The sequence below is a fragment of the Triturus cristatus genome, chromosome 4_1, assembly GCF_964204655.1.
Source record: "Triturus cristatus chromosome 4_1, aTriCri1.1, whole genome shotgun sequence".
In the NCBI taxonomy this organism is placed as follows: Eukaryota; Metazoa; Chordata; class Amphibia; order Caudata; family Salamandridae; genus Triturus; species Triturus cristatus.
The window spans coordinates 55145778-55289956 of NC_140585.1; the positions used below are offsets into that span (position 1 = coordinate 55145778).

The window sequence follows — 144179 nt, forward strand, 5'->3', positions numbered from 1 at the left end:
AGGAGACGACAGGTCTCACCTCAGATTCCGCAGTCAGACCTGGAGGGTAGCTGTTGGCTCCTGTCTTTAGCGCGTGATGTCTTCATCCTCCCGGGACCTTTGCTGAAGGGCGGCTGATGACCATCTCTCGTCGCGGGGATACTCTCTCTCACTGGCATCCCTGAGGCCTTTGCCCCTGAGTCACCACGGCTGGCATTGACCAGTGTCCGTGTAACCCCAAAGGTGGGTGTTCCGAATGGTCCAGCCTGCTCACTTCTGCAGATTCCGGGTGTGCTGAAGGCATCGTCAAACAGATGGTCTTTTCTCCGTGCCACGGGTGTTCTTCAGGACTTGCGCACTGTGTTCTGACGCTTGTCACCTTCCTTGTCTTTGAGGTGTGAGTAGTCTTGCCACACTCTTCTCTCCTTCCTCTATTTCTTTCTCCGTGAGGGTGTCATGTCACTCTGACTTCTTCTCCTTCTTCTTGCAGTGGCAACCGTGCCACTCAGATCTTTCTTTCTTTCCCCTTTTCCTTTAAGTGGCAGACGTGCCACTCTGATGTCATCTTCCTTCTTTTCTTGTAGTGGCAAACGTGCCACTCAGATATCTTCTTCCCTTCACGACCCACTCTGGACCATTTCTGTTCTCCTCTTGGTCTGGCCAGGCTTCTCCATGCAGCGCGCGCACTCTGCACGTGTTCCCCCTGGTCTTGTCCTCGTCCGAGAACACTCTCTTCATCTTCCTCAGCATTCCGAGTTAGGGTCGTGACCTTCTCTTCATCTTCTCCTTTTCACCAGTTACTTTGGTTGAAGTTCGTGTGGCCATACTCATGGTCCGCTTCGTTCTTCTCCTTTTCACCAGTTACTTCGGTTCTTCTTGAGCTTCTTGGACCACTTGACGGTCCGCGCTGCCGATCACTGGCAGGATATCTTCGGTCTCGTCGTCAGACCTCTTGCTTTGTAGCTTCACTGACCCGTGCGTCGGTCACCTCCTTGTGCGACTCCTGGCGAGTCGGCTTCTGTGGTGCGACCATTTGGCTGGTCGGCTTGACCTTTGTGGTGCGACCATTTGGCTGGTCGGCTTGACCTTTGTGGTGCGACCGTTTGGCAGGTCGGCTTCACCTTTGTGGTGCGACCGTTTGGCAGGTCGGCTTGGCCTTTGTGCTGCGACCATTTGGCTGGTCGGCTTCACGAGGTGTGTCACGTCGTGTGACTACCTGTGTCCGCTGCCTTGTCAGGCGCTGGTGCGTGCTACTCTTCGTACCGTCGTGGTACATCTTCAATGTAGCGTTGCTCCTTGTACCATGATCTCTTGATGTGGTGGCTTCTTGGCGCCACTGGGTGTACCTCTGCATCCTTGCCCGCCAGTGTCGGATACTTGCTGCGCCCATCCTCTTCAGTGGGGTCCTCTCCTGTGGGCGTTACAGTGTACCTCCCGCGTCCAGTGTACATCTGCACTGAGTCCTTTAGTTCTCTCGAGGGTTCGCTCCACTTGATGCGGCGACAGCGCAGTCCTCGCTGGGGTGGATGTGGCTTGACACCATTTCCTTTTCTTCCTCCTTGTCGCTGCGGGATGGCGCTGCATCCCTGTGGCACACTGTCTCTTCTCCCTTGCGCTTCTGTCTCTTTCCTGCGCTTCTGGCGCATTCCGGCGTGCCTCCGTCGCATTCCCATGCGCTCACCATCGCGCACCCGTCGGACCTTGCGGTACGTGCCTTGCTGCCTCTTCTTCCTTGTGCTGCGATCCGTCGGTCTCCTGTGGCTGCTGGACTTCCTTGGCTTGCTGCAGGCTTGTTTGTTTCTCTGTTGCTGCAGTACTACCAGTGGCCACTAGATGGCAGTGTTGCTTTCCTCCATGCAGCAGCACCCTTCTTGGCTGCCAGAACTTTCTGCTGAGTTGTCTTCCTTGTTGCAGGCTTCGGTGGAGCACAGAAGGGCTGGAGCTACCAGCAGAGCAGTGGAGTGCAGGCCAGCAGGTAAGTCTTTTTACTTGTATTTATTGAGAGGCGGGGGCACAGGCATTGTCAGGGAGCTGCTCTGGATGAGGCATCACTCGTGAATTGGGCATAGTTTATTCCTCGTTATGGATGGCGGCTGGGGCTCGGTTTGCACTACATGTGCTACAGTTGCTGCAGGAAAGTGGGGGCTCTGTAGCTCTTTTCAGGGCGGCGCTGGCACCATTCCATTGTTTCAACGCTTCCCGCCCCCTGCAGCAGGCCTTCGCTCATCACGGGCCGAGCGTAGGGGGGGTGTTGCCGGTGCTGCTCTACTCGGCCACATCAGTGACTTCCCCTCCTCTCTACCTGCAGGCCCTTTCGGTTCGCGGGCTGCACTGGGGGTTCTGACGCCTCTTGATCGGCCGCCTGCGCTCTAATTTGGTCTCCCGCAGCCTCATCCGGCTTGCTTGCCACGCGGGGAGACGGGGTCACTCTGTGATGCGGCGTCTGAGGGTGGGCTCCTCTTTCACGCCGGTGCCGCTTCTTTCTTCGGCCACGGGCCGGGCACTTCCTTCTCTTTTCCCCGACACCCCGCTGCAGCAGCCTCTTTCCATACGCTGCGCGGCGGGGGGAGGGGCTGACAGGCCTTTCCTAACTGCGGGTGGGCTCCTCTTTTACTTTCGCCTTCTGTCCGCCCCTGCAGCAGGTCACATAGCTTCACAGACCGCGCGGGGGGGTGCTGCTTGTGCCGCTTCTGTTTTTTACGTCGCGGGTGGGCTCCGCTATCACCTTCTGTTCGTCCCGCCCCCGCAGCAGGTCACATAGCTTCACGGACCGCGTGGGGGGGGGGGCTGCTGGTGCCGCTTCGCTATCGCGGCGGGGTAGGCTCCCGTCCGCTTCAATTAGTCCGGCGCTCCGCTTGGTTCAGTCCGCCCCTTCCCGCTCTCAGTACACGGTACACGCCGCGCGGGGTGGGGTGTGTTCATGCTGCCCCCCGGGGCTGCTTGGCAAACCAGGGCTCACCTTATGCCCGGCTGGGCTTCTCACGCGGGTGGGCTCCGCTTTTACTTTCAGTTGGCGGGCCTCCTTCTTTCCGCGGGTGGGCACCGCGTGTTACACGCCTCTTGCGGGGGTCGCAGCCGATGCGGGTGGACTCCGCTCGGCTTGCTCTTCTCCTCCTTCACCGGGAATCACAGCGGCAGGCTCCCGGTCCCTACGGGACATGCTGCGGGCCTCGCCTAGCCCTGCAGGCTTTTCGGCGCGTTGCGCCTAAATGCAGAGGGGGGGTCCTCACCGGGGGTAGTCCTCTCCCCCTCATTGATGTTCGGTGCGCAGATCGGGGGCTGCACACGCGGGGTAGATTACCCGCCTCGTCGCCAATGTGATGTTGGGGCCCTAGGCCCTCATGCTGGGAATGACGGACACAGGACACATGCTTAGATAGAGGGTTAACTGGCCACGAGCACGCGCGCTCGGCCCTTTTATTAGCCTAGTCACCTGACCCAGTGACGTAGGTGGTGGGTGGGTTTAAAGTGTATGATTTACACATGTGAACACTAGAACGTGTCCATGCTACGACACTACATCCTTTTCTGATTGGGCTTACCTGGTTGCTACAGACGTGCCCCGACTTACCCTCGCTGGGTGAGTCCCTCAGACCTTGCTGGTCTGCACCGCAGTATTTTCTCTGAATGGCAGTGACTTGCCGTTGCCAAGGCTTGTTGGGTCCATTCTGGTCGCCGACACCGCAGCACTCGACAGACTTCGTTGGACAGCTCGAATCCGGCTCGTGGACTTCGTCGACACCTCCTGGACCTCGTGGCTGAAGAGTCAAGACACCCATCAGCTCACCTGAAGCACCCATCTGTGGGCATTGGTCCATCCTGCCCTCAGTCACTGGCAAGTGACCCAGACGCTGTCCGCTCCGCTTTCAGGTTCCTTACATCCTAGATCCAGGCTTGGATCTCTCCGGACACTTCTCTTCAAGGCAGCAGCAGTTCTTTGCAGGCTCCCATTGAAATCGACAACGCGACCCGACACCAAAAGACACCTATGCACCCGGCTTCCCTGGGTGAGGTAACTCGAGTACTCCGGTGCTCACGTCGGTGCTAGCCCTAGAACTACCCAAGTCGCAAAGGATTTGGTCCTGACTCGATTAGAAGTGTCCCTAATCTTTAAATTTCCAACCGCGACATTGCCCATAGAAGATAACGGGAACCCGCGGTTGTGTTTACACACTGCATACCGTCCCTGTGGGTCCCCTGTGTCACTACCTTGGGTGGTTCCTTGGGGTCCCAGCGATTCTAGAGGCAATAGACCTAGTGTCTATTCCAGTCGTGGTTCTTATACCACTTTTTTGGTATATGGTTTGGTACGCCCCTAGGGCCCAAACGTGTATTTGTGCTATTACTGATGATTGTTATCTTGTAACTTAAGTACTTCAAACTCTAGTCTCATAAAGAGACTAGAGGGGTGTGTGTTAACCTAAATACATATATTTTAAATATATACCTGGTGTGGTTGTCCTTTCATTTGATCATTCAAGAGATTATAGACTGGTAAAACAAGCTGCTTTACATTCCTTCAAGACTTAGCCTGAAGGCTGCTCTCCATAGCTACCTCTAGGATAGCTTTCAATAAAGGTTGTCTTTAACCTTTGCGCTTAATCTCTATTCAAATTTACTTTCACGTTTTCCTGAGCAACAGAGACCGCGCACCACCCTACCATGGATGACATTGAAATCAACAAAGAGAGCAGGACAGAGACTTTCATGTACACGCTCGAAGAAACACAACGTATCTACGCACTTTTTGAGGACACCACAGGAACCAGCTCTAATACAACTTCTGTTCAATCCAATATAAAACAGTTATTATACACATCCAAAAGAGCCATAAACCAACGTCTACATGCCAGCACCCTCATCAGGTACCACAAGGTTCAAAGGATCCCTAGAGGTTTACGCATCGCATTAAAATCAACCTTATGCAAGAATAATCCCAGATTTACAATACGTTGGGAAGCCATCCTCAACAAATGTTCGCTAGATTTAATACTCTTAATTGTGGAAGAACTATCCAAATTACTTGAAGAACTAACCAAAGAGATTGATGACTTGAGACAAGATATCTCCACGAACATGTCCGACACAGATTGGAATACTACACTCGCGGATATCAATAAACAACTTGATGCATACACCAATGAAATCACTGAGAGAAAAACCAGAAAATTTAAACGTGATACAGTGGACTACAAACTGGGAGAGGTCTACACTTGGGCTGATGTATATGCCACAAGAAGACAACAACGCAAACAAACAGGCCGTACGTTTGATGCAGATGCTACATCTTCAGATGAATCTTCTACCAACACTCGGCCCTCTACTAGCACAGCTACCAAAACATCCACTGAAACCCAAGAATCAACAGATACATTACAAACAACTCGTGATGAACCAACAACCACTGACAACAGACAACATTTTTTAGGATCAGGTTCAAAACCACCAGGAGATCCAGGAGGAAAATCAACGTTCAAAACCATAGCCAAAAGTACACGCAGTCAGAGAACTTAGTTATCAACATCTCCAGCCATACTCTCACACAGTTTCAAACACAAACCTTACAAAAAGGCACTTCATTCGTACCGACTTACCACTCCAACCAGTTTGAAACAGAAATCAGCCTTTTTAAATTCATGAGATCGTTGAGACTGAAACATTTTTTTCACAACATCTTAAAAACACCTGATACTCCTCGTGACAACACTTTACTTGGCCTAAGAAACAAAAGCACATTTATGGCCCCATCTAGCCATAAAGCACTAGATGCCTTTGAAACGATCGTGAAAAAAGATCTTAACAACATCACTTATCATACCAAAAGCAGTTTTGCCAACCTGACACGCAAAGAATACGATACTTTAAAACATCTTGCAAACAAACCTGAAATTACCTTCAGAGAAGCTGATAAAGGGGGAGCCCTGGTAATTATGGATTCTACTTTCTACCTAGACAGTGTCAATGAACATGTTCAAAACTCCGACATCTACATGCCCATAACATCAGATCCTACCAACGAATTCACTAATATTCTCAGAACCATCATCAATACTGCTCATGAAAAAGGCACCATCAAAGACGAGGATAGAAAATATCTTATCAAAGAACATCCGGCCATCCCATATATATACATGCTACCTAAGATCCATAAACACGCCACCAAACCTCCATTCAGACCCATCGTTTCTACAGTCAACTCAATCCATGAACCAGTGGGAGGATACTTGGACAGACACTTACAACCATTGGTACAATCCATGTCAACCTACATTAAGGATACTACCGACTTTCTTAATATCTTGGAGTCAACACAAAATCAAATCACCCCCAACATCATTCTAGCTACCATTGATGTAAAGGCATTATATACCTCAATTCCTCATGATCAAGGTCTCGAGGCAATCGAATCCTTTCTACTTCTAACAGACAAACCCAACGATCTGAAAATATTTCTCATGGAATTGATACACTTTACACTTTATCACAGTTACTTTGAATGGTCTGGAACATACTACATGCAATGCTCGGGCACATCCATGGGTAATTGTGCCGCGCCCACTTACGCCAACCTCTACATGTATCGTTTTGAACTTGATCATATCTTAAGTAAACAAGATTGGACAAACAACCTGATCCTTTACAAAAGATACATCGATGATATTTTCATCATTTGGAAAGGACCTGTTACTTTACTTAATCATCTAATCGACACACTGAATGCAGTGGATCATCGAATAGAATTCACCCACACCATCAGCCAAAATTCAGTTACCTTTCTAGATACTTTGGTTACCAACATTGGAGATCAACTCACTACACAAGTTTACACCAAACCAACTGATCGCAACAACTTATTACACTATGACAGTTTTCATCAACCATCCTTAAAAAAACACCTACCGTATTCTCAACTGTTACGATTGAAAAGAATTGCCAGTTCCAAGGACCTTTATGAAGCCAGTAAAGTTGCCTGCATTGACAAATTCAAAAAACGCAATTATCCATCCACCATACTGGAGAGTGCCATCACCAAAGCTAACACCCCTACGCGCCAGGACTTGCTTCAACCAAAGACGCAAGCCAAACAAGAAACCAGATCGGTATTTATCTCCAAATTTTCTACAAGAAGTCATCAAATTAAAAAAAACGTTTTAAAGGTATTGGCCAATACTAAGTAACGAACCTGATTTTCAGCACATTTTTGATTCACCGCCCAGATTTGCCTACCAAAGATCCCGCAATCTGAAACAACTGCTGTCTACATCTTCAAATCAGACTACCACGGTTTACAAAGGCACTATTCCCTGCTCAAATTGTGGAAATTGCAACTCCATCATTAAAGGTAACAAGATCTCACATCCTCATAAAGGCTTTCCTATCAACTTGCTGGTTACAGCCACATGTAACAGTCAAAACGTAATTTACCTACTCAAATGCCCTTGTGGGCTTGTGTACGTTGGCAAGACAGAGAGAAAAATACGAATTCGACTCAACGAACACAAGAGTAACATACGTACCCATCATGCCAAATCTCCTATTGCCAACCATTTTGATTTACTACAACACAACATCTGCCAACTACGCTTTTTGATTTTGGAACAGGTTCCCATCATAAAAGGATGCAACAATACACAACATTTACTACAACGTGAAGCTTTTTGGATCAACAAACTAGACTCTATTCATCCCAAAGGACTTAATGAACGCTATGATCTGGGTTGTTTTTTGTAATGTTCTTTGATTCTTAAATATATTTCAATGTTCCGACTAACACGCTAGTATTCCATGTTTAGGAGCCCTACTCCTTGTCACCTGTGATCCCATAACCTTCTGCTTCCTGATGTTTCACACTTCTCGTACAGAAAAACACCACAAACTCTGTTAGTTTCATTCACTATTTTACTGCGACCGTCTTTTCTACACACAGGCTTTGTTCTTTTCATATATTACACCAACATAGACTGTTCAGTATTTTCCGCTTCCAGATTCCCGTTTCTCTCTCTCTCTGCTAACTCTTTTTTTTTCTCCCTCACTCTCACCACTATTCTCGATTATTTTTTTACCATTTTAACAAACGTGAACTTTTTTACATCTTCTCCTTTTTTACGTTCACACCCCATTCTCACACATTTGCCTTGGTTGGCATTACATTCTGTTCTCTGACCCCTCACTCACCCCAATGTTTTTTTAGTTTACCACTTTGTTTCAGGTTTCCCGTTTGCACCATTTTTGACCATCTCAATACACACGCATCTTCTGATGCTTCTCACCAGGCTTTTACCTTTCACTTTTGATTGGTCGTTTACCTATCTCTGACGCCACTAACATAGACACACCTGTAACCCACTGACCTCCTGTAGACTCCGATTCATCTAATTGGTTCTACCGTCTCTCGACGCATTTACACGCTCCCTATACGTTCGCAGGTATACCCTCTAGACACACCATGTCATTGGCCAGTTTTGGCTTTCTGACACTTTGATTCGTGGCGATAAGCACGTGACAGAGTATAAATACCACTTACGTCACGCAGTAGATTCACCCGCCAAACGCCCACAGCTTATGAACACCGAGTAACGAATCTAAAGCTTGTATCACGTAAGTGTTTTTGTATTTTACCCCGTATCCCATACATGGGTTTTAACTCATTTCCCGTTCGCGTTTCCTGCTTACCTATGCACTTGTGACTTTGTTATCCGTTCATCCACCTTCCCTCACACTCACTATTTCAACGGTTTATGTACTCGTTCGTAGACCTACATCCCGCACGTATCTTTAAATCCACCGTGCACTGACGCACAACGGTTTCCTTGGGTTTCCCTCTTTTCTCACACATCTTTTCGTATTTTTGAATACCTTCTTTATTTTTTATTTTACGATATCACATATGCAAACTAGATACATGATTCTTTTCACAAACGGCACCTTTTCTTCACCACCAGCATCATCATCCTGTCAGGATCCGACCATGGCCGCGCCTCCCAAAATAACCCGACGAACTACAATACCCAGGAGCCCCTGAGGCTCACAGGATATAGGGAGTGCGGGCGCACCGGAAGTTGCGCGTAATTTTGAAACCAGGACTGAACACTTCCTCGGCGAGTTGCGGAGGAGTGAGGAATCAGAGCGCCGTTGGGGTTGCGGACGGAGTAGAAGCTCCGAAGGAAGACGCGAGCGGACACGGAGAGGGCAGTACGTGAGTACGTGTGGCACTGGTGGCGTGTCCGTCGAGTACTGAAGAGTTGCCGCGCAACTCCTAAAAGTAATAGGCATCAACCGGCAGGTGAGCAAACCGCGGTTGGGGGCCCCGTTGCCTATAGTTGTCAGAGCGGGAGCTGTTACACATCGAGGAAGGAATGTGCACCGTCTCTGTTCTCTGAGTAGCAAGAGCAAGTAACCTTACGGAACCGTTATTAGGGATACCGTTTTAGAGACTTTTGGGGGAATTCATTCGTGACTTTAGGGAGACAGCCTGGGAGAGCTTTCACATCTCCAGTGGATTTTGTGTTTATATTCTTTTGGGAGCGGGACTGTTCTTCCCCCTCGAACCAGCTGCTTATGTAAGGGAATGCTAGGGTAAACATGGTAGCGCTGAGCGTGATGGTAACGTGAAGCGTGTGACTTCCGTTTGTCTTCTTTTGTTTTACTAGGTTCAAGGAGAGCCTTAGGCGGACCAGCTGTGTTCAGAGGTTGTGGCTTTTTGGTTGATACAGGTATATTCGAATACTAGTGAGACCTTATTGAGAGTAGCCATTCTTGCTGTGTATTGTCATTGTCTGTTTTGTCATTTCAGATCCTTTTATCCACTGCTGTCCCTTCCCTTCCTTTCCCCCGCCTGATCTTTCGCACACCCAGTTCCCCTTCGTGGTTGGGTGTGGGTCATATCTGGAGGTGGACCATTTTCTGCTGCGACCAAATCCTGCGAAGCTGGGCTTGACACATCCTGTCTTTATTAATCAGTTCATTCACTTTGAACACATCCATGTAAATTTTATTTACTGTTGTTCATCATTGATATGTACCATATTGTACCATATTGACTAAAGCTGCTTTCCTGTATCCTCTAATTTCAGTGCTGGCCCTGACGAAGGGCCACATTGGCCCGAAATGCATTGGGCTACATGGGCTATATCGAGTTATGACATTTAATATACTCGTTGTGATATGGAAATATTATGAAAACCTCGTCCTCGTAAGGACTCATTGAATGGATTTACTTGAATAAAAATTTCTTCGAATTACGGAACTTATCCTCGCTTGATTAATTTCTCCGTCGGAGTGCAATTCGAGTGACACGCTCTTGGCTAGAACGTGCTTTCTACTGTCTTTAACCTATCACCATAAGGGGTTGTTTGGACTGATACAAGGTGCCCACTAGAACTAGTGGACAGCATATATCTGGCCACCTTCTCACAGTATCCCTGAGACTTTGGTAAGGAGGCAACCTCACAACAAACCCTTGGAGTAGTATTCTGCAAGATGATAAAAGTTCTTTATAAGTTCCTTCTCCTTTCATTGGCAATGAAATGCAGGCCAACCCAGCAAACAGCACACTGGCAGAGGGGCAGTCCAAAATCCTGCAGCTTCCTTGGTTCTTCTCCTTGGCAAAAGGTTTGTCTTGTTCCCAGAAGTGATCTAAAGTCTTGAGGTCTGGGTCCCCATATTTATACTCACATTCTCTTTGTTCTCTGAAGGCAGAGAGGCCTCTGCCTAGTCCAAACTAGTTCTGGTCAGTCCTGGAGCACTTTGTTGACAAGACACCCTCTTTCCTTTCTCAGTGTAGGCCAGGGACATCAGACACAAAACAGGAGGTGGAGCCAGCATTGTGGAGGGAAGGCACAGCCCTATACAGGTCCCAGATGCAACTCCTCCCTCCCATCTAGATGCAGATCTCTCTATTCAGCACTGTGCTGACTCACCCTGTCTCCTGGAATCCCCCAGCCCATGTCACTCAAACTCCAGATAAGGAATACACAACCTAGCTGAGGCAGGATTGGATAGTTATGCAAGAAACAACCTACTTTCTAAAAAGTGGTACTTTCAAACACAGAATGTTAAAACCAACTTCACTAAAAGATATATTTTATCATTCTGAGTTCAGGCATACTAAACTAAATTTCTACCTAGTTTCCGAGTCAGTTAGGATTATAAGATGTAATAATCAAACTGCCCATTCTGGCCTATGGGGAACAGGTAGAATTGCAATAGTGAAAAACGAACATGGCTGTAATTCACTATTTGGACATGCCCCACAAACCAGGGCATGTCGTACCTTAAACTTAGAATGCACCCTGCCCTTGAGCCAACCTTGGGGGTGTCGGACATGAAGAAAGGGAAGGTTTAGGGACTGGCAAGTGGGTGCCCTTGCCAAGTCGACATGGCAGTCACAGACTGTGCACAGGCTCTGCAATGGCATTTAACATAGGGAGGACTTGCACTGTGGCACCGAATAGCAGTGGCACAGTGACAAAAAGCATCTAACCAGCAAAAATATATCAAAAAAAGAGGAGGCAATCAGTAAAAAATGGAAGGGAGGCTCACGCCAATGGTACCAGGTCTAACAGTAAGTAAGATAAGAAGTTCAGCCCCACGAGGAGCAGCATCCTTGCCGCTCAGCCCAAACACTCCAACTGTCTCTCTGTCACCCACACCAGGCACTCATGCATTCCACTACCTCATGAAGCATTCCAACAATCCACACACACCACATCTATAGTGGCTGAGCAGCAGGGAACAGGGAACTAAGTGAAAGGATGCATAATGAGGATACAAGTCATAACACACCTCCTTACAGCAGCCATGGAGCTGAGAGGCACACAGCAGTCAGAGGCAGATTTGTTACATTCTGCACTGAAGCAGGCTGACTGACTCTGACACACTGGGCTCTAGCGCCATAAACAGAAGTATCTCTCATTCTTCCTTTGTTGCATCACAGACAACATGACACAGCACATTGGAGATGTGGAATGCACAGGTCTCACTGCATTCTCCTCTGGCTGTGTTCCTGGACGGCCTTCTTACTTTTTCTTCTTTTCTTCGTATCTCCCTTACAAAGCACTGTATGAACATCTCTCGGAGAGTTACTCCGCAACTCTCCAAGTCAGTCAGTGCTCCTCTAGATGTGTTGGGGAGCACTCCATTCCTCAGTCAACAGTGTGAATAGGAGTAGGCCCAGAAAGAATTATAATTACACAAGCGGAGTTAGCGGAAATCAGAAACTCCGTGCTACGCGTGTAACGTGGAGTTCCTGGTAGATTCCACCATCTGGCGAGTAGCAGAATTATAATTCCATTCGCATGTACAAGACTTGTGTTGGAGTGTGCTGGCAAGTGCAATGAGATTTGCTGGTGCGGCTTCCGCTTGCACGGAGCCTACCCGTGCCACTTTTGTGATGCTGGCGAGTGCCTGCTGCTGCTTCTCGAGCAGATTCTATTCTCTAGAAGTAGCTAAATCAACTTAAAAATATGTTTTGAGTGACTATTCTACTCCAATGGACCATTCAGGTTGGTTTTTAGAACTTCCTGTTCCTGTCCAGCAGTAATTTGTCCATCTCTTGGTCACTTTTCATTTGGATTTTAAGGTGAAGGATCACTCTCTTTGTCTACAATTTCTTGTGCATATATATCATTGGATTTTGAAGGACTTTGTTTTTGCGATATCACAAATAAGTCCAAAAACGTTAGTATGAGGTGTTGTTTGATTGATAGAGGGCATTCACCAGTATTTATTTGTACTTTTATTCATTTTTAGGTCTTGCCTGGCATAGGCTGCGTGCATGTGCAGTCTCGCTGGCGAGATTTAATGAGATGTGGTATTTTCTGTAAGGGGCTGTGGGAGCCGGCCTCGTGGCGTGGTCCTGTTTCCCCGCGCTAAGCCGCACGAGGTCCCATGCACATCGGGACTCCTCCATTTTGGATTGCACGTCACTCCACGTGACCACCTGTGTGACCCTGCTCTACCCGGCCTCGGTCCCAGCGAGGCCCGATATCGAGACGCCAACCCCTGGCCCGGGGGATACCACGTGAGCCCTTCCCACTCCCGGCGGAGGGCAGTATCGATGGGACCCCCAACCGTCTCTCCACACCTAGGTGTGATCGCCCCACAGCTCTCTGGGGCCTGGCGCCTCTCCTGCTGGGCGTCTGGCCGCTCCCTACCCGGCCTCTCCGCCCCCTCCGGGCGCAAGGGTCCGGACATCAAGGGGCTCCCGTCCTATATCTGGGGCGACCCGACAACAGGGCAGTAGTTGTATCCTGGAGTCCAGAGCCCTGCTGATCGGATCGCGGCTGACCCTACGGAAGAAGACTCACCCTGAACCACCACTTGAGCCCTGCTGACGACGTCGCGGCTCCACCGTGCTTAAAGACCTTCACGAACCTTTGGGGCCCTGCTGACGCTGTCGCGGCCCGACCTTGTTGAACCTTACCACCAGAGCCCTGCTGACTGTGTCGCGGCTCGACCTGAGCGGAACGACCATCCGAGCCCTGCAGACGCTGTCGCGGCTCCCCACGTCCGAGCCGCTCTGAGACCAGCATCCAAGGTCTGGCGCAGAGCCCTCCCGTACCTGCTTGGTACTAAGACTGTCCCGCTACCCTATCCTCCTAACGAACATTGAGACTCTGAAGGATCCCTCGATCCCTCTGTAACTATTGAACGTATTACTGCCGATAAAGAATCTAATCTCGCAACTGCTATTGAGTCCTGTGTGGTGGTGTTACTGGGCCTAGTACGATCATAGGAGAGAGCTCTCCCCGAGGAGGCTTCTCAGCGGCCCTCGGCTATAACATTGCGGTAGGAAGGTGCCCGGAATAGTCTCCCCGACTACCCGGTGGGCCTCCCTCCAACAGGGGCATTAAGCCCCGCCCCTCTTTTCCAGTGGCTGGCATCACCGTTTATGCTAAACGGTGGCCAGCCATTGGAAAAGAGGGGTCAGTGACGTATTTGCTTGGCTTCCTGAGCCGTCCCTTTTGGACGGCCCCGCCTGGTTTGCGTTCGTTACTAAAGGTTTCTTATCTTTATGGGGCCAAACACATGGCCCCATAAAGACAAGAAACCTTTTGGCAGGCGAGGCCGTCCAAGTGGGACGGCAGATGAAGCTGAGCAAAATACGTCATCAGTCACGAGAAGGTAGATTTCTGATGAACTGAAGTCTGCTACAGTTTAGCGATTGTTGTAACTAAATCCAGAGAGTGGCCTCTGCGCGGTGCTGATTCCCTTCATGCGAGTTGTAAATAACACGAAGACGCTGGTAATTGACAATCAGTGATCTGACAGAGCCACCATGAGAATGGAACTGGGAGTCCCTTTACCCTGGGTATGGGCGGCTCGCTTTAATCCGGAGTGGTACCGTGCACACACCAGCACAATGCACAACGGTGCACCCGAGCTGTCGGGCACACACACTGGGCTAGGCTAGCTCGATGCAGCTCTTCCTGACAACACGTGCCACGCAAGGAGGGACCATTCGGTAAACAGTAAAGTGGTCAGTGCTTTTGCAGTACTCCATAGCCAGACTGCGAAGTCGGGCCTTGTATGATTTTTAGATATATTCAATAGATTCGGCGTGGCTTACTGTACCTGAAGAGGAGGGGATACATGCAAAAATTTAGTATAAAACCATAGCTTTTTCAGTGAATGACTACATATATGTATTTATATAAAAGCTCCTCTCACGGAGGTCTCTATAAATACATCCAGTAATAAATGCCTGGCCTTCTCTGGATCCAGGGAACAAGCTGAACCGGATTTTGAACGACTCCTCTGGAGCATTCCTCGGCCCTCTCCCTCCCCTCCTTACGGCCCGGTACCACACACAGACTCCCATTGTCACCTCTCTCCTATGTCATTTACAGCTTCGGTCCTTTTCTATTAGACATTTTTGGGAGGGCTTTGGCGTGTGGGGGGAATGAATGAGATAGTGGTTATTTTGGAAAAGACCACCCACTAATCCCAAGCATTTCCTGCCGTTCATGCCCCCCACCCCCTTAGTTTCACCTCCACCCTTGCCCGTGCCATTAAATGGGCACTTTGTTTGCCAATCAGGGAGACAGAGGAGCAGGAAATTACGTGGTCAGTTTAAAAATGCCCCTACCCACCTCTTGCGTGTTTTTTTTCAGCACAGGAGCAATTCATGTGGCAGTGCGGTCCTGAGGTAACCTCGCTCTTGTCCTTCCTCTGGAGGAAGGGGCCGCTACAAATAAGGAGGGTAGGTGGTGCTAATCTCGCACTACAGCCTCCTCCCTCTTACTACAGCACTCCGCCCAACCACCGCTCAGATATTCCAAGCAGTATTGTCTGTGCCTGGGCACTCCGAGCCGGAGTGCTTCTGGGCAGCGCCTGATGCTCCTGCGCTGAGGAGTTGCGCCCGCTGCTCACCCGCTGGCTGCCCAAGTTTCCAGGGTGGCAGGAAGGAGTGCGGGCAGAGGCTGAACTCTTTGAACGTCGGGAGACGCCTGCGTGGACCGCCGACCTAAGTTTGGGGAGCAGAGGGAGGTGAAGAGAAAGAAGATGTTAACAGACTTGGCACTGCTGGGCACTGCCTGGCACAGCCTTCTTGTGCATGGCAGGACACCATGTCTGTGAAGCTTCCTGCCTCACCGTGGAGAGAAGGTCTGCGGGGATGCCATTCCGTGGGGCAGCTCTGGTGACTGTTTACTCCTGAGGAGGGTGGGGCACTGCAGTTCTCACCGGGGCTTCCCCGGGGATCACTATCAATGTTTGACCAGAATATGAGCGATGGGGTGTCCGAGGAGGACAGGAGTCCGCTGTGCGGATCTGGGGGTGAAGGACTGTGCTCGGAGCCCCCACCACCACCAGGGCTGAACTGGAGTGCGCCTTGCACGGTCACCGTGGGCTGAAGGAACTGCCAGGAAGCTCCAAGGAGGGAGGAGGAGTAGGAGGGCAGCACCGGGACATGGACGAGATCCCGACTGGGGGGGATTCTGACTACTGCCGCCGGATCCTAGTCAGAGGTAAGGTGCACGTGTGCTACCGCATCCTACCTCAGGAGTAAATACACCCTCCTCTAGAAAACTTCACTACGGAACCCTCAAGTCCTGACAGCTCGCACGGGCGTTTGTGGGCGCAGGGGCACTGACCGCTCGCACGGGCGTGTGTGGAGGCTGGAGACCTGACAGCACTGTCCCGCACCCTTGGGTCAGCATCAGAAGCGGAGGTCTGCAGAGACCAGGCAGCCCTTTCATGACGGACTGTTGGAGATGGAACATGTGGCTTGGCTTCCCTGGGACACCTGCAGCCTACTGCAGCCTAGGGGTCCGATGGGGGGTGGGGGCGGGGGGAGGGGTCCTAGGTGCTTTCTCCGTGCAGGCAGCAGATGAGCGGCTGCATTTCTGTGCCATTTTAGCAGCGCTGAGTAGCCCCACAGCCTCATTCCAGGTCAGAAACAAGCATTTGCAATGCAATAGGTCTCGCATTTACGCGAGTTTGAGCTATTGACATTGTAAATGACTATGCCTTTTATTTAGGTTTATCCATTATCATTTGCAATGTCAATATCTCAAACTCGCGTAAATGCAAGACCTATTGCATTGCACATGCTTGTTTAAATTTGACTGTGGTTATGGTGGGTCACTTTGAGTTGCAGTAGGGGTCTAGTTATTTCTTAGGCATTTCATTTTTATCTTTTGTAGGCAGAAAGGTTGCTTAGATAAGTATATTTTCTCCATGTTACTTACTTTTGCACTATTAATTAATTATACTATGTGGCCTAGTCTGAGCACCGGCCATCCCACCAGTACAATTCATTGGGTATATGAAACAACGGTTTCTGTGGTATATGTTACTAAATATCATTTAGCCCGGAGATGTCATTGGATTAAATTAAAAATGTGGGTTTTACTTTGCTTTTTTAATGTATTTCACGTTTTGTTCTGCAAAGAGTGTATTTTGGTGGGGTAATAATATTTGATGCCATGGGAAGATGTGTGTTGTTGTAAAAATGTTATAGCTCATTTAATCTTGATTTTTGGCATTGCTGAATTAATGCTGTGTTCTCTGGGTTACCATGCCTTCTTTGTCTGGCCAATGTGTGTGTGTGTGTGTTTGCTATAGGCCACCATTTGTCTTTGTTCTCCGTGCTGTGTGGCCGGTGACCATTTTTTTTAAGCCAGCTAGTGTGCTTTTGCCATAGGCATGCATGTGTTCTTTGTTGTGTACACCATGCCTCCTTGCTTGTAGTTGTTGTTTGATCATGTGGCCGGGGGCCATTTTATATAGACAGCCAGTACTTTGGCCATAGGCCTCAATGTTTCTTTGTTGTGTCCACCATTCCTCCTTGATTGTAGTTGTTGTTTGACCATGTGGCCTGTAGCTATTTTGTGTAGCCAGCCAGTGTGCTTTTGCCATAGGTCTGCATGTGCTCTCCAGCATGCCTACTTGCCTTTAGCTGTTGTTTAACCATGTGGCCAGTGGCCATTTTGTGTAGTCAACCAATGTGCTTTTGCCAAAGGTCTAGATATGTTCTATGTTGTGTCCACCATGCCTCCTTGCTTGTAGTTGTTGTTTGACTATGTGCCTGGCAACCATTTTGTATAGCCAGCCAGTATGCTGTTGGCGTAGGCCTGCATGCGTTCTTTGCTGTCCATGCCTTCTTGCTTGCAATTGTTGTTTGACCATGTGGCCATTTTGTGTGGCTAGACAGTGTTCTTTTGCTATAGGCCAGCATGTGTTCTTTGTTGTGTCCACCATGCCTCCTTGCTTGTTGTTGTTAGGTCGGGGCGTAGCTCGCGGAACTCTGCGAAGTTACAAAAAACTCTGCGAACTACGCGAGTGGCGGAGTGCAGTGCGAACTGCAGTTTGTGCTGGTATTCCTTCCACTCGGGTAGAAATTCTACCCGAGCGGCAGCGCACGCTCGCAAACTTACTGTACGCAATCGCGAACTTACCGTTCGCGAGCGGCAAAAAGACTCAGCAGCACATCGCGAAGCGGAGTATTCTGCACTCCGTGAGCTCCGCGGAGTGCATAAAACTCCACAAACGAAGCAAAGTTCACCGCCCAGGCCAAGTTATTTGACCATGTGGTCGGTGGCCATTTTGTGTAGCCAGCTGTGTGCTTTTACCATAGGCCTACATGCATTCTTTGTTGTCCATGCCTCCTTGTTTGTAGTTGTTGTTTTACCATCTGACCGGTTGCCATTTTGTGTATGTTGTATACACAAGCGTGGCCTTCTTATGTCGTGCTCGTGCTCATGCTCATCGGTGCACCGCTTGTAATGGTTTAAGGTTGACACGGGTGTGAAACTACTGTTCGCGCTCGTGTCCACCTTTTACATAATGCGGTGGGAGGTTGGCATTGTGGGAGGGCGCGTGGGTGCATCTTTACTATGGAAGAGAGGGGAGATATAAGTGGGTGTGAACGACGGTTGTCATTTCTCCAACTGGACTTACCTCTGTTAACTTGCTGAATAAAGATTTCCACCTACAATTCCTGAACCATCTTTCATTTGAAGCTAATGAGCCTTTGCTACAGGGTAGCCAGCCAGTGTACCTTTGCCATAGGCCTGCAAGTGTTCTTTGTTGCGTCCACATGCTTGTAGTAGTTTTTCGACCATGTGGCCGGCAGCCATTTTGTGTAGCCAGCTAGTGTGTGTTTTATCCAGTTTTCAAAGCCCTTTTCTATGGTGATTGATAGAAGAGGGCTATGCCATTCTTTTTTTATTCTTTTTTGTAAACTTTTTTTTCCATGAAATCACTTAGTTTAACATGCTTGCCTGCTTGCCATAGGCGCCTGCCACACCTCAGCATTCAGCATAACATTTTTAAGGATTGTCATTAATCATTTTCCCCTGGACACCCTCCCTGCCATAGGCTTACACCAGCATTCATTTTTTAAGGATTATTCAATTTTCCCCTGCACTCCCCTGCCTGTCACAGGTGTCTCCCCTTAGATGCACATAAAGCAAACAGTTACATCTGTATGTTGATATCTATTGAAATATTATATATGGTGAAAGTGTGGTTTGACTATCGAATGGAAAGGATACACTATTGTTGTTCATTATTTCTGAGAAGATAACTTCACTAAATTATATTGTCTGTACTATGAATAATCAGATTGCAAAAATGCCAAGTTGCACTAAATGTTTTTCTTGCTTTTAGCCTGATGCATAACAGATAACAGCCACTTTACCTCCAGCACAAATTGACTTGACCGCAACACGTGAGACATTCTCTCTTCTGCTTGTGCAGCAAAGTGCAAACTGACAGAGCTTGAAGACAGCCCCAAAGAAAGGTGCTGCCTAAAAAGGGTCCCAGGCGGAAGAGAAAAACACTTTGCCTGTGCCACCACTGGCGTGACGACAAACACCTTTTCAGGAAATGTGGTGTGGCACTCCCACATCAATGCCACCACCCAACCTAAGCCCAAGGCCATGTCTCCCAGCGAGGCAACCACTGCCATCATGGCGACAAGCACTGCGTCTGAATTGGATTTGTCTCAGCCGTAAATTAGTACCCAGTCGTTGCAGGAAACTTAGCAAAGTGAACAACAGGAGAGGCAGCCAGCTATACATCTTTCTGAAGTACGAGGAGAACAGGAGGTTGAGCTTCCTGCTGAGCTTGATGTACCTCTTCTTGAACCATTGGATTTCTGATCTCCGGCAAAAAAAAAGAAAAGGTACTCCATCATCTTCTCCAAATTCCAAGCACCCCCTCTGATGATCTGGACATGGATTGGACCCTGGCTGAATCCAAGACCCGCCATGAGTGACAAGGGAAAAATAAAGTTCCTGAAAGCCTTAGAATAATGGATGGGGATGAGGAGGAAGAGCCAGTCATAGTCATGGAAGCTGGCTCAGAGGACACCTACATTACCCCTCCAATTCAACCTACTCCGATGGATGTGGCAATGGTTCCACCACAACGGCCAGCTTCCATATTTGTAAGGAGACCGCTGAGACCTGCATCCACCACTACCTTAAAGTAATCACTGCAGAGGAGCAATCAACTTTTCTTTAATACATAATCAAATATTGAAAAAGGTTTACAATTTTCAGTTTTGCTTATTCATTCGTACATCCTTTATTAATTTTAATATTATTTAATTTTGTAAAAACATTTGCAGACTCCCTGAGTAGGCCTCGCAGAGCCCCAGGGGTCCTCGGACCACAGGTTAAAGACCACTGCATCAGAGAACAAATTAGGGAGGGACAATATATATTAAACAGAGTCAAACCGCTATCCACAAAATTAAAGATAGTCGACTAAGTGCATTTAATTAAATTAGGACTTTCCATCATAGACACTGGGAACACCTGGATTTTCTTGAAAGACTTGAGACTACCATCATGCGATTTTAAAACTGCTTAATAACAGAAGAAGCATGAACAATTGGTTTGTAATGGAAAGTTTTGAAAGTGGAAGCCCAAACCAATTTGCTGCTCTCACAATGTTCTTTTATTGGAAAGGTTTAGGAAGCCATGGCAGGCCTAGAGGAATGACCTCATGAAACAGGTTCTATTAATTGCAGATTGTTTCATGGACCACGTAACCCATCTGGAGAGTAGCAAAGGACAGAGGACAATGAAGTTTCCTAAAGTAAATAAATAAGTAAATAAGGATTTGAGGATCAAGCACTCGATGTTCCAGTTTCCTTCTCTTTACTGGATGCTTCCCCACAGGTTTCTCATCAATAAAGTGTGGTGTATACAATGGTCGATCTATGTGTGTTCACCATTCTGTAAGACTTACATGGAGGCGCTGGGTATTTAAGATATTTGCCACAATAGTGACAGAGTCACAGTTTGAATGAATTGTAACTTGCCATAGTAACATTTTAGTAACAACACATTATTAGTGAATCCTCATGCCCTTCTTTCTGCAGCTCCTGCATCGCATAATGATGGCGACAAACAGATAGGATCCAGAGTGGAAGGGGGACACTACAACTCCACAGTTGGAAGCAAACAGATAGGATCCCAGGTAGAAGGTGGACACTTTGACACCGCAGTCGGCAGCAAACAGATAGGATCCCAGGTAGAAGGTGGAAACAAATACGCCGCAGTTGGCAGCAAGTGTATGGAGACACAATGGGTTTAGATAGGTCTTTATGCAGCCAAAGAAGGCTGCACACTACTTTTACACATAGTCTGATTCAACAGCACAGCCTCGTGGGGTGGCACACTGCTTTTACACAACATTTGATGCAACTGCACAGCCTTGGAGAACGGCACACTGGTTTCACACAACAGCTCATACAAATTACTGGGTGTAGTATGCCACGTGGCCTTTTTTGTAATATGAATAATTAGTGGGGAGTTGGCCCACGCAGCTCCTCTAGCCCCCTTGTGTGATTGCGTGTTTACACAACACCAGACACAATGTTGCACACTTCCAACCAAGGTCTCTAAGGAAGCATATCCACTTTCAACAGTTTTACAAATTTGGAGAAACTGTTCTAATAAGGCTCTTTGAAAAACAACAGAAATCCTTGAAGGATAAATTGGTGAAAGAGGTTATCCCAGAAGGACTGAAGCAGGCGAATAAGAGGCCAAGAATCATAGACAACCTCCTGATCCCTAATGCATGAGTAAGAGAAGAAAGCATGGCCGTGGTTGTCATGTGTAATCCCTTAGCAAATTGTATTAAACGGATTACAAAAATAAATTGGAGAATGTTGGAGGTTGGTAAGAAGAATCTATCACAGTTCCCCTCTGATTCAACTGAGGTCAGAACCTCAGAAACCCTCACAACAATGACCGACATACCTGGGGCGGTTGGTGTAAGTGCATCAGACCGTCCGCCCTACTTATGGTAGGCATTCTGACCTACTTGTTTTTCTTCAGGAGCACTATGAAAAGACTGGCAGTCTCTAACAGAAAAATACTAGGAAAAAATGACCCTTCTTCCGAAGGAGAAAGGGCTCTCGGAGAAAACCCATCCGGGATTATTAGATAAAGAAGCGCTGTATAAGAAGCTTAAAATAAAAATGTAAGTCAATTTTGTATTTGACAAATGCATATTTAAATCCCTCGTATGACAGAATGCTTTCAAGTACTCAGCATTCTGTAGCATTTTTATGGATTATTAACAAGAGGAGTGCCACAATACACGCATATTTTTCTTTTTCCAAAATAAATCCGGTATTTATTGACACCTCCATTGCCAAATGATCTAGGCTCTTTGCTGACATCACAAATTATCTTTATAGTTTAGGGAAGAAATCACATTTAACATCTCTTTCCATACAACCAGCAGTCAAATACCATGAATGCAAATACATTTTTTTATTACATATCAAAAAACATACATTTGTTAGTAATATGTCAAATCTAGTCATCATTGTGTACATTTCATAGCATTATGACTGTTCTTGCTGTATAATAAATTAGTTCATGTTAACGTTAAAGTAAATTGAGTTTGATCCTAGTACACACCTCTGTAGTGTGGTTTGTAAAGGCTCTTGGATGTCCATACATAGGTGGTGTTTGGATTTTTGGTTATGTATCATTAATACAGATTTATAAAGTATTGGGTTTCAAATGTATTATGCCACTAATGGCCGTACAAACCACTTGTTCCTAAATTTAATTTGTTCAGTTTAGAACTTGTTGCTGTTAACGTGAAAGTAATGTGAGTTTGACCCTGGAGCAAACCCCTGTAGTGCGTTATGTATAAGGATGGGTGTGCTGAAGAGCAGTCTTGTTGCTGTTCCTCACTGGCTGTGTGGTGGTGGTGGTGATGATGATGATGGTCGGCAGCAGGAAAAACTTCCCAGACTCAGCACTTTGTTAAAATGACCTCGGTGGAAAGCATTAGTTTTTACTATCTTTGGCTACTGAAGATGTATCCTTTCTTCTGATGTGCATATTATATTGGTGAACTCCTTCAATTAAGCAAGGCTGGGCCATAAGAACACTGTGTATTTGGCTGTTCCAGCAACACAAAAGCACCTTACAGATGATTCAGAATCCTACGATCTATCTTATTTGTGGTCTGAGGACATCCCAACGGCATCACAAAGATTCAATGTTTGCTCATGAGGCAGCACGTACTTTTATGTCCATTCATTCACCGGCAGTTTATAAAACAAGTGTTTCTTTTTACTTGTAAACACAAACCTCAATATCATTTATGTGAAAAATCTGTATCATTTGTGTTCCTTTACTTCTGAATCCAGATGTATTTTCCAGTGCCAAGGTTCAAGAAATGTAAAGCAGGGAGTCGATAGTTCTGGACTCTAAGAGCTGGAATTCTTTACTGCTCAAGATTCAATCTTTACCTAACCATCAAGCTTTCAGAAACCTATTCAGAACTAAACTTTTCAACAGCTCTCTCTCCGATCCATAATTCTGCCATCATGCACTGATTCTGTCCTTTCAGCAGTTAGGAGTTGGTTGGGTGATTCTTTGTAAATAAGACACGTCTAAAATATATTCATATACAATTAATCTCACCGTGAATCATTTACATAGTCAGTGGTGAGCCAGCAAATTTCCCAAGAGTCCACCTTGATATTGGACACCGCTGAGGAAGTGCCACTATGGTGGGTGCTTTTACATATGCATGTGATGATCGAAATGAGCATCATTTTTTCCCACGTCAGGGCTTCGGAGGTAAATGTTGTGCACTGCAGGTATTAACTCTCAGAGTTACAGGTCACACTTTCCTACTTTGACTTCTTGTGCCTTTGGACGCTGTTCTCTAGCAGCTGTCATTGAACCAGTTCTTGCACAAAATGGCCAAACACCAAAACCAGCTACAAATATTCTCCAGTCTGTGCTTGTTAAACTTATTTAAGTGTGTTGTTTTTATAGGTGTTATCACTAATCCCTGTAGTTAGCTGAAAATCCTTTCTGCAACTACTTCCAAATCCACTGCAATGGTATGGTTTCTCCCCTGTATGTGTTTGCTGATGTCTTCATAGAATTGATAATCGACTAAAGCACTTCACACACTCACTGCACTTGAATGGCTTTTCTCCAGTGTGTATTCTCTGATGATTCCTTAATTTTGAAGATTCGTTATAACTACCTCCACATTCGCTACAATGGAATGGTTTCTCCCCTGTGTGTGATCGCTGATGTATTTTGAGTTGTGATAAACGACTGAAGCTCTTCACACATTCACTGCAATGGTACGGTTTTTCCCCCGTGTGTGTTCGCTGGTGGCGCCGGAGGGTTGATAAACGACTGAAGTTCTTCACACATTCACTGCAATGGTAAGGTTTATCCACTGTGTGTGTTCGCTGATGTCCTCGTAGGTGTGATAACTGACTGAATCTCTTCACACATTCACTGCAATGGTATGGCTTTTCCCCAGTGTGTGTTCGCTCATGTCCTTGTAGGTGTGATAACTGACTGAATCTCTTCACACATTCATTGCAATGGTATGGCTTTTCCCCAGTGTGTGTTCGCTGATGTCTTTGGAGATGTGATAACTGACTGAAGCTCTTCACACATTCACTGCACTGGAATGGCTTTTCTCCTGTGTGTGTTCGGTGATGTATCCTGAGAGTTGAGGAATGACTAAAAGAACTTCCACATTCATTGCAATGGTATGGCTTTTCCCCAGTGTGTGTTCGCTGGTGACTTCGCAGGATTGATAATTGACTGAAGCTCTTCACACATTCACTGCACTGGAATGGCTTTTCTCCAGTGTGTGTTCGCTGATGATTCCTTAATTTTGAAGATTCCTTAAAACTACTTCCACATTCGCTACAATGGAATGGTTTCTCCCCTGTGTGTGATCGCTGATGTATTTTGAGGTGTGATAACTGACTGAAGTCCTTCACACATTCACTGCAATGGTACGGTTTTTCCCCAGTGTGTGTTTGCTGATGTCTTCGCAGGATTGATAATTGACTGAAGCTCTTCACACATTCACTGCACTGGAATGGCTTTTCTCCAGTGTGTATTCGCTGATCATTCCTTAATTTTGAAGATTCCTTAAAACTACTTCCACATTCGCTACAATGGAATGGTTTCTCCCCTGTGTGTGATCGCTGATGTATTTTGAGGTGTGATAACTGACTAAAGTTCTTCACACATTCATTGCATTTGCATGATGCTTCTCCTGTGTGTGTTTGTTGATGGCTCTTTGGTAGTGATGACAAACTAAAGCTCTTGCTGCATGTGTTTGATTCTTCTTTCTTGGTTAGTGTCTCTGGGTCGGGTTTATAATTGTCTGCTTCCCATGACTGTGTTTCCTGAAGAGCTAACATGGTTGATAAAGCACTTGTGTTATTCTCACATTCTCTGTATGTGTGTGGTATGTTGGATGCTTGATTTCAGATTTCACAACGAAATACAAGACTCACCAACAACATATATTATAATTGTGGCAAGTAAAGCTTATTTGTAGGTGGTTATGTCTTTAGATTGTATAATGGTTTTGCATGTTTATGGGTAAAGATTAGTCTTCCTTCAGGTCGATGCAAATTGGGACAGTCTGTTGTAGATCAACGACTCTCTCTTTCCTTTATTCTTCAGATGTCTGGCTCCACTCCATTGTGCTTTTCTCTTGCTCCTGTGGTTTAGCCAGAAATAGTTTACAATATAACCAGCGCACTGAATGGTGGTCTGCCATCATTACAGGAAACAGAGCAATGATGTATCCACCTCACACCGATCCAATGATCAAAGCTTTGAGACTTGTTTATACAGGCAGTAGTTAGTTATTGTTGTTGTGTTATATTTCTAGAGGTCATTTCTTCGTCTTGTGGTGTGGAGGTGCACAGCTCAGGTTCTTACATCCACTGAATTGCTCTTGACTGCTTCTTCCAGGATCTATCAGTTTATGTTCAGGTTCCTCAGTCTCTGACTGTGCAGCTCTTTACCTGAATATTGGAGCTCATTTTTTCTGACGGCTTTTTGGAGATTTACACGATTATTGTCATTATTCATAATCATTTGTGCATTCAAGGCTGGTTTCCTGTTGGATGTAAAGAGATTTATCACTAAATGGAAATGTAAGAGAATGTAAATACACAATATTTAAATATTTGTAAAAGACATCTCTTCTTTACCATTTTTTAAAGTAACCAAGAGACATTTCACCATACACAGATATTTAACTAAATGTTCTATTGAACATGCCACAACGTAATTCAGAAAAGGAGGTGATTTACCAGTGTTTACAGAGTAACTTAGTAAAGAAAGGGCACTCACGGAGCACCCATTCGCTAGAGGTATAGCTTTAGGAAGACGCACATGGTCAAGATTTCATTTAACAGGGCTCGAAAAATCTGAAAAATGGTACTAGTCCTGCAGGTCTAGTACCTTAAAAAATCTCATCGACCTAACAGTAACCTACTTGACCTCCGTCTCTGAAAGCGTAGCAAAAGTGACAAGATAACAAGATTTAAAGGCATCTTTATTGCTCATTTACTTTGTGAGCAATAAAAAGGCCTTTAAATCTTGTTATGTTGTCACATTTGCTCCGTTTTCAAAGACGGAGGACAAAAGTTAGTAGGTTTTCCTACTCGCCAGAAAGGGCGAATGGGACATAAAAGTAGCTCGAACACATAAAATTTACCTCGCAAATGCGAGCGGTCGAGTGGATTTGTCGAGCCCTGTTTAAACAAGAAGACATTGTGGAAAAAGAGATGAATCAGGATATGCTGCTTCAGTTTTACGAAGTGTATAATAACGGTAACTCTTCAGGAAGTGTATGACAAAGGAAACTCTTCACGATGTAATAAAGGTAACACTTCAGGAAGTATATAACAAATGCAGCTCCATTCACACTGTTCTTGACAATACTTTCCTGTTCACACAGGATCAGCTGAAGTTCCAACTCCTATCTTTACTTTTCTGTTTGTTAAGTTATCTTTGCACTTACCTGGGGTTGGTACAATCATTTGTGGGAAGATTGCAGCATTTATAATAGAGATTTAATCACTGCCAGTGATATACCTTCGATATCCCTACTGCCAAGAAGTGTGTGCTTTTTGTCTTTTTCTACCTTACCATGGTATCTGACTTAATGTCTTACGTTTGCTTTAACTCGTCTAAGAAGCGGTCAGACGGACGCGCGCTGCTCCCGGAAGATATACATCTATTTTGTCATCACTGAATATTTAGTCAAGGCTCCCAACATGTGATTCCAACCAGCTGCTGGATGTCAATTGAGCCCATAGATGAGACTCCAACTGGCTGGTGGAGATCCTCTGAGCAACAGTGCCATTGCAGTTAGGAAGAACTCTCCTGATTGTGGTACTACTACTGAACTTGAACATTAGTGAAGTTTAACCTTGGAATTGATTCACGCCTCCAAATTCCTGATCTCATTCATTGAAGAGTCTGCTTTGTGGCTGTCCACTCCTCCGTTCACAGTCCTGAGGAAGACCTGCTCTGATGCATACCAGTGTGCGCTGCTTCCAGGGTCGAAACGTCGACATCTAACATATGTCCACACAGTTCTCTTGATCACGATTTGATTCATCAATGGGTCTCGCATTCCATGTGTAAAATCATATAGGACAATACTTGAAAGATTTTTTTTCTTCTTTTTTTCATGTCACCAATGTATTTGTCATGTATATAGTGTACTGTTCATTTCACTATTCACTATATGTCACTCTCTCATGACAGTCACTCATTGTCTTCCTGCAATTTAATTTGTATTTGTGACAGCCAGCGGTATTCAATACCCTTTACAATATATGATTAAATCTATTTCTCGTGTTGGTGTGTTCGTTTGTTTGTATGTGCTTTAAATACTCTTTGGTTCGGTAAAGTAAATATATTACTCAAAGCAATTGTATAAACCCGATAGAACCATTTGTTCTATTTAATTCCGTTTGCTGCGAGCATGATACTCTGTGGGTGGTTGGGGCGTTGGCAGAGTGGGACAAGATGTCCGTTGCTTGAGGGTGAATGCAGCATTTAAACCTTTGGGCATTTCTTAAATTCAGCTTTACCTTATTCCGTGTTCATCACTTTCCATACTCCTGTCACGTGGGTGCTAGAGTCATTGTCGACATCTTTTAGTTAGCATGAGCCCGGTAGCCATGATGCTGCTTTTGCGCACAACACTACATGCCTTTATTTTTACGAAACTCTGTTCATGCCTTTCACATGAGAACTCTCTGCTGTGCTTGTTCTCTGTCTGTTCCTGGAGTTTAGTCTGAACATTGTGAGCAAGGTCGATAAACACAGACTCTTGTTATTCTGTTCTGGCCAGGCCCTAGCATCTTAGACAAAACATACCAAGGCATCTGTTCTTGCTGGAAGCTTGTACTTTGATATTATGGGGATACACGTTTGGGTGACACACACTTGGAAAGGGACCTTTCCAGGGAGAAGAGCAACATGCACCTGTGATGTAGAAATGCGATCTATGGCATGAGGTATGGGGTCTGCTGACAAAGCCCAGAAATCTTCTATTATATAATAATACTTCTGCTTACAAAGGGGAGGGTGGTTAGGCCTTATAGTCCTTTATCCACAGTCTTTATAACATGACATCTCCCCTTATGATACATTGCCTTGCTGCAATGCTAACTGTATTGATATTATACATGTTGCTGCTGGTTGTGGCACGTATACTGCATTTTTGAGCACGTTAGTCTGATCTTATTGTGGACAAGTACGAGAATGTGAGAGAAAAGGTGTGTCTTGTTACCGTGATTCCGGTAAGATACAGGAGTGTTGTGTTCTTGGTTGTCTTATCATTGGTTCCTCCGTTTGTGAGTAGGAGAGCGAGTGAGACACTATAGCTAGTCAGACCTGGGCTCGTGGGCACTAAGGTGGTAGGAAGGCTTAGCCCCTATACACCGAGGTCCCATAATCCTGCGCATGGTTCTGTGTATGTGCAGAAACCCTGCAACACTCCCTTATGTCTGTGTGCTCGCTCAGCAAGGTTCACTGACAACTAAATCAGGGGAGTGACTTGATGCACACGGCAGACATCAGCCATGGTTGACAGTACAAGGATCACAAGCATCAACAAAGAAGCTTGCCCGGGACATACAAATGGAGGAAGTGCACAGGTAGCTCCTTATGAGGTACAAATAGAGGAGGTGAACACGTAGCACACATTCCTTTTTGTGTCTGTTTCAGGCCTTCACTGGGCTGGGTATTGGTGTACACCGTCTTTTATTTCCGCAGCTGATAAGGGCACTTAGAGCATTGGTGCTACCACTTTGACCCTTTACAAGCGGGGGTGGGGTGAAGAGCCTTAGAAAGCAAAACACCTGGAGGTTGCCTGCCTTGGGGAGGAGATGAGGGTCCAGGTGTCAGAAGATATCACAGAGGCAGAGAAGCAAAATCGTCAGTCTGTTTGCAGAAAAGTAAAGGATTTTGAATCTTTCTAAGGTTAGGAGGCATAGAATTACATAGAGTCGGAGCTAGGACATGGAAGGAGTAACCTCCTGTTCTGGCTCTGCTGTGGCGAGGGATGTGGATGCACTGACAGAGAATAGTATTCTGGAGGGCATTTAAAATTGCATCTAGGCAGCTAGGTTGGGTGCTCCTTGCTTGCATAGGATTTTGTGAGAGATGCATAGGGCTTTGAACTTTGAGCGCTTTCCAATAGGTAGCCAATGGAGCTTGCTCAAAAGTTGGGAAGCAGAGCTGAATTGGTTCAGAATAGATATCTTTGAGCCCAAATAGAGACCACAATATTCACTTCACCTGCAGAGCCATTAATTTGGGGAACAAAAGTGACAACAGATCGTGTACAGGTAGGTTGAATGACACTCTACTGACGCAATGCCAAGACCCCTGGAAATCAGAGACAGGCTGGTACATATGGATAGAAGGTAAGAATAAACTCAGTGTAGTCAGGTAGCTGTCAGTGTATTCCTTGTGTTTTAGGGGGAAAGGGACAATGCCCGTAGGGGGGGGGGGGGGGGGGGGGACAGCAAAATGCAAGAGTATAACCTATAATAATGATATCCAGTGGGGCACCTCCACCATGATGAACTAATACTGGTAATGCAGCGCCCACGCCTACAGCCAGCTCGTCCCAGACTGGAGAGGGGTCTGCTCACTGGTCACCCTCTACACGGCAACATTGGTCATACCCGGAGTAATATTTCTGCACTGCATCACCATCCCATCAGCAAAGGCACCCCGCTTCTACACCAAGTACGCAGAAGATGGTCAGCTGGGTACTTTGGTTTGGACAGATTCAAGACATTTCTGAAGAGTTCTGGCTCTTCACCGATGCGCAAATATGTGTAGGAGGTTCAACCCGCTTCTTCATCGTGCAAACCAAGGCCTACACTCGGTGGCTGCAGATCACCAGGTGGGAACTGCTGAAAATGATGAACACCACTGAAGATGGCCTCAACAGAATGAAAAAATGCACACCATCTTACTCCCGGTGATGCAGCACCGGTATGTGTTGGACTTAATGAACACAATGGAAGGGTGTGTATGCGCCAAGATAGGTACAACCTGCTGTACCTTCATCCCCATGAAAAACCTATACAAAGGCTCACTGTCAACCTACAGCAGGTCATGATTAAAGAAGGTGGTGCCCCAAACATAGAATTGTTCACAGGTTTGTTTATGGATCGCAGACTTATGCAAAGCCTTGTTACCAGTGGTTGTAATCTTGCTCTTGCTGTGCTGCAACCTAAAACTAATATGTGCCTGTGTGAAGAAGGCTACCCAGAAAGCAGGGGGAATACGCCTGATTAGGACAGCCAATGCCAGGGGAAACGCTCGTACCACAAGCCAGAAAGAGGAACCGTCCATGCTCAAGACACTCAAATAGATGGGGGAATGTTAGCTTCGGATTAATTTATAGAAAGATCCCGCTCTTAGGAGTCCAGCACACCACAGAACAACTGTTGCCTGCGCTACCTAAATTCACCATAAAACACTTGTTAAGGTTTCAGAGTGACACTTTATCCGATCAACGTAACACAGCCCCCTCTGTTCACCGCTAGCACTTCATGTGATGGAGACACCAGGGGCCAGATGTACTACCATGAAAATTTGTGACTCGCGAATTGCGCTCGATTGGAAGTTGCAATTTGAGAGTCGGTAAACGCCATGTACAAAAGTGTCTGAGACACTGTTAGCGATTCCCAATGGGGTCACAAATTTCATGCCCCATGAATATTCATGAGGCACTTGCAAATTGCAACCCCATTGGGAATGGCTGGCCCTCCCAAGGATGGTGGCCTGCTGGGTTCAGCAGACCTCCATGTCTGGGACTGATTGAAAATAAAGCAGCTTTTTTTTTTAAAGCAGTCTGTTTTTGTTTCATTTTTTTAAGGGCAGGTGGTGGTCCCTGGGATCCCTAAAAATATGTACCTGTGCAGTTGCAAACGGGACCTCTTCCCTTCATTTTTTAAAGGCAGGTTGTGGACCCTGGGACCCTTAAAAAATATCCCCCTGCATTTGCAACGGGGACCCTTTCCCGTTTGTGAATGGGTTACCACCCTTTTGAAGAGGGTGGTAAATTACAAGTGTTTTGCAACCGCAATTGTGGTCACAAAACATTCTTACATAGGATAGCGAGTCGCTATTAGGAAGGGACCCCCTTGGAACGGCCCTTCCTAATAAAGAGTCTCAAATCCTATTTAGTGAGTCGCAAAAAATTGTGACTCGCTACATAGGGTATGTACATGGCCCTATTGTATCTTGCATGCGCAAAGGGGTCGCAAATCCGTTTGCGCATGCAAAATAGGGTCGCCCACCTGGCCCGAGATATGGAACAAGTCTCAACACACCTGGGAGATTGCAGCAGTAAATCTCATATGGCCCCAGGATGTAATACCTAAAGAAACAAGTCAGATGCACACACTCATAAACACAAATAAATGCACAGCACAGAGCCTGCATTCCGGCTAAGGACGATTCCAGAGCAGCCAGTCAGTTGCACTCATCAAATAAAGCCCAAACAATGCCTAGCAGTAAGCGAGATAATACACACAACACACCCAGCCACCTGGACCACCTCAGAATGTGACTTTCAGTTGGTATTTATGGTCCCTTCTATCAGAGGGAATCAAACATGTAAAGACACAATTTATGATCCACTGTACCAGTATTTCCTGCCCAAAGGGGGACAAGCTTCACTTTATTGCACCGGGCGTACAGAATAAAGCATGCCATGTACCTAATGCAAAGGGAATTTCAGCACGCAGCTGTAGGAGATGTGGCTGATGTTCCTGGCCATTATTGTTTAATTAAATGTAAACTGTTCCCGATTGCCAAGCCTCGCTGTTCTCCTTTTTGATAATCAGAACCTGCTTCAACATAGCAATGGTTACAACATTCCACATTATCTGCAGTTACGGATCATCTATATTTCCTTTCTGATGACATGGGTTTACAAGAGTTCTTGTTGGGTCCTAGGTCACCACATTCCAAAAGATTCATATACACCACTTACAATGAACTGTGGAAACCGTTGAACGCTTAAGATAAATTGACAGGATTAATTTGGAAACTGCATTGGCTGTTGTGGACAATGCCTTGACAGCATGGTCAAATCACATATATTCTTTAAATATTATTGTATCTTATGCATTCTATGTTACACTTAATGACACGCCTCTCTTACAGCATGGACAAAGTCAACTGAGAACGATTCTGCCATTGATTGGAAATAGCAGGTTTTAAAATCAAACCGTGGGCCTTAGAAATGTCTAAACACAACAGAATTGTTTTTGCTTTAAAATTTAACACACACACAAAGACTGATGCAAAAAAAGATGGAGGCTAACCATTCTACACAGGCTGGCTTTGTGATACATCTTAGTCAGGTATGGCAGTTTAGGCTAACCCAAGGTATCTGGCAAAGGGTAGGTCTGTTTCCATGTTTCCCTTGGGGAGTAATAAAGTGGTCATGTTCGTGGTTGCTGATACCATCTGGCACCCTAGTGAGTTTAGGGGGTTCAGATCGGGCACTGTGAGCTAGTTAGGAACCAGGCCAACAATTCCTGATGATACTCGTGAACCAAGTTCCCATATTTTGACGTTTATGTTGTGCAGAATACACAGTCCTACTTAATTTGTAGGAACCGTAGAACATTCAAATCGGTAGGACGCAGGCAAAAAGGAATTGGGTTTCAAGTCAGTACAAAAGGAAAAGAACATCCTTTCAAGCTCAAAGGGATAACTTGCAACAGGGGTCCCACTGAGGGTGCATTCAGTAAAGAACTGTCAGGTGACAGACGTGTCCCAGCAGCACCCATTATAGTGAGTTGTTAACTTGGGTAATGGGCCCCTGTTGGACTCAATCTAGCAGCAATCACCATTTTGGAAGGGGACACGGATGTTCCTAGGTGCATCCATTCAAATATCATGGGGTCTGTGTTGTTAGTTATCCTCCAAGGGAGGAAGGTCATTACCCTGAAGGATGCAGGTGCAGACAGGACTATAGTTGGAAGGGAGTATCCAGAGCACGAGGAGATTCTCTCTAGTGCCGGATGGCACAGGCTGGCTATCCAGTGGGGATGACATGGAGTGCCCATTGCCCGAGATGAGGTAGAAATTAATGTCACATCTACAACGGCCAATGAAGGTTGAGCGAGAAGCAAGGTGTATTGATGTGATTAACCCTGGTTAAGTACTGTTGTGTCCCCAAACACAATTTAACACCACAGGACACAGTAGCTTAGTCTTCAGTATTTATTCGTGGGAACAACGAGCCACCGCTCCACTCGCGACAGAAGAGAGGCACCAACTGTCTTTCTTAGAACTCCCCGCATCCCAACACCATGACAACACATGGGGTTCTGTATAGAACCTTAAACAAGCATATCTAGGTACAACATATTACCTCCTTTGGTTAAAAACAACCAAATTAAAAGCATACAATAAAAATAAACGAAGAAACAATAATTAACAAAAGTCAGAATGCCTGAACATGGAAATACAAGAAAAATATCCATTATAGAACAATTAATGCAGATGAGATAACATAGAAATTTTGAAAAGTTCATCGTAAACTCCAAGGAACTCGTCTAACACGAATAGACCTCCTTGGCACATGACTTGTCATAATGGTTTCAGAAGCATTACCTGAAGGTACATTAGTTGGTCCAGAATGAGAATTACCTGCAGAAACATTAGTTAGTCCAGAAGGCAAAACAACATCACCCCTGGTGCCATTACAATTATGTACAGTAGAGTGAACTTTCACAACTTTTCCCGCATTCCACCAATGCCCACCACGTACCATAATGGCACCACCACAAACTTTCTCGACACAGACAGGTTCACCAAAGGACATACCACCTTTTGTGACAAAATTAGTGTTTCTGACCCGAACCATGTCCCCAGGACGCAAATTGACTGCCTTGGCTGACTTCTTTTGATCATACCTGTCGGACATCTTCTGCGCAACTTCGACTCGAGATTCTAAAGCAACATGATCCACCCAACATGAAACTTTGTCACAAACAGTTCTTAAAAGCCAAGCTGGATAAAGAGCAGAAGTGGGTACTCTACCTTTGAGTGAAACAAAGGGTGCAACTATTGTGAGAGAATGTGGCGTTGTGCGATAACACCACAACATGGATCTGACAGCACCCTCCACATCAAAACAATTATGTTTAGTCCACTTAATGCATTCCACCACAACCCTGTTCATCCTTTAAACCAGACCGTTGGTTTGCGGATGTCCAACCGAACTTCTTAGATGTTTCACGCCAGATTCATTCAAAAACACGCTCATTTCCTGATTGACAAACTGCACACCATTATCAGAAACTAGAGCCTCTGGAAACCCTTCTCTTATAAAGATCTATTTAAGGAAAAGAATAGCATTGCTTGCTGTGGGAGAAGCACAAAACTTGACTTCAGGCCACTTGCTGTGAAAATCCATTGACACAAACGCAAAGCGTAAGTTGGAGGGAAGAAAATTGAACGGACCCACCAAATCAATCCCCACCTTAAGCCATGGCTTTATAGGAAAAGAGATGAGCTGAAGAGGAGATCTGGGAATGTTGTATTCTGGGGTGTCTTATCACTTGTTTCTCTGTGAGTGAGTAGGTGAGCAAGTGAGACACTATAGCTAGTAGGTCCTGGGCTTATGGGTACTCAGGTGGTAGGATGACTCAGTCCCTACTCACTAAGAACCCATAATCCTACGCATAGCTCTGTTCTTGGGCAGAATCCCTGCAACAGGGCCCTCTCTAAATTGTGTCCTGTCTGACATCCTAGACTGGGAGGCTTGATCAGTATCTTTAGTTGGGTCACAACCCTGCCCCTTGGAATGCAGGTGCCAATTCTACCCCTTCTTAACCAACCCAAGAAGGCCCCTCAAAGTCAGAGTTCTGCAATTTCTTTTGTGCCCCTAGATTATGGCTGTATTATTCGGAATGCACAAATGTTACTGTCCCCCCAGAACCCAGCTGTGAATTGGAGACCGTCAGATAGGCACATAGAGCCACGAGCACAGAAATGCCCACTTTCTCAAAGAGGTATTTCCAACATTGTAATGTCGGATCTACTCGCTCCACCGGAGAGGGTTAGCTATTTTGAATTCATCAATATCAAACACTATACTGCCACACTTCTGCATGCAAGAAATCCAGCTTCTGCGCCTTTCCACAGAACCCTCACAACAATCCAATGCGGGAAACATGCCCTACTGGACCGAACACACCACCTGGTGCCATTCATTACCAGTGCATGTAGCACAAACGCACACATGCCCTACCTCTTCCCGACACCGCACCCTGTCACTAGGAAGTACTCCGATATAGCAAGAGAATTGCAGAACCTTTCCAAGTAGCCTTTTAAATCCCAAGCCAAGTAACAGTAACCTACACACACAGACCCCGTCATGGCAAACCTGTGGCACGTTTAAAGAGCTACCTCCGTGGGTGGCACAACCAGTGCAGCAGGCCCATGGAGGAGCCTTTGAGTTACATGTTCTAGATATATATCTCACCTATAGACAAAGTATTTACAGCTAACTCAATTCAGCCAATCATGTCTACACTAATCGCCAGTATGTATATGACGGGCAGAGCATTTTGGCACTAAATGGCAGTGTCAAAAGGGCTCAAAATCCTAAGTCTAGCACATAGATCAGCGGAAAACCGGAAGGGAGAAAAGCAAAAAAAAGTCCAGGAAATGCACCATAGAAGGCGCCATTTCCAACAGAACTTATTAGGACTGGTATGTAGGATACAAAATTACAGATCTGTGCAGTATGTGTATTAACCTACGTGGAAGCTTACATTTGGCAATGAACCAACGTGATATGCTGAACTCATAAGCTGCTCCAGTAACATCAGAGCCTCGAGTGAGCAAATCAGGTTTGCCGAAAGGGAGTAGCCTTGACGAAGTTAGTAGACGTGCTCTGCCCAACATCTCGTAAGCGATTTGTCATCTCGTTTTAGACAGTATTCTAACTTCCGAGAATTTCTCATTTATTAACGTGCCTTCAGGGTTTGACTACAGGCGTCCCTTCAACTCCTCGAAGGTCTCATGAGGCCCAGTGAAGGTCTCTGATCATGTATGTAATTAACCTCAATCACCACGGTAACATGACAATGTGCTTGCAATTTATGCTTTTTAAATGTTTATATGTTTGTAATGTCTTGTTAGTCCAATTATCACAGCATTTTCCCACTTTATACGCACTGTTTTGGTGTATTTTCACCACAGTGAATCACCAATGATTTTTAACCCATTGTAGACCAGAAGGTCGAGCCATTTTTTTAACCTTTTTCTTTCTCTTCGTACCTCTGCAAGACTTTTGAGATTTTAAGCAAACCAATTAGGTGCTGTATATATTTTTGTCCTTATTTTTATCACTTTAACTGTGCTGATAGCAACATCAGGAGTGGGAGCATCATTTCTCCTTTGAGGTCCTGACGAAAAGCCTTGGGGTAGGGCCTGAAACTAGTCGACCAACCAGGGAAACAGTAGGTAGTCACGCCTCAAGCATTTCCCGCTTGTCCCCAGATTTCTGTAACTCATTTAGGGGTAGAAAAAAAAAATGTTTTTGTCACACTATTTGATATTTTTAACGTTCACTTCCAAAACCCACTCCATCTTCATAACAAGACCACATAGGTGTATAGGTGTACAGGGACACCCTTATTTTTCTATTAAGTGCTCCCGTGAATTTGTAGGTAGCAGCATGCCCCATCCATAGAGGGCAGGGATGGACCATGATGACGCATGCCACCGAGGGGAGACCTGGGGAAGGGGTGAGGGTTATTTGAAAGAAAAAGTTTCTTCTTTCTTTACAGTCCTAGCAAGGAGTGCGCTTTCCTTCTGCAATACAAGGGACTCTCTTTCTGGTTATTTGACAAGTTTCATGGAGGACGAGTCCCTATCTCTCCTACCTTTACTCTCCCCCTTGTGATTTGACATTAACCTATTTATACAGGAGGACGGTTGGAACCTAGGACCTCCTAGCTATCTCACTAGAGTTAAAATTGGTAACACGCAGGAAAATACACTGATTCCTCCATTTGGTTCATTTACACCGTTTGTTGATTGGGAATAAATCCCAGATCCACAGCTCTAAAGTTGGTTCAATTATTGGTGCCACTAAACAGCACATTACACCTATAACTCTTGAAGACTCACATTCAATTCACACTTAAATCACATTTTTAGCTCACAACATAATTAAACTTTTGGAAATTTCCACATAATGTTCATTACATTTCTTTTCCTGCCCTTCTTTAAGAAATCTCAGTCCCACCCCTACTAACGTATTTCTTTCACATTTTGATCAATATCTATTAACTACTTTACTCCACCCTTCGTGTTTTTCTGTCTGTGTCACTCTTATTTCTCTATTCTGGCATCTTCTAGCATTTTCTGCTTGTTCATCTTGTTCTCCCCTTACTGCTGAAGTGACAAGCAGAGCAGAATGGAATACTTTACATAGACTCCTATATCATAGTACAATCCTCATCAACACACAGCTGACGAGAGAGTACAGTAACCCTTTGCAGCATTATCATACAAGTAGCCTTGGGTGCTTTTGTCACTCACACATTTGGAGGTTGTGCTGAAGTCTCACTCAAACCTGCCTAATTCTACCAAACTATGGGGAAGAACTTCACACGTGACTTTGCTCAGACGTCTACAGTGTGCCGAGAAGTACCTGACTATTCTGCACAGCGCAGTTCCTCTTACATCTAGTGATCCTAAAGATTTCTGTACAGAGAGGAAAGGCCAATAAGAGTGACTGACAGTCGCCAACATCTGCTAAGACAGACACCCTTTAAAAAGACACACTGTAGACGTGTCTCATAACAACACACACACACACACAAACACACACAGCCTGCAAAGACAACGCTACCCTGTTCACATGAACACACATAAAACCTGCAGAGATTAATCAAAAACACAGACACATACTGCTTGGAAGGCCTCCTACCTGGCAGACCCAAGGTCAATGCACATACACACAATCCCTGCAGCAGACACACAAAATCTGCAGCAGATAATGCTATAAGCCAACCTATGCCGCTGGAAACTATTGCAGTGACTGAAGTTTTACTTAGACTGAGATAGGAAAACAGGGGCAAAGGGGCACGGGCAGCAGGGAAGCCTTGACAGTAAACTGCCTGGGGGACATGCTTCTGACACAGGGGTACAGGTGGGCAAGTCAACAAACAGCGAGAGCCGAGCAAAGAATGTGCACAGATTTCTCATAGAGCGCTAAGATGCAGTGCAATGTGAACAGATTTTTCACAGTGCAGTAAGATGCAGTGCAGTGGCACAAATTCCTCAGTACAGTAAGATGCATTGTAGTGACACAGATTCCTCATAGTGCAGTAAATGCAGTGTACATAGATCTGTCACAGTGCATTAAGATGCAGTGCAGCGTGCACAGATTCCTCATAGTGCAGTAAGATGTAGTGCACAGATTCCTCACAGTGCAGTAAGATGCAGTGCAGCATGCACAGATTTTTCACAGTGCAGTATATGGCAGTGTAGTGCATAGATTCCTCATAGTGCAGTAAGGTGCACTGCAGCATGTACAGATTCCTCATAGTGTAGTGAGATGCACTGCAGCGTGTACAGATTCCTCACAATATAGTAAGATGAAGTGCAGGGACACAGATTTCTCATAGTGCAGTAAAATGCAGTGCAGTACACTGATTCCTCACAGTGCTGGAAGTTCAGTGCAGTGGTCCAGATTCTTCAGTGCAGTGACACAGATCCCTCATAGTGCAGTAAGATGCACTGCTGTGTGTACAAATTCCTCATAGTTCAGTAAAATGCAGTGCAGCATGCACAGATTTCTGATAGTGCAGTACAATGCAGTGCAGCAGGCACAGATTTCTGAGTAAGATGCAAAGCACCGTGCACAGATCTTAATACAAATAATGACCACAAACACCCACAGGGCCAGAAGAAAAGCCTCCGTCCTCTCCCACTCTTCTTCTCCCTCCTCTCTCCCCCTGTCCCCTCCCTCCCCCCCAAAGAAGAGCCCGGCTCCTGATAGAGAATTTCTCCAGGATTATACCGTCTATTTCTACAAACACAGCAGAAGGTGCTGACAATCTCCTACCTGAGCAGAAACCTGTACCGACATTTCCAAGCTCTCTCCTTCTCCTAGGGTGGAGGTGGGGCAGGTGCACATCTGGGGTCTGGGAGGGCTGTGAGGGTCTGGAGATGAAGATAATTGCACAGAAAGACAGGGCGTCCTTTGCTCTCTGCAGCAGGCTGGACACAGACGAAGAGGCCGGAAGTGATGTCAGCATCTGCTGCTGGTGCTGTCTCTGCCGGTGCTGACCTGGAACAGGAAACCCTTCTCCCTTTCATACAATGTGCCCAAGGATTAATCTCAGTAGGCGAGGAGCGCCCTCTACTGGCCACTAACAGAACCTCCATTTCCAGGCTCCAGGAGAGAATACATTTCACACGAACAAACATTTTGTGGCAGGAAAGACCTTTGATTTTAGATGCCACAGATATGGATGTTTTTAAGACACACACAGTCCAAGTTACAGGGTCTCACTCTCGGTTGCTGCTGTAGAAAAGTATTTACAGCTTCAATTCACATGAGCATCTTCAAAACACTGATGAGGAGGACTAAAGAGTATTTACAGGAAGTTGTCAACTGGAAGCGAGACTTTGTATTTCATTAAATATATGGGAACATGTGTTAGTGGTGCAATTAAACTGGAATGCTTATTTCTTTTTCATTTTATTTTTTAAACACTTCATCGGGTTTTTCAAATGCACAGCAGGGTATACAGCAACGTAAATAGAGAAAAATACCATGAAGTTTTATTCACCAGATCAAATTCAGTTTGGCATAAGGCATGCTTTAATGCGGAAATTAAAAGAAGAGCCTGGAGGATTCATTACGGCAGTGCCAACACGTAAGTGTATTGTTTTGTTTGTGTTTGCGGGCTCTGCCTACAGCCCGTACACACTTTTCATTGATGACTAGCCCTTGTGGCAGCCGTTGGGCTCTGCAGGTGACAAGGCCAGGGTTTTTCAGGCCAGCTCAAGTCACTCTTCTTTCATTTCACCGCTGCGCCTCCTTATCTCTCTTCCCAGACCTTTGGCAGCAGGAGACAGCTCAGCGCCAGCCTCTGGTGCCCCTCCCCCCATCCTGCAGGCTTGAGCAGAGCCCACTGTGACTCTGCGGTGCTTTTCATGCTGTCACCTCAGGTAGGGTTGACCCCTTTCCACAAGATAATTACCGACCAGTTGTTGTTTTAAGAGTCTGAAAGGCCTGGGTGTGACACCAAATAGGACTTTAAACAAAATCAAAAATATACATTTGTAACATCACTTTTATGCCTTAGTTTTCTCTTCATTATTAATCAGGGTGTCGTACTCCGTACTCCTAGGTGCATCAGGGTACTCAATATGTCCTTGTGCTGTAAGGACACCGGTCTTAAGCCATTCTTCGCTCTCCTTACACACTTCACAATCCACAACACATGCCATAATCTGATCATCCATACAGGGTCACCAAAAATTCTCCCTCACCCGTTTTTTGTCATAGTTTGCCCTAAGTGCCCCTCAAGATAATGTTTTTGCACCACAAACCCTCAGGTGGAACAAACTTGTCATTTCTCATTAGAACTTTTGTGTCACTCGTTGTTAGTTCACCCAGAATCTTAACAAATGGTCTCACAGAAGGACCAACCATGCTCTCCCTACGCTCGCCATGCACTACCATTTGTTCCACACTCTTCAAGACCACGCCCGATCCATGCAGGAACGCCCACGGCATTAAGCGGGCCAGGTCCTGCCGGTGCTCACCGGCAGTTCTAAAAAGCAGGTACTAAGATGGTTCCCTATCGGGCTCTCCATTTTTTACCTTACCCGCAAGGTGAAAAAAATATCTTAACTCTGCAGCAGGGCCACCCTTCACATCCTTTGATGTAACTTCAAAGAGACTCGTTTTAGTTCTTTCACAATCTCATTTCAGAACGGAAGTATTTTCAGTACTATATAAAACAAAGCCATAGTTGTTGCTTAATTATCTTCGGCAAATAACAACCAATGACAAAGCCAATAGTCCTAGTTTGTTGTAGGTGTAATCTTACGTGGTGTATTATATGTGTGAATGCAATGACAGAAGCAGCATCATTTTTGTCTGGTGGCACAGTATGCTAAGCATAGGTTTTTAGCTTGTATGTTTTTAAGCCACGCCCTTAATTACATCGACCACACCCCTTTGAGAGACCCCCCCAGTTTTCATCCCATTTAAGTCCCTGCGAACCCAATTCATCAGCACAGACCCAGCCACAGCTACATTCTTCCACATCGCACAATGAAGCCACAGCCCCTTCCTGATCCCAGGCAGACCCACTGGACACTCCAAAGACATACAAGAAGGCAGGCAGCTTGCTCGTTCTTCCATACTGATATGTGGGCAACGTTGTAACGATACTCCTGAAGTCTGGAAGCAAGTCCAGCCAGCATAGCTGAGCTCTTACCAGTACCACCAGGACTCAAAACTTTCACCAAGGGTTTGTGATCAATGCGTATGCAAAAATGTAAACCCCATAAATAGGTCCTAAAATGCTCGACAGAGCAGGCAGCTGAAGGGCCTCGAACTATATAACTGAATAGTTGCTTTCACGTTCCCTCAATGGGCATGAGGTAGAAGCCACCGTTTTTTTGGGTACCCGTCCACACCTGGGATAATACTGCCGCCAAACTATGCGCACTGGCATCCACCTTTAGAAATCTTTTAAGGTGAGTGTTAAAAGGTGCAAGAATTCCCGCCTCACAAACGTCTCTCCTTACACGATCAAAAGCACTTTGCTGAGCATTTCCCTAAACCACTGAACACCCCTTCCGCAATAACATTCTAGATTCTTCAGTCTTGTTTGTAAAATTAGGAAAATAAATTGTATAGTATTCGACCTAGCCCATAAATGAACGTAACTGGTCTTTATCATGTCGCATGGGTGCAGACTTAACAGCTTTCAAAAAGTAAATTTTAGATTGAATGCCCTGCCCCGAAATCGTACGGCCAAGGTTTTCAATTTCCTCTACAAGGAACTTGCAGTTCTCCTTCCTTAGGGTAAGACCAGCCTCCCTTATCCTACCTAACATAGACCTTAAGATGTTGTTGTGTTCCTGAATGGATGCTCCAAAAACCAGAATATTATCTTGGAAAAAGTTTAGGTTTTCCAGATCTCTGAAATCCTCCACCATAATCCTTTGAAGCATAAGACACACAATTGATGGCTGGAATGCAGAACAAATCAGAACATTCACCCCCAGTCAAGAGATCTGGGTTAAATTCATCATTCTTTTGCTCACCATGCCACCTCAGTTTAGAACTGGCCATATGCAAATCAGTCTTGACCCTGTGCCTCATGGTAAGAGTCTAGCCCGAACTGCCAAGCCAGGTACTCCCTGGACCGGAAACAAGCATCCTGGGACCGGTTTCGGGGTTTCACCCCTCATCAGCCAGGCTAGCTTGAATCCAGTGGCACAGTGAGCCCGGGACCCACATCTGAGCATACCCTGCGCACTTAGGGTGAGACAACAGAAGACACACTATTCAGCCGCTGCAGGTAGGAGCAGTGGGGCCAGCTGGGAGAATTTCGAGAGACGACCACAAGGGAATATTAAATGAAAAAATAATTTTCCCTCCTGGTTGTCTCTCAAAATCCCCCCACCCCCAATCCAGCCCACCTGCCTTACCGCTCTTACCTGCACCGGCCGTGACTGACACAATTGATCGACGGAATGGCGAACAAATCAGAACATCTATCCCCAGTCAAGAGATCTGGGTTAAATCCATCATTCTTTTGCTCACCATGCCACCCCAGTTTAGATCTGGCCATATGCAAATCAGTCTTGTCCCTGTGCCTCATGGGAACATTCCAGCCTGAACTGCCAAGTTAGGTCCTCACTGGACTGGAAACAAGCATCCTGGGACCAGTTTCGGGGTTTCACCCCCTCATGAGCCAGGCTAAATTGAATCCAGTGGTACAGTGAGCCCGGGACCCACTTCTGGGTGCATACCAGGCGCACTTAGGGCAAAAAAACAAAAGACCAAGCAAAACCCCTTGTGCTAGGGTTAAAAACAGCAAGGTGAAAACGAGGTATGACAGGAACCATTTTGATCAAGTCGTCCTCAACTTAAATCAACATGTTTCAGCCTATGACCTTGAAAGTGTCATGGCTTTCTTCAGGATAGTGAGTGAGCTACTGCTGTAATAGTGAAAAGAAATAACAACAATGGTAAGTGTTTCAGTAAACTGTATTTGATACTAGACCAGTGATCAAGGGGTAGCAAGATGGTGGATTCACTGGTGGTACCTGTAGGGGAACAAAAAATGTATGAGTATGTATACAACTCATAGTGAGCCAGCCACTATGAGTTGTATACTTACTCATACATTGCCTGGTATGTTCTCCTTGCTGTTTTTAACCCTAGTATAAGGCAGCCAGAATAAAAGTATGCGGTAAACCTTGTGGCTAGCTTTAATTCACCCTCATTAGCACTGTACCACTCACAACACTCTGCCAGCTCACATCGGTTCTGAATGAGAACCCCTCTGAAAACAAAACATCCCTGAGCTCTTCCCTCGCAGCGAGAGGGTTGTAGCCCATATCATGACTAGGCTTCATTGTGCGAGGAGGATTCCCAATGATGAGGCATGCCAACTCTGCTGGGTAAGGGAAACTGTCTTTAAAAGGGACGCCTTCTACTTAGCCAGCCTCTCTTCCCTTTTCGATCAATAACAATATGCAGGACAAACTGATATCCTTTGGCCCATCTTCAGCCACATAAGCTTTTCCCACGACCTGTTGTGATTTGAACTCAATGGGAGACAAAAAATATCCCAACACTTCTATCTTTTCTCCCTGTAACCTCTAGGATTCATATCTTTGGGCAGAAGAGTAACATACGGCCTCTCCTTTCTCCACATCTTCTTAGGTACGAACTTCAATAAAGAGCTGGAGTCGATCCATCAGTTCCACCCATCTGTCCAGAATCTGGAATGATGTCTTTGCAGGGGCGACTCCTCCACTAGGACGGAGGAGCGTCGCCCACCTGCTTTCTCGCAGTGCAAGAAAGCCAAAACATAAAATGATAATAACTTTTGGTTAGTACCATTTTATATTTCTTTCCACACTGCGGGCGGGCTGGTGGGCAGAGATGCCCGGGCAGGGCAGAAGTGGTTTGTCCACCCCTGGGTATGCACGACTGGTTTGGTCGGCCCTCTCGGGCCGCCCAAACCAGTCATGCGTACTCTGGGTTGCAGCCTACATGGAGAATATGCAATCCCCTACAGCCCCTGGCTGGACGGCGTCCCGGCCAACCACAATGCTCCACTGGAGCATTGTGATTGGCTTAGGGGAGGGTAGGGAGGCTGCCTGCTTCCTGTTCTGGCCAGAGGCAGGAAAGCAGGAGCAGACCGAGCAGTGAAGACGCAGGTCCCGGGCCGGCAGAAAGATAGGTTTTATTTTTCTTAAATTATTGAACCCCCCTCCCAACGCGAACCCCTTCCCTCGTGACCCCTCGCCCGTCCCCCCCCCCACCCACCCATGAGCCATGCCGGCCATGACTGTACCTTTGGTTGAATCCTTCTGACATATTCTCCCAAGCCAGGGAGAACCATCAACACACGATCCTCATTCTCGTCTTCCCAACTGAAGTCATCGGTAACTGCAGCACGGGATTTGGCAGACTCTTTACAAACCCGGGCATATTGACCTCTATGGCCACATCTTCTGCACTCCCTGTTTGAAGCAAAACACCACTTTGAGTCACTGGTATGATACGCACTGCCGCACCTGGAGCAACCATTTGCTTGTGCCTCTCTCTGTGCTTGATTATTGTATTTGCTTGGTCTTTCCATCTATAGCACATTCTCCTTCTACAGCCTCTTTCCTACTCATCTCTTTCATACAACCCTCCAATTCTTCAACAACCTTGGCAATGGAGATAGCATCCTTCAAGGAAGGATTTTTTGCTGCCCACATATGCTCTTTTTCACTCTGCCACCGGACAATAAGTTGGTCCCTGATCATCGGTCATTTGACCAAAATACAACTTTATAGAACGTTCACGTAAGTCTGATACACAGTCATCCAGCGATTTGCCTGGTTTTTGAGGGCTGCTATAAAACTCGTAACATTACATTACAATATTTTCCTCCTTGGCAAACCGTTTTTTCCAGACGTAGTTTTGCCTCCTTAAACACATCCTCGATGGGCTGACTGTCACTACCCAGCATCTCAGTTAAATATTTAAAAATATGATGAGCCTCCTTGCTAATGGTGTCTAATAACAACGCTTTATTCCATTCAGGAGGGAATTCCAGCCCATCCAGTGCAATAATGTAATTATCAAACAGGTCTATCCACTCCTGCCCTTGAATGGGAGGTTGACCCTGTTGTGCCAAAAGTGGGGGTGGAATCACAATTGAGGAACGTGCCATATTTAAATGCTAGGGGAGCTCTGGAAGGGTTAATGTCTTGCTGGGTCTTGCTTGCCGAGGTACTTTCTTCTACTGAAAACCACCCAGTATACTCAGACAGAGGATACAGCCTTTCCTCTAATGTGTCACGTGAGCCATGACTCTCCGTCTTCAGAAACGCCCCAGCCACAGAGCAGACTCGATGAATCGTCCTCCACAGTGTACACTGACCCAAAACGGTAGGGAACTGGCTCCAACAGGCGCGCCGTGTAGAGGGCGGGCAGACTTTACCAACACAAGACCAGTTGTGTAGTGTGTGTGCCCAGCCAGGCAGCTTAGCAGAGGCCTTGTGCGGCAACGATACTCAGCAGCTACAGCGGACAGACACCGCAGGCGAGACAGTCTGATGCGCCCATTACTCACAGCGATCCCCGGTCACACTTCGGCCCCCAAACGCACATCTTGACAGACGCAGTCTTCACACATTATAAGGCCAGCAGTGTAGAGCGCTTGACATGGCAGTTCAGCAGAGGCCTCGGTGCGTGAGGCAATGTTACACTGCAGGTACAGCAGGCAGACACAGCATGCGAAAAGGAAAGGTGCCCATTGCTCACTTCGGCCACCTGACATGAATCTAGACTGGAAGCACTGACTTGAAACTCCTTTTCCAGTGCTACCCATGCCTCAAAATTCCTTTAGATGTGACACACACCCAGCGGCTGCTGCGGGCCCCAGCACCGACTCCACTCACACCACAGTCTGGTGTCATTCACAACATGTGACTGGCGATTGTTGCCAAAATGTTGAAGTGACTGCACCACACTAGTTGTAAAGGTAGAACACCTTTAGCAACAGACACCAATAATGTAGGGTGATTTTCCCCTCCCCAGCCACAGAGAAACTTACTCGGGTCGAATCCCGCACCGACAACATTCCGACATGACATTGCATCATGACATTATCAAGACCATGAGCCCCGAGTACCACACAATGTATGTGGCACAGCCTGATAGTGGGCCTATCACGAGTGTCCAAACTGTACAGTGTGGAAAACTAGAATTCCAAATAAAAGCTGCACCATTCACCATGAGACCAGCTGCCTCAGGCTACAATGTAAAATAAAGCTGTGCCCGTCACAAGTTTGAAGTCATGTCTCAGCACTATACAAGCATTTCACATAGGTGTAGCTGTCAACGTCTATGCTGTTATGCAATATCACAGGTAACAATAAATAAGCATATTTCCTGTTAGCTTCTTTACGATAGCTCTCTGCACTATAAACAGATACCTGCATCTTGAGGGTGCTGTGCGGATCAGGCAAGCCTCTACTCCCAGAGCGTTATGTTCTGTATTGTATATTTTCACCCTGGTACTGTAATGCTGTTTCCCCGCAACATGGATGATTCCACTTCTGGAATCTGGTGTGTGTGGATGCTGAGAATCTCTGAAGCAGACAGTTGCCAGAGATCAGGGAGGTGCCAGGGGTCATTGTAACCTGCTGAATAACGCTCTAATTAATGTTATCCTCTGAGTCCTGTCTTACAAAACTGGCAACGAGGATGGGATTCTATTGAAGAGGACACAGTGCAGAGGAAGAAGATACTCGTTTTGACAGCGTTTTTACTTGTCAGCTCGACGTTATGGGGTTTTCAGTCTAAATTGTCGCCAAAATATAGTAAAGGACTCAGGAGAAGTTCCTGGGCGTTTTAACCTGTTTACTTTCGCCTCCCTGTTCAGCAAAGCACGACCGTTGCTAGTGCCTGCGTCATGTAGCTTTACACACGGGCGGTAACTCAACACTGGAACGCTCCAGTGAACAGGGAGGCGAAAGTAAACAGGTTAAAACGCCCCTGTGACTGGTCGGTGGCTGGTATGTGGGCCCATAGCTCCAACTAGTCCTTTTTAATGGTGTGTGTCCAGGGAGGTGATCTTTGACCTCTTCTTGCCCTGATGAATTTGCCACAAAATAATTGGCAATGAAACATGTTGGCCGTCATTAACAAGGTATTCAACATGCTGTGTTTTTAAACAGCGGGATAGATTCCTAACCAGAATAAATAAATATTTGAGAGTCTAACCCCCTTTTTTCTGTCTTTGTTGGCACAGTTTTTGTGTTCTTGTCTTCACAATACACCTCCTTTTGTTATGTGTTTCTTTTTTGCACTGGACACTGCACATTTTTCTTAAGAGAAAGTTACCAATGATGAAATAGACGTGGGCAAGCTGGTGAGAACCAACCAGTTGCTCCTCTGGTGGTGCGCACGTGAGGTACTTTCTCTTTCTTTACACATTTTTTCACCTCTTTTTTTCCATTACTGAGGGTGTGTGTAGAGCTAATTAATCTGTGGACTGACTTCACATTTCTTTGTTTTCCCTTTCTCTGTTGACTTATACAATTTTTTAAATATTTGTAGCATACTGGATGGGGTGATACTATGCAATACAATGAGCATTGGGGTTTTTTGACAAAGCATTCTCTCTCCCACCCGATCAAAAATAAATGTTTGCTACTGGGTGCCAGTACTTTTGTGTTGAAACTAAAGCCATATGTGGACAGGGCTGACATGGGCTTGCTCATGGCAACTGATGAGGGACAGGAAGAAGAGAGTGACCCACTCCCTGACCTCCTCTCACAGAACCCTGATGATGGGTCTGTTGATGGTGTAGCCTTGGCAGGCAGCCTCACTGCCCAGCAACAAGCTGATTGCAGACAGGTGTTCAATCAGTTCAGACACATGTTCTCACTGACTCCAAGTCAGACTACCTGGTGCACTCATGAAGTGGACACTGGGGACAGTCTGCCTATTAAAAATAAGATTTATAGGCAACCTGACCATGTCAGGGACTGTATCAGGACAGAAGTCCAGAAAATGTTGGATTTAGGTGTTATTGAACCCTCAGATAGCCCTTGGGCTAGTCCAGTGGTCCTTGTGCCAAAACCTCACACCAGTGGTGGAAAAAGAGAGATGAGGTTTTGTGTGGACGACAGGGGTCTCAATGCAATCACCAGGACTGATGTCCATCCAATACCAAGGGCAGATGAGCTTATAGATACTTTGGCCTCAGCCAAGTACATTAGCACATTTGACTTGACAGCTGGCTACCGGCAGATCAGGCTAGCTGATGATGCCAAGCCAAAGACAGCATTTTCAACCCCTAGTGGGCACTATCAATTTGTGGTAATGCCCTTTGGTCTGAAAAATGCGCCTGCCACTTTCCAAATGTTGGTGAATACAGTTCTCACAGGCCTGGAAGCCTTCATTGCAGCATATCTAATGATATTGCTGTCTTTAGCTCCACCTGGGAGGATCACCTGGTCCACCTAAGGAAGCCCTGCAAAAAGCAGGCCTAACTTCCAAGGCTACTAAGTGTCAGATAGGGCAGAGTCAGGTTGTGTACCTGAGCCACCTTGTAGGTGGAGGCCAGGTTCAACCATTGCAGAGCAAAATCCAGACCATAATGGACTGGGTTGCTCCCACTACCCAGACTCAGGTGAGAGCCTTCTTAGGCTGACTGGGTACTATAGGAGATTTGTCAAAGGGTATGGATCAATAGTGACACCCTTGAATGACTCAACTTCTAAGAAAATGCCCACAAAGTTTCAGTGCACAGCTAGCTGTCAAAAGGCATTTGATGACCTGAAGCAGGCCATGTGTACTGCTCCCATTCTGCAGACTCCTGACTACTCCAAAAAGTTCATTGTTCAAACTGATGCATCTGAATTGGGGGTTGGTGCTGTACTGTCACAATTGAATGAAGAAGGTCAGGATCAGCCAGTAGCTTTCATAAGCAGAAGGCTGACCCTTAGAGAGAAACGTTGGTCAGCCATCGAGAGGGAGGCCTTTGCTGTGGTTTAGGCTCTGAAGAAGTTGAGGCCATACTTATTTGGTACTCACTTCCTTGTTCAGACAGACCATAAGCTCCTCTTATGGCTCAAGCAAATGAAGGGTGAAAACCCCAAACTGCTTAGGTGGTCCATTTCCCTACAGGGGATGGACTTTACAGTGGAACATAGACCTGGGAGTAACCATGTCAATGCAGATGGACACTCTAGGTATTTCCACTTAGAACATGAAGACTCAACTGGTCAAGGTTAGTTTAATGTCCCTGCGTTTGAAGGGGGGTGGGGGGGTTTGTGTAGGAGAGTAGGATCTGCTTCACATGGGTACACCCACTTTTTGCTGGTGTTTCACTATTTTTCGACATTAGTCTGGCTGTGGCCCTGCCAATCAGGACCCCAGCCTAGCTGCTTCCTCTCTAAAATGGTTTGTGTTAGAAATGGGGGGCTCTAGTTGGCAAAGGCTGGCCACTGTCCAAGTAGGGACCCTTCTATCTAAGTCAGAGTAAGCGGACTACACCCTTTGATAACCCCTGCTCAACCCTGTGGTAATGTAGCACGAGCAGCTAGGCTTACCTAACAGTAAAAAGCCACAATACTAGAAAAATAGGGTTACTCTTGAAATACCGCAAAAATAGTTCAAAGTGTGCAAAGAGGAGTTCAATTCAAAGCAGTGGTCTCTGCGATCCTTTTACTTAAAAAGCACCTGGATTATGTAGCAAAACAACCAAAATGTCGCAAAGGAGCTGTAGCGATGATTTACCTCATGCGAGGCCAGCGATGCGCGTTGAATCCTTGCCGCAAGGGAGGATGATGCGCTGATCTGCAGAAGCGTGTGGGACAAAGCGACAAACTTCTCCACTCTAAGCCGGCGATGCGTTGAAATCCTTGCCGCGAGGGAGGATGATGCGCCGGGCCTGTTGCATGTGCGATCCTGTTGCGATGAAAAGAAATGGCGGTTCGCGAGGGAGCGACAATCCCGGTGCGATGCGATGAAAATGGCGTATGCCCGGCGTCTGCGCTGCGATGTCGTGAAGCGATGAACTTGATGCGATGATCTTTAGTTAGCGAGCACTTGGAGGCCCGCAAACATGCGATGTGATAATCTTTGTGTTAGCGAGCAGTTGGCAGCCCGCAAATGTGCGATGCGATTATCCTCGGGTTAGCGAGCCTTTGGCAGCCCGCAAACGTGCGATGCGATGATTTCCGGTAGCGAGCCCTCAGCGGCAGCAGCGCGATGATTTTTCGTACGTGCTTCAGCTGCGGCGGCTCGCAAACGGGTGTTTGCGACGATTTTCAGCACTCTTTACTCTGTAGTAGAACTAGAGGCCCTGGAACTCACAGGAGCCTCACCTGCAGATAGAAATCCTCGCTGGGAGGAAACAGGAGGCTGGCGGTGGAGTCTGATGTGCCTGAGACTCCAGCAGGAGGCTAGCTCTCTTCTAGCCCTTGGGTGATTGCTTTAGCAAGTTGAAATAAAAGTTCTCTTCAAAGTCCTTTTCCTCTTCTTCCAAGTCCAGTAGTAACCACTGCAGGCCAATCCAAGAAACAGTACACAAGCACAAGGACAGTCACCTCCTGCGGATTCCTTCAGTTACACAGGCAGAGGTTCCTCTTGTTGTCCAGGAGCAATACAAATTGTAGGGGTTTCAGCACAGATATTTATACCCCAAAAGTCTTTGTTCTCAGAAGCTACAAGTCACTGAACCCAGCCAGAACCAGTTCTGCCCAGTCATGGAGCACATTGTTTACCAGGCTGCATCCTTCCTTTCAGAAAGAGGGGGTCTGCCATCAGACGCACAGTGGGAGGTGGAGCCAGCATTGTGGAGGGAAGGCACAGCCCTATTTCGGTCCCAGGTGCAACTCCTCCCATCCATCTAGATGCAGATCTATCTATTCACCACTGGGACACCTCACCCTGTCTCCTGGAATTCCCCAGCCCTGTCACTCCAAAACCAGACAGCCAATACACATAACAGCAGAGCACACTGGAAGGCTTAGGCAAGAAAATACCTACTTTCTAAAATAACTAAAAGGTGTATTTTAATATTCTGAGCTCAGGCATACACAAATTCGTTTATCTACCATGTTCTTTGGGTCAGTTAGGACTATAGAATGTAATAGTCAAACTGCCTATTCTGGCCTATGGAGAACAGGTAGCCTTACAGTAGTGAAAAATGAAATTGGGTGTAATTCGCTACCAGGACATGCTACACACAGCAGGGCATTTCCTACCTTACACATACAATGCATCCTACCATAGGGGTGGCTCACATGATGCCAAGGGAAGGTTCAGGGGCTGGGAAGTGGGTGCACTTCACAACCAAGATGGCAGTTCTGGACTGCGCACAGACACTGCAGTGGCAGGTCTGAGACACACTTTACAAGCTGCTTCTGTGGGTGATGCAAACCAGCGCTGCAGGCCCACCAGCAGCATTTGGGTTACCAGCCCTGGGCACACACAGGCCATGTTACTAGGGACTAACAGGTAAACCAAATAAGCCAATCAGGGAGATACCAATTCACTGTCATATTTACCAAGGGAGAGCAAATGCACTTTAGCACTGATCAGCAGTCGTAAAGTGCCCATAGTCATAAAGCCAACAAAAACAGGTTAGGAAAAATCCAGGAGGAAGGCAAAAAGCTTAGGGATGACCCTGCAAAAAGGGCCATTTCCACCAGTTTGCATGTACATTAGGTACATATCTAATTGGATTCTGGAGTGCCTTATAAGCCCCTAGTATATGGTATACTATGTACCTAGGGCATAGGTACCTCAGAGGCCTACCAGGGGCTGCAGCATGTATTATGCCACCCCTGGGAAGCATTCCAATATGGCACCGCAGGTCTGCTACTGCAGCCTGGGTAAGGGTGTGATTGCACCCCTTACTGTGGTATAGGCTACCTATATCACTACCCTATACAGACACATATAAACCTATAAGCCACTCCTATGGCAGGCCTTGACAATCCTGAAGGCAGAGTGCTTGGTTTTATGCGAGAGGGTGCCCAAGCATGAGCTGAGCCCCTCTGCAGCTTTCGGAAATACTTCCTTATGGCTGTTCTGTGATACAGCCATACCATATACTCTTAAGTGCATTATAATCTCGCGGTAAATGCTAACTTTGGAATGGCTGCATCAAAACATGTTGTGTTTGGTGTCAAACACTTTGGAATACTAACCCCCCACCAATTTTAGCATTCCACCCTTCTAGAGGGAGAGACATGTTCACACTGGCTAAACCCGGTAGGACTTTCCTGAGCCCTGCCATCACAGAATGGAAGCCTCTGCCACAGACATGGGTCTGGCCTCCTGCTGCTGACCGAAACTCCGGCAGGGGAGGCCTGGACAATAGGTTTCCTGCCGAAGGGAAGTGTGAGCACCTCCCCAGACAGGCTGATGTGTATTGGGGCTGGGCTGGAGCACTCTCTGGTGCTTTAAAGTCCTGCACTGGGGGCACGTTTGCGGTCCCTGTGCAAAGCCCAGTTCAAACCGGTTGCAGGGGCTACATGCCCCTGCTCTGGTGTGAAACTGGACAAAGGAAATCGGTGTAACCAACCCTCTTTCCAAGCCCACCCATAGGTGGGGCCTTAGAGTTAGTCCATCCCCTAAACTTACTATAAGTATAGGAATCCAGTCCCTAGGACTTTAGATTACCCTGGACGAAACTCTCCAACATATATCCTGGACCTTCGACGTTCTATCCTGACTAGAAGACTGAAGAAATCTCTCTTGGGGTCAAGGAGTGACTCTCCTGCTTGGCAGGCACCAAAGAAGCAACTGACCGGTCTGCATCACTGAAGCTCCTGCTGGACGCAGAAGTCTTTGCATCACCAGAGGTGGATTTCCAGACTTCCCCGAGGCTACCCTGAGTCCACAGCAAAGCTGAGGCCCATGGCTATCATGGGTGACGTGGAACCGTGACCCCTGGACACCGTGAACTTTTGCAGCAACACTATCTTCCTGGTCCTCCTTGAAGTTGTGCTTTGGGCTCCGAGTAGCCCCAGCCTTGAGCACCTCCTGCACCGAAGATTGTTGGCCTCCACTCCACGAGTGACCTGTGGGCCAGCTTCAAGTGCGACCGCTCGAGGCTCCTTCACGATCAATAGCCCGTTGGCTAGCAAGTCCCCTCGAAGGAGACTCCTTTGTGATGTTGGGGCCCTAGGCCCTCATGCTGGGAATGACGGACACAGGACACATGCTTAGATAGTGGGTTAACTGGCCACGAGCACGCGCGCTCGGCCCTTTTATTAGCCTAGTCACCTGACCCAGTGACGTAGGTGGTGGGTGGGTGTAAAGTGTATGATTTACACATGTGAACACTAGAACGTGTCCATGCTAGGACACTACATTCCTCCCAATTTTTAATAACAAAAACCCAGAGTCAATGTTCAACCTAGGGGAGAAATAAATATATATATAGATGTAATACAGTGACTAAACTTCTGCAGAATCGCTCACGCTTCAGCTGCTTGGAGTCACAGACGATGTTCTTCCTGTCGCTGACGACGTTCTTCCTGTCACGGACGATGCTCTTCCTGTCGCGGACGATTACCAATTCACTGTGGCACCAGCCTGGGCGCTCGATGGATCCAGTCTGTTTGACGGCTCTGCCTTGAAGTTGTTCTCACAGTCTTTTCTTCGCTTTACTTTCTTGGCGACAACCGCAGTGGTTCACCGCTAGATGTTGCCGTTCATCTTTTAGTCCAGTCCTTTTCTTTATCTGTGGCGTGTGTTCTGTTTTGCAGAAAGATGGGTCATTCGCAAGACACCCCTCTCACCAGGATGCCCCTCTCACAGGTGTTCCCCTGCCACGGGAAATCCTTGAGGCCCTCTTCCTCAGATCTGTCCTGTATCGTGTTACTCCCATGCCGATAAGTGCGGGTGCGGAGGAGACGACAGGTCTCACCTCAGATTCCGCAGTCAGACCTGGAGGGTAGCTGTTGGCTCCTGTCTTTAGCGCGTGATGTCTTCATCCTCCCGGGACCTTTGCTGAAGGGCGGCTGATGACCATCTCTCGTCGCGGGGATACTCTCTCTCACTGGCATCCCTGAGGCCTTTGCCCCTGAGTCACCACGGCTGGCATTGACCAGTGTCCGTGTAACCCCAAAGGTGGGTGTTCCGAATGGTCCAGCCTGCTCACTTCTGCAGATTCCGGGTGTGCTGAAGGCATCGTCAAACAGATGGTCTTTTCTCCGTGCCACGGGTGTTCTTCAGGACTTGCGCACTGTGTTCTGACGCTTGTCACCTTCCTTGTCTTTGAGGTGTGAGTAGTCTTGCCACACTCTTCTCTCCTTCCTCTATTTCTTTCTCCGTGAGGGTGTCATGTCACTCTGACTTCTTCTCCTTCTTCTTGCAGTGGCAACCGTGCCACTCAGATCTTTCTTTCTTTCCCCTTTTCCTTTAAGTGGCAGACGTGCCACTCTGATGTCATCTTCCTTCTTTTCTTGTAGTGGCAAACGTGCCACTCAGATATCTTCTTCCCTTCACGACCCACTCTGGACCATTTCTGTTCTCCTCTTGGTCTGGCCAGGCTTCTCCATGCAGCGCGCGCACTCTGCACGTGTTCCCCCTGGTCTTGTCCTCGTCCGAGAACACTCTCTTCATCTTCCTCAGCATTCCGAGTTAGGGTCGTGACCTTCTCTTCATCTTCTCCTTTTCACCAGTTACTTTGGTTGAAGTTCGTGTGGCCATACTCATGGTCCGCTTCGTTCTTCTCCTTTTCACCAGTTACTTCGGTTCTTCTTGAGCTTCTTGGACCACTTGACGGTCCGCGCTGCCGATCACTGGCAGGATATCTTCGGTCTCGTCGTCAGACCTCTTGCTTTGTAGCTTCACTGACCCGTGCGTCGGTCACCTCCTTGTGCGACTCCTGGCGAGTCGGCTTCTGTGGTGCGACCATTTGGCTGGTCGGCTTGACCTTTGTGGTGCGACCATTTGGCTGGTCGGCTTGACCTTTGTGGTGCGACCGTTTGGCAGGTCGGCTTGGCCTTTGTGGTGCGACCATTTGGCTGGTCGGCTTCACCTTTGTGGTGCGACCGTTTGGCAGGTCGGCTTGGCCTTTGTGCTGCGACCATTTGGCTGGTCGGCTTCACGAGGTGTGTCACGTCGTGTGACTACCTGTGTCCGCTGCCTTGTCAGGCGCTGGTGCGTGCTACTCTTCGTACCGTCGTGGTACATCTTCAATGTAGCGTTGCTCCTTGTACCATGATCTCTTGATGTGGTGGCTTCTTGGCGCCAGTGGGTGTACCTCTGCATCCTTGCCCGCCAGTGTCGGATACTTGCTGCGCCCATCCTCTTCAGTGGGTTCCTCTCCTGTGGGCGTTACAGTGTACCTCCCGCGTCCAGTGTACATCTGCACTGAGTCCTTTAGTTCTCTCGAGGGTTCGCTCCACTTGATGCGGCGACAGCGCAGTCCTCGCTGGGGTGGATGTGGCTTGACACCATTTCCTTTTCTTCCTCCTTGTCGCTGCGGGATGGCGCTGCATCCCTGTGGCACACTGTCTCTTCTCCCTTGCGCTTCTGTCTCTTTCCTGCGCTTCTGGCGCATTCCGGTGTGCCTCCGTCGCATTCCCATGCGCTCACCATCGCGCACCCGTCGGACCTTGCGGTACGTGCCTTGCTGCCTCTTCTTCCTTGTGCTGCGATCCGTCGGTCTCCTGTGGCTGCTGGACTTCCTTGGCTTGCTGCAGGCTTGTTTGTTTCTCTGTTGCTGCAGTACTACCAGTGGCCACTAGATGGCAGTGTTGCTTTCCTCCATGCAGCAGCACCCTTCTTGGCTGCCAGAACTTTCTGCTGAGTTGTCTTCCTTGTTGCAGGCTTCGGTGGAGCACAGAAGGGCTGGAGCTACCAGCAGAGCAGTGGAGTGCAGGCCAGCAGGTAAGTCTTTTTACTTGTATTTATTGAGAGGCGGGGGCACAGGCATTGTCAGGGAGCTGCTCTGGATGAGGCATCACTCGTGAATTGGGCATAGTTTATTCCTCGTTATGGATGGCGGCTGGGGCTCGGTTTGCACTACATGTGCTACAGTTGCTGCAGGAAAGTGGGGGCTCTGTAGCTCTTTTCAGGGCGGCGCTGGCACCATTCCATTGTTTCAACGCTTCCCGCCCCCTGCAGCAGGCCTTCGCTCATCACGGGCCGAGCGTAGGGGGGGTGTTGCCGGTGCTGCTCTACTCGGCCACATCAGTGACTTCCCCTCCTCTCTACCTGCAGGCCCTTTCGGTTCGCGGGCTGCACTGGGGGTTCTGACGCCTCTTGATCGGCCGCCTGCGCTCTAATTTGGTCTCCCGCAGCCTCATCCGGCTTGCTTGCCACGCGGGGAGCGGGCGGGGAGACGGGGTCACTCTGTGATGCGGCGTCTGAGGGTGGGCTCCTCTTTCACGCCGGTGCCGCTTCTTTCTTCGGCCACGGGCCGGGCACTTCCTTCTCTTTTCCCCGACACCCCGCTGCAGCAGCCTCTTTCCATACGCTGCGCGGCGGGGGGAGGGGCTGACAGGCCTTTCCTAACTGCGGGTGGGCTCCGCTTTTACTTTCGCCTTCTGTCCGCCCCTGCAGCAGGTCACATAGCTTCACAGACCGCGCGGGGGGGTGCTGCTTGTGCCGCTTCTGTTTTTTACGTCGCGGGTGGGCTCCGCTATCACCTTCTGTTCGTCCCGCCCCCGCAGCAGGTCACATAGCTTCACGGACCGCGTGGGGGGGGGGGCTGCTGGTGCCGCTTCGCTATCGCGGCGGGGTAGGCTCCCGTCCGCTTCAATTAGTCCGGCGCTCCGCTTGGTTCAGTCCGCCCCTTCCCGCTCTCAGTACACGGTACACGCCGCGCGGGGTGGGGTGTGTTCATGCTGCCCCCCGGGGCTGCTTGGCAAACCAGGGCTCACCTTATGCCCGGCTGGGCTTCTCACGCGGGTGGGCTCCGCTTTTACTTTCAGTTGGCGGGCCTCCTTCTTTCCGCGGGTGGGCACCGCGTGTTACACGCCTCTTGCGGGGGTCGCAGCCGATGCGGGTGGACTCCGCTCGGCTTGCTCTTCTCCTCCTTCACCGGGAATCACAGCGGCAGGCTCCCGGTCCCTACGGGACATGCTGCGGGCCTCGCCTAGCCCTGCAGGCTTCTCGGCGCGTTGCGCCTAAATGCAGAGGGGGGGGTCCTCACCGGGGGTAGTCCTCTCCCCCTCATTGATGTTCGGTGCGCAGATCGGGGGCTGCACACGCGGGGTAGATTACCCGCCTCGTCGCCAATGTGATGTTGGGGCCCTAGGCCCTCATGCTGGGAATGACGGACACAGGACACATGCTTAGATAGAGGGTTAACTGGCCACGAGCACGTGCGCTCGGCCCTTTTATTAGCCTAGTCACCTGACCCAGTGACGTAGGTGGTGGGTGGGTTTAAAGTGTATGATTTACACATGTGAACACTAGAACGTGTCCATGCTAGGACACTACATCCTTTTCTGATTGGGCTTACCTGGTTGCTACAGACGTGCCCCGACTTACCCTCGCTGGGTGAGTCCCTCAGACCTTGCTGGTCTGCACCGCAGTATTTTCTCTGAATGGCAGTGACTTGCCGTTGCCAAGGCTTGTTGGGTCCATTCTGGTCGCCGACACCGCAGCACTCGACAGACTTCGTTGGACAGCTCGAATCCGGCTCGTGGACTTCGTCGACACCTCCTGGACCTCGTGGCTGAAGAGTCAAGACACCCATCAGCTCACCTGAAGCACCCATCTGTGGGCATTGGTCCATCCTGCCCTCAGTCACTGGCAAGTGACCCAGACGCTGTCCGCTCCGCTTTCAGGTTCCTTACATCCTAGATCCAGGCTTGGATCTCTCCGGACACTTCTCTTCAAGGCAGCAGCAGTTCTTTGCAGGCTCCCATTGAAATCGACAACGCGACCCGACACCAAAAGACACCTATGCACCCGGCTTCCCTGGGTGAGGTAACTCGAGTACTCCGGTGCTCACGTCGGTGCTAGCCCTAGAACTACCCAAGTCGCAAAGGATTTGGTCCTGACTCGATTAGAAGTGTCCCTAATCTTTAAATTTCCAACCGCGACATTGCCCATAGAAGATAACGGGAACCCGCGGTTGTGTTTACACACTGCATACCGTCCCTGTAGGTCCCCTGTGTCACTACCTTGGGTGGTTCCTTGGGGTCCCAGCGATTCTAGAGGCAATAGACCTAGTGTCTATTCCAGTCGTGGTTCTTATACCACTTTTTTGGTATATGGTTTGGTACGCCCCTAGGGCCCAAACGTGTATTTGTGCTATTACTGATGATTGTTATCTTGTAACTTAAGTACTTCAAACTCTAGTCTCATAAAGAGACTAGAGGGGTGTGTGTTAACCTAAATACATATATTTTAAATATATACCTGGTGTGGTTGTCCTTTCATTTGATCATTCAAGAGATTATAGACTGGTAAAACAAGCTGCTTTACATTCCTTCAAGACTTAGCCTGAAGGCTGCTCTCCATAGCTACCTCTAGGATAGCTTTCAATAAAGGTTGTCTTTAACCTTTGCGCTTAATCTCTATTCAAATTTACTTTCACGTTTTCCTGAGCAACAGAGACCGCGCACCACCCTACCATGGATGACATTGAAATCAACAAAGAGAGCAGGACAGAGACTTTCATGTACACGCTCGAAGAAACACAACGTATCTACGCACTTTTTGAGGACACCACAGGAACCAGCTCTAATACAACTTCTGTTCACGCAACACATACTGTTCTTTATACATCGTGGCATAGGCGTACTCGCCGTCGCCACTACATTTACCACAGTTCCTTGGGGCAACTTGCTGGTGTGACGAGCAGTGTGCGACCTACCTTTGCACAATTTATTACGGCTCCCTTGAGCCAACGGGCTGACGAGCCTTGGATCTGCACCTGCGCGCCATGAGAGGTACTTGACCTGTTTTAATTACATTTTGGCAGTCCACGCGGCACCCCTTACACTGACCTGCTCCCTGCTGACGAGAGGCAACTACCTCGAAACACGTGTCCAGGGATGGCTAACGCAACACATACTGTTCTTTATACATCGTGGCATAGGCGTACTCGCCGTCGCCACTACATTTACCACAGTTCCTTGGGGCAACTTGCTGGTGTGACGAGCAGTGTGCGACCTACCTTTGCACAATTTATTACGGCTCCCTTGAGCCAACGGGCTGACGAGCCTTGGATCTGCACCTGCGCGCCATGAGAGGTACTTGACCTGTTTTAATTACATTTTGGCAGTCCACGCGGCACCCCTTACACTGACCTGCTCCCTGCTGACGAGAGGCAACTACCTCGAAACACGTGTCCAGGGATGGCTAACGCAACACATACTGTTCTTTATACATCGTGGCATAGGCGTACTCGCCGTCGCCACTACATTTACCACAGTTCCTTGGGGCAACTTGCTGGTGTGACGAGCAGTGTGCGACCTACCTTTGCACAATAAAACAGTTATTATACACATCCAAAAGAGCCATAAACCAACGTCTACATGCCAGCACCCTCATCAGGTACCACAAGGTTCAAAGGATCCCTAGAGGTTTACGCATCGCATTAAAATCAACCTTATGCAAGAATAATCCCAGATTTACAATACGTTGGGACGCCATCCTCAACAAATGTTCGCTAGATTTAATACTCTTAATTGTGGAAGAACTATCCAAATTACTTGAAGAACTAACCAAAGAGATTGATGACTTGAGACAAGATATCTCCACGAACATGTCCGACACAGATTGGACTACACTCGCGGATATCAATAAACAACTTGATGCATACACCAATGAAATCACTGAGAGAAAAACCAGAAAATTTAAACGTGATACAGTGGACTACAAACTGGGAGAGGTCTACACTTGGGCTGATGTATATGCCACAAGAAGACAACAACGCAAACAAACAGGCCGTACGTTTGATGCAGATGCTACATCTTCAGATGAATCTTCTACCAACACTCGGCCCTCTACTAGCACAGCTACCAAAACATCCACTGAAACCCAAGAATCAACAGATACATTACAAACAACTCGTGATGAACCAACAACCACTGACAACAGACAACATTTTTTAGGATCAGGTTCAAAACCACCAGGAGATCCAGGAGGAAAATCAACGTTCAAAACCATAGCCAAAAGTACACGCAGTCAGAGAACTTAGTTATCAACATCTCCAGCCATACTCTCACACAGTTTCAAACACAAACCTTACAAAAAGGCACTTCATTCGTACCGACTTACCACTCCAACCAGTTTGAAACAGAAATCAGCCTTTTTAAATTCATGAGATCGTTGAGACTGAAACATTTTTTTCACAACATCTTAAAAACACCTGATACTCCTCGTGACAACACTTTACTTGGCCTAAGAAACAAAAGCACATTTATGGCCCCATCTAGCCATAAAGCACTAGATGCCTTTGAAACGATCGTGAAAAAAGATCTTAACAACATCACTTATCATACCAAAAGCAGTTTTGCCAACCTGACACGCAAAGAATACGATACTTTAAAACATCTTGCAAACAAACCTGAAATTACCTTCAGAGAAGCTGATAAAGGGGGAGCCCTGGTAATTATGGATTCTACTTTCTACCTAGACAGTGTCAATGAACATGTTCAAAACTCCGACATCTACATGCCCATAACATCAGATCCTACCAACGAATTCACTAATATTCTCAGAACCATCATCAATACTGCTCATGAAAAAGGCACCATCAAAGACGAGGATAGAAAATATCTTATCAAAGAACATCCGGCCATCCCATATATATACATGCTACCTAAGATCCATAAACACGCCACCAAACCTCCATTCAGACCCATCGTTTCTACAGTCAACTCAATCCATGAACCAGTGGGAGGATACTTGGACAGACACTTACAACCATTGGTACAATCCATGTCAACCTACATTAAGGATACTACCGACTTTCTTAATATCTTGGAGTCAACACAAAATCAAATCACCCCCAACATCATTCTAGCTACCATTGATGTAAAGGCATTATATACCTCAATTCCTCATGATCAAGGTCTCGAGGCAATCGAATCCTTTCTACTTCTAACAGACAAACCCAACGATCTGAAAATATTTCTCATGGAATTGATACACTTTACACTTTATCACAGTTACTTTGAATGGTCTGGAACATACTACATGCAATGCTCGGGCACATCCATGGGTAATTGTGCCGCGCCCACTTACGCCAACCTCTACATGTATCGTTTTGAACTTGATCATATCTTAAGTAAACAAGATTGGACAAACAACCTGATCCTTTACAAAAGATACATCGATGATATTTTCATCATTTGGAAAGGACCTGTTACTTTACTTAATCATCTAATCGACACACTGAATGCAGTGGATCATCGAATAGAATTCACCCACACCATCAGCCAAAATTCAGTTACCTTTCTAGATACTTTGGTTACCAACATTGGAGATCAACTCACTACACAAGTTTACACCAAACCAACTGATCGCAACAACTTATTACACTATGACAGTTTTCATCAACCATCCTTAAAAAAACACCTACCGTATTCTCAACTGTTACGATTGAAAAGAATTGCCAGTTCCAAGGACCTTTATGAAGCCAGTAAAGTTGCCTTCATTGACAAATTCAAAAAACGCAATTATCCATCCACCATACTGGAGAGTGCCATCACCAAAGCTAACACCCCTACGCGCCAGGACTTGCTTCAACCAAAGACGCAAGCCAAACAAGAAACCAGATCGGTATTTATTTCCAAATTTTCTACAAGAAGTCATCAAATTAAAAAAACCGTTTTAAGGTATTGGCCAATACTAAGTAACGAACCTGATTTTCAGCACATTTTTGATTCACCGCCCAGATTTGCCTACCAAAGATCCCGCAATCTGAAACAACTGCTGTCTACATCTTCAAATCAGACTACCACGGTTTACAAAGGCACTATTCCCTGCTCAAATTGTGGAAATTGCAACTCCATCATTAAAGGTAACAAGATCTCACATCCTCATAAAGGCTTTCCTATCAACTTGCTGGTTACAGCCACATGTAACAGTCAAAACGTAATTTACCTACTCAAATGCCCTTGTGGGCTTGTGTACGTTGGCAAGACAGAGAGAAAAATACGAATTCGACTCAACGAACACAAGAGTAACATACGTACCCATCATGCCAAATCTCCTATTGCCAACCATTTTGATTTACTACAACACAACATCTGCCAACTACGCTTTTTGATTTTGGAACAGGTTCCCATCATAAAAGGATGCAACAATACACAACATTTACTACAACGTGAAGCTTTTTGGATCAACAAACTAGACTCTATTCATCCCAAAGGACTTAATGAACGCTATGATCTGGGTTGTTTTTTGTAATGTTCTTTGATTCTTAAATATATTTCAATGTTCCGACTAACACGCTAGTATTCCATGTTTAGGAGCCCTACTCCTTGTCACCTGTGATCCCATAACCTTCTGCTTCCTGATGTTTCACACTTCTCGTACAGAAAAACACCACAAACTCTGTTAGTTTCATTCACTATTTTACTGCGACCGTCTTTTCTACACACAGGCTTTGTTCTTTTCATATATTACACCAACATAGACTGTTCAGTATTTTCCGCTTCCAGATTCCCGTTTCTCTCTCTCTCTGCTAACTCTTTTTTTTTCTCCCTCACTCTCACCACTATTCTCGATTATTTTTTTACCATTTTAACAAACGTGAACTTTTTTACATCTTCTCCTTTTTTACGTTCACACCCCATTCTCACACATTTGCCTTGGTTGGCATTACATTCTGTTCTCTGACCCCTCACTCACCCCAATGTTTTTTTAGTTTACCACTTTGTTTCAGGTTTCCCGTTTGCACCATTTTTGACCATCTCAATACACACGCATCTTCTGATGCTTCTCACCAGGCTTTTACCTTTCACTTTTGATTGGTCGTTTACCTATCTCTGACGCCACTAACATAGACACACCTGTAACCCACTGACCTCCTGTAGACTCCGATTCATCTAATTGGTTCTACCGTCTCCCGACGCATTTACACGCTCCCTATACGTTCGCAGGTATACCCTCTAGACACACCATGTCATTGGCCAGTTTTGGCTTTCTGACACTTTGATTCGTGGCGATAAGCACGTGACAGAGTATAAATACCACTTACGTCACGCAGTAGATTCACCCGCCAAACGCCCACAGCTTATGAACACCGAGTAACGAATCTAAAGCTTGTATCACGTAAGTGTTTTTGTATTTTACCCCGTATCCCATACATGGGTTTTAACTCATTTCCCGTTCGCGTTTCCTGCTTACCTATGCACTTGTGACTTTGTTATCCGTTCATCCACCTTCCCTCACACTCACTATTTCGACGGTTTATGTACTCGTTCGTAGACCTACATCCCGCACGTATCTTTAAATCCACCGTGCACTGACGCACAACGGTTTCCTTGGGTTTCCCTCTTTTCTCACACATCTTTTCGTATTTTTGAATACCTTCTTTATTTTTTATTTTACGATATCACATATGCAAACTAGATACATGATTCTTTTCACAAACGGCACCTTTTCTTCACCACCAGCATCATCATCCTGTCAGGATCCGACCATGGCCGCGCCTCCCAAAATAACCCGACGAACTACAATACCCAGGAGCCCCTGAGGCTCACAGGATATAGGGAGTGCGGGCGCACCGGAAGTTGCGCGTAATTTTGAAACCAGGACTGAACACTTCCTCGGCGAGTTGCGGAGGAGTGAGGAATCAGAGCGCCGTTGGGGTTGCGGACGGAGTAGAAGCTCCGAAGGAAGACGCGAGCGGACACGGAGAGGGCAGTACGTGAGTACGTGTGGCACTGGTGGCGTGTCCGTCGAGTACCGAAGAGTTGCCGCGCAACTCCTAAAAGTAATAGGCATCAACCGGCAGGTGAGCAAACCGCGGTTGGGGGCCCCGTTGCCTATAGTTGTCAGAGCGGGAGCTGTTACACATCGAGGAAGGAATGTGCACCGTCTCTGTTCTCTGAGTAGCAAGAGCAAGTAACCTTACGGAACCGTTATTAGGGATACCGTTTTAGAGACTTTTGGGGGAATTCATTTGTGACTTTAGGGAGACAGCCTGGGAGAGCTTTCACATCTCCAGTGGATTTTGTGTTTATATTCTTTTGGGAGCGGGACTGTTCTTCCCCCTCGAACCAGCTGCTTATGTAAGGGAATGCTAGGGTAAACATGGTAGCGCTGAGCGTGATGGTAACGTGAAGCGTGTGACTTCCGTTTGTCTTCTTTTGTTTTACTAGGTTCAAGGAGAGCCTTAGGCGGACCAGCTGTGTTCAGAGGTTGTGGCTTTTTGGTTGATACAGGTATATTCGAATACTAGTGAGACCTTATTGAGAGTAGCCATTCTTGCTGTGTATTGTCATTGTCTGTTTTGTCATTTCAGATCCTTTTATCCACTGCTGTCCCTTCCCTTCCTTTCCCCCGCCTGATCTTTCGCACACCCAGTTCCCCTTCGTGGTTGGGTGTGGGTCATATCTGGAGGTGGACCATTTTCTGCTGCGACCAAATCCTGCGAAGCTGGGCTTGACACATCCTGTCTTTATTAATCAGTTCATTCACTTTGAACACATCCATGTAAATTTTATTTACTGTTGTTCATCATTGATATGTACCATATTGTACCATATTGACTAAAGCTGCTTTCCTGTATCCTCTAATTTCAGTGCTGGCCCTGACGAAGGGCCACATTGGCCCGAAATGCATTGGGCTACATGGGCTATATCGAGTTATGACATTTAATATACTCGTTGTGATATGGAAATATTATGAAAACCTCGTCCTCGTAAGGACTCATTGAATGGATTTACTTGAATAAAAATTTCTTCGAATTACGGAACTTATCCTCGCTTGATTAATTTCTCCGTCGGAGTGCAATTCGAGTGACACGCTCTTGGCTAGAACGTGCTTTCTACTGTCTTTAACCTATCACCATAAGGGGTTGTTTGGACTGATACAAGGTGCCCACTAGAACTAGTGGACAGCATATATCAGGCCACCTTCTCACAGTATCCCTGAGACTTTGGTCAGGAGGCAACCTCACAACAAACCCTTGGAGTAGTATTCTGCAAGATGATAAAAGTTCTTTATAAGTTCCTTCTCCTTTCATTGGCAATGAAATGCAGGCCAACCCAGCAAACAGCACACTGGCAGAGGGGCAGTCCAAAATCCTGCAGCTTCCTTGGTTCTTCTCCTTGGCAAAAGGTTTGTCTTGTTCCCAGAAGTGATCTAAAGTCTTGAGGTCTGGGTCCCCATATTTATACTCACATTCTCTTTGTTCTCTGAAGGCAGAGAGGCCTCTGCCTAGTCCAAACTAGTTCTGGTCAGTCCTGGAGCACTTTGTTGACAAGACACCCTCTTTCCTTTCTCAGTGTAGGCCAGGGACATCAGACACAAAACAGGAGGTGGAGCCAGCATTGTGGAGGGAAGGCACAGCCCTATACAGGTCCCAGATGCAACTCCTCCCTCCCATCTAGATGCAGATCTCTCTATTCAGCACTGTGCTGACTCACCCTGTCTCCTGGAATCCCCCAGCCCATGTCACTCAAACTCCAGATAAGGAATACACAACCTAGCTGAGGCAGGATTGGATAGTTATGCAAGAAACAACCTACTTTCTAAAAAGTGGTACTTTCAAACACAGAATGTTAAAACCAACTTCACTAAAAGATATATTTTATCATTCTGAGTTCAGGCATACTAAACTAAATTTCTACCTAGTTTCCGAGTCAGTTAGGATTATAAGATGTAATAATCAAACTGCCCATTCTGGCCTATGGGGAACAGGTAGAATTGCAATAGTGAAAAACGAACACGGCTGTAATTCACTATTTGGACATGCCCCACAAACCAGGGCATGTCGTACCTTAAACTTAGAATGCACCCTGCCCTTGAGCCAACCTTGGGGGTGTCGGACATGAAGAAAGGGAAGGTTTAGGGACTGGCAAGTGGGTGCCCTTGCCAAGTCGACATGGCAGTCACAGACTGTGCACAGGCTCTGCAATGGCATTTAACATAGGGAGGACTTGCACTGTGGCACCGAATAGCAGTGGCACAGTGACAAAAAGCATCTAACCAGCAAAAATATATCAAAAAAAGAGGAGGCAATCAGTAAAAAATGGAAGGGAGGCTCACGCCAATGGTACCAGGTCTAACAGTAAGTAAGATAAGAAGTTCAGCCCCACGAGGAGCAGCATCCTTGCCGCTCAGCCCAAACACTCCAACTGTCTCTCTGTCACCCACACCAGGCACTCATGCATTCCACTACCTCATGAAGCATTCCAACAATCCACACACACCACATCTATAGTGGCTGAGCAGCAGGGAACAGGGAACTAAGTGAAAGGATGCATAATGAGGATACAAGTCATAACACACCTCCTTACAGCAGCCATGGAGCTGAGAGGCACACAGCAGTCAGAGGCAGATTTGTTACATTCTGCACTGAAGCAGGCTGACTGACTCTGACACACTGGGCTCTAGCGCCATAAACAGAAGTATCTCTCATTCTTCCTTTGTTGCATCACAGACAACATGACACAGCACATTGGAGATGTGGAATGCACAGGTCTCACTGCATTCTCCTCTGGCTGTGTTCCTGGACGGCCTTCTTACTTTTTCTTCTTTTCTTCGTATCTCCCTTACAAAGCACTGTATGAACATCTCTCGGAGAGTTACTCCGCAACTCTCCAAGTCAGTCAGTGCTCCTCTAGATGTGTTGGGGAGCACTCCATTCCTCAGTCAACAGTGTGAATAGGAGTAGGCCCAGAAAGAATTATAATCACACAAGCGGAGTTAGCGGAAATCAGAAACTCCGTGCTACGCGTGTAACGTGGAGTTCCTGGTAGATTCCACCATCTGGCGAGTAGCAGAATTATAATTCCATTCGCATGTACAAGACTTGTGTTGGAGTGTGCTGGCAAGTGCAATGAGATTTGCTGGTGCGGCTTCCGCTTGCACGGAGCCTACCCGTGCCACTTTTGTGATGCTGGCGAGTGCCTGCTGCTGCTTCTCGAGCAGATTCTATTCTCTAGAAGTAGCTAAATCAACTTAAAAATATGTTTTGAGTGACTATTCTACTCCAATGGACCATTCAGGTTGGTTTTTAGAACTTCCTGTTCCTGTCCAGCAGTAATTTGTCCATCTCTTGGTCACTTTTCATTTGGATTTTAAGGTGAAGGATCACTCTCTTTGTCTACAATTTCTTGTGCATATATATCATTGGATTTTGAAGGACTTTGTTTTTGCGAAATCACAAATAAGTCCAAAAACGTTAGTATGAGGTGTTGTTTGATTGATAGAGGGCATTCACCAGTATTTATTTGTACTTTTATTCATTTTTAGGTCTTGCCTGGCATAGGCTGCGTGCATGTGCAGTCTCGCTGGCGAGATTTAATGAGATGTGGTATTTTCTGTAAGGGGCTGTGGGAGCCGGCCTCGTGGCGTGGTCCTGTTTCCCCGCGCTAAGCCGCACGAGGTCCCATGCACATCGGGACTCCTCCATTTTGGATTGCACGTCACTCCACGTGACCACCTGTGTGACCCTGCTCTACCCGGCCTCGGTCCCAGCGAGGCCCGATATCGAGACGCCAACCCCTGGCCCGGGGGATACCACGTGAGCCCTTCCCACTCCCGGCGGAGGGCAGTATCGATGGGACCCCCAACCGTCTCTCCACACCTAGGTGTGATCGCCCCACAGCTCTCTGGGGCCTGGCGCCTCTCCTGCTGGGCGTCTGGCCGCTCCCTACCCGGCCTCTCCGCCCCCTCCGGGCGCAAGGGTCCGGACATCAAGGGGCTCCCGTCCTATATCTGGGGCGACCCGACAACAGGGCAGTAGTTGTATCCTGGAGTCCAGAGCCCTGCTGATCGGATCGCGGCTGACCCTACGGAAGAAGACTCACCCTGAACCACCACTTGAGCCCTGCTGACGACGTCGCGGCTCCACCGTGCTTAAAGACCTTCACAAACCTTTGGGGCCCTGCTGACGCTGTCGCGGCCCGACCTTGTTGAACCTTACCACCAGAGCCCTGCTGACTGTGTCGCGGCTCGACCTGAGCGGAACGACCATCCGAGCCCTGCAGACGCCGTCGCGGCTCCCCACATCCGAGCCGCTCTGAGACCAGCATCCAAGGTCTGGCGCAGAGCCCTCCCGTACCTGCTTGGTACTAAGACTGTCCCGCTACCCTATCCTCCTAACGAACATTGAGACTCTGAAGGATCCCTCGATCCCTCTGTAACTATTGAACGTATTACTGCCGATAAAGAATCTAATCTCGCAACTGCTATTGAGTCCTGTGTGGTGGTGTTACTGGGCCTAGTACGATCATAGAAGAGAGACCTCCCCGAGAAGGCTTCTCAGCGGCGCTCGGCTATAACATTGCGGTAGGAAGGTGCCCGGAATAGTCTCCCCGACTACCCGTGGGCCTCCCTCCAACATTTGGTGGCCAGCGACGGGATCCGAGCCAGACGCAATCGTACAAGCAAGTAACGCAACCACTACCTGACCAGACGGGAAAATAAAAAGGGAACCATGGATGGCCAAGAAGCAACCGTGGCCGCAACCTTCCAGTTGGAGAAACTGGAGGAATACACCCATAAAGAACTCAAACAATTCTGCAAGGACAAAGGGATCCCAACCACAGGATTGGGCACCAAGGAAGATATGCAGAGAGCCCTGAAAGCCTGGGCAGAGCTCGAGACCCCTCCACCCCGAGCCGAAGGGACCTCGGCCCGGGACGGAAACCTGCCGACCACGACCCCGACAAACGGGGAGCGAACCGTCCCAGACACCAGCCTTTCCCACGAAGAGATACGGGAACGGGAAAGGGCCCGGACACACGAAATGGACCTTGCCCGACTCCGGCTGGACGGCGAGCTCCTACTGGCGGAGAAAAAGATAGCCCTGGAGCAACTACGGCTGCAAGAGGAAATCGAGGAGAAGAAAAGGCATCGGGAGCTAGAGGAGAGACGGCTAAACCTCGAGCACGAGAGGAGCCTTAAAGAACTTGAACTAAAAGCTAAAACTGGGGAGACCAGCAACCCCGGAGCCCGGGACGCTCTGCCCCTGACCGAGCCAAAGGTTCACATCCCCAAGGATGTCGTCAAGGAGTACTATAAAAATGACGACATCCAGCAATGGTTCCGAGCGTACGAAGTAGCCATGACCTCCCATCGGGTACCCCGGAAGGATTGGGGTGCCGGCCTATGGGGGAGGTTCCTCAGCGAGGGACGGGATACCCTGCTGCAACTCCCCGATGCAGTGATGACCTCGTACGACCACATGAAGGAAGCCCTACTCACACGCTACGGACTATCGGCCGAGATGTACCGGCAACGCTTCCGGGACTGCAAGAAGATCCCCGGTACCACATGGGTCGAATACGTGGACTTCTTCAGCCGAGCGTTGGAAGGATGGATAAAAGGGAGCAAAGGCACCTCATATAATGAACTGTTCGACCTCATTGTCTGGGAACACCTCGCCAACAACTGCTTTGTGGAACTAAGGCAACACCTCCTGGACAGTAAACTGACCGAGCCCCGGAAGCTCGCCGCCGAAGCGGACCGATGGGTCAACACCCGGGTCCCCCGGAACCACGTGGGAGACTACACCCGGAGTACCACGGGACCTCCCCGCCAGCGGGGCGGAGGAGGGGGGTCCCACAGCAGTCGAGAATTCCCAGCCGGGCCGCCCAGAAGTCCGCCACGAGGGCAAGCAACCAACCCCGCTTCCCCGACCCAGGGCCGAAGGGGGACCCCTATCGCCCGGTCTGGACCACGACTGACAGTGACCTGCTTCGGATGTCAGCAGACCGGCCATTATGCCAGTGACCCGGCTTGCCCCGTGAACCGACGGAACGGGACCACGGGGCCACCTCCCCGACAAATAGCCGCCGCAGCCCTGGGGGAGGGAGAGGACGAGGAGGAAAACCACGACGATGGGTCCCCCGAGTGGGAGCCAGCCGCCATGTCACTTGTCTGCCTAGGCTCCCGGGAAATGGTGCCCCGGGCCACCATCCCAAGCAACACCCAGAAGTACCAGCAGTGGGTCACCATCAATGGGCGACGGGCCGAGGCCCTCCGGGACACCGGGGCCAGTGTGACCGCTGTCCGCTGCCATCTGGTAACCCCCGAACAGATCCTGCCACATGTCCTCTGCCCTGTCCGGACCGCAGACAACACCGAGAGCATGTGCCGAATGGCCCGAATCCCCTTCGAGTGGGGAGGAGTGTCCGGCACCCTAAAAGTAACTGTCCGCGACGACGCCCCGGTGGACTGCCTCCTGGGGAACGACCTAGAGAGCTCCCCCTGGGCCCAGGTGGAGCGCCGAGAGCATCTAGGGATGCTAGGACTACCAGAGTGGGCCTGTGCCACCACCCGGTCCATGACCACCCAGCCAGCCGCGGCCCCGGCCCCCAAAAGCCGGCGGGCCCCGAACCATCCACCTCCTCCGGCCCGGAGGAACCTGACGAGGAGGCCGGACTATCCGAACTTTCTTCCAACGAGGCTGCTCCCCTCAGCGAGATCCCTGAGCTGGCCCAGTGGCGCCACGACGGGGGCCCCACCCGCGAACAATTCCAGCAAGAACAGAAGGGCTGCCCGTCCCTCGAGGGGGCCCGACAGCAGGCGGCTGCCCAGGCTGCGGGGGATCCCACGGGAACCCACTGGGTCTATTGGGACAATGACTTATTGTATAGCGAGCAGAAAATCGCCGAACTAGGGGCCAGCCGGGTGTTGGTGGTGCCCCTCCGATTTCGAGAGTTCCTCTTGAACCTGGCACATGACGTGCCCCTCGCCGGACATCTCGGGCGGGACAAGACTTACAGCCGCCTCGTGACCCATTTCTATTGGCCCCGAATGAGGCGAGACGTGGACCAGCACTGCCGGTCCTGCCCGACCTGCCAAGCTAGCGGGAAGACTGGGGGACGAGTGAAAGCCCCCCTACAACCATTTCCAGCCGTCCACACCCCGTTCGAGCGAGTGGGGATCGACATCGTGGGGCCCCTCGACCCCCGAACAGCCCTGGGCCACCGCTTCATCCTGGTACTGGTCGACCACGCCACCCGGTACCCAGAAGCTGTCCCCCTCCGAACTGTGACAGCTCCAGTGGTGGGCCGGGCCCTGATGGGCATCTTCTCCAGGGTGGGGTTCCCCCGAGAAGTGGTGAGCGACCGGGGGACGAACTTTATCTCGAAGTACATGAGATCCCTCTGGCAACAATGTGGGGTCACCTATAAATTCACCACCCCTTACCACCCCCAGGGGAACGGACTGGTCGAACGGTTTAACCGAACCCTCAAGGGGATGATCAAGGGTCTGGAAGAGCCCCTCAGGAGGAGATGGGATGTCCTGTTGCCCTGCCTCCTGTTCGCCTACCGGGAGGTACCACAGAAGTCTCTGGGCTTCAGCCCCTTCGAACTGTTGTATGGGCACCCCGTCCGAGGGCCCCTCAGCCTGGTCAAGGAGGGTTGGGAGGCGAACGTCCAAAATGCCCCGCCCGACGTCTACCGGTACCTCCTGACCCTGCGGAACCAGACTCGAAAGTTCCGGGCCCTGGCAGAAGCCAACCTTGAAGCCAGCCAAGAAGACATGAAACGCTGGTATGACGAGAATGCCTCAGCCGTCGAGTTTGAGCCGGGCCAGCAAGTCTGGGTCATGTCACCCGTGGACCCCTGCGCCCTGCAGGACAAGTGGACCGGGCCCTTCAAGGTAGTTGAGAGGAAGAGCCCCGTCACGTACCTGGTCGACATGGAGTCTCCGAGGAACCCCCTCCGGGTCCTGCACGCCAACCGGCTCAAGCCCCACTTTGCCCGAACTGAACTAAGCTTACTGCTGGCTACCGACGATGGGGGTGAAAGTGACTCCAAGCCCCTACCAGACCTCCTGGGGTCCTCGAGCCAAGACGGCTCCTTGGAGGGCGTCCGCCTCTCAGCCACCCTGACACCAGAACAGCGCCATGATTGCCAGAAGCTACTGCAACCCTTCGCTGCCCTCTTCTCTCTCACACCCGGGGTGACCCCCTGGTGCGTCCACGACGTGGACACGGAGGACAGCCCCCCTGTACGACACCGCGCTTATAGAGTGCCTGACCGAGTCCGGGCCTGCATAAAGACCGAGGTCGCCAAGATGCTTGCCCTCGGAGTCATCGAGCCTTCCGACAGCCCGTGGGCCAGCCCGGTAGTCTTGGTGCCGAAGGCCGCCGCCCCCGGCGCGGCCCCCAAACTCAGATTTTGTGTCGACTACCGGGGCCTGAACGCAGTCACCAAGACCGATGCCCACCCTTTGCCACGAGCCGATGAGCTGATTGATCGCTTAGGGGCCGCCCGCTACCTAAGCACCTTCGATCTCACCGCCGGGTACTGGCAGATCAAGCTCCCTCCCGGCGCCCTAGAACGATCAGCTTTCTCTACCCCCGATGGTCACTACCACTTCCGGGTGATGCCCTTCGGCATGAAGAACGCCCCAGCGACCTTTCAGAGGCTAGTAAACAAGGTCCTGGCCGGTCTAGAAGCCTTCAGCGCGGCCTACCTCGATGACATTACTATCTTCAGAGACCACTGGGCCACGCACCTAGGACACCTGGGGAAAGTCCTGGCCGCTCTCCAAAGAGCCGGGCTCACCATTAAAGCCAGTAAATGCCAGATCGGTCAAGGATCTGTGACCTATCTGGGCCACCAGGTGGGGAGTGGCCAGGTGGCCCCCCTCCAGTTAAAAGTCGACGCCATCCAGGCGTGGGAGCCTCCCGCCACCCAAACCGCTGTCCGGGCCTTCTTAGGCCTCACAGGTTACTACCGACGCTTCATAAAGGATTACAGCAGCATTGTGGGCCCCCTTACGGAACTCACTTCAAAGAAACAGCCCAAGACGGTGCACTGGACGCCCCGCTGCCAGACCGCATTTGATGCTCTCAAGGCGGCCATGTGCGCTGCCCCTGTGCTACAGGCCCCCGACTACAGCAAGGAATTTGTAGTCCAGACCGATGCATCGGAGTACGGGGTCGGGGCAGTCCTCTCCCAGCTGGACGCCAAGGGCCTCGACCGACCGGTGGCCTTTATCAGCCGCCGACTGCTGCCGCGAGAACAGAGGTGGAGCACCATCGAGCGGGAGGCCTTCGCTGTGGTATGGGCTCTCAAGAAGCTCCGGCCCTACCTTTTCGGTACCCACTTCAGGGTCCAGACTGACCACCGGCCCTTGCGGTGGCTCATGCAAATGCGGGGCGAGAACCCCAAGCTGTTACGCTGGTCCATCTCGCTGCAAGGGATGGACTTCACAGTGGAACACCGGCCCGGCAACGACCACGCCAATGCTAACGGCCTGTCCCGATTCTTCCGCCTCGGCGAGGAGAACCCCCAAGAAGATGGGTGACTCTCCCTGCCTTCAGCTGGGGGGGACGCGTGTGGGAGCCGGCCTCGTGGCGTGGTCCTGTTTCCCCGCGCTAAGCCGCACGAGGTCCCATGCACATCAGGACTCCTCCATTTTGGATTGCACGTCACTCCACGTGACCACCTGTGTGACCCTGCTCTACCCGGCCTTGGTCCCAGAGAGGCCCGACATCGAGACGCCAACCCCTGGCCCGGGGGATACCACATGAGCCCTTCCCACTCCCGGCAGAGGGCAGTATCGATGGGACCCCCAACCGTCTCTCCACACCTAGGTGTGATCGCCCCACAGCTCTCTGGGGCCTGGCGCCTCTCCTGCTGGGCGTCTGGCCGCTCCCTACCCGGCCTCTCCGCCCCCTCCGGGCGCAAGGGTCCGGACATCAAGGGGCTCCCGTCCTATATCTGGGGCGACCCGACAACAGGGCAGTAGTTGTATCCTGGAGTCCAGAGCCCTGCTGATCGGATCGCGGCTGAACCTACGGAAGAAGACTCACCCTGAACCACCACTTGAGCCCTGCTGACGACGTCGCGGCTCCACCGTGCTTAAAGACCTTCACGAACCTTTGGGGCCCTGCTGACGCTGTCGCGGCCCGACCTTGTTGAACCTTACCACCAGAGCCCTGCTGACTGTGTCGCGGCTCGACCTGAGCGGAACGACCATCCGAGCCCTGCAGACGCTGTCGCGGCTCCCCACGTCCGAGCCGCTCTGAGACCAGCATCCAAGGTCTGGCGCAGAGCCCTCCCGTACCTGCTTGGTACTAAGACTGTCCCGCTACCCTATCCTCCTAACGAACATTGAGACTCTGAAGGATCCCTCGATCCCTCTGTAACTATTGAACGTATTACTGCCGATAAAGAATCTAATCTCGCAACTGCTATTGAGTCCTGTGTGGTGGTGTTACTGGGCCTAGTACGATCATAGGAGAGAGACCTCCCCGAGGAGGCTTCTCAGCGGCCCTCGGCTATAACATTGCGGTAGGAAGGTGCCCGGAATAGTCTCCCCGACTACCCGGTGGGCCTCCCTCCAACAGGGGCATTAAGCCCCGCCCCTCTTTTCCAGTGGCTGGCATCACCGTTTATGCTAAACGGTGGCCAGCCATTGGAAAAGAGGGGTCAGTGACGTATTTGCTTGGCTTCCTGAGCCGTCCCTTTTGGACGGCCCCGCCTGGTTTGCGTTCGTTACTAAAGGTTTCTTATCTTTATGGGGCCAAACACATGGCCCCATAAAGACAAGAAACCTTTTGGCAGGCGAGGCCGTCCAAGTGGGACGGCAGATGAAGCTGAGCAAAATACGTCATCAGTCACGAGAAGGTAGATTTCTGATGAACTGAAGTCTGCTACAGTTTAGCGATTGTTGTAACTAAATCCAGAGAGTGGCCTCTGCGCGGTGCTGATTCCCTTCATGCGAGTTGTAAATAACACGAAGACGCTGGTAATTGACAATCAGTGATCTGACAGAGCCACCATGAGAATGGAACTGGGAGTCCCTTTACCCTGGGTATGGGCGGCTCGCTTTAATCCGGAGTGGTACCGTGCACACACCAGCACAATGCACAACGGTGCACCCGAGCTGTCGGGCACACACACTGGGCTAGGCTAGCTCGATGCAGCTCTTCCTGACAACACGTGCCACGCAAGGAGGGACCATTCGGTAAACAGTAAAGTGGTCAGTGCTTTTGCAGTACTCCATAGCCAGACTGCGAAGTCGGGCCTTGTATGATTTTTAGATATATTCAATAGATTCGGCGTGGCTTACTGTACCTGAAGAGGAGGGGATACATGCAAAAATTTAGTATAAAACCATAGCTTTTTCAGTGAATGACTACATATATGTATTTATATAAAAGCTCCTCTCACGGAGGTCTCTATAAATACATCCAGTAATAAATGCCTGGCCTTCTCTGGATCCAGGGAACAAGCTGAACCGGATTTTGAACGACTCCTCTGGAGCATTCCTCGGCCCTCTCCCTCCCCTCCTTACGGCCCGGTACCACACACAGACTCCCATTGTCACCTCTCTCCTATGTCATTTACAGCTTCGGTCCTTTTCTATTAGACATTTTTGGGAGGGCTTTGGCGTGTGGGGGGAATGAATGAGATAGTGGTTATTTTGGAAAAGACCACCCACTAATCCCAAGCATTTCCTGCCGTTCATGCCCCCCACCCCCTTAGTTTCACCTCCACCCTTGCCCGTGCCATTAAATGGGCACTTTGTTTGCCAATCAGGGAGACAGAGGAGCAGGAAATTACGTGGTCAGTTTAAAAATGCCCCTACCCACCTCTTGCGTGTTTTTTTTCAGCACAGGAGCAATTCATGTGGCAGTGCGGTCCTGAGGTAACCTCGCTCTTGTCCTTCCTCTGGAGGAAGGGGCCGCTACAAATAAGGAGGGTAGGTGGTGCTAATCTCGCACTACAGCCTCCTCCCTCTTACTACAGCACTCCGCCCAACCACCGCTCAGATATTCCAAGCAGTATTGTCTGTGCCTGGGCACTCCGAGCCGGAGTGCTTCTGGGCGGCGCCTGATGCTCCTGCGCTGAGGAGTTGCGCCCGCTGCCCACCCGCTGGCTGCCCAAGTTTCCAGGGTGGCAGGAAGGAGTGCGGGCAGAGGCTGAACTCTTTGAACGTCGGGAGACGCCTGCGTGGACCGCCGACCTAAGTTTGGGGAGCAGAGGGAGGTGAAGAGAAAGAAGATGTTAACAGACTTGGCACTGCTGGGCACTGCCTGGCACAGCCTTCTTGTGCATGGCAGGACACCATGTCTGTGAAGCTTCCTGCCTCACCGTGGAGAGAAGGTCTGCGGGGATGCCATTCCGTGGGGCAGCTCTGGTGACTGTTTACTCCTGAGGAGGGTGGGGCACTGCAGTTCTCACCGGGGCTTCCCCGGGGATCACTATCAATGTTTGACCAGAATATGAGCGATGGGGTGTCCGAGGAGGACAGGAGTCCGCTGTGCGGATCTGGGGGTGAAGGACTGTGCTCGGAGCCCCCACCACCACCAGGGCTGAACTGGAGTGCGCCTTGCACGGTCACCGTGGGCTGAAGGAACTGCCAGGAAGCTCCAAGGAGGGAGGAGGAGTAGGAGGGCAGCACCGGGACATGGACGAGATCCCGACTGGGGGGGATTCTGACTACTGCCGCCGGATCCTAGTCAGAGGTAAGGTGCACGTGTGCTACCGCATCCTACCTCAGGAGTAAATACACCCTCCTCTAGAAAACTTCACTACGGAACCCTCAAGTCCTGACAGCTCGCACGGGCGTTTGTGGGCGCAGGGGCACTGACCGCTCGCACGGGCGTGTGTGGAGGCTGGAGACCTGACAGCACTGTCCCGCACCCTTGGGTCAGCATCAGAAGCGGAGGTCTGCAGAGACCAGGCAGCCCTTTCATGACGGACTGTTGGAGATGGAACATGTGGCTTGGCTTCCCTGGGACACCTGCAGCCTACTGCAGCCTAGGGGTCCGATGGGGGGTGGGGGCGGGGCGAGGGGTCCTAGGTGCTTTCTCCGTGCAGGCAGCAGATGAGCGGCTGCATTTCTGTGCCATTTTAGCAGCGCTGAGTAGCCCCACAGCCTCATTCCAGGTCAGAAACAAGCATTTGCAATGCAATAGGTCTCGCATTTACGCGAGTTTGAGCTATTGACATTGTAAATGACTATGCCTTTTATTTAGGTTTATCCATTATCATTTGCAATGTCAATATCTCAAACTCGCGTAAATGCAAGACCTATTGCATTGCACATGCTTGTTTAAATTTGACTGTGGTTATGGTGGGTCACTTTGAGTTGCAGTAGGGGTCTAGTTATTTCTTAGGCATTTCATTTTTATCTTTTGTAGGCAGAAAGGTTGCTTAGATAAGTATATTTTCTCCATGTTACTTACTTTTGCACTATTAATTAATTATACTATGTGGCCTAGTCTGAGCACCGGCCATCCCACCAGTACAATTCATTGGGTATATGAAACAACGGTTTCTGTGGTATATGTTACTAAATATCATTTAGCCCGGAGATGTCATTGGATTAAATTAAAAATGTGGGTTTTACTTTGCTTTTTTAATGTATTTCACGTTTTGTTCTGCAAAGAGTGTATTTTGGTGGGGTAATAATATTTGATGCCATGGGAAGATGTGTGTTGTTGTAAAAATGTTATAGCTCATTTAATCTTGATTTTTGGCATTGCTGAATTAATGCTGTGTTCTCTGGGTTACCATGCCTTCTTTGTCTGGCCAATGTGTGTGTGTGTGTGTTTGCTATAGGCCACCATATGTCTTTGTTCTCCGTGCTGTGTGGCCGGTGACCATTTTTTTTAAGCCAGCTAGTGTGCTTTTGCCATAGGCATGCATGTGTTCTTTGTTGTGTACACCATGCCTCCTTGCTTGTAGTTGTTGTTTGATCATGTGGCCGGGGGCCATTTTATATAGACAGCCAGTACTTTGGCCATAGGCCTCAATGTTTCTTTGTTGTGTCCACCATTCCTCCTTGATTGTAGTTGTTGTTTGACCATGTGGCCTGTAGCTATTTTGTGTAGCCAGCCAGTGTGCTTTTGCCATAGGTCTGCATGTGCTCTCCAGCATGCCTACTTGCCTTTAGCTGTTGTTTAACCATGTGGCCAGTGGCCATTTTGTGTAGTCAACCAATGTGCTTTTGCCAAAGGTCTAGATATGTTCTATGTTGTGTCCACCATGCCTCCTTGCTTGTAGTTGTTGTTTGACTATGTGCCTGGCAACCATTTTGTATAGCCAGCCAGTATGCTGTTGGCGTAGGCCTGCATGCGTTCTTTGCTGTCCATGCCTTCTTGCTTGCAATTGTTGTTTGACCATGTGGCCATTTTGTGTGGCTAGACAGTGTTCTTTTGCTATAGGCCAGCATGTGTTCTTTGTTGTGTCCACCATGCCTCCTTGCTTGTTGTTGTTAGGTCGGGGCGTAGTTCGCGGAACTCTGCGAAGTTACAAAAAACTCTGCGAACTACGCGAGTGGCGGAGTGCAGTGCGAACTGCAGTTTGTGCTGGTATTCCTTCCACTCGGGTAGAAATTCTACCCGAGCGGCAGCGCACGCTCGCAAACTTACTGTACGCAATCGCGAACTTACCGTTCGCGAGCGGCAAAAAGACTCAGCAGCACATCGCGAAGCGGAGTATTCTGCACTCCGTGAGCTCCGCGGAGTGCATAAAACTCCACAAACGAAGCAAAGTTCACCGCCCAGGCCAAGTTATTTGACCATGTGGTCGGTGGCCATTTTGTGTAGCCAGCTGTGTGCTTTTACCATAGGCCTACATGCATTCTTTGTTGTCCATGCCTCCTTGTTTGTAGTTGTTGTTTTACCATCTGACCGGTTGCCATTTTGTGTATGTTGTATACACAAGCGTGGCCTTCCTATGTCGTGCTCGTGCTCATGCTCATCGGTGCACCGCTTGTAATGGTTTAAGGTTGACACAGGTGTGAAACTACTGTTCGCGCTCGTGTCCACCTTTTACATAATGCGGTGGGAGGTTGGCATTGTGGGAGGGCGCGTGGGTGCATCTTTACTATGGAAGAGAGGGGAGATATAAGTGGGTGTGAACGACGGTTGTCATTTCTCCAACTGGACTTACCTCTGTTAACTTGCTGAATAAAGATTTCCACCTACAATTCCTGAACCATCTTTCATTTGAAGCTAATGAGCCTTTGCTACAGGGTAGCCAGCCAGTGTACCTTTGCCATAGGCCTGCAAGTGTTCTTTGTTGCGTCCACATGCTTGTAGTAGTTTTTCGACCATGTGGCCGGCAGCCATTTTGTGTAGCCAGCTAGTGTGTGTTTTATCCAGTTTTCAAAGCCCTTTTCTATGGTGATTGATAGAAGAGGGCTATGCCATTCTTTTTTTATTCTTTTTTGTAAACTTTTTTTTCCATGAAATCACTTAGTTTAACATGCTTGCCTGCTTGCCATAGGCGCCTGCCACACCTCAGCATTCAGCATAACATTTTTAAGGATTGTCATTAATCATTTTCCCCTGGACACCCTCCCTGCCATAGGCTTACACCAGCATTCATTTTTTAAGGATTATTCAATTTTCCCCTGCACTCCCCTGCCTGTCACAGGTGTCTCCCCTTAGATGCACATAAAGCAAACAGTTACATCTGTATGTTGATATCTATTGAAATATTATATATGGTGAAAGTGTGGTTTGACTATCGAATGGAAAGGATACACTATTGTTGTTCATTATTTCTGAGAAGATAACTTCACTAAATTATATTGTCTGTACTATGAATAATCAGATTGCAAAAATGCCAAGTTGCACTAAATGTTTTTCTTGCTTTTAGCCTGATGCATAACAGATAACAGCCACTTTACCTCCAGCACAAATTGACTTGACCGCAACACGTGAGACATTCTCTCTTCTGCTTGTGCAGCAAAGTGCAAACTGACAGAGCTTGAAGACAGCCCCAAAGAAAGGTGCTGCCTAAAAAGGGTCCCAGGCGGAAGAGAAAAACACTTTGCCTGTGCCACCACTGGCGTGACGACAAACACCTTTTCAGGAAATGTGGTGTGGCACTCCCACATCAATGCCACCACCCAACCTAAGCCCAAGGCCATGTCTCCCAGCGAGGCAACCACTGCCATCATGGCGACAAGCACTGCGTCTGAATTGGATTTGTCTCAGCCGTAAATTAGTACCCAGTCGTTGCAGGAAACTTAGCAAAGTGAACAACAGGAGAGGCAGCCAGCTATACATCTTTCTGAAGTACGAGGAGAACAGGAGGTTGAGCTTCCTGCTGAGCTTGATGTACCTCTTCTTGAACCATTGGATTTCTGATCTCCGGCAAAAAAAAAGAAAAGGTACTCCATCATCTTCTCCAAATTCCAAGCACCCCCTCTGATGATCTGGACATGGATTGGACCCTGGCTGAATCCAAGACCCGCCATGAGTGACAAGGGAAAAATAAAGTTCCTGAAAGCCTTAGAATAATGGATGGGGATGAGGAGGAAGAGCCAGTCATAGTCATGGAAGCTGGCTCAGAGGACACCTACATTACCCCTCCAATTCAACCTACTCCGATGGATGTGGCAATGGTTCCACCACAACGGCCAGCTTCCATATTTGTAAGGAGACCGCTGAGACCTGCATCCACCACTACCTTAAAGTAATCACTGCAGAGGAGCAATCAACTTTTCTTTAATACATAATCAAATATTGAAAAAGGTTTACAATTTTCAGTTTTGCTTATTCATTCGTACATCCTTTATTAATTTTAATATTATTTAATTTTGTAAAAACATTTGCAGACTCCCTGAGTAGGCCTCGCAGAGCCCCAGGGGTCCTCGGACCACAGGTTAAAGACCACTGCATCAGAGAACAAATTAGGGAGGGACAATATATATTAAACAGAGTCAAACCGCTATCCACAAAATTAAAGATAGTCGACTAAGTGCATGTAATTAAATTAGGACTTTCCATCATAGACACTGGGAACACCTGGATTTTCTTGAAAGACTTGAGACTACCATCATGCTATTTTAAAACTGCTTAATAACAGAAGAAGCATGAACAATTGGTTTGTAATGGAAAGTTTTGAAAGTGGAAGCCCAAACCAATTTGCTGCTCTCACAATGTTCTTTTATTGGAAAGGTTTAGGAAGCCATGGCAGGCCTAGAGGAATGACCTCATGAAACAGGTTCTATTAATTGCAGATTGTTTCATGGACCACGTAACCCATCTGGAGAGTAGCAAAGGACAGAGGACAATGAAGTTTCCTAAAGTAAATAAATAAGTAAATAAGGATTTGAGGATCAAGCACTCGATGTTCCAGTTTCCTTCTCTTTACTGGATGCTTCCCCACAGGTTTCTCATCAATAAAGTGTGGTGTATACAATGGTCGATCTATGTGTGTTCACCATTCTGTAAGACTTACATGGAGGCGCTGGGTATTTAAGATATTTGCCACAATAGTGACAGAGTCACAGTTTGAATGAATTGTAACTTGCCATAGTAACATTTTAGTAACAACACATTATTAGTGAATCCTCATGCCCTTCTTTCTGCAGCTCCTGCGTCGCATAATGATGGCGACAAACAGATAGGATCCAGAGTGGAAGGGGGACACTACAACTCCACAGTTGGAAGCAAACAGATAGGATCCCAGGTAGAAGGTGGACACTTTGACACCGCAGTCGGCAGCAAACAGATAGGATCCCAGGTAGAAGGTGGAAACAAATACGCCGCAGTTGGCAGCAAGTGTATGGAGACACAATGGGTTTAGATAGGTCTTTATGCAGCCAAAGAAGGCTGCACACTACTTTTACACATAGTCTGATTCAACAGCACAGCCTCGTGGGGTGGCACACTGCTTTTACACAACATTTGATGCAACTGCACAGCCTTGGAGAACGGCACACTGGTTTCACACAACAGCTCATACAAATTACTGGGTGTAGTATGCCACTCAGAGAGGGGTTTCCCTTTAAAGGACGGTGCCCCTTCATGATGAACCATGACACCGCTAGTGTGTGAGGGTAACCATCCTTAAAAGGGAAATCCCCCTCTGAGTGGCATAGTACACCCAGTAATTTGTATAACCTCCTGTTGATTTTGGACCCGTGGCCTTTTTTGTAATATGAATAATTAGTGGGGAGTTGGCCCACGCAGCTCCTCTAGCCCCCTTGTGTGATTGCGTGTTTACACAACACCAGACACAATGTTGCACACTTCCAACCAAGGTCTCTAAGGAAGCATATCCACTTTCAACAGTTTTACAAATTTGGAGAAACTGTTCTAATAAGGCTCTTTGAAAAACAACAGAAATCCTTGAAGGATAAATTGGTGAAAGAGGTTATCCCAGAAGGACTGAAGCAGGCGAATAAGAGGCCAAGAATCATAGACAACCTCCTGATCCCTAATGCATGAGTAAGAGAAGAAAGCATGGCCGTGGTTGTCATGTGTAATCCCTTAGCAAATTGTATTAAACGGATTACAAAAATAAATTGGAGAATGTTGGAGGTTGGTAAGAAGAATCTATCACAGTTCCCCTCTGATTCAACTGAGGTCAGAACCTCAGAAACCCTCACAACAATGACCGACATACCTGGGGCGGTTGGTGTAAGTGCATCAGACCGTCCGCCCTACTTATGGTAGGCATTCTGACCTACTTGTTTTTCTTCAGGAGCACTATGAAAAGACTGGCAGTCTCTAACAGAAAAATACTAGGAAAAAATGACCCTTCTTCCGAAGGAGAAAGGGCTCTCGGAGAAAACCCATCCGGGATTATTAGATAAAGAAGCGCTGTATAAGAAGCTTAAAATAAAAATGTAAGTCAATTTTGTATTTGACAAATGCATATTTAAATCCCTCGTATGACAGAATGCTTTCAAGTACTCAGCATTCTGTAGCATTTTTATGGATTATTAACAAGAGGAGTGCCACAATACACGCATATTTTTCTTTTTCCAAAATAAATCCGGTATTTATTGACACCTCCATTGCCAAATGATCTAGGCTCTTTGCTGACATCACAAATTATCTTTATAGTTTAGGGAAGAAATCACATTTAACATCTCTTTCCATACAACCAGCAGTCAAATACCATGAATGCAAATACATTTTTTTATTACATATCAAAAAACATACATTTGTTAGTAATATGTCAAATCTAGTGATCATTGTGTACATTTCATAGCATTATGACTGTTCTTGCTGTATAATAAATTAGTTCATGTTAACGTTAAAGTAAATTGAGTTTGATCCTAGTACACACCTCTGTAGTGTGGTTTGTAAAGGCTCTTGGATGTCCATACATAGGTGGTGTTTGGATTTTTGGTTATGTATCATTAATACAGATTTATAAAGTATTGGGTTTCAAATGTATTATGCCACTAATGGCCGTACAAACCAGTTGTTCCTAAATTTAATTTGTTCAGTTTAGAACTTGTTGCTGTTAACGTGAAAGTAATGTGAGTTTGACCCTGGAGCAAACCCCTGTAGTGTGTTATGTATAAGGATGGGTGTGCTGAAGAGCAGTCTTGTTGCTGTTCCTCACTGGCTGTGTGGTGGTGGTGGTGATGATGATGATGGTCGGCAGCAGGAAAAACTTCCCAGACTCAGCACTTTGTTAAAATGACCTCGGTGGAAAGCATTAGTTTTTACTATCTTTGGCTACTGAAGATGTATCCTTTCTTCTGATGTGCATATTATATTGGTGAACTCCTTCAATTAAGCAAGGCTGGGCCATAAGAACACTGTGTATTTGGCTGTTCCAGCAACACAAAAGCACCTTACAGATGATTCAGAATCCTACGATCTATCTTATTTGTGGTCTGAGGACATCCCAACGGCATCACAAAGATTCAATGTTTGCTCATGAGGCAGCACGTACTTTTATGTCCATTCATTAACCGGCAGTTTATAAAACAAGTGTTTCTTTTTACTTGTAAACACAAACCTCAATATCATTTATGTGAAAAATCTGTATCATTTGTGTTCCTTTACTTCTGAATCCAGATGTATTTTCCAGTGCCAAGGTTCAAGAAATGTAAAGCAGGGAGTCGATAGTTCTGGACTCTAAGAGCTGGAATTCTTTACTGCTCAAGATTCAATCTTTACCTAACCATCAAGCTTTCAGAAACCTATTCAGAACTAAACTTTTCAACAGCTCTCTCTCCGATCCATAATTCTGCCATCATGCACTGATTCTGTCCTTTCAGCAGTTAGGAGTTGGTTGGGTGATTCTTTGTAAATAAGACACGTCTAAAATATATTCATATACAATTAATCTCACCGTGAATCATTTACATAGTCAGTGGTGAGCCAGCAAATTTCCCAAGAGTCCACCTTGATATTGGACACCGCTGAGGAAGTGCCACTATGGTGGGTGCTTTTACATATGCATGTGATGATCGAAATGAGCATCATTTTTTCCCACGTCAGGGCTTCGGAGGTAAATGTTGTGCACTGCAGGTATTAACTCTCAGAGTTACAGGTCACACTTTCCTACTTTGACTTCTTGTGCCTTTGGACGCTGTTCTCTAGCAGCTGTCATTGAACCAGTTCTTGCACAAAATGGCCAAACACCAAAACCAGCTACAAATATTCTCCAGTCTGTGCTTGTTAAACTTATTTAAGTGTGTTGTTTTTATAGGTGTTATCACTAATCCCTGTAGTTAGCTAAAAATCCTTTCTGCAACTACTTCCAAATCCACTGCAATGGTATGGTTTCTCCCCTGTATGTGTTTGCTGATGTCTTCATAGAATTGATAATCGACTAAAGCACTTCACACACTCACTGCACTTGAATGGCTTTTCTCCAGTGTGTATTCTCTGATGATTCCTTAATTTTGAAGATTCGTTATAACTACCTCCACATTCGCTACAATGGAATGGTTTCTCCCCTGTGTGTGATCGCTGATGTATTTTGAGTTGTGATAAACGACTGAAGCTCTTCACACATTCACTGCAATGGTACGGTTTTTCCCCCGTGTGTGTTCGCTGGTGGCGCCGGAGGGTTGATAAACGACTGAAGTTCTTCACACATTCACTGCAATGGTAAGGTTTATCCACTGTGTGTGTTCGCTGATGTCCTCGTAGGTGTGATAACTGACTGAATCTCTTCACACATTCACTGCAATGGTATGGCTTTTCCCCAGTGTGTGTTCGCTCATGTCCTTGTAGGTGTGATAACTGACTGAATCTCTTCACACATTCATTGCAATGGTATGGCTTTTCCCCAGTGTGTGTTCGCTGATGTCTTTGGAGATGTGATAACTGACTGAAGCTCTTCACACATTCACTGCACTGGAATGGCTTTTCTCCTGTGTGTGTTCGGTGATGTATCCTGAGAGTTGAGGAATGACTAAAAGAACTTCCACATTCATTGCAATGGTATGGCTTTTCCCCAGTGTGTGTTCGCTGGTGACTTCGCAGGATTGATAATTGACTGAAGCTCTTCACACATTCACTGCACTGGAATGGCTTTTCTCCAGTGTGTGTTCGCTGATGATTCCTTAATTTTGAAGATTCCTTAAAACTACTTCCACATTCGCTACAATGGAATGGTTTCTCCCCTGTGTGTGATCGCTGATGTATTTTGAGGTGTGATAACTGACTGAAGTCCTTCACACATTCACTGCAATGGTACGGTTTTTCCCCAGTGTGTGTTTGCTGATGTCTTCGCAGGATTGATAATTGACTGAAGCTCTTCACACATTCACTGCACTGGAATGGCTTTTCTCCAGTGTGTATTCGCTGATCATTCCTTAATTTTGAAGATTCCTTAAAACTACTTCCACATTCGCTACAATGGAATGGTTTCTCCCCTGTGTGTGATCGCTGATGTATTTTGAGGTGTGATAACTGACTAAAGTTCTTCACACATTCATTGCATTTGCATGATGCTTCTCCTGTGTGTGTTTGTTGATGGCTCTTTGGTAGTGATGACAAACTAAAGCTCTTGCTGCATGTGTTTGATTCTTCTTTCTTGGTTAGTGTCTCTGGGTCGGGTTTATAATTGTCTGCTTCCCATGACTGTGTTTCCTGAAGAGCTAACATGGTTGATAAAGCACTTGTGTTATTCTCACATTCTCTGTATGTGTGTGGTATGTTGGATGCTTGATTTCAGATTTCACAACGAAATACAAGACTCACCAACAACATATATTATAATTGTGGCAAGTAAAGCTTATTTGTAGGTGGTTATGTCTTTAGATTGTATAATGGTTTTGCATGTTTATGGGTAAAGATTAGTCTTCCTTCAGGTCGATGCAAATTGGGACAGTCTGTTGTAGATCAACGACTCTCTCTTTCCTTTATTCTTCAGATGTCTGGCTCCACTCCATTGTGCTTTTCTCTTGCTCCTGTGGTTTAGCCAGAAATAGTTTACAATATAACCAGCGCACTGAATGGTGGTCTGCCATCATTACAGGAAACAGAGCAATGATGTATCCACCTCACACCGATCCAATGATCAAAGCTTTGAGACTTATTTATACAGGCAGTAGTTAGTTATTGTTGTTGTGTTATATTTCTAGAGGTCATTTCTTCGTCTTGTGGTGTGGAGGTGCACAGCTCAGGTTCTTACATCCACTGAATTGCTCTTGACTGCTTCTTCCAGGATCTATCAGTTTATGTTCAGGTTCCTCAGTCTCTGACTGTGCAGCTCTTTACCTGAATATTGGAGCTCATTTTTTCTGACGGCTTTTTGGAGATTTACACGATTATTGTCATTATTCATAATCATTTGTGCATTCAAGGCTGGTTTCCTGTTGGATGTAAAGAGATTTATCACTAAATGGAAATGTAAGAGAATGTAAATACACAATATTTAAATATTTGTAAAAGACATCTCTTCTTTACCATTTTTTAAAGTAACCAAGAGACATTTCACCATACACAGATATTTAACTAAATGTTCTATTGAACATGCCACAACGTAATTCAGAAAAGGAGGTGATTTACCAGTGTTTACAGAGTAACTTAGTAAAGAAAGGGCACTCACGGAGCACCCATTCGCTAGAGGTATAGCTTTAGGAAGACGCACATGGTCAAGATTTCATTTAACAGGGCTCGAAAAATCTGAAAAATGGTACTAGTCCTGCAGGTCTAGTACCTTAAAAAATCTCATCGACCTAACAGTAACCTACTTGACCTCCGTCTCTGAAAGCGTAGCAAAAGTGACAAGATAACAAGATTTAAAGGCATCTTTATTGCTCATTTACTTTGTGAGCAATAAAAAGGCCTTTAAATCTTGTTATGTTGTCACATTTGCTCCGTTTTCAAAGACGGAGGACAAAAGTTAGTAGGTTTTCCTACTCGCCAGAAAGGGCGAATGGGACATAAAAGTAGCTCGAACACATAAAATTTACCTCGCAAATGCGAGCGGTCGAGTGGATGCCGACGGAGACAGTCTTCCTGTCTCCTCCTGGCCCAGCTTTGCTAGACTTTCCTCCCCTTCCGGTTGCCGCATCCTTAGCCTTGATGAGGAACCTTAAATCAGGCTCACCATTAGATCCGTGTCCAGCAAAATTCTTAGCGAAAATGGCAGATGTCATTAATCCCATAGCTAATCCTATCCTCAATTTATCCCTGAGTCAGGGTTTTCTGCCCCAGGCCTGGAAGCAAGCCATGGTCATCCCCCTGATCAAGAAGCCCAATCTTGATCCAGAGGCGCCTTCTAATTATAGGCCAATCTCGCTCCTTCCAGCACTGACCAAGATCCTGGAGAAACACGTGCACAGCGTGCTTTCTAACTTCCTGGAGTCTAATGAGTTACTTCATGAATCCCAATCGGGCTTTCGTTCCAACTTAAGCACCGAGGCGGCGCTCCTGGAAGTCTCAGAGATCGTGAAGGAGGTGCTGGACACAGGAGGCAGGGTGATGTTAGTCATGTTAGACCTGTCGGCGGCGTTTGACACCGTCCCCCACGAGGATCTCCTCACTAGACTTCATAAAATCGGTCTAGGGGGGACGGTGCTCAACTGGTTTCGTTCCTTTCTGGCCAACCGCCGGCAGACGGTCTGGGTCCCACCCGGGTCCGCCGAGATGCCGCCATTGGGAGTCGGAGTGCCTCAGGGCTCTGTACTGAGCCCCACTCTATTTAACATCCTTATGACCCCTCTGGCGACACTGGCGGAGTCCTACGGGGCCCGGATCGTCTCTTATGCTGACGACACCCAGCTTCTATTCACCTGTCGTAAGAGCGAAGAGTTCGATGGAGAAAGGATCTGCGAGTGCCTTGGGGCTGTCTTTAGCTGGTTTTCACACAACAGCCTCAAATGCAACTCGGACAAATCCGAAATACTATTCTTCGGATGCCCATCAGAACCAGATTGGCAGGGATGGTGGCCTGCTGACATGTTCCCTCCCACTCAGTCCTCTAAGTGGGCTAAGAACCTGGGGGTTAAAATTGACAACGAGCTCTCGCTCAAATCCCAGGTTTCCACTCTTACGGGAACATGCTTTGGGATACTCAGAATGTTGCGCAAGTTCTTTCCCCTTCTCTCGGAGGAACATCGGAGGATCACTGTTCAGGCACTCATAGGGTCCAGATTGGACTATGCAAATGTCCTATATCTGGGTCTGCCCGAATACCTCCTCCAGCGTTTGCAGGTTACTCAGAACGCTGCTGCTCGTGCAATTTTTGGCCTGCACCGCCGCACCAGTGCCTCCAATCTCCTCGTATCCCTTCACTGGCTTCCGGTGCGGAAGAGGATACTTTTCAAGGCCATGACTCTCGCCCATAAGGCCTTGCATGGCAATGGTGCCAAATATCTTCAGAGGAGGCTGGACTTCTATCGACCTGTACAATCCCTCAGGTCAGAAGCTTTGGCTTTGGCTCGGGTGCCACGCATCAAAAGGGCTCGGCTAGGCGGCCGGTCCTTTAGCTTTCTTGCTCCGCAGCTATGGAATTCCTTACCGGTGTCCTTGCGAAACACCGCTAACCTGCTTGCCTTCAGAAAAGACTTAAAAACCTGGCTGTTCACTGGATAATCTGCCCCCTCTTTAGGCCCCTGCTCTTTTTACTGTTATGTTTTCCAGCTCTTTCTTTGGTCTGGAGCACAAAAGCGCCGGGACACTCCTTTGGAGTAGCCGTTGCGCTATAAAAGTCCCATTTAACATAACATAACATAACATTTGTCGAGCCCTGTTTAAACAAGAAGACATTGTGGAAAAAGAGATGAATCAGGATATGCTGCTTCAGTTTTACGAAGTGTATAATAACGGTAACTCTTCAGGAAGTGTATGACAAAGGAAACTCTTCACGATGTAATAAAGGTAACACTTCAGGAAGTATATAACAAATGCAGCTCCATTCACACTGTTCTTGACAATACTTTCCTGTTCACACAGGATCAGCTGAAGTTCCAACTCCTATCTTTACTTTTCTGTTTGTTAAGTTATCTTTGCACTTACCTGGGGTTGGTACAATCATTTGTGGGAAGATTGCAGCATTTATAATAGAGATTTAATCACTGCCAGTGATATACCTTCGATATCCCTACTGCCAAGAAGTGTGTGCTTTTTGTCTTTTTCTACCTTACCATGGTATCTGACTTAATGTCTTACGTTTGCTTTAACTCGTCTAAGAAGCGGTCAGACGGACGCGCGCTGCTCCCGGAAGATATACATCTATTTTGTCATCACTGAATATTTAGTCAAGGCTCCCAACATGTGATTCCAACCAGCTGCTGGATGTCAATTGAGCCCATAGATGAGACTCCAACTGGCTGGTGGAGATCCTCTGAGCAACAGTGCCATTGCAGTTAGGAAGAACTCTCCTGATTGTGGTACTACTACTGAACTTGAACATTAGTGAAGTTTAACCTTGGAATTGATTCACGCCTCCAAATTCCTGATCTCATTCATTGAAGAGTCTGCTTTGTGGCTGTCCACTCCTCCGTTCACAGTCCTGAGGAAGACCTGCTCTGATGCATACCAGTGTGCGCTGCTTCCAGGGTCGAAACGTCGACATCTAACATATGTCCACACAGTTCTCTTGATCACGATTTGATTCATCAATGGGTCTCGCATTCCATGTGTAAAATCATATAGGACAATACTTGAAAGATTTTTTTTCTTCCTTTTTTCATGTCACCAATGTATTTGTCATGTATATAGTGTACTGTTCATTTCACTATTCACTATATGTCACTCTCTCATGACAGTCACTCATTGTCTTCCTGCAATTTAATTTGTATTTGTGACAGCCAGCGGTATTCAATACCCTTTACAATATATGATTAAATCTATTTCTCGTGTTGGTGTGTTCGTTTGTTTGTATGTGCTTTAAATACTCTTTGGTTCGGTAAAGTAAATATATTACTCAAAGCAATTGTATAAACCCGATAGAACCATTTGTTCTATTTAATTCCGTTTGCTGCGAGCATGATACTCTGTGGGTGGTTGGGGCGTTGGCAGAGTGGGACAAGATGTCCGTTGCTTGAGGGTGAATGCAGCATTTAAACCTTTGGGCATTTCTTAAATTCAGCTTTACCTTATTCCGTGTTCATCACTTTCCATACTCCTGTCACGTGGGTGCTAGAGTCATTGTCGACATCTTTTAGTTAGCATGAGCCCGGTAGCCATGATGCTGCTTTTGCGCACAACACTACATGCCTTTATTTTTACGAAACTCTGTTCATGCCTTTCACATGAGAACTCTCTGCTGTGCTTGTTCTCTGTCTGTTCCTGGAGTTTAGTCTGAACATTGTGAGCAAGGTCGATAAACACAGACTCTTGTTATTCTGTTCTGGCCAGGCCCTAGCATCTTAGACAAAACATACCAAGGCATCTGTTCTTGCTGGAAGCTTGTACTTTGATATTATGGGGATACACGTTTGGGTGACACACACTTGGAAAGGGACCTTTCCAGGGAGAAGAGCAACATGCACCTGTGATGTAGAAATGCGATCTATGGCATGAGGTATGGGGTCTGCTGACAAAGCCCAGAAATCTTCTATTATATAATAATACTTCTGCTTACAAAGGGGAGGGTGGTTAGGCCTTATAGTCCTTTATCCACAGTCTTTATAACATGACATCTCCCCTTATGATACATTGCCTTGCTGCAATGCTAACTGTATTGATATTATACATGTTGCTGCTGGTTGTGGCACGTATACTGCATTTTTGAGCACGTTAGTCTGATCTTATTGTGGACAAGTACGAGAATGTGAGAGAAAAGGTGTGTCTTGTTACCGTGATTCCGGTAAGATACAGGAGTGTTGTGTTCTTGGTTGTCTTATCATTGGTTCCTCCGTTTGTGAGTAGGAGAGCGAGTGAGACACTATAGCTAGTCAGACCTGGGCTCGTGGGCACTAAGGTGGTAGGAAGGCTTAGCCCCTATACACCGAGGTCCCATAATCCTGCGCATGGTTCTGTGTATGTGCAGAAACCCTGCAACACTCCCTTATGTCTGTGTGCTCGCTCAGCAAGGTTCACTGACAACTAAATCAGGGGAGTGACTTGATGCACACGGCAGACATCAGCCATGGTTGACAGTACAAGGATCACAAGCATCAACAAAGAAGCTTGCCCGGGACATACAAATGGAGGAAGTGCACAGGTAGCTCCTTATGAGGTACAAATAGAGGAGGTGAACACGTAGCACACATTCCTTTTTGTGTCTGTTTCAGGCCTTCACTGGGCTGGGTATTGGTGTACACCGTCTTTTATTTCCGCAGCTGATAAGGGCACTTAGTGCATGGGTGCTACCACTTTGACCCTTTACAAGCGGGGGTGGGGTGAAGAGCCTTAGAAAGCAAAACACCTGGAGGTTGCCTGCCTTGGGGAGGAGATGAGGGTCCAGGTGTCAGAAGATATCACAGAGGCAGAGAAGCAAAATCGTCAGTCTGTTTGCAGAAAAGTAAAGGATTTTGAATCTTTCTAAGGTTAGGAGGCATAGAATTACATAGAGTCGGAGCTAGGACATGGAAGGACTAACCTCCTGTTCTGGCTCTGCTGTGGCGAGGGATGTGGATGCACTGACAGAGAATAGTATTCTGGAGGGCATTTAAAATTGCATCTAGGCAGCTAGGTTGGGTGCTCCTTGCTTGCATAGGATTTTGTGAGAGATGCATAGGGCTTTGAACTTTGAGCGCTTTCCAATAGGTAGCCAATGGAGCTTGCTCAAAAGTTGGGAAGCAGAGCTGAATTGGTTCAGAATAGATATCTTTGAGCCCAAATAGAGACCACAATATTCACTTCACCTGCAGAGCCATTAATTTGGGGAACAAAAGTGACAACAGATCGTGTACAGGTAGGTTGAATGACACTCTACTGACGCAATGCCAAGACCCCTGGAAATCAGAGACAGGCTGGTACATATGGATAGAAGGTAAGAAGAAACTCAGTGTAGTCAGGTAGCTGTCAGTGTATTCCTTGTGTTTTAGGGGGAAAGGGACAATGCCCGTAGGGGGGGGGGGGGACAGCAAAATGCAAGAGTATAACCTATAATAATGATATCCAGTGGGGCACCTCCACCATGATGAACTAATACTGGTAATGCAGCGCCCACGCCTACAGCCAGCTCGTCCCAGACTGGAGAGGGGTCTGCTCACTGGTCACCCTCTACACGGCAACATTGGTCATACCCGGAGTAATATTTCTGCACTGCATCACCATCCCATCAGCAAAGGCACCCCGCTTCTACACCAAGTACGCAGAAGATGGTCAGCTGGGTACTTTGGTTTGGACAGATTCAAGACATTTCTGAAGAGTTCTGGCTCTTCACCGATGCGCAAATATGTGTAGGAGGTTCAACCCGCTTCTTCATCGTGCAAACCAAGGCCTACACTCGGTGGCTGCAGATCACCAGGTGGGAACTGCTGAAAATGATGAACACCACTGAAGATGGCCTCAACAGAATGAAAAAATGCACACCATCTTACTCCCGGTGATGCAGCACCGGTATGTGTTGGACTTAATGAACACAATGGAAGGGTGTGTATGCGCCAAGATAGGTACAACCTGCTGTACCTTCATCCCCATGAAAAACCTATACAAAGGCTCACTGTCAACCTACAGCAGGTCATGATTAAAGAAGGTGGTGCCCCAAACATAGAATTGTTCACAGGTTTGTTTATGGATCGCAGACTTATGCAAAGCCTTGTTGCCAGTGGTTGTAATCTTGCTCTTGCTGTGCTGCAACCTAAAACTAATATGTGCCTGTGTGAAGAAGGCTACCCAGAAAGCAGGGGGAATACGCCTGATTAGGACAGCCAATGCCAGGGGAAACGCTCGTACCACAAGCCAGAAAGAGGAACCGTCCATGCTCAAGACACTCAAATAGATGGGGGAATGTTAGCTTCGGATTAATTTATAGAAAGATCCCGCTCTTAGGAGTCCAGCACACCACAGAACAACTGTTGCCTGCGCTACCTAAATTCACCATAAAACACTTGTTACGGTTTCAGAGTGACACTTTATCCGATCAACGTAACACAGCCCCCTCTGTTCACCGCTAGCACTTCATGTGATGGAGACACCAGGGGCCAGATGTACTACCATGAAAATTTGTGACTCGCGAATTGCGCTCGATTGGAAGTTGCAATTTGAGAGTCAGTAAACGCCATGTACAAAAGTGTCTGAGACACTGTTAGCGATTCCCAATGGGGTCACAAATTTCATGCCCCATGAATATTCATGAGGCACTTGCAAATTGCAACCCCATTGGGAATGGCTGGCCCTCCCAAGGATGGTGGCCTGCTGGGTTCAGCAGACCTCCATGTCTGGGACTGATTGAAAATAAAGCAGCTTTTTTTTTTAAAGCAGTCTGTTTTTGTTTCATTTTTTTAAGGGCAGGTGGTGGTCCCTGGGATCCCTAAAAATATGTACCTGTGCAGTTGCAAACGGGACCTCTTCCCTTCATTTTTTAAAGGCAGGTTGTGGACCCTGGGACCCTTAAAAAATATTTCCCCCTGCATTTGCAACGGGGACCCTTTCCCGTTTGTGAATGGGTTACCACCCTTTTGAAGAGGGTGGTAAATTACAAGTGTTTTGCAACCGCAATTGTGGTCACAAAACATTCTTACATAGGATAGCGAGTCGCTATTAGGAAGGGACCCCCTTGGAACGGCTCTTCCTAATAAAGAGTCTCAAATCCTATTTAGTGAGTCGCAAAAAATTGTGACTCGCTACATAGGGTATGTACATGGCCCTATTGTATCTTGCATGCGCAAAGGGGTCGCAAATCCGTTTGCGCATGCAAAATAGGGTCGCCCACCTGGCCCGAGATATGGAACAAGTCTCAACACACCTGGGAGATTGCAGCAGTAAATCTCATATGGCCCCAGGATGTAATACCTAAAGAAACAAGTCAGATGCACACACTCATAAACACAAATAAATGCACAGCACAGAGCCTGCATTCCGGCTAAGGACGATTCCAGAGCAGCCAGTCAGTTGCACTCATCAAATAAAGCCCAAACAATGCCTAGCAGTAAGCGAGATAATACACACAACACACCCAGCCACCTGGACCACCTCAGAATGTGACTTTCAGTTGGTATTTATGGTCCCTTCTATCAGAGGGAATCAAACATGTAAAGACACAATTTATGATCCACTGTACCAGTATTTCCTGCCCAAAGGGGGACAAGCTTCACTTTATTGCACCGGGCGTACAGAATAAAGCATGCCATGTACCTAATGCAAAGGGAATTTCAGCACGCAGCTGTAGGAGATGTGGCTGATGTTCCTGGCCATTATTGTTTAATTAAATGTAAACTGTTCCTGATTGCCAAGCCTCGCTGTTCTCCTTTTTGATAATCAGAACCTGCTTCAACATAGCAATGGTTACAACATTCCACATTATCTGCAGTTACGGAACATCTATATTTCCTTTCTGATGACATGGGTTTACAAGATTTCTTGTTGGGTCCGAGTTCACCACATTCTAAAAGATTCATATACACCACTTACAATGAACTGTGGAAACCGTTGAACGCTTTAGATAAATTGACAGGATTAATTTGGAAAATGCATTGGCTGTTGTGGACAATGCCTTGACAGCATGGTCAAATCACATATATTCTTTAAATATTATTGTATCTTATGCATTCTATGTTACACTTAATGACACGCCTCTCTTACAGCATGGACAAAGTCAACTGAGAACGATTCTGCCATTGATTGGAAATAGCAGGTTTTAAAATCAAACCGTGGGCCTTAGAAATGTCTAAACACAACAGAATTGTTTTTGCTTTAAAATTTAACACACACACAAAGACTGATGCAAAAAAAGATGGAGGCTAACCATTCTACACAGGCTGGCTTTGTGATACATCTTAGTCAGGTATGGCAGTTTAGGCTAACCCAAGGTATCTGGCAAAGGGTAGGTCTGTTTCCATGTTTCCCTTGGGGAGTAATAAAGTGGTCATGTTCGTGGTTGCTGATACCATCTGGCACCCTAGTGAGTTTAGGGGGTTCAGATCGGGCACTGTGAGCTAGTTAGGAACCAGGCCAACAATTCCTGATGATACTCGTGAACCAAGTTCCCATATTTTGACGTTTATGTTGTGCAGAATACACAGTCCTACTTAATTTGTAGGAACCGTAGAACATTCAAATCGGTAGGACGCAGGCAAAAAGGAATTGGGTTTCAAGTCAGTACAAAAGGAAAAGAACATCCTTTCAAGCTCAAAGGGATAACTTGCAACAGGGGTCCCACTGAGGGTGCATTCAGTAAAGAACTGTCAGGTGACAGACGTGTCCCAGCAGCACCCATTATAGTGAGTTGTTAACTTGGGTAATGGGCCCCTGTTGGACTCAATCTAGCAGCAATCACCATTTTGGAAGGGGACACGGATGTTCCTAGGTGCATCCATTCAAATATCATGGGGTCTGTGTTGTTAGTTATCCTCCAAGGGAGGAAGGTCATTACCCTGAAGGATGCAGGTGCAGACAGGACTATAGTTGGAAGGGAGTATCCAGAGCACGAGGAGATTCTCTCTAGTGCCGGATGGCACAGGCTGGCTATCCAGTGGGGATGACATGGAGTGCCCATTGCCCGAGATGAGGTAGAAATTAATGTCACATCTACAACGGCCAATGAAGGTTGAGCGAGAAGCAAGGTGTATTGATGTGATTAACCCTGGTTAAGTACTGTTGTGTCCCCAAACACAATTTAACACCACAGGACACAGTAGCTTAGTCTTCAGTATTTATTCGTGGGAACAACGAGCCACCGCTCCACTCGCGACAGAAGAGAGGCACCAACTGTCTTTCTTAGAACTCCCCGCATCCCAACACCATGACAACACATGGGGTTCTGTATAGAACCTTAAACAAGCATATCTAGGTACAACATATTACCTCCTTTGGTTAAAAACAACCAAATTAAAAGCATACAATAAAAATAAACGAAGAAACAATAATTAACAAAAGTCAGAATGCCTGAACATGGAAATACAAGAAAAATATCCAGTATAGAACAATTAATGCAGATGAGATAACATAGAAATTTTGAAAAGTTCATCGTAAACTCCAAGGAACTCGTCTAACACGAATAGACCTCCTTGGCACATGACTTGTCATAATGGTTTCAGAAGCATTACCTGAAGGTACATTAGTTGGTCCAGAATGAGAATTACCTGCAGAAACATTAGTTAGTCCAGAAGGCAAAACAACATCACCCCTGGTGCCATTACAATTATGTACAGTAGAGTGAACTTTCACAACTTTTCCCGCATTCCACCAATGCCCACCACGTACCATAATGGCACCACCACAAACTTTCTCGACACAGACAGGTTCACCAAAGGACATACCACCTTTTGTGACAAAATTAGTGTTTCTGACCCGAACCATGTCCCCAGGACGCAAATTGACTGCCTTGGCTGACTTCTTTTGATCATACCTGTCGGACATCTTCTGCGCAACTTCGACTCGAGATTCTAAAGCAACATGATCCACCCAACATGAAACTTTGTCACAAACAGTTCTTAAAAGCCAAGCTGGATAAAGAGCAGAAGTGGGTACTCTACCTTTGAGTGAAACAAAGGGTGCAACTATTGTGAGAGAATGTGGCGTTGTGCGATAACACCACAACATGGATCTGACAGCACCCTCCACATCAAAACAATTATGTTTAGTCCACTTAATGCATTCCACCACAACCCTGTTCATCCTTTAAACCAGACCGTTGGTTTGCGGATGTCCAACCGAACTTCTTAGATGTTTCACGCCAGATTCATTCAAAAACACGCTCATTTCCTGATTGACAAACTGCACACCATTATCAGAAACTAGAGCCTCTGGAAACCCTTCTCTTATAAAGATCTATTTAAGGAAAAGAATAGCATTGCTTGCTGTGGGAGAAGCACAAAACTTGACTTCAGGCCACTTGCTGTGAAAATCCATTAACACAAACGCAAAGCGTAAGTTGGAGGGAAGAAAATTGAACGGACCCACCAAATCAATCCCCACCTTAAGCCATGGCTTTATAGGAAAAGAGATGAGCTGAAGAGGAGATCTGGGAATGTTGTATTCTGGGGTGTCTTATCACTTGTTTCTCTGTGAGTGAGTAGGTGAGCAAGTGAGACACTATAGCTAGTAGGTCCTGGGCTTATGGGTACTCAGGTGGTAGGATGACTCAGTCCCTACTCACTAAGAACCCATAATCCTACGCATAGCTCTGTTCTTGGGCAGAATCCCTGCAACAGGGCCCTCTCTAAATTGTGTCCTGTCTGACATCCTACCCTGGGAGGCTTGATCAGTATCTTTAGTTGGGTCACAACCCTGCCCCTTGGAATGCAGGTGCCAATTCTACCCCTTCTTAACCAACCCAAGAAGGCCCCTCAAAGTCAGAGTTCTGCAATTTCTTTTGTGGCCCTAGATTATGGCTGTATTATTCGGAATGCACAAATGTTACTGTCCCCCCAGAACCCAGCTGTGAATTGGAGACCGTCAGATAGGCACATAGAGCCACGAGCACAGAAATGCCCACTTTCTCAAAGAGGTATTTCCAACATTGTAATGTCGGATCTACTCGCTCCACCGGAGAGGGTTAGCTATTTTGAATTCATCAATATCAAACACTATACTGCCACACTTCTGCATGCAAGAAATCCAGCTTCTGCGCCTTTCCACAGAACCCTCACAACAATCCAATGCGGGAAACATGCCCTACTGGACCGAACACACCACCTGGTGCCATTCATTACCAGTGCATGTAGCACAAACGCACACATGCCCTACCTCTTCCCGACACCGCACCCTGTCACTAGGAAGTACTCCGATATAGCAAGAGAATTGCAGAACCTTTCCAAGTAGCCTTTTAAATCCCAAGCCAAGTAACAGTAACCTACACACACAGACCCCGTCATGGCAAACCTGTGGCACGTTTAAAGAGCTACCTCCGTGGGTGGCACAACCAGTGCAGTAGGCCCATGGAGGAGCCTTTGAGTTACATGTTCTAGATATATATCTCACCTATAGACAAAGTATTTACAGCTAACTCAATTCAGCCAATCATGTCTACACTAATCGCCAGTATGTATATGACGGGCAGAGCATTTTGGCACTAAATGGCAGTGTCAAAAGGGCTCAAAATCCTAAGTCTAGCACATAGATCAGCGGAAAACCGGAAGGGAGAAAAGCAAAAAAAAGTTCAGGAAATGCACCATAGAAGGCGCCATTTCCAACAGAACTTATTAGGACTGGTATGTAGGATACAAAATTACAGATCTGTGCAGTATGTGTATTAACCTACGTGGAAGCTTACATTTGGCAATGAACCAACGTGATATGCTGAACTCATAAGCTGCTCCAGTAACATCAGAGCCTCGAGTGAGCAAATCAGGTTTGCCGAAAGGGAGTAGCCTTGACGAAGTTAGTAGACGTGCTCTGCCCAACATCTCGTAAGCGATTTGTCATCTCGTTTTAGACAGTATTCTAACTTCCGAGAATTTCTCATTTATTAACGTGCCTTCAGGGTTTGACTACAGGCGTCCCTTCAACTCCTCGAAGGTCTCATGAGGCCCAGTGAAGGTCTCTGATCATGTATGTAATTAACCTCAATCACCACGGTAACATGACAATGTGCTTGCAATTTATGCTTTTTAAATGTTTATATGTTTGTAATGTCTTGTTAGTCCAATTATCACAGCATTTTCCCACTTTATACGCACTGTTTTGGTGTATTTTCACCACAGTGAATCACCAATGATTTTTAACCCATTGTAGACCAGAAGGTCGAGCCATTTTTTTAACCTTTTTCTTTCTCTTCGTACCTCTGCAAGACTTTTGAGATTTTAAGCAAACCAATTAGGTGCTGTATATATTTTTTTCCTTATTTTTATCACTTTAACTGTGCTGATAGCAACAGTGGAGAGCATCATTTCTCCTTTGAGGTCCTGACGAAAAGCCTTGGGGTAGGGCCTGAAACTAGTCGACCAACCAGGGAAACAGTAGGTAGTCACGCCTCAAGCATTTCCCGCTTGTCCCCAGATTTCTGTAACTCATTTAGGGGTAGAAAAAAAAAATGTTTTTGTCACACTATTTGATATTTTTAACGTTCACTTCCAAAACCCACTCCATCTTCATAACAAGACCACATAGGTGTATAGGTGTACAGGGACACCCTTATTTTTCTATTAAGTGCTCCCGTGAATTTGTAGGTAGCAGCATGCCCCATCCATAGAGGGCAGGGATGGACCATGATGACGCATGCCACCGAGGGGAGACCTGGGGAAGGGGTGAGGGTTATTTGAAAGAAAACGTTTCTTCTTTCTTTACAGTCCTAGCAAGGAGTGCGCTTTCCTTCTGCAATACAAGGGACTCTCTTTCTGGTTATTTGACAAGTTTCATGGAGGACGAGTCCCTATCTCTCCTACCTTTACTCTCCCCCTTGTGATTTGACATTAACCTATTTATACTGGAGGACGGTTGGAACCTAGGACCTCCTAGCTATCTCACTAGAGTTAAAATTGGTAACACGCAGGAAAATACACTGATTCCTCCATTTGGTTCATTTACACCGTTTGTTGATTGGGAATAAATCCCAGATCCACAGCTCTAAAGTTGGTTCAATTATTGGTGCCACTAAACAGCACATTACACCTATAACTCTTGAAGACTCACATTCAATTCACACTTAAATCACATTTTTAGCTCACAACATAATTAAACTTTTGGAAATTTCCACATAATGTTCATTACATTTCTTTTCCTGCCCTTCTTTAAGAAATCTCAGTCCCACTCCTACTAACGTATTTCTTTCACATTTTGATCAATATCTATTAACTACTTTACTCCACCCTTCGTGTTTTTCTGTCTGTGTCACTCTTATTTCTCTATTCTGGCCACTTCTAGCATTTTCTGCTTGTTCATCTTGTTCTCCCCTTACTGCTGAAGTGACAAGCAGAGCAGAATGGAATACTTTACATAGACTCCTATATCATAGTACAATCCTCATCAACACACAGTTGACGAGAGAGTACAGTAACCCTTTGCAGCATTATCATACAAGTAGCCTTGGGTGCTTTTGTCACTCACACATTTGGAGGTTGTGCTGAAGTCTCACTCAAACCTGCCTAATTCTACCAAACTATGGGGAAGAACTTCACACGTGACTTTGCTCAGACGTCTACAGTGTGCCGAGAAGTACCTGACTATTCTGCACAGCGCAGTTCCTCTTACATCTAGTGATCCTAAAGATTTCTGTACAGAGAGGAAAGGCCAATAAGAGTGACTGACAGTCGCCAACATCTGCTAAGACAGACACCCTTTAAAAAGACACACTGTCGACGTGTCTTATAACAACACACACACACACACAGCCTGCAAAGACAACGCTACCCTGTTCACATGAACACACATAAAACCTGCAGAGATTAATCAAAAACACAGACACATACTGCTTGGAAGGCCTCCTACCTGGCAGACCCAAGGTCAATGCACATACACACAATCCCTGCAGCAGACACACAAAATCTGCAGCAGATAATGCTATAAGCCAACCTATGCCGCTGGAAACTATTGCAGTGACTGAAGTTTTACTTAGACTGAGATAGGAAAACAGGGGCAAAGGGGCACGGGCAGCAGGGAAGCCTTGACAGTAAACTGCCTGGGGGACATGCTTCTGACACAGGGGTACAGGTGGGCAAGTCAACAAACAGCGAGAGCCGAGCAAAGAATGTGCACAGATTTCTCATAGAGCGCTAAGATGCAGTGCAATGTGAACAGGTTTTTCACAGTGCAGTAAGATGCAGTGCAGTGGCACAAATTCCTCAGTACAGTAAGATGCATTGTAGTGACACAGATTCCTCTTAGTGCAGTAAATGCAGTGTACATAGATCTGTCACAGTGCATTAAGATGCAGTGCAGCGTGCACAGATTCCTCATAGTGCAGTAAGATGTAGTGCACAGATTCCTCACAGTGCAGTAAGATGCAGTGCAGCATGCACAGATTTTTCACAGTGCAGTATATGGCAGTGTAGTGCATAGATTCCTCATAGTGCAGTAAGGTGCACTGCAGCATGTACAGATTCCTCATAGTGTAGTGAGATGCACTGCAGCGTGTACAGATTCCTCACAATATAGTAAGATGAAGTGCAGGGACACAGATTTCTCATAGTGCAGTAAAATGCAGTGCAGTACACTGATTCCTCACAGTGCTGGAAGTTCAGTGCAGTGGTCCAGATTCTTCAGTGCAGTGACACAGATCCCTCATAGTGCAGTAAGATGCACTGCTGTGTGTACAAATTCCTCATAGTTCAGTAAAATGCAGTGCAGCATGCACAGATTTCTGATAGTGCAGTACAATGCAGTGCAGCAGGCACAGATTTCTGAGTAAGATGCAAAGCACCGTGCACAGATCTTAATACAAATAATGACCACAAACACCCACAGGGCCAGAAGAAAAGCCTCCGTCCTCTCCCACTCTTCTTCTCCCTCCTCTCTCCCCCTGTCCCCTCCCTCCCCCCCAAAGAAGAGCCCGGCTCCTGATAGAGAATTTCTCGAGGATTATACCGTCTATTTCTACAAACACAGCAGAAGGTGCTGACAATCTCCTACCTGAGCAGAAACCTGTACCGACATTTCCAAGCTCTCTCCTTCTCCTAGGGTGGAGGTGGGGAAGGTGCACATCTGGGGTCTGGGAGGGCTGTAAGGGTCTGAAGATGAAGATAATTGGACAGAAAGACAGGGCGTCCTTTGCCCTCTGCAGCAGGCTGGACACAGACGAAGAGGCTGGAAGTGTTGTCAGCATCTGCTGCTGGTGCTGTCTCTGCCACCGCTGACCTGGAACAGGAAACCCTTCTCCCTTTCATACAATGTGCCCAGTGGATTAATCTCAGCATGCGAGGAGCGCCCTCTGCTGGCCACTAACAGAACCTCCATTTCCAGGCTCCAGGAGAGAATACATTTCACACGAACAAACATTTTATGGCAGGAAAGACCTATGTTTTTAGATGCCACAGATATGGATGTTTTTAAGACACACACATTCCAAGTTACAGGGTCTCACTCTCGGTTGCTGCTGTAGAAAAGTATTTACAGCTTCAATTCACATGAGCATCTTCAAAACACTGATGAGGAGGACTAAAGAGTATTTACAGGAAGTTGTCAACTGGAAGCGAGACTTTGTATTTCATTAAATATATGGGAACATGTGTTAGTGGTGCAATTAAACTGGAATGCTTATTTCTTTTTCATTTTATTTTTTAAACACTTTATCGGGCTTTTCAGATGCACAGCAGTGTATACAGCAACGTAAATAGAGAAAAATACCATGAAGATTTATTCACCAGATCAAATTCAGTTTGGCATAAGGCATGCTTTAATGCGGGAATTAAAAGAAGAGCCTGGAGGATTCATTACGGCAGTGCCAACACGTAAGTGTATTGTTTTGTTTGTGTTTGCTGGCTCTGCCTACAGCCCGTACACACTTTTCATTGAGGACTAGACATGTGGCAGCCGTTGGGCTCTGCAGGTGCGCAAGGCCAGGGTTTTTCAGGCCAGCTCAAGTCACTGTTCTTTCATTTCACCGCTGCGCCTCCTTATCTCACTTTCCAGACCTTTGGCAGCAGGAGACAGCTCAGCGCCAGCCTCTGGCGCCCCTCCCCCATCCTGCAGGCTTGAGCAGAGCCCACTGTGACTCTGCGGTGCTTTTCATGCTGTCACCTCAGGTAGGGTTGACCCCTTTCCACAAGATAATTACCGACCCGTTGTTGTTGTTTTAAGAGTCTGAAAGGCCTGGGTGTGACACCAAATAGGACTTTAAACAAAATCAAAAATATACATTTGTAACATCACTTTTATGCCTTAGTTTTCTCTTCATTATTAATCAGGGTGTCGTACTCCGTACTCCTAGGTGCATCAGGGTACTCAATATGTCCTTGTGCTGTAAGGACACCGGTCTTAAGCCATTCTTCGCTCTCCTTACACACTTCACAATCCACAACACATGCCATGATCTGATCATCCATACAGGGTCACCAAAAATTCTCCCTTACCCGTTTTTTGTCATAGTTTGCCCTAAGTGCCCCTCAAGATAATGTTTTTGCACCACAAACCCTCAGGTGGAACAAACTTGTCATTTCTCATTAGAACTTTTGTGTCACTCGTTGTTAGTTCACCCAGAATCTTAACAAATGGTCTCACAGAAGGACCAACCATGCTCTCCCTACGCTCGCCATGCACTACCATTTGTTCCACACTCTTCAAGACCACGCCCGATCCATGCAGGAACGCCCACGGCATTAAGCGGGCCAGGTCCTGCCGGTGCTCACCGGCAGTTCTAAAAAGCAGGTACTAAGATGGTTCCCTATCGGGCTCTCCATTTTTTACCTTACCCGCAAGGTGAAAAAAATATCTTAACTCTGCAGCAGGGCCACCCTTCACATCCTTTGATGTAACTTCAAAGAGACTCGTTTTAGTTCTTTCACAATCTCATTTCAGAACGGAAGTATTTTCAGTACTATATAAAACAAAGCCATAGTTGTTGCTTAATTATCTTCGGCAAATAACAACCAATGACAAAGCCAATAGTCCTAGTTTGTTGTAGGTGTAATCTTACGTGGTGTATTATATGTGTGAATGCAATGACAGAAGCAGCATCATTTTTGTCTGGTGGCACAGTATGCTAAGCATAGGTTTTTAGCTTGTATGTTTTTAAGCCACGCCCTTAATTACATCGACCACACCCCTTTGAGAGACCCCCCCAGTTTTCATCCCATTTAAGTCCCTGCGAACCCAATTCATCAGCACAGACCCAGCCACAGCTACATTCTTCCACATCGCACAATGAAGCCACAGCCCCTTCCTGATCCCAGGCAGACCCACTGGACACTCCAAAGACATACAAGAAGGCAGGCAGCTTGCTCGTTCTTCCATACTGATATGTGGGCAACGTTGTAACGATACTCCTGAAGTCTGGAAGCAAGTCCAGCCAGCATAGCTGAGCTCTTACCAGTACCACCAGGACTCAAAACTTTCACCAAGGGTTTGTGATCAATGCGTATGCAAAAATGTAAACCCCATAAATAGGTCCTAAAATGCTCGACAGAGCAGGCAGCTGAAGGGCCTCGAACTATATAACTGAATAGTTGCTTTCACGTTCCCTCAATGGGCATGAGGTAGAAGCCACCGTTTTTTTGGCTACCCGTCCACACCTGGGATAATACTGCCGCCAAACTATGCGCACTGGCATCCACCTTTAGAAATCTTTTAAGGTGAGTGTTAAAAGGTGCAAGAATTCCCGCCTCACAAACGTCTCTCCTTACACGATCAAAAGCACTTTGCTGAGCATTTCCCTAAACCACTGAACACCCCTTCCGCAATAACATTCTAGATTCTTCAGTCTTGTTTGTAAAATTAGGAAAATAAATTGTATAGTATTCGACCTAGCCCATAAATGAACGTAACTGGTCTTTATCATGTCGCATGGGTGCAGACTTAACAGCTTTCAAAAAGTAAATTTTAGATTGAATGCCCTGCCCCGAAATCGTACGGCCAAGGTTTTCAATTTCCTCTACAAGGAACTTGCAGTTCTCCTTCCTTAGGGTAAGACCAGCCTCCCTTATCCTACCTAACATAGACCTTAAGATGTTGTTGTGTTCCTGAATGGATGCTCCAAAAACCAGAATATTATCTTGGAAAAAGTTTAGGTTTTCCAGATCTCTGAAATCCTCCACCATAATCCTTTGAAGCATAAGACACACAATTGATGGCTGGAATGCAGAACAAATCAGAACATTCACCCCCAGTCAAGAGATCTGGGTTAAATTCATCATTCTTTTGCTCACCATGCCACCTCAGTTTAGAACTGGCCATATGCAAATCAGTCTTGACCCTGTGCCTCATGGTAAGAGTCTAGCCCGAACTGCCAAGCCAGGTACTCCCTGGACCGGAAACAAGCATCCTGGGACCGGTTTCGGGGTTTCACCCCTCATCAGCCAGGCTAGCTTGAATCCAGTGGCACAGTGAGCCCGGGACCCACATCTGAGCATACCCTGCGCACTTAGGGTGAGACAACAGAAGACACACTATTCAGCCGCTGCAGGTAGGAGCAGTGGGGCCAGCTGGGAGAATTTCGAGAGACGACCACAAGGGAATATTAAATGAAAAAATAATTTTCCCTCCTGGTTGTCTCTCAAAATCCCCCCACCCCCAATCCAGCCCACCTGCCTTACCGCTCTTACCTGCACCGTCCGTGACTGACACAATTGATCGACGGAATGGCGAACAAATCAGAACATCTATCCCCAGTCAAGAGATCTGGGTTAAATCCATCATTCTTTTGCTCACCATGCCACCCCAGTTTAGATCTGGCCATATGCAAATCAGTCTTGTCCCTGTGCCTCATGGGAACATTCCAGCCTGAACTGCCAAGTTAGGTCCTCACTGGACTGGAAACAAGCATCCTGGGACCAGTTTCGGGGTTTCACCCCCTCATGAGCCAGGCTAAATTGAATCCAGTGGTACAGTGAGCCCGGGACCCACTTCTGGGTGCATACCAGGCGCACTTAGGGCAAAAAAACAAAAGACCAAGCAAAACCCCTTGTGCTAGGGTTAAAAACAGCAAGGTGAAAACGAGGTATGACAGGAACCATTTTGATCAAGTCGTCCTCAACTTAAATCAACATGTTTCAGCCTATGACCTTGAAAGTGTCATGGCTTTCTTCAGGATAGTGAGTGAGCTACTGCTGTAATAGTGAAAAGAAATAACAACAATGGTAAGTGTTTCAGTAAACTGTATTTGATACTAGACCAGTGATCAAGGGGTAGCAAGATGGTGGATTCACTGGTGGTACCTGTAGGGGAACAAAAAATGTATGAGTATGTATACAACTCATAGTGAGCCAGCCACTATGAGTTGTATACTTACTCATACATTGCCTGGTATGTTCTCCTTGCTGTTTTTAACCCTAGTATAAGGCAGCCAGAATAAAAGTATGCGGTAAACCTTGTGGCTAGCTTTAATTCACCCTCATTAGCACTGTACCACTCACAACACTCTGCCAGCTCACATCGGTTCTGAATGAGAACCCCTCTGAAAACAAAACATCCCTGAGCTCTTCCCTCGCAGCGAGAGGGTTGTAGCCCATATCATGACTAGGCTTCATTGTGCGAGGAGGATTCCCAATGATGAGGCATGCCAACTCTGCTGGGTAAGGGAAACTGTCTTTAAAAGGGACGCCTTCTACTTAGCCAGCCTCTCTTCCCTTTTCGATCAATAACAATATGCAGGACAAACTGATATCCTTTGGCCCATCTTCAGCCACATAAGCTTTTCCCACGACCTGTTGTGATTTGAACTCAATGGGAGACAAAAAATATCCCAACACTTCTATCTTTTCTCCCTGTAACCTCTAGGATTCATATCTTTGGGCAGAAGAGTAACATACGGCCTCTCCTTTCTCCACATCTTCTTAGGTACGAACTTCAATAAAGAGCTGGAGTCGATCCATCAGTTCCACCCATCTGTCCAGAATCTGGAATGATGTCTTTGCAGGGGCGACTCCTCCACTAGGACGGAGGAGCGTCGCCCACCTGCTTTCTCGCAGTGCAAGAAAGCCAAAACATAAAATGATAATAACTTTTGGTTAGTACCATTTTATATTTCTTTCCACACTGCGGGCGGGCTGGTGGGCAGAGATGCCCGGGCAGGGCAGAAGTGGTTTGTCCACCCCTGGGTATGCACGACTGGTTTGGTCGGCCCTCTCGGGCCGCCCAAACCAGTCATGCGTACTCTGGGTTGCAGCCTACATGGAGAATATGCAATCCCCTACAGCCCCTGGCTGGACGGCGTCCCGGCCAACCACAATGCTCCACTGGAGCATTGTGATTGGCTTAGGGGAGGGGAGGGAGGCTGCCTGCTTCCTGTTCTGGCCAGAGGCAGGAAAGCAGGAGCAGACCGAGCAGTGAAGACGCAGGTCCCGGGCCGGCAGAAAGATAGGTTTTATTTTTCTTAAATTATTGAACCCCCCTCCCAACGCGAACCCCTTCCCTCGTGACCCCTCGCCCGGCCCCCCTCCCACCCATGAGCCATGCCGGCCATGACTGCCTTTGTTTGAATCCTTCTGACATATTCTCCCAAGCCAGGGAGAACCACCAACACACAATCCTCATTCTCGTCTTCCCAACTGAAGTCATCGGTAACTGCAGCACGGGATTTGGCAGACTCTTTACAAACCCGGGCATATTGACCTCTATGGCCACATCTTCTGCACTCCCTGTTTGAAGCAAAACACCACTTTGAGTCACTGGTATGATACGCACTGCCGCACCTGGAGCAACCATTTGCTTGTGCCTCTCTCTGTGCTTGATTATTGTATTTGCTTGGTCTTTCCATCTATAGCACATTCTCCTTCTACAGCCTCTTTCCTACTCATCTCTTTCATACAACCCTCCAATTCTTCAACAACCTTGGCAATGGAGATGGCATCCTTCAAGGAAGGATTTTTTGCTGCCCACAGATGCTCTTTTTTACTCTGCCACCGGACAATAAGCTGGTCCCTGATCATCGGTCATTTGACCAAAATACAACTTTATAGAACGTTCACATAAGTCTGATACACAGTCATCCAGCGATTTGCCTGGTTTTTGAGGGCTGCTATAAAACTCGTAACATTACATTACAATATTTTCCTCCTTGGCAAACCGTTTTTTCCAGACGTAGTTTTGCCTCCTTAAACACATCCTCGACGGGCTGACTGTCACTACCCAGCATCTCAGTTAAATATTTAAAAATATGATGAGCCTCCTTGCTTATGGTGTCTAATAACAACGCTTTATTCCATTCAGGAGGGAATTCCAGCCCATCCAGTGCAATAATGTAATTATCAAACAGGTCTATCCACTCCTGCCCTTGAATGGGACGTTGACCCTGTTTGTGCCAAAAGTGGGGGTGGAATCACAATTGAGGAACGTGCCATATTTAAATGCTAGGGGAGCTCTGGAAGGGTTAATGTCTTGCTGGGTCTTGCTTGCCGAGGTACTTTCTTCTACTGAAAACCACCCAGTCTACTCAGACAGAGGATACATCCTTTCCTCTAATGTGTCACGTGAGCCATGACTCTCCGTCTTCAGAAACGCCCCAGCCACAGAGCAGACTCGATGAATCGTCCTCCACAGTGTACACTGACCCAAAACGGTAGGGAACTGGCTCCAACAGGCGCGCCGTGTAGAGGGCGGGCAGACTTTACCAACACAAGACCAGTTGTGTAGTGTGTGTGCCCAGCCAGGCAGCTTAGCAGAGGCCTTGTGCGGCAACGATACTCAGCAGCTACAGCGGACAGACACCGCAGGCGAGACAGTCTGATGCGCCCATTACTCACAGCGATCCCCGGTCACACTTCGGCCCCCAAACGCACATCTTGACAGACGCAGTCTTCACACATTATAAGGCCAGCAGTGTAGAGCGCTTGACATGGCAGTTCAGCAGAGGCCTCGGTGCGTGAGGCAATGTTACACTGCAGGTACAGCAGGCAGACACAGCATGCGAAAAGGAAAGGTGCCCATTGCTCACTTTGGCCACCTGACATGAATCTAGACTGGAAGCACTGACTTGAAACTCCTTTTCCAGTGCTACCCATGCCTCAAAATTCCTTTAGATGTGACACACACCCAGCGGCTGCTGCGGGCCCCAGCACCGACTCCACTCACACCACAGTCTGGTGTCATTCACAACATGTGACTGGCGATTGTTGCCAAAATGTTGAAGTGACTGCACCACACTAGTTGTAAAGGTAGAACACCTTTAGCAACAGACACCAATAATGTAGGGTGATTTTCCCCTCCCCAGCCACAGAGAAACTTACTCGGGTCGAATCCCGCACCGACAACATTCCGACATGACATTGCATCATGACATTATCAAGACCATGAGCCCCGAGTACCACACAATGTATGTGGCACAGCCTGATAGTGGGCCTATCACGAGTGTCCAAACTGTACAGTGTGGAAAACTAGAATTCCAAATAAAAGCTGCACCATTCACCATGAGACCAGCTGCCTCAGGCTACAATGTAAAATAAAGCTGTGCCCGTCACAAGTTTGAAGTCATGTCTCAGCACTATACAAGCATTTCACATAGGTGTAGCTGTCAACGTCTATGCTGTTATGCAATATCACAGGTAACAATAAATAAGCATATTTCCTGTTAGCTTCTTTACGATAGCTCTCTGCACTATAAACAGATACCTGCATCTTGAGGGTGCTGTGCGGATCAGGCAAGCCTCTACTCCCAGAGCGTTATGTTCTGTATTGTATATTTTCACCCTGGTACTGTAATGCTGTTTCCCCGCAACATGGATGATTCCACTTCTGGAATCTGGTGTGTGTGGATGCTGAGAATCTCTGAAGCAGACAGTTGCCAGAGATCAGGGAGGTGCCAGGGGTCATTGTAACCTGCTGAATAACGCTCTAATTAATGTTATCCTCTGAGTCCTGTCTTACAAAACTGGCAACGAGGATGGGATTCTATTGAAGAGGACACAGTGCAGAGGAAGAAGATACTCGTTTTGACAGCGTTTTTACTTGTCAGCTCGACGTTATGGGGTTTTCAGTCTAAATTGTCGCCAAAATATAGTAAAGGACTCAGGAGAAGTTCCTGGGCGTTTTAACCTGTTTACTTTCGCCTCCCTGTTCAGCAAAGCACGACCGTTGCTAGTGCCTGCGTCATGTAGCTTTACACACGGGCGGTAACTCAACACTGGAACGCTCCAGTGAACAGGGAGGCGAAAGTAAACAGGTTAAAACGCCCCTGTGACTGGTCGGTGGCTGGTATGTGGGCCCATAGCTCCAACTAGTCCTTTTTAATGGTGTGTGTCCAGGGAGGTGATCTTTGACCTCTTCTTGCCCTGATGAATTTGCCACAAAATAATTGGCAATGAAACATGTTGGCCGTCATTAACAAGGTATTCAACATGCTGTGTTTTTAAACAGCGGGATAGATTCCTAACCAGAATAAATAAATATTTGAGAGTCTAACCCCCTTTTTTCTGTCTTTGTTGGCACAGTTTTTGTGTTCTTGTCTTCACAATACACCTCCTTTTGTTATGTGTTTCTTTTTTGCACTGGACACTGCACATTTTTCTTAAGAGAAAGTTACCAATGATGAAATAGACGTGGGCAAGCTGGTGAGAACCAACCAGTTGCTCCTCTGGTGGTGCGCACGTGAGGTACTTTCTCTTTCTTTACACATTTTTTCACCTCTTTTTTTCCATTACTGAGGGTGTGTGTAGAGCTAATTAATCTGTGGACTGACTTCACATTTCTTTGTTTTCCCTTTCTCTGTTGACTTATACCATTTTTTTAATATTTGTAGCATACTGGATGGGGTGATACTATGCAATACAATGAGCATTGGGGTTTTTTGACAAAGCATTCTCTCTCCCACCAGATCAAAAATAAATGTTTGCTACTGGGTGCCAGTACTTTTGTGTTGAAACTAAAGCCATATGTGGACAGGGCTGACATGGGCTTGCTCATGGCAACTGATGAGGGACAGGAAGAAGAGAGTGACCCACTCCCTGACCTCCTCTCACAGAACCCTGATGATGGGTCTGTTGATGGTGTAGCCTTGGCAGGCAGCCTCACTGCCCAGCAACAAGCTGATTGCAGACAGGTGTTCAATCAGTTCAGACACATGTTCTCACTGACTCCAAGTCAGACTACCTGGTGCACTCATGAAGTGGACACTGGGGACAGTCTGCCTATTAAAAATAAGATTTATAGGCAACCTGACCATGTCAGGGACTGTATCAGGACAGAAGTCCAGAAAATGTTGGATTTAGGTGTTATTGAACCCTCAGATAGCCCTTGGGCTAGTCCAGTGGTCCTTGTGCCAAAACCTCACACCAGTGGTGGAAAAAGAGAGATGAGGTTTTGTGTGGACGACAGGGGTCTCAATGCAATCACCAGGACTGATGTCCATCCAATACCAAGGGCAGATGAGCTTATAGATACTTTGGCCTCAGCCAAGTACATTAGCACATTTGACTTGACAGCTGGCTACCGGCAGATCAGGCTAGCTGATGATGCCAAGCCAAAGACAGCATTTTCAACCCCTAGTGGGCACTATCAATTTGTGGTAATGCCCTTTGGTCTGAAAAATGCGCCTGCCACTTTCCAAATGTTGGTGAATACAGTTCTCACAGGCCTGGAAGCCTTCAGTGCAGCATATCTAATGATATTGCTGTCTTTAGCTCCACCTGGGAGGATCACCTGGTCCACCTAAGGAAGCCCTGCAAAAAGCAGGCCTAACTTTCAAGGCTACTAAGTGTCAGATAGGGCAGAGTCAGGTTGTGTACCTGAGCCACCTTGTAGGTGGAGGCCAGGTTCAACCATTGCAGAGCAAAATCCAGACCATAATGGACTGGGTTGCTCCCACTACCCAGACTCAGGTGAGAGCCTTCTTAGGCTGACTGGGTACTATAGGAGATTTGTCAAAGGGTATGGATCAATAGTGACACCCTTGAATGACTCAACTTCTAAGAAAATGCCCACAAAGTTTCAGTGGACAGCTAGCTGTCAAAAGGCATTTGATGACCTGAAGCAGGCCATGTGTACTGCTCCCATTCTGCAGACTCCTGACTACTCCAAAAAGTTCATTGTTCAAACTGATGCATCTGAATTGGGGGTTGGTGCTGTACTGTCACAATTGAATGAAGAAGGTCAGGATCAGCCAGTAGCTTTCATAAGCAGAAGGCTGACCCTTAGAGAGAAACGTTGGTCAGCCATCGAGAGGGAGGCCTTTGCTGTGGTTTATGCTCTGAAGAAGTTGAGGCCATACTTATTTGGTACTCACTTCCTTGTTCAGACAGACCATAAGCTCCTCTTATGGCTCAAGCAAATGAAGGGTGAAAACCCCAAACTGCTTAGGTGGTCCATTTCCCTACAGGGGATGGACTTTACAGTGGAACATACACCTGGGAGTAACCATGTCAATGCAGATGGACACTCTAGGTATTTCCACTTAGAACATGAAGACTCAACTGGTCAAGGTTAGTTTAATGTCCCTGCGTTTGAAGGGGGTGGGGGGGTTTGTGTAGGAGAGTAGGATCTGCTTCACATGGGTACACCCACTTTTTGCTGGTGTTTCACTATTTTTCGACATTAGTCTGGCTGTGGCCCTGCCAATCAGGACCCCAGCCTAGCTGCTTCCTCTCTAAAATGGTTTGTGTTAGAAATGGGGGTCTCTAGTTGGCAATGGCTGGCCACTGTCCAAGTAGGGACCCTTCTATCTAAGTCAGAGTAAGCGGACTACACCCTTTGATAACCCCTGCTCAACCCTGTGGTAATGTAGCACGAGCAGCTAGGCTTACCTAACAGTAAAAAGCCACAATACTAGAAAAATAGGGTTACTCTTGAAATACCGCAAAAATAGTTCAAAGTGTGCAAAGAGGAGTTCAGTTCAAAGCAGTGGTCTCTGCGATCCTTTTACTTAAAAAGCACCTGGATTATGTAGCAAAACAACCAAAATGTCGCAAAGGAGCTGTAGCGATGATTTTCCTCACGCGAGGCCAGCGATGCGTTGAATCCTTGCCGCAAGGGAGGATGATGCGCTGATCTGCAGAAGCGTGTGGGACAAAGCGACAAACTTCTCCACTCTAAGCCGGCGATGCGTTGAAACCCTTGCCGCGAGGGAGGATGATGCGCCGGGCCTGTTGCATGTGCGATCCTGTTGCGATGAAAAGAAATGGCGGTTCGCGAGGGAGCGACAATCCCGGTGCGATGCGATGAAAATGGCGTATGCCCGGCGTCTGCGCTGCGATGTCGTGAAGCGATGAACTTGATGCGATGATCTTTAGTTAGCGAGCACTTGGAGGCCCGCAAACATGCGATGTGATAATCTTTGTGTTAGCGAGCAGTTGGCAGCCCGCAAACGTGCGATGCGATTATCCTCGGGTTAGCGAGCCTTTGGCAGCCCGCAAACGTGCGATGCGATGATTTCCGGTAGCGAGCCCTCAGCGGCAGCAGCGCGATGATTTTTCGTACGTGCTTCAGCTGCGGCGGCTCGCAAACGGGTGTTTGCGACGATTTTCAGCACTCTTTACTCTGTAGTAGAACTAGAGGCCCTGGAACTCACAGGAGCCTCACCTGCAGATAGAAATCCTCGCTGGGAGGAAACAGGAGGCTGGTGGTGGAGTCTGATGTGCTTTAGCAAGTTGAAATAAAAGTTCTCTTCAAAGTCCTTTTCCTCTTCTTCCAAGTCCAGTAGTAACCACTGCAGGCCAATCCAAGAAACAGCACACAAGCACAAGGACAGTCACCTCCTGCAGATTCCTTCAGTTACACAGGCAGAGGTTCCTCTTGTTGTCCAGGAGCAATACAAATTGTAGGGGTTTCAGCACAGATATTTATACCCCAAAAGTCTTTGTTCTCAGAAGCTACAAGTCACTGAACCCAGCCAGAACCAGTTCTGCCCAGTCATGGAGCACATTGTTTACCAGGCTGCATCCTTCCTTTCAGAAAGAGGGGGTCTGCCATCAGACGCACAGTGGGAGGTGGAGCCAGCATTGTGGAGGGAAGGCACAGCCCTATTTAGGTCCCAGGTGCAACTCCTCCCATCCATCTAGATGCAGTCACCACTGGGACACCTCACCCTGTCTCCTGGAATTCCCCAGCCCTGTCACTCCAAAACCAGACAGCCAATACACATAACAGCAGAGCACACTGGAAGGCTTAGGCAAGAAAATACCTACTTTCTAAAATAACTAAAAGGTGTATTTTAATATTCTGAGCTCAGGCATACTAAATTCGTTTATCTACCATGTTCTTTGGGTCAGTTAGGACTATAGAATGTAATAGTCAAACTGCCTATTCTGGCCTATGGAGAACAGGTAGCCTTACAGTAGTGAAAAATGAAATTGGGTGTAATTCGCTACCAGGACATGCTACACACAGCAGGGCATTTCCTACCTTACACATACAATGCATCCTACCATAGGGGTGGCTCACATGATGCCAAGGGAAGGTTCAGGGGCTGGGAAGTGGGTGCACTTCACAACCAAGATGGCAGTTCTGGACTGCGCACAGACACTGCAGTGGCAGGTCTGAGACACACTTTACAAGCTGCTTCTGTGGGTGATGCAAACCAGCGCTGCAGGCCCACCAGCAGCATTTGGGTTACCAGCCCTGGGCACACACAGGCCATGTTACTAGGGACTAACAGGTAAACCAAATAAGCCAATCAGGGAGATACCAATTCACTGTCATATTTACCAAGGGAGAGCAAATGCACTTTAGCACTGATCAGCAGTGGTAAAGTGCCCATAGTCATAAAGCCAACAAAAACAGGTTAGGAAAAATCCAGGAGGAAGGCAAAAAGCTTAGGGATGACCCTGCAAAAAGGGCCATTTCCACCAGTTTGCATGTACATTAGGTACATATCTAATTGGATTCTGGAGTGCCCTATAAGCCCCTAGTATATGGTATACTATGTACCTAGGGCATAGGTACCTCAGAGTCCTACCAGGGGCTGCAGCATGTATTATGCCACCCCTGGGAAGCATTCCAATATGGCACCGCAGGTCTGCTACTGCAGCCTGGGTAAGGGTGTGCTTGCACCCCTTACTGTGGTATAGGCTACCTATATCACTACCCTATACAGACACATATAAACCTATAAGCCACTCCTATGGCAGGCCTTGACAATCCTGAAGGCAGAGTGCTTGGTTTTATGCGAGAGGGTGCCCAAGCATGAGCTGAGCCCCTCTGCAGCTTTCGGAAATACTTCCTTATGGCTGTTCTGTGATACAGCCATACCATATACTCTTAAGTGCATTATAATCTCGCGGTAAATGCTAACTTTGGAATGGCTGCAGCAAAACATGTTGTGTTTGGTGTCAAACACTTTGGAATACTAACCCCCCACCAATTTTAGCATTCCACCCTTCTAGAGGGAGAGACATGTTCACACTGGCTAAACCCGGTAGGACTTTCCTGAGCCCTGCCATCACAGAATGGAAGCCTCTGCCACAGACATGGGTCTGGCCTCCTGCTGCTGACCGAAACTCCGGCAGGGGAGGCCTGTACAATAGGTTTCCTGCCGAAGGGAAGTGTGAGCACCTCCCCAGACAGGCTGATGTGTATTGGGGCTGGGCTGGAGCACTCTCTGGTGCTTTAAAGTCCTGCACTGGGGGCACGTTTGCGGTCCCTGTGCATAGCCCAGTTCAAACCGGTTGCAGGGGCTACCTGCCCCTGCTCTGGTGTGAAACTGGACAAAGGAAATCGGTGTAACCAACCCTCTTTCCAAGCCCACCCATAGGTGGGGCCTTAGAGTTAGTCCATCCCCTAAACTTACTATAAGTATAGGAATCCAGTCCCTAGGACTTTAGATTACCCTGGACGAAACTCTCCAACATATATCCTGGACCTTCGACGTTCTATCCTGACTAGAAGACTGAAGAAATCTCTCTTGGGGTCAAGGAGTGACTCTCCTGCTTGGCAGGCACCAAAGAAGCAACTGACCGGTCTGCATCACTGAAGCTCCTGCTGGACGCAGAAGTCTTTGCATCACCAGAGGTGGATTTCCAGACTTCCCCGAGGCTACCCTGAGTCCACAGCAAAGCTGAGGCCCATGGCTATCATGGGTGACGTGGAACCGTGACCCCTGGACACCGTGAACTTTTGCAGCAACACTATCTTCCTGGTCCTCCTTGAAGTTGTGCTTTGGGCTCTGAGTAGCCCCAGCCTTGAGCACCTCCTGCACCGAAGATTGTTGGCCTCCACTCCACGAGTGACCTGTGGGCCAGCTTCAAGTGCGACCGCTCGAGGCTCCTTCGCGATCAATAGCCCGTTGGCTAGCAAGTCCCCTCGAAGGAGACTCCTTTTCTGATTGGGCTTACCTGGTTGCTACAGACGTGCCCCGACTTACCCTCGCTGGGTGAGTCCCTCAGACCTTGCTGGTCTGCACCGCAGTACTTTCTCTGAATGGCAGTGACTTGCCGTTGCCAAGGCTTGTTGGGTCCATTCTGGTCGCCGACACCGCAGCACTCGACAGACTTCGTTGGACAGCTTGAATCCGGCTCGTGGACTTCGTCGACACCTCCTGGACCTCGTGGCTGAAGAGTCAAGACACCCATCAGCTCACCTGAAGCACCCATCTGTGGGCATTGGTCCATCCTGCCCTCAGTCACTGGCAAGTGACCCAGACTCTGTCCGCTCCGCTTTCAGGTTCCTTACATCCTAGATCCAGGCTTGGATCTCTCCGGACACTTCTCTTCAAGGCAGCAGCAGTTCTTTGCAGGCTCCCATTGAAATCGACAACGCGACCCGACACCAAAAGACACCTATGCACCCGGCTTCCCTGGGTGAGGTAACTCGAGTACTCCGGTGCTCACGTCGGTGCTAGCCCTAGAACTACCCAAGTCGCAAAGGGTTTGGTCCTGACTCGATTAGAAGTGTCCCTAATCTTTAAATTTCCAACCGCGACATTGCCCATAGAAGATAACGGGAACCCGCGGTTGTGTTTACACACTGCATACCGTCCCTGTGGGTCCCCTGTGTCACTACCTTGGGTGGTTCCTTGGGGTCCCAGCGATTCTAGAGGCAATAGACCTAGTGTCTATTCCAGTCGTGGTTCTTATACCACTTTTTTGGTATATGGTTTGGTACGCCCCTAGGGCCCAAACGTGTATTTGTGCTATTACTGATGATTGTTATCTTGTAACTTAAGTACTTCAAACTCTAGTCTCATAAAGAGACTAGAGGGGTGTGTGTTAACCTAAATACATATATTTTAAATATATACCTGGTGTGGTTGTCCTTTCATTTGATCATTCAAGAGATTATAGACTGGTAAAACAAGCTGCTTTACATTCCTTCAAGACTTAGCCTGAAGGCTGCTCTCCATAGCTACCTCTAGGATAGCTTTCAATAAAGGTTGTCTTTAACCTATCACCATAAGGGGTTGTTTGAACTGATACAAGGTGCCCACTAGAACTAGTGGACAGCATATATCAGGCCACCTTCTCACAGTATCCCTGAGACTTTGGTCAGGAGGCAACCTCACAACAAACCCTTGGAGTAGTATTCTGCAAGATGATAAAAGTTCTTTATAAGTTCCTTCTCCTTTCATTGGCAATGAAATGCAGGCCAACCCAGCAAACAGCACACTGGCAGAGGGGCAGTCCAAACTCCTACAGCTTCCTTGGTTCTTCTCCTTGGCAAAAGGTTTGTCTTGTTCCCAGAAGTGATCTAAAGTCTTGAGGTCTGGGTCCCCATATTTATACTCACATTCTCTTTGTTCTCTGAAGGCAGAGACGCCTCTGCCTAGTCCAAACTAGTTCTGGTCAGTCCTGGAGCACTTTGTTGACAAGACACCCTCTTTCCTTTCTCAGTGTAGGCCAGGGACATCAGACACAAAACAGGAGGTGGAGCCAGCATTGTGGAGGGAAGGCACATCCCTATACAGGTCCCAGATGCAACTCCTCCCACCCATCTAGATGCAGATCTCTCTATTCAGCACTGTGCTGACTCACCCTGTCTCCTGGAATCCCCCAGCCCATGTCACTCAAACTCCAGATAAGGAATACACAACCTAGCTGAGGCAGGATTGGATAGTTATGCAAGAAACAACCTACTTTCTAAAAAGTGGTACTTTCAAACACAGAATGTTAAAACCAACTTCACTAAAAGATATATTTTATCATTCTGAGTTCAGGCATACTAAACTAAATTTCTACCTAGTTTCCGAGTCAGTTAGGATTATAAGATGTAATAATCAAACTGCCCATTCTGGCCTATGGGGAACAGGTAGAATTGCAATAGTGAAAAACGAACATGGCTGTAATTCACTATTTGGACATGCCCCACACACCAGGGCATGTCCTACCTTAAACTTAGAATGCACCCTGCCCTTGAGCCAACCTTAGGGGTGTCTGACATGAAGAAAGGGAAGGTTTAGGGACTGGCAAGTGGGTGCACTTGCCAAGTCGACATGGCAGTCACAGACTGTGCACAGGCTCTGCAATGGCATTTAACATAGGGAGGACTTGCACTGTGGCACCGAATAGCAGTGGCACCGTGACAAAAAGCATCTAACCAGCAAAAATATATAAAAAAAAGAGGAGGCAATCAGTAAAAAATGGAAGGGAGGCTCACGCCAATGGTACCAGGTCACACAGTAAGTAAGATAAGAAGTTCAGCCCCACCTGGAGCAGCATCCTTGCCGCTCAGCCCAAACACTCCAACTGTCTCTCTGTCACCCACACCAGGCACTCATGCATTCCACTACCTCATGAAGCATTCCAACAATCCACACACACCACATCTATAGTGGCTGAGCAGCAGGGAACAGGTAACTAAGGGAAAGGATGCATAATGAGGATACAAGTCATAACACACCTCCTTACAGCAGCCATGGAGCTGAGAGGCACACGGCAGTCAGAGGCAGATGTTACATTCTGCACTGAAGCAGGCTGACTGACTCTGACACACTGGGCTCTAGCGCCATAAACAGAAGTATCTCTCATTCTTCCTTTGTTGCATCACAGATAACATGACACAGCACATTGGAGATGTGGAATGCACAGGTCTCACTGCATTCTCCTCTGGCTGTGTTCCTGGACGGCCTTCTTACTTTTTCTTCTTTTCTTCGTATCTCCCTTACAAAGCACTGTATGAACATCTCTCGGAGAGTTACTCCGCAACTCTCCAAGTCAGTCAGTGCTCCTCTAGATGTGTTGGGGAGCACTCCATTCCTCAGTCAACAGTGTGAATAGGAGTAGGCCCAGAAAGAATTATAATTACACAAGCGGAGTTAGCGGAAATCAGAAACTCCGTGCTACGTGTGTAACGTGGAGTTCCTGGTAGATTCCACCATCTGGCGAGTAGCAGAATTATAATTCCATTCGCATGTACAAGACTTGTGTTGGAGTGTGCTGGCAAGTGCAATGAGATTTGCTGGTGCGGCTTCCGCTTGCACGGAGCCTACCCGTGCCACTTTTGTGATGCTGGCGAGTGCCTGCTGCTGCTTCTCGAGCAGATTCTATTCTCTAGAAGTAGCTAAATCAACTTAAAAATATGTTTTGAGTGACTATTCTACTCCAATGGACCATTCAGGTTGGTTTTTAGAACTTCCTGTTCCTGTCCAGCAGTAATTTGTCCATCTCTTGGTCACTTTTCATTTGGATTTTAAGGTGAAGGATCACTCTCTTTGTCTACAATTTCTTGTGCATATATATCATTGGATTTTGAAGGACTTTGTTTTTGCGATATAACAAATAAGTCCAAAAACGTTAGTATGAGGTGTTGTTTGATTGATAGAGGGCATTCACCAGTATTTATTTGTACTTTTATTCATTTTTAGGTCTTGCCTGGCATAGGCTGCGAGCATGTGCAGTCTCGCTGGCGAGATTTAATGAGATGTGGTATTTTCTGTAAGGGGCTGTGGGAGCCGGCCTCGTGGCGTGGTCCTGTTTCCCCGCGCTAAGCCGCACGAGGTCCCATGCACATCGGGACTCCTCCATTTTGGATTGCACGTCACTCCACGTGACCACCTGTGTGACCCTGCTCTACCCGGCCTCGGTCCCAGCGAGGCCCGATATCGAGATGCCAACCCCTGGCCCGGGGGATACCACGTGAGCCCTTCCCACTCCCGGCGGAGGGCAGTATCGATGGGACCCCCAACCGTCTCTCCACACCTAGGTGTGATCGCCCCACAGCTCTCTGGGGCCTGGGGCCTCTCCTGCTGGGCGTCTGGCTGCTCCCTACCCGGCCTCTCCGCCCCCTCCGGGCGCAAGGGTCCGGACATCAAGGGGCTCCCGTCCTATATCTGGGGCGACCCGACAACAGGGCAGTAGTTGTATCCTGGAGTCCAGAGCCCTGCTGATCGGATCGCGGCTGACCCTACGGATGAAGACTCACCCTGAACCACCACTTGAGCCCTGCTGATGACGTCGCAGCTCCACCGTGCTTAAAGACCGTCACGAACCTTTGGGGCCCTGCGGACGCTGTCGCGGCCCGACCTTGTTGAACCTTACCACCAGAGCCCTGCTGACTGTGTCGCGGCTCGACCTGAGCGGAACGACCATCCGAGCCCTGCAGACGCCGTCGCGGCTCTCCACGTCCGAGCCGCTCGGAGACCAGCATTCAAGGTCTGGCGCAGAGCCCTCCCGTACCTGCTTGGTACTAAGACTGTCCCGCTACCCTATCCTCCTAACGAACATTGAGACTCTGAAGGATCCCTCGATCCCTCTGTAACTATTGAACGTATTACTGCCGATAAAGAATCTAATCTCGCAACTGCTATTGAGTCCTGTGTGGTGGTGTTACTGGGCCTAGTACGATCATAGGAGAGAGACCTCCCCGAGGAGGCTTCTCAGCAGCGCTCGGCTATAACATTGCGGTAGGAAGGTGCCCGGAATAGTCTCCCCGACTACCCGGTGGGCCTCCCTCCAACATTTGGTGGCCAGCGACGGGATCCGAGCCAGACGCAATCGTACAAGCAAGTAACGCAACCACTACCTGACCAGACGGGAAAAGAAAAAGGGAACCATGGATGGCCAAGAAGCAACCGTGGCCGCAACCTTCCAGTTGGAGAAACTGGAGGAATACACCCACAAAGAACTCAAACAATTCTGCAAGGACAAAGAGATCCCAACCACAGGATTGGGCACCAAGGAAGATATGCAGAGAGCCCTGAAAGCCTGGACAGAGCTCGAGACCCCTCCACCCCGAGCCGAAGGGACCTCGGCCCGGGACGGAAACCTGCCGACCACGACCCCGACAAACGGGGAGCGAACCGTCCCAGACACCAGCCTTTCCCACGAAGAGATACGGGAACGGGAAAGGGCCCGGACACACGAAATGGACCTTGCCCGACTCCAGCTGGACGGCGAGCTCCTACTGGCGGAGAAAAAGATAGCCCTGGAGCAACTACGGCTGCAAGAGGAAATCGAGGAGAAGAAAAGGCATCGGGAGCTAGAGGAGAGACGGCTAACCCTCGAGCACGAGAGGAACCTTAAAGAACTTGAACTAAAAGCTAAAACTGGGGAGACCAGCAACCCCGGAGCCCGGGACGCTCTGCCCCTGACCGAGCCAAAGGTTCACATCCCCAAGGATGTCGTCAAGGAGTACTATAAAAATGACGACATCCAGCAATGGTTCCGAGCGTACGAAGTAGCCATGACCTCCCATCGGGTACCCCGGAAGGATTGGGGCGCCGGCCTATGGGGGAGGTTCCTCAGCGAGGGACGGGATACCCTGCTGCAACTCCCCGACGCAGTGATGACCTCGTACGACCACATGAAGGAAGCCCTACTCACACGCTACGGACTATCGGCCGAGATGTACCGGCAACGCTTCCGGGACTGCAAGAAGATCCCCGGTACCACATGGGTCGAATACGTGGACTTCTTCAGCCGAGCGTTGGAAGGATGGATAAAAGGGAGCAAAGTCACCTCATATAATGAACTGTTCGACCTCATTGTCTGGGAACACCTCGCCAACAACTGCTTTGTGGAACTAAGGCAACACCTCCTGGACAGTAAACTGACCGAGCCCCGGAAGCTCGCCGCCGAAGCGGACCGATGGGTCAACACCCGGGTCCCCCGGAACCATGTGGGAGACTACACCCGGAGTACCACGGGACCTCCCCGCCAGCGGGGCGGAGGAGGGGGGTCCCACCGCAGTCGAGAATTCGCAGCCGGGCCGCCCAGAAGTCCACCACGAGGGCAAGCAACCAACCCCGCTTCCCCGACCCAGGGCCGAAGGGGGACCCCTATCGCCCGGTCTGGACCACGACCGACAGTGACCTGCTTCGGATGTCAGCAGACCGGCCATTATGCCAGTGACCCGACTTGCCCCGTGAACCGACGAACCGGGACCACGGGGCCACCTCCCCGACAAATAGCCGCCGCAGCCCTGGGGGAGGGAGAGGACGAGGAGGAAAACCACGACGACGGGTCCCCCGAGTGGGAGCCAGCCGCCATGTCACTTGTCTGCCTAGGCTCCCGAGAAATGGTGCCCCGGGCCACCATTCCAAGCAACACCCAGAAGTACCAGCAGTGGGTCACCATCAATGGGCGACGGGCCGAGGCCCTCCGGGACACTGGGGCCAGTGTGATCGCTGTCCGCTGCCATCTGGTAACCCCAGAACAGATCCTGCCACATGTCCTCTGCCCTGTCCGGACCGCAGACAACACCGAGAGCATGTGCCGAATGGCCCCAATCCCCTTCGAGTGGGGAGGAGTGTCCGGCACCCTAAAAGTAACTGTCCGCGACGACGCCCCGGTGGACTGCCTCCTGGGGAACGACCTAGAGAGCTCCCCCTGGGCCCAGGTGGAGCGCCGAGAGCATCTAGGGATGCTAGGACTACCAGAGTGGGCCTGTGCCACCACCCGGTCCATGACCACCCAGCCAGCCGCGGCCCCGGCCCCCGACAAGCCGGCGGGCCCCGAACCATCCACCTCCTCCAGCCCGGAGGAACCTGACGAGGAGGCCGGACTATCCGAACTTTCTTCCAACGAGGCTGCTCCCCTCAGCGAGATCCCTGAGCTGGCCCAGTGGCGCCACGACGGGGCCCCACCCGCGAACAATTCCAGCAAGAACAGAAGGGCTGCCCGTCCCTCGAGGGGGCCCGACAGCAGGCGGCCGCCCAGGCTGCGGGGGACCCCACGGGAACCCACTGGGTCTATTGGGACAATGACTTATTGTATAGCGAGCAGAAAGTCGCCGAACTAGGGGCCAGCCAGGTGCTGGTGGTCCCCCTCCGATTTCGAGAGTTCCTCTTGAACCTGGCACATGACGTGCCCCTCGCCGGACATCTCGGGCGGGACAAGACTTACAGCCGCCTCGTGACCCATTTCTATTGGCCCCGAATGAGGCGAGGCGTGGACCAGCACTGCCGGTCCTGCCCGACCTGCCAAGCTAGCGGGAAGACTGGGGGACAAGTGAAAGCCCCCCTACAACCATTTCCAGCCGTCCACACCCCGTTCGAGCGAGTGGGGATCGACATCGTGGGGCCCCTCGACCCCCGAACAGCCCTGGGCCACCGCTTCATCCTGGTACTGGTCGACCACGCCACCCGGTACCCAGAAGCTGTCCCCCTCCGAACTGTGACAGCTCCAGTGGTGGGCCGGGCCCTGATGGGCATCTTCTCCAGGGTGGGGTTCCCCCGAGAAGTGGTGAGCGACCGGGGGACGAACTTTATCTCGAAGTACATGAGATCCCTCTGGCAACAATGTGGGGTCACCTATAAATTCACAACCCCTTACCACCACCAGGGGAACGGACTGGTCGAACGGTTTAACCGAACCCTGAAGGGGATGATCAAGGGTCTGGAAGAGCCCCTCAGGAGGAGATGGGATGTCCTGTTGCCCTGCCTCCTGTTCGCCTACCGGGAGGTACCACAGAAGTCCCTGGGCGCAGCCCCTTCGAACTGTTGTATGGGCACCCCGTCCGAGGGCCCCTCAGCCTGGTCAAGGAGGGTTGGGAGGCGAACGTCCAAAATGCCCCGCCCGACGTCTACCGGTACCTCCTGACCCTGCGGAACCAGACTCGAAAGTTCCGGGCCCTGGCAGAAGCCAACCTTGAAGCCAGCCAAGAAGACATGAAACGCTGGTATGACGAGAATGCCTCAGCCGTCGAGTTTGAGCCGGGCCAGCAAGTCTGGGTCATGTCACCCGTGGACCCCTGCGCCCTGCAGGACAAGTGGACCGGGCCCTTCAAGATAGTCGAAAGGAAGAGCCCCGTCACGTACCTGGTCGACATGGAGTCTCCGAGGAACCCCCTCTGGGTCCTGCACGCCAACCGGCTCAAGCCCCACTTTGCCCGAACTGAACTAAGCTTACTGCTGGCTACCAACGATGGGGGTGAAAGTGACTCCGAGCCCCTACCAGACCTCCTGGGGTCCTCGAGCCAAGACGGCTCCTTGGAGGGCGTCCGCCTCTCAGCCACCCTGACACCAGAACAGCGCCATGATTGCCAGAAGCTACTGCAACCCTTCGCTGCCCTCTTCTCTCTCACGCCCGGGGTGACCCCCTGGTGCGTCCACGACGTGGACACGGGGGACAGCCCCCCTGTACGACACCGCGCTTATAGAGTGCCTGACCGAGTCCGGGCCTGCATAAAGACAGAGGTGGCCAAGATGCTCGCCCTCGGAGTCATCGAGCCTTCCGACAGCCCGTGGGCCAGCCCGGTAGTCTTGGTGCCGAAGGCCGCCGCCCCCGGCGCGGCCCCCGAACTCAGATTTTGTGTCGACTACCGGGGCCTGAACGAGGTCACCAAGACCGATGCCCACCCTTTGCCACGAGCCGATGAGCTGATTGATCGCTTAGGGGCCGCCCGCTACCTAAGCACCTTCGATCTCACCGCCGGGTACTGGCAGATCAAGCTCACTCCCGGCGCCCTAGAACGATCAGCTTTCTCTACCCCCGATGGTCACTACCATTTCCGGGTGATGCCCTTCGGCATGAAGAACGCCCCAGCGACCTTTCAGAGGCTAGTAAACAAGGTCCTGGCCGGTCTAGAAGCCTTCAGCGTGGCCTACCTCGATGACATTGCTATCTTCAGCGACCACTGGGCCGCGCACCTAGGACACCTGGGGGAAGTCCTGGCCGCTCTCCAAAGAGCCGGGCTCACCATTAAAGCCAGTAAATGCCAGATCGGTCAAGGATCTGTGACCTATCTGGGCCACCAGGTGGGGAGTGGCCAGGTGGCCCCCCTCCAGTTAAAAGTCGACGCCATCCAGGCGTGGGAGCCTCCCGCCACCCAAACCGCTGTCCGGGCCTTCTTAGGCCTCACAGGTTACTACCGACGCTTCATAAAGGATTACGGCAGCATTGTGGGCCCCCTTACGGAACTCACTTCAAAGAAACAGCCCAAGACGGTGCACTGGACGCCCCGCTGCCAGACCGCATTTGATGCTCTCAAGGCGGCCATGTGCGCTGCCCCTGTGCTACAGGCCCCCGACTACAGCAAGCAATTTGTAGTCCAGACCGATGCATCGGAGTACGGGGTCGGGGCAGTCCTCTCCCAGCTGGACGCCAAGGGCCTCGACCGACCGGTGGCCTTTATCAGCCGCCGACTGCTGCCGCGAGAACAGAGGTGGAGCACCATCGAGCGGGAGGCCTTCGCTGTGGTATGGGCTCTCAAGAAGCTCCGGCCCTACCTTTTCGGTACCCACTTCAGGGTCCAGACTGACCACCGGCCCTTGCGGTGGCTCATGCAAATGTGGGGCGAGAACCCCAAGCTGTTACGCTGGTCCATCTCGCTGCAAGGGATGGACTTCACTGTGGAACACCGGCCCGGCAACGACCACGCCAATGCTAACGGCCTGTCCCGATTCTTCCGCCTCGGCGAGGAGAACCCCCAAGAAGATGGGTGACTCTCCCTGCCTTCAGCTGGGGGGGACGCGTGTGGGAGCCGGCCTCGTGGCGTGGTCCTGTTTCCCCGCGCTAAGCCGCACGAGGTCCCATGCACATCGGGACTCCTCCATTTTGGATTGCACGTCACTCCACGTGACCACCTGTGTGACCCTGCTCTACCCCGCCTCGGTCCCAGCGAGGCCTGACATCGAGACGCCAACCCCTGGCCCGGGGGATACCACGTGAGCCCTTCCCACTCCCGGCGGAGGGCAGTATCGATGGGACCCCCAACCTTCTCTCCACACCTAGGTGGGATCGCCCCACAGCTCTCTGGGGCCTGGCGCCTCTCCTGCTGGGCGTCTGGCCGCTCCCTACCCGGCCTCTCTGCCCCCTCCGGGCGCAAGGGTCCGGACATCAAGGGGCTCCCGTCCTATATCTGGGGTGACCCGACAACAGGGCAGTAGTTGTATCCTGGAGTCCAGAGCCCTGCTGATCGGATCGCGGCTGACCCTACGGAAGAAGACTCACCCTGAACCACCACTTGAGCCCTGCTGACGACGTCGCGGCTCCACCGTGCTTAAAGACCTTCACGAACCTTTGGGGCCCTGCTGACGCTGTCGCGGCCCGACCTTGTTGAACCTTACCACCAGAGCCCTGCTGACTGTGTCGCGGCTCGACCTGAGCGGAACGACCATCCGAGCCCTGCAGACGCCGTCGCGGCTCCCCACGTCCGAGCCGCTCTGAGACCAGCATCCAAGGTCTGGCGCAGAGCCCTCCCGTACCTGCTTGGTACTAAGACTGTCCCGCTACCCTATCCTCCTAACGAACATTGAGACTCTGAAGGATCCCTCTGTAACTATTGAACATATTACTGCCGATAAAGAATCTAATCTCGCAACTGCTATTGAGTCCTGTGTGGTGGTGTTACTGGGCCTAGTACGATCATAGGAGAGAGACCTCCCCGAGGAGGCTTCTCAGCGGCGCTCGGCTATAACATTGCGGTAGGAAGGTGCCCGGAATAGTCTCCCCGACTACCCGGTGGGCCTCCCTCCAACAGGGGCATTAAGCCCCGCCCCTCTTTTCCATTGGCTGGCATCACCGTTTATGCTAAACGGTGGCCAGCCATTGGAAAAGAGGGGTCAGTGACGTATTTGCTTGGCTTCCTGAGCCGTCCCTTTTGGACGGCACCGCCTGCTTTGCGTTCGTTACTAAAGGTTTCTTATCTTTATGGGGCCAAACACATGGCCCCATAAAGACAAGAAACATTTTGGCAGGCGAGGCCGTCCAAGTGGGACGGCAGATGAAGCTGAGCAAAATACGTCATCAGTCACGAGAAGGTAGATTTCTAATGAACTGAAGTCTGCTACAGTTTAGCGATTGTTGTAACTAAATCCAGAGAGTGGCCTCTGCGCGGTGCTGATTCCCTTCAAGCGAGTTGTAAATAACACGAAGACGCTGGTGATTGACAATCAGTGATCTGACAGAGCCACCATGAGAATGGAACTGGGAGTCCCTTTACCCTGGGTACGGGCGGCTCGCTTTAATCCGGAGTGGTACCGTGCACACACCAGCACAATGCACAACGGTGCACCCGAGCTGTCGGGCACACACACTGGGCTAGGCTAGCTCGATGCAGCTCTTCCTGACAACACGTGCCACGCAAGGAGGGACCATTCGGTAAACAGTAAAGTGGTCAGTGCTTTTGCAGTACTCCATAGCCAGACTGCGAAGTCGGGCCTTGTATGATTTTTAGATATATTCAATAGATTCGGCGTGGCTTACTGTACCTGAAGAGGAGGGAATACATGCAAAAACTTAGTATAAAACCATAGCTTTTTCAGTGAATGACTACATATATGTATTTATATAAAAGCTCCTCTCACAGAGGTCTCTATAAATACATCCAGTAATAAATGCCTGGCCTTCTCTGGATCCAGGGAACAAGCTGAACCGGATTTTGAACGACTCCTCTGGAGCATTCCTCGGCCCTCTCCCTCCCCTCCTTACGGCCCGGTACCACACACAGACTCCCATTGTCACCTCTCTCCTATGTCATTTACAGCTTCGGTCCTTTTCTATTAGACATTTTTGGGAGGGCTTTGGCGTGTGGGGGGAATGAATGAGACAGTGGTTATTTTGGAAAAGACCACCCACTAATCCCAAGCATTTCCTGCCGTTCATGCCCCCCACCCCCTTAGCTTCACCTCCACCCTTGCCCGTGCCATTAAATGGGCACTTTGTTTGCCAATCAGGGAGACAGAGGAGCAGGAAATTACGTGGTCAGTTTAAAAATGCCCCTACCCACCTCTTGCGTGTTTTTTTTCAGCACAGGAGCAATTCATGTGGCAGTGAGGTCCTGAGGTAACCTCGCTCTTGTCCTTCCTCTGGAGGAAGGGGCCGCTACAAATAAGGAGGGTAGGTGGTGCTAATCTCGCACTACAGCCTCCTCCCTCTTACTACAGCCCTCCGCCCAACCACCGCTCAGATATTCCAAGTAGTATTGTCTGTGCCTGGGCACTCCGAGCCGGAGTGCTTCTGGGCGGCGCCTGATGCTCCTGCGCTGAGGAGTTGCGCCCGCTGCCCACCCGCTGGCTGCCCAAGTTTCCAGGGTGGCAGGAAGGAGTGCGGGCAGAGGCTGAACTCTTTGAACGTCGGGAGCCGCCTGCGTGGACCGCCGACCTAAGTTTGGGGAGCAGAGGGAGGTGAAGAGAAAGAAGATGTTAACAGACTTGGCACTGCTGGGCACTGCCTGGCACAGCCTTCTTGTGCATGGCAGGACACCATGTCTGTGAAGTTTCCTGCCTCACCATGGAGAGAAGGTCTGCGGGGATGCCATTCCGTGGGGCAGCTCTGGTGACTGTTTCCTCCTGAGGAGGGTGGGGCACTGCACTTCTCACCGGGGCTTCCCCGGGGATCACTATCAATGTTTGACCAGAATATGAGCGATGGGGTGTCCGAGGAGGACAGGAGTCCGCTGTGCGGATCTGGGGGTGAAGGACTGTGCTCGGAGCCCCCACCACCACCAGGGCTGAACTGGAGTGCGCCTTGCACGGTCACCGCGGGCTGAAGGAACTGCCAGGAAGCTCCAAGGAGGGAGGAGGAGTAGGAGGGCAGCACCGGGACATGGACGAGATCCCGACTGGGGGGGATTCTGACTACTGCCGCCGGATCCTAGTCAGAGGTAAGGTGCACGTGTGCTACCGCATCCTACCTCAGGAGTAAATACACCCTCCTCTAGAAAACTTCCCTACGGAACCCTCAAGTCCTGACAGCTCGCACGAGCATTTGTGGGCGCAGGGGCACTGACCGCTCGCACGGGCGTGTGTGGAGGCTGGAGTCCTGACAGCACTGTCCCGCACCCGTGGGTCAGCATCAGAAGCGGAGGTCTGCAGAGACCAGGCAGCCCTTTCATGACGGACTGTTGGAGATGGAACATGTGGCTTGGCTTCCCTGGGACACCTGCAGCCTACTGCAGCCTAGGGGGCCGATGGGGGGTGGGGGCGGGGGGAGGGGTCCTAGGTGCTTTCTCCGTGCAGGCAGCAGATGAGCGGCTGCATTTCTGTGCCATTTTAGCAGCGCTGAGTAGCCCCACAGCCTCATTCCAGGTCAGTAACAAGCATTTGCAATGCAATAGGTCTCGCATTTACGCGAGTTTGAGCTATTGACATTGTAAATGACTATGCCTTTTATTTAGGTTTATCCATTATCATTTGCAATGTCAATATCTCAAACTCGCGTAAATGCAAGACCTATTGCATTGCAAATGCTTGTTTAAATTTGACTGTGGTTATGGTGGGTCACTTTGAGTTGCAGTAGGGGTCTAGTTATTTCTTAGGCATTTCATTTTTATCTTTTGTAGGCAGAAAGGTTGCTTAGATAAGTATATTTTCTCCATGTTACTTACTTCTGCACTATTAATTAATTATACTATGTGGCCTAGTCTGAGCACCGGCCATCCCACCAGTACAATTCATTGGGTATATGAAACAACGGTTTCTGTGGTATATGTTACTAAATATCATTTAGCCCGGAGATGTCATTGGATTAAATTAAAAATGTGGGTTTTACTTGGCTTTTTTTTTTTTTTTTTTGGGAAAACCTTTATTTCAAAAATCAGGACCCAGCTATTCAGCCGACAGCCCGGAGGTTCGGCAGCATTAAGAGTTAGATACAGTGATGTGTCCCCAGTACAGTACAAAGAGAAGTGCAAAGGTCCAATTTTAAGTGAACACAAAAAAACTCACAACAAACCCCAGCAAGGCAAGAACATTGAAAGCCCATGGTGAGAGTCCCCAGGGGAGGACGGACCCCACTCATCTACTAGTTACAAGACAGTGTAAGGAGGAAGAAGGGGAACAGCAGAGGCCAAAATGGTTCCTAAAACCAAACTGTGCTGGAAAGAAGGTCAGGGGGAAAGCTGTTCCTCGGGAGGTTCCAGATCAGGGGCAAGACATATTCCCCCCCTGTATTGGTTCCACCGCCCCCAGATGGCATGCCACTTCCGGGGGCGGCCTCTAGAGCAATAGACCGTCTTCTCCCTAAACATGCTCCAGTCCATGTTCTCTTTCCACGCAGTCAGTGTAGGGGGTCCCGAGGAGCCCCACAATCGCGCGATATCCCTTTTAGCGACCATATTACCCAGAGTCACCCATTGGATCCGCGCCTCATCGAGGTCAGTGGGCCCCCAGATATTCAGGAGACAACACCGCGCCTCCGGCTGCACAACAATGCCCGTCACCTCCCCCATAACTGCATGGACTCTCCTCCAGAAGTCTACAATGACCCCACATTCCCAAATGATGTGCAGAAAAGTACCCACCATACCACACCCCCTCCTGCACAGGCCGTCATCCGAGAACCCCATGTGGACCAGCCTCGGCCCCGTCACATACACCCGGTGCAGTATTTTAAGCTGCACCAGCCTCAGACGCGACGGGATCGCAACCTCCTTAGGAGAAGAAACAGCTGACTGCCAGTCCTCATTATCCAACTCAAGGCCATCCCTAGTCCACTGTTCTCTCAGCCCCAAAAGCATGTCCGCCCGGACGTTAATCAGTTTCTTATATATAAGCGAGATCGTGCTCTCGGGCATATGACCATCAAGGACCCGGTCCTCCAGAGGAGAGGACTCCGGCACCTTCTCACCCTCCACGAGGACTGATCGGAGGGCGTGGCGCAGCTGGATATACCTGAAATACTCGGAGGGCCCCAGCTCATACTCAGTCTGCAACTCCTCGAAGGACTTCACCCTCCCCTTATGCAGCACATCTCCCACCCTGGAGATGCCTATCAGGTCCCACTTATCAAAGCCTTTCGTATGCCAGAGCCTTCCCAATCTCTCCGATTCAAACAATGGGGTAGCGAGGGTGAGCCTATCCTTCCAGCCCAGCGAGTCAGTGGCCATCCTCCACACCCGCACTGCCACACCGGTGGGGCCCGTGAGGGACGAGTCTAGGGACCGCGAATATAACGCCCTGTAGTAGTTACCACCACGCAGCAACCACCTGTCCATGGCATACCCAGGGCTGAGGGCGGGGCCATAAAACCCATGATTGATCGCACTCAGCTGTGTGGCCCAATAGTACCGTCGGATGTCTGGGAGCGCAATGCCCCCGTCGTACCATGGAAGCGTCAACTTTGCAATTGCTATTCGCGGCCGCCCATCCCACAGCAATGTCCTTTGGAGGCCTTCGACCTCCCGAAAGTATTTAGCCGGCACCCAGTCCAAGGTATTCTGTAGAGCGTAAAGGAAGCGGGGGAGGGACATCATTTTGAACAGAGCCGCACGCCCAACGAGGGAGAGCGGCAGCCTCCGCCAACCTTCTACATCGCGCCTCAGGCGTGCCAGGGGGGGGAGCAGATTCTTCTCGTAGCGCACAGCAGAGTCCATGGATATAAAGATCCCCAAATACACGAAACCCTGCTGGGCGACCTGTATCGAACATGTTCTAGGGATCGGTGGGACCTCGCCACTAAGAACGTACAAGTACGATTTGCTCCAATTAATGACGAGCCCCGAGTTCCTACCGAACGATGTGAGTACGTCACAGACCACTATAAGTGACTTCTTAGGTGAGGCAAGATACAACAGGATATCATCGGCATAGAGCGAGATACGGTCCTCATGATCAGGCGACCACCGAAGGCCCCGTATATCCGGGTGCCAACGTATCCACGCAGCCAACGGCTCAAGGGCGAGGGCGAACAACAGAGGCGACAGGGGGCAACCCTGCCGAGTACCCCTCCCAAGCTGAAACGGAGTAGACGCCCGACCATTCACCACAACATTCGCTAGCGGCCCCTCGTACAGCAACCTAACCCAGCTCACAAAACCGCGACCAAAACCAAACTTGGCCAGCACGGCCCACAAGTATGCCCACTCCACCGTGTCAAAGGCCATCGTGGCATCAAGAGACGCCACAATAGCCGGTTCACGCAACGTGCCCGCCCTGGCGATGACGCCATGAAGACGCCTAAGGTTTAACGCTGTGTTTCGGTGCGGGATGAAGCCGGATTGATCCGGGTGGACCAAGTCGCCAAGTACCCTAATCAAACGGGTCGCCAGGAGTTTAGCCAGAATTTTCGGCTCAGCGTTGAGAAGTGAAATGGGCCGATAGGAGGCGCACTTATCTCGGGGTTTACCCTCTTTGTGTATGACCACAATCGACGCCAGCCGCTGATCCAACGGAAGGGTCCCATCCCCCCGCGCCTCCAAAAACATTGCGCGCAGGTGAGGGGCGACCCTATCCGGGAACAGCTTGTACTGGTCGATCGGCAATCCGTTCGGTCCGGAGGCCTTACCCGAGTTTAACGCGCGAATAGCCCCCGCCACCTCGTCGACCGTTATGTCCCCATCCAAATCGTCCCTATCTATATCAGAGAGGCAGGGCAACTCGATATCACAGAGGAGGTTACACGAGTCCTCGGGCGGCCTATCCGACACAGAGGAATAAACCCTACAGAAATACTCCGAGAAACACTTTACAATCCCCTCAGGTTCCACAATCGCCTCTCCCCTCTCTCCCGTCAACTCCGGCACCACTCTATTGACCCGTTCTTTCCTGTCCAACCACGCCAGGAGTTTCCCTGCCTTATCACCAACATCATACAGTCGGCCCTGTTGTTCCCTACTGAGGGTCTTAGCGGCGTTCGTCACCAGGTCCCTATACTCAGTCTGCTTCAAGCAAAGCTCATGCAGTGAGGACTCCGCAACCTCCTCCTCCATAGCCCCTTCAAGAGCCGCGATCTCCTCCTCTACCTGCCGTACCTCGCCATCTCTCCGCCTCTTGGCAGCCACTACCAGGGAGAGGGCTTCCCCCCGAAGCACGGTCTTAAAAGCTTCCCACAGCGACACCGCCGAGTCCACGGTTCCATGATTGTCCTTGAAGAAATTATCTACCTTCTTTACCAGGGCGCTGCGCATCTTGGGGTCTCGGAAATACCATGGGTTGATGGGGGCCACCCTCCCTCCTCCCTCCCGACCTAGATCCAGCCGGATCCACACTGGCGAGTGGTCAGAGATACCGCGTGCCATGTGCCTCGCCTCGGATACCAACGAGGCATGTGCGGCCAGAGTGAGCAGGTAATCAATCCTGGAGAGGCTACCATGTGCCCCGGAGTGGAACGTGTATTGGCTCTGTGTGGGGTGCCGGAGCCTCCAGCAGTCTATCAGACCAAGCGTGTCTAGGAAATCTGGCAGCCATTTCTGAGCCCCCCCTGTGTCCCTGGGCGGGTATCTATCCAGCAGTCCGGAGCCCACAGCGTTGAAATCCCCTCCCACCACCAGCATTCCCCCCGGGAGAGTCAGCAGAGCCCTACCCAGATCAGCAAATGTGGAGGCCTGCAGGGCCGGCGGGACATAAACCGAAACCAAAACCAAAGTCCTTCCTTCCCACCGCCCCGCCACCGCCACAAACCTCCCCCTATCGTCAACAATGGTGGAGTCCACCTCAAAAGGCAACGATGCTCTAACTAGGATGCCCACACCCCTGGACCCAGAAGAGAATCCCGAGTGTGCAATAAATTTATACCCCTTCCTATTCAGGGCATAGCACGTATTACCTATAAGATGCGTCTCCTGCAGCAGGGCAACATCCGGCATTGATCGTTTCAAAAATTGCAAAACAATCCCCCTCTTAATGCGATCCCCCAAACCATTAACATTCCAGCTTATAACACTCAAGCCCCTACCCCCCATCCTCAAACGGAAAGAGGCCCACCCCACACCCGAGGAGCCACCATGGAACAACCCTGAAGATGATCATCATGCCTTGCAGAAATAAACCCCCCAACAACAAACTCCAAATCCCCGAAACTCCCCCCACCCTGCACCCCTGCTGCAGCTTACAAAGCCCCCCCAACTTGCAGTGTGCCTGTCGCCCTACAAAACCAAAAGTCTACAAAAAGTACCCTAAGGGAGGAAAAGAGCACCCCTCGTCCTCCCGCAACCCTCCACAGTTACTGCACTCTATTCAAATCTTCAAATATAGTCAAGTCAAGTCAGGCCGGCTCCGAGATATCAGCCCTGTCCATCCCGGCCACTGTCTCCATCCTCGGCTGTGTCGTCCCTCGTCCGCCGCCGGGGCAAAGCATCCAGCCATTTGTCGGCCATAACAGGAGAGTCAAAAAAGAATGTCCGATCTTCGTGCACCACCCGCAGTCTGGCAGGGAAAAGCATGGCATACTTCAGATCCAGTTCCCGGAGCCTCCGCTTCACCCCCAGGAAGCCCTGTCTCTGCCTCTGCACCTGCTGGGTGAAGTCCGGATAAAAATTCACCGACGCATTCTGGAAGGGAACTGGGCCCCTCACCCTCGATGCTTGCAGGATAGCGTCCCGATCTCGAAAATGAAAGAGCCGGGCGACGATCGGCCGCGGCGGGGCACCCGCCTTGGGCCTCCCGCCCGGCACCCTATGGGCCCTTTCCACCGCAAAGAACTTTCCAAGGCCCTTAGGCTTCAGATGATTAAGGACCAAATCCTCAACAAGCAGGTCCGCCGAAGCCTCATCCGAGGACTCCGGGACCCCGATGACGCGCACGTTGTTGCTCCTGGCCCGGCTCTCAAAGTCCTCCAGCCGGCGGGCGACGAGATCACTCTCGGCCCTCAGCTTACGGACCTCGGTCTGCAGTTCCGTAACATCATCAGTGAGGCCCGTGGTCTTGAGGTCCAAGTTCTTAACCCGTTCGTTCGTCTTGCCCAGGTCCGAGCGGATCAGATTGACATCCACCAGGATGGCATCCACCTTATGCGCCAGGGCCTCAAACTGTCTCCCCATCGAGGTCTGCATCCCGTCGAGCGCGCCCATGACATCCTGTAGGGAGGGCTCCGGTGTCACAGGCGAGTCCTCCTTCTGGGCATCCGGCGCCTGGCTCGGTCCACTCGGTGATGCTTTCTGGAGAGCGTATCGGTCCATGCTGTTGACTTGGGTATACGTTCCCCGCCTGGTAGACTTAGCCTTCAGCCGATCCCCTTCTGCTTTGCCCGACATAATGGACTCCAGGCAGTCCAGTGGAGTTATGACTGGTCCCTCTCAGGGAGAGGAATAAGGAGTGATCAGTTCTGCCGTAAGCTGCCAGAGTAGCCCGCAGAGCGTCCTTGGGGTAACAAAGCCACCCAGAGCTCTCCAGTGGCCGGGCTGACAAAGGGAACGAAATCGAAAGTGAAAGAGCGGGGACCTCCGTCCGGCAGTTCACACCTCGCCTGGCCGTTGTTGTTCAACTAGGAGCCGGGCATCCTGCCAACTCTAGCCCCTGGCATCCCCGGGAGATAGGCCGCAATCTTCCGCCAGGCGTAAGTCCGGTTCCCGGTGGGCGATCCGACCGCGGGTAGCATCAATCGCCTCCCTGACAACTCAGCTACACGATGCCATGCATACCGTCAGGATTAGAGACAGGATAGTCGACGGAGGGCGCGAGGGTCTCGGGAGCTCTGAGCTCACGCGGCCATCTTGGTCAAGCGCTAGGCTCCTCCCCCTACTTTGCTTTTTTAATGTAGTTCACGTTTTGTTCTGCAAAGAGTGTATTTTGGTGGGGTAATACTATTTGATGCCTTGGGAAGATGTGTGTTGTTGTAAAAATGTTATAGCTCATTTAATCTTGATTTTTGGCATTGCTGAATTAATGCTGTGTTCTCTGGGTTACCATGCCTTCTTTGTCTGGCCAATGTGTGTGTGTGTGTGTTTGCTATAGGCCACCATTTGTCTTTGTTCTCCGTGCTGTGTGGCCGGTGACCATTTTTTTAAGCCAGCCAGTGTGCTTTTGCCATAGGCATGCATGTGTTCTTTGTTGTGTACACCATGCCTCCTTGCTTGTAGTTGTTGTTTGATCATGTGGCCGGGGGCCATTTCATATAGACAGCCAGTACTTTGGCCATAGGCCTCAATGTTTCTTTGTTGTGTCCACCATTCCTCCTTGATTGTAGTTGTTGTTTGACCATGTGGCCTGTAGCTATTTTGTGTAGACAGCCAGTGTGCTTTTGCCATAGGTCTGCATGTGCTCTCCAGCATGCCTACTTGCCTTTAGCTGTTGTTTAACCATGTGGCCTGTGGCCATTTTGTGTAGTCAACCAATGTGCTTTTGCCATAGGTCTAGATATGTTCTATGTTGTGTCCACCATGCCTCCTTGCTTGTAGTTGTTGTTTGACTATGTGCCTGGCAACCATTTTGTATAGCCAGCCAGTATGCTGTTGGCGTAGGCCTGCATGCGTTCTTTGCTGTCCATGCCTTCTTGCTTGCAATTGTTGTTTGACCATGTGGCCATTTTGTGTGGCCAGGCAGTGTTCTTTTGCTATAGGCCAGCATGTGTTCTTTGTTGTGTCCACCATGCCTCCTTGCTTGTTGTTGTTAGGTCTGGGCGTAGTTCGCGGAACTCTGCGAAGTTACAAAAAACTCTGCGAACTACGCGAGTGGCGGAGTGCAGTGCGAACTGCAGTTTGTGCTGGTATTCCTTCCACTGAGGTAGAAATTCTACCCGAGCGGCAGCGCACGCTCGCAAACTTACTGTACGCAATCGCGAACTTACCGCTCTGGCTCGATTAACTCAGCTGAGCACACTGCGTGGAGAACACTTATCGTCCGTGGTGCTATCAATGGGATAACACTGCCTTAGTGATTATACAGAAGAACCGTTATTGAGTATATGAGTTCCTCTGACACTGAATATAAGTGTCATACCAACACTCTAAATCTCCCATTATACCTGGAGTAGTACTGCCTCTTATCTTTGGAGGATAGAAAAGAACCTAAGTTTGGATACAATTGTCATCCATCTCATCTTTATACATACTGGATCCTACATGGACAACTGTATGTTTTAAACCGCCCCTAGAATTACAGTCCTGATGAGACCCGGTATTTCAAAGTGGGTCGAAACGCCGTCGACAACAAAATAAGAGACAGCCTAGACTGAATCACTGTATATTGTATATAAACTGTCCTTATATATGTTTTTTCCAATAACCTTTCACCAATCTTTTTTGTTCTGTCACATTGTATAAGGTTATGGTTTGTTTCACTGGGGCTCACCATTCACTGTAAATATAAGAGAGATTCTGTGTATATATAAAATGTGGTTTTATTTGTGATATAAAAAAGTGGTTAATAAATAAAGACCTCGGCTGAGGCTTAGTAGATTTCAGTAGTGTAAAAAGGTTTTTGTGCAGACTTACTGTGTTGATTAATGATTTGTTCTCTTTTGAAATAATTGAGTTTTTTCATTTCTTGACTTCTTGGTTTGAGATTAATTTCAAGGCAATCATTGACATTGTATATTATTGAAAAAATTGGTAAATGAGTTCCTTGTGAACATTGTCTTACAGTACATTATACCGTTCGCGAGCGGCAAAAAGACTCAGCAGCACATCGCGAAGCGGAGTATTCTGCACTCCGTGAGCTCCGCGGAGTGCATAAAACTCCACAAACGAAGCAAAGTTCACCGCCCAGGCCAAGGTATTTGACCATGTGGTCGGTGGCCATTTTGTGTAGCCAGCTGTGTGCTTTTACCATAGGCCTACATGCATTCTTTGTTGTCCATGCCTCCTTGCTTGTAGTTGTTGTTTGACCATGTGACCGGTTGCCATTTTGTGTATGTTTTATACACAAGCGCGGCCTTCCTATGTCGTGCTCGTGCTCATGCTCATCGGTGCACCGCTTGTAATGGTTTAAGGTTGACACGGGTGTGAAACTACTGTTCGCGCTCGTGTCCACCTTTTACATAATGCGGTGAGAGGTTGGCATTGCGGGAGGGCGCGTGGGTGCATCTTTACTATGGAAGAGAGGGGAGATATAAGTGGGTGTGAACGACGGTTGTCATTTCTCCAACTGGACTTACCTCTGTTAACTTGCTGAATAAAGATTTCCACCTACAATTCCTGAACCATCTTTCATTTGAAGCTAATGAGCCTTTGCTACAGGGTAGCCAGCCGGTGTACCTTTGCCATAGGCCTGCAAGTGTTCTTTGTTGTGTCCACATGCTTGTAGTAGTTTTTCGACCATGTGGCCGGCAGCCATTTTGTGTAGCCAGCTAGTGTGTGTTTTATCCAGTTTTCAAAGCCCTTTTCTATGGCGATTGATAGAAGAGGGCTATGCCATTCTTTTTTTATTCTTTTTTGTAAACTTTTTTTTCCATGAAATCACTTAGTTTAACATGCTTGCCTGCTTTCCATAGGCGCCTGCCACACATCAGCATTCAGCATAACATTTTTAAGGATTGTCATTAATCATTTTCCCCTGGACACCCTCCCTGCCATAGGCTTACACCAGCATTCATTTTTTAAGGATTATTCAATTTTCCCCTGCACTCCCCTGCCTGTCACAGGTGTCTCCCCTTAGATGCACATAAAGCAAACAGTTACATCTGTATGTTGATATCCTTATTGAAATATTATATATGGTGAAAGTGTGGTTTGACTATCGAATGGAAAGGATACACTATTGTTGTTCATTATTTCTGAGAAGATAACTTCACTAAATTATATTGTCTGTACTATGAATAATCAGATTGCAAAAATGCCAAGTTGCACTAAATGTTTTTCTTGCTTTTAGCCTGATGCATAACAGATAACAGCCACTTTACCTCCAGCACAAATTGACTTGACCGCAACACATGAGACATTCTCTCTTCTGCTTGTGCAGCAAAGTGCAAACTGACAGAGCTTGAAGACAGCCCCAAAGAAAGGTGCTGCCTAAAAAGGGTCCCAGGCGGAAGAGAAAAACACTTTGCCTGTGCCACCACTGGCGTGACGACAAACACCTTTTCAGGAAATGTGGTGTGGCACTCAAACATCAATGCCACCACACAACCTAAGCCCAAGGCCATGTCTCCCAGCGAGGCAGCCACTGCCATCATGGCGATAAGCACTGCGTCTGAATTGGATTTGTCTCAGCCGTAAATTAGTACCCAGTCGTTGCAGGAAACTAAGCAAAGTGAACAACAGGAGAGGCAGCCAGCTGTACATCTTTCTGAAGTACGAGGAGAACAGGAGGTTGAGCTTCCTGCTGAGCTTGATGTACCTCTTCTTGAACCATTGGATTTCTGATCTCCGGCAAAAAAAAAGAAAAGGTACTCCATCATCTTCTCCAAATTGCAAGCACCCCCTCTGATGATCTGGACATGGATTGGACCCTGGCTGAATCCAAGACCCGCCATGAGTGACAAGGGAAAAATAAAGTTCCTGAAAGCCTTAGAATAATGGATGGGGATGAGGAGGAAGAGCCAGTCATAGTCATGGAAGCTGGCTCAGAAGACACCTACATTACCCCTCCAATTCAACCTGCTCCGATGGATGTCGCAATGGTTCCACCACAACGGCCAGCTTCCATATTTGTAAGGAGACCGCTGAGACCTGCATCCACCACTACCTTAAAGTAATCACTGCAGAGGAGCAATCAACTTTTCTTTAATACATAATCAAATATTGAAAAAGGTTTACAATTTTCAGTTTTGCTTATTCATTCGTACATCCTTTATTAATTTTAATATTATTTAATTTTGTAAAAACATTTGCAGACTCCCTGAGTAGGCCTCGCAGAGCCCCAGGGGTCCTCGGACCACAGGTTAAAGACCACTGCATCAGAGAACAAATTAGGGAGGGACAATATATATTAAACAGAGTCAAACCGCTATCCACAAAATTAAAGATAGTCGACTAAGTGCATTTAATTAAATTAGGACTTTCCATCATAGACACTGGGAACACCTGGATTTTCTTGAAAGACTTGAGACTACCATCATGCTATTTTAAAACTGCTTAATAACAGAAGCATGAACAATTGGTTTGTAATGGAAAGTTTTGAAAGTGGAAGCCGAAACCAATTTGCTGCTCTCACAATGTTCTTTTATTGGAAAGGTTTAGGAAGCCATGGCAGGCCTAGAGGAATGACCTCATGAAACAGGTTCTATTAATTGCAGATTGTTTCATGGACCACGTAACCCATCTGGAGAGTAGCAAAGGATACAGGACAATGAAGTTTCCTAAAGTAAATAAATAAGTAAATAAGGATTTGAGGATCAAGCACTCGATGTTCCAGTTTCCTTCTCTTTACTGGATGCTTCCCCAGAGGTTTCTCTTCAATAAAGTGTGGTGTATACAATGGTCGATCTATGTGTGTATTCCTGTTTTTGCATTCTCCCCCAAGCGTTCTCGGCGTTCAGACCCCTCCGCCTCCATTTTGTTGATTGTTGTCCTCCGTAGCCCGCCCCGCCTCCCAGCTGAGACGCCCTCCCACAGACAACAAACAGCGCTCCAGTACCTGGAAGCGCCGTGACTCGATCTCCGCTTCCCAGCAGAGTGGTCGCTCCCCCTGTGACTGTGGTATCGTACTTGCAGCGCTTTGCCTCTACCGACTGCCAGCTGTGTGCTCTGACCGCCGCTTTGCCCAATTACATATTTAATTGCCAGCGCTAGTTGCATTGTCTTATATTTGCCAACTTTATTCCATTACTTGCAGCGCTTTGCCTTTACCGACTGCCAGCTGTGTGCTCTGACCGCCGCTCTGCCCAATTATATGTTTAATTGCCAGCGTTAGTTGCATTGTCTTATATTTGCCAACTTTATTCCTGTTTTTGCATTCTCCCCCAAGCGTTCTCGGCGTTCAGACCCCTCCGCCTCCATTTTGTTGATTGTTGTCCTCCGTAGCCCGCCCCGCCTCCCAGCTGAGACGCCCTCGCCCCTCCCCCTCCACTATCCGTGTATGACAGGAGTTCCCGCGCGCAGCGTTCACGCGCAGCGATCGCGCCCAACCCGCGCCGAAGGTGCGCCAAAGGTAAGCCCGTCTACGCCCGTCCGCGCCTGGACCGCGCCCAGCGCCAGACCCCCTGCCCCTCGCGCTGCCCAACCCTCCCGCATCACCTACGATGCCGCCACCCTCCTAGCCCTCAACCCCGGTCACGCCCCCAACTGCGTCCAAGCTGCCCCTGGACAAACCCATGGACCTTTCTCCTGCTACTCCTGCAAATTCAGCGGCACCAACAACATCTCCGTCACGACCACACCATTGACTCCCGAACCCAACCACCTACAATGCATCCTTCTCAACACCCGATCAGTCCACAGGCACGCCATTGACCTATGGAATCTACTAGACACCATTTCTCCAGACGTCGCCTTCCTTACAGAAACATGGATGAATGCTTCCTCCGCACCAGACATCACCATTGCCATCCCGGAAGACTATAAGATCACTCGCAAAGACCGTACCAGCCACACAGGAGGAGGAATCGCTATCGTCCATAAGAAATCAATCCGCATCTCAACCAGCTCTGACGCCAACCTCGCCAATTCCGAACACCTTCACTTCCAAATCCACATCGACCCCAAAACCACACTCAGAGGCACCCTCCTCTACAGACCACCAGGACCCCGCGCGAAATTCAGTGAAGACATCACGGACTTCATCACTCCACACGCGCTCCCTTCCAAAGAATACATCCTTCTGGGAGACCTCAACTTTCACCTTGAAAAGAGCAACGACCGCAACACCACCACCCTCCTGGACAACCTCGCCAACCTCGGACTTAAACAACTGGTCACTTCCCCCACCCACATCGCAGGTCACACACTCGACCCCATCTTCACCTCCAGCAATCATGTCTCCTTCAGCCACACTGCGGATCTCCTCTGGACTGACCACAGCTGCGTTCACTTCACCTACAACAAGCCCAAACCCACCAACCACCTCCAACCAACTCTGCAAAGAAACTGGAACAAAATCACCACCGACCAGATCTCCTCTTCGCTCCTTCTAAACACCCCAACCCACTCCTGGGACCCAAACCTAGCCGTCGCCAACTTCACCCAATGGTTAGCCAACACCGCCGACACCTTAGCACCACTGAAAAAACGTCACAGCAAACCTGGCAACAAGAAGGCCTCATGGTTCAACGATGACCTTAAGAAGTCCAAGAAACTCTGCCGCACCCTTGAAAAAGCGTGGAAAAAAGACCCAACCACCAGCACCAAGGACGCCTTCAAAAACGCCACCCGCACTCACCACCAACTAATCCGAAAGGCCAAGAAAACAGCATTCAAGGATCGACTTGACAACAACGCCCACAACAGCAAGGAACTTTTCAACATCGTCAAGGAGTTTTCCAATCCCTCGGCCAACTCCAACGACATCACCCCCTCTCAAGCCCTCTGCGACTCCCTAGCCTCATTCTTCCACAACAAGATTGCAGACATCCACAACAGCTTCGACAACCAACCCGGAGCCCAACCCACCCAACCACATGCTGAACACTCCACCCCCGTGAACACCCTTAACGACTGGAACCCAATCTCCACTGAGGACACCATCCGCTTGATGAACTCCATCCACTCAGGATCCCCCACAGACCCATGTCCTCACCACATCTTCAACAAAGCAGACTCCGTCATAGCACCGCACCTCCGAGACGTCATCAACTGCTCCTTCAACTCCGCCACCTTTCCGGAAAACTGGAAACACGCTGAACTCACCGCCCTTCTGAAAAAACCAACAGCGGACCCCACCGAACTCAAAAATTACCGCCCCATCTCGCTCCTTCCATTCCCGGCCAAAGTCATCGAGAAAGCTGTCAACATCCAGCTCGCCGCTTTCCTCGAAGCCAACAAATCCCTCGACTCCTCACAATCAGGCTTCCGAGCAAAACACAGCACTGAGACCGCCCTCATCGCAGCAACAGACGACATTCGAACTCTACTGGACAATGGAGACACAGTCGCCCTCATCCTCCTCGACCTCTCTGCAGCATTCGACACAGTCTGCCACAGCACCCTTTTACAACGCCTGAGCAACATCGGAATACATGGAAAAGCACTTGGATGGATCACCTCGTTCCTCACCGGAAGAACCCAGAGAGTCCGCCTCCCACCATTCAAGTCCGAGGCCACCGAAGTCATCTGTGGCGTACCACAAGGTTCCTCTCTCAGCCCCACCCTCTTCAATGTATACATGAGCCCCCTCGCGACCATCGCCCGCCAACACAACCTCAACATCATCTCTTACGCGGATGACACTCAACTGATCCTTTCCCTCACCAAGGACCCCAGCACCGCCAAATCTAACCTACACGAAGGAATGAAAGAAGTTGCTGAATGGATGAAACTCAGCCGTCTGAAACTGAACTCAGATAAAACAGAAGTCCTCATCCTAGGTACATCCCCCTCTGCATGGGACGACTCTTGGTGGCCGGAAGCCCTTGGAAAAGCACCCATCCCGACAGACCACGCACGGAATCTAGGCGTTATCCTGGATTCTTCACTTTCAATGAACAGACAAGTCAGCGCCGTATCCTCATCCTGCTTCAACATTCTTCGCATGCTCAAAAAACTTTTAGCTGGATCCCCACCGAAACCAGGAAAACAGTCACCCATGCTCTGGTCACGAGCCGACTGGACTACGGAAACACCCTCTACGCAGGCACTACCGCTAAACTCCAAAAGAAACTCCAACGAATCCAAAACGCCTCAGCCAGAATCATATTAGACA

General features: G+C 48.5%; 1 pseudogene; it reads right to left on the bottom strand.

Annotated features, from left to right (window-relative positions):
* Positions 1-22839: 22839 nt before the first annotated feature.
* Positions 22840-102668, bottom strand: LOC146839470 (uncharacterized; annotated as a pseudogene).
* Positions 102669-144179: the final 41511 nt, after the last annotated feature.